At 44.5% G+C, this 144179-nt stretch overlaps 1 protein-coding gene across 2 annotated transcripts; it reads right to left on the reverse strand.

Annotated features, from left to right (window-relative positions):
• Positions 1 to 17649: 17649 nt before the first annotated feature.
• CYRIA (CYFIP related Rac1 interactor A) lies at positions 17650 to 118820 on the reverse strand. Of its 2 annotated transcripts, none has more exons than XM_040992851.1 (11): positions 118761 to 118820; positions 48150 to 48229; positions 30348 to 30469; positions 29097 to 29202; positions 27662 to 27798; positions 27126 to 27203; positions 26842 to 26958; positions 26367 to 26446; positions 24898 to 25024; positions 22922 to 22992; positions 17650 to 21083 (listed from the first exon to the last, which is right to left on the reverse strand). In XM_040992851.1, exons 2-11 carry the CDS (start codon positions 48217 to 48219, stop codon positions 21020 to 21022), a joined length of 972 nt encoding a protein of 323 aa, XP_040848785.1. In that variant the 5' UTR covers positions 48220 to 48229; positions 118761 to 118820; the 3' UTR covers positions 17650 to 21019. The 2 variants fall into 2 exon arrangements, with proteins under 2 accessions (XP_040848785.1, XP_040848784.1); XM_040992850.1 differs by lacking the exon at positions 118761 to 118820 and adding an exon at positions 87253 to 97756.
• Positions 118821 to 144179: the final 25359 nt, after the last annotated feature.

Below are 144179 nucleotides of genomic sequence, written 5' to 3' on the forward strand. Positions count from 1 at the left end.
CTTGTTTTTTTCTGAAAAACATGACTATCCTACCTGTGGTAGATCCCATAGATTCTTTAGCAATGGGTGGTCAGTCTCTTTAGCCCCAGAGCTAGTGACATGCCTCCACATGCTCCAGAGAGAACACCCACTAAGGCCTAAATGAGAATAGCTTGCACCAAGAAGAGCCGAAGTCACGCTCATGTACATGCTTGTGTCCCAGAGGCAACGTAAGCTGTGGTGCTTGGACACAACCTCAGCCTGAGTCGGCTTCATTGCTGTCACCAGATATTCCAGATAATGTGTTTACTCAGACATCTGCAGGGGGCTCTACCAGCTTACTTAGTTTATGGACTGAAACTTGGTCTCAACAGGTGTTTGGCAAACTTCAGTCTCTGGGTCAGCTGTTTGTATCTTCTTTGTTTAAACATTTAAGTATTTTTACTTGAAAGGCAAATTTATAGAGAGAAAGTGGGAGGGGAGGGTTAGAGAGGGAGGAAAAGAGGGCGGGGGGGAGAGAGAAAGGGAGTGTGTGTTCCATCTGCTGGTTTACTCCCCAAATGGTTGCAATGGCTGGAGTTGAGCTGATCTGAAGCCAGGAACCTAGAATTTCTTCCTGATCTTCCACATGGATGCAGAGGCCCAGGAACTTGAGCCATCCTCTGCTGTTTTCCCAAGCCAGAATCAAGGGGCTGGATAGCAAGTGGAGAAACCAAGATTGAACTGACACCCATGTGAGATACTGGCACTGCAGGCGAAGGATTTTTATGATATGCCACCACACTGGCCCCAGCTGTCAGCTTTTAGGATGTTTTATTGGAATACAGCCATATTTAATTACTTGACTATTGTCTGCAGCTGTTTTCATGCCACATTAAGAGCTGAATAATCATGGCAGAAACAATTTGGCCTATAAGTCTGAAATGTTTTCTATATGACTCTTAAGAAATTGCGCACATTTTATGGGTATGAGGTGTTAGAGTTTGCTTAGGGAGATACAGTTGTTAGATGAGATATGCAATGTGTGATCTATGTGTCCATTTCCAAACTGTGTTCTGCCGGTAGGCCTAAAATACAATTTCCTCACTAAAACAATGACATGTACATGAGGGAGAGGAGCACCTCAGTCTTTGAATAATTGATTATTGTCGTTTGTGGATCAGTTTTGAATTGTAGGAATGTTGTCATGATATGATAGGTTCTCTGATTAAATAAGAATGTTGGGCTCCTGAGAAAATATTGTCCAAATGGCTAAACTTAACAAGCAGCAACAAGGTGAGAACCTCTATGAAAAAAACCAGTGGTCAGAATACTTTGATCCAGACAAGAAGTCAGCAGGAAATTATGTGCGTGTGTGTGTGTGTCCAGTCAATTCATAGACCTGGACAATGTTAATTGAAAGGAGACCAGATCTTCCTGACGAAAGACCCTGAACCACTGCTTTTAGCACATACTAGAAATCTTCCTCCAAACATTTCTAAACGGGAATGTGGCCATTTGTTGGAGTGACTGTGCTTGTGAAATAAAATTGTCAAATATTGTTGCATTTATTAGGCACTTAGGTCTGAATTAATACTAGTTCTTGGGAATCAGAAAACCCATTGTGTCTCACCAGTCAAGAAGGATATTTATGATAGGTGTGCAATAGATGAAGTCTTAACTCCACAGCTCAGTGCACTCACTTGGTAAGTCACTTTTCCCTTTTTGTATCTGTTGGTGGAATGGACATATGTGGTAATTGGCAGACTCAAAACGTTGACTCTATCCCCTTGGACCCAAGAGATGCAGATGAATATGGTAGAGCTAAGCAGAAGTCCCTTGAATGTACTGTCCCTACCAAGACAATAAACTATAGAGACACAAATCAACAATATCATTATCGATTTGAAAGAAGCAGAAGTGTGTTAGGTACTCATCCATTTGACACAGCAATTTGGACTCTGCAGGAGTCAGAAGAATTTTATGGAATAATTGATTATGTAGATTTTATCAGTTGTTAAGTGCAACATCAGTTAACAGATGTAGCATCATTATAGGATCAAGTCAATACAGCTGCTAGCATTTGGTATCATCCTTTAGATATGGATAATTTCTTTATCTCCGTATCAGTTTGAAAGGACCACTATACTCAATTAATTTTTACCTGACATAACCAACAGTATACTATTTCAGTCTCACCTCAAACTATGTCAGTTCTCCAGTCAACCAAATCATTCAACATTTCACAAAATATTGCACAGGTTCACTGTATTTATGGCCTCATATTGATTAGGTTTCATGAGCAGAAAGTGTCACCTATTTTTGATGCCTTAGTAAGACATATATAGACTAGTGAATAGAGATAAATTCCATGAAATTTATTGATTCATCACCTTAGACTCAATAAACCTTATTATATTTCATGTGAAAATATTCCTTCCAAGGTAAAAGAGAGGTTTATAGACTTAATATCACCACAATGAAAAAATAGGTGCAGAGTTTGGTGGGCCATTGTTAATAAAATATATTTATTTACCTAATTGAAAGAGAGGGGGGAGAAAGCACTCCTCTGTCAGCTGGGTTATTCCCCTCGTGGCCATAATGGTGAAGGACGAGGCAAGCTAAAACCCAGAAGATAGGAGCGTCATCCTGGTCTCCCACATGGGTTGCAAGGTCCAAGACCATACACAACGTTTACTACTCTTCCAAGACCATTAACAGGGAACTGGATTAGAAATGGATTGGATGGAACATGAACCATGCCCACGTAGGATGCCAGCATAATAGGCAAAGGCTTTCCTTGCTATGTCACAGTATTGTGGTAAGCCATTTCAGATTTTGGAGACAACACGTAGCACATGTAAATGCACCATGTTAACCTGTGTGGAGTCACCTTTAGGACCACCAGGGCTGAATGTGATAAAGATCAAAAGAAAATTCAAAAGTATGTCCAGTTTAAGTAAAGATTTCTCTACCACTATGACTTTGACCCAACAAACTCAAGAATATATTTTTTTAAGATTTATTTTTATTATATATTTTATTGGAAAGGCAGATATACAGAGAGGAGAGACAGAGAGGAAGATCTTCCGTCCGATGATTCACCCCCCAAGTGAGCGCAACGGCCGATGCTATGCCGATCCGAAGCCAGGAGCCTCTTCCGGGTCTCCCACACGGGTGCAGGTTCCCAAAGCTTTGGGTCGTCCTTGACTGCTTTCCCGGTCCACAGGCAGGGAGCTGGAAGGGAAGCGGGGCTGCCGGGATAGAACCGACGCCCATATGGGATCCCTGGCATGCAAGGCGAGGACCTTAACCACTGCGCCATCGCGCTGGGCCCAAGAATATTTTAAACTACCGTGAAAATCAGGAAGATCTATGGATCCTCTGAGCAGTTCCTATACGATATTTACAACACAGACTCCTAGAGTTTAGAAGCAAACTGTTGATATATTTTTTTAATATGTTAGCCTTTCAAGATGTTACTTTTGACCTGTTATCGTTCTTTGGTAGAGACTTAACACTCAACCGTGGGAGTCTTGTAATCACTCAGCACAGTGTGACACGGCTAGCCATATTTTGGTTCTTTACAAAAGCAATCTAGCAACTAGAAAGTGTATATAATAAGAAATGTATAAAAAGCTTCAGAGGGTATAATTGGTCTTCAGACACTTTCTAAATTGATTCCTGCCACCACGAATTCTCTCTCAAATCATGGTATGATCTCTTGGCATGCTCTTAAAACCAACCAAAAAAGAGAACATTCAAGACTGGATTGCAGATTAACCTACAGTTGTGTTGAAACATATGAAAGTGGATGGCTGAAGGACCACAATCTCATCCAAGGCTGACTTTGGCGAATGGCAGTGAAGGAAATCTTCTCCACGTGCAAAACTTAGAGTTGTACATTGGGTAATGCACTGTGCTGCAAGGGAGAACCACATCGATTCATGCAGAATTACCAACAGTTTGACTGGAGTAAATAGGATTGAAAGATTATCGTCAAGAAGGCTAGAAGAAGAGATCTGTGAATAGAACCCACTGAACAAACACAGACTACTGTATGGAGTTGTTTACTTCTTATATGAATGTCCATGAAAGACTTTTAATTATCACATGGAAGGAGATAAGATACTTCAGGGAGGAAAAGCAACTGCCTTTCAAACATCAAAGTTCTTTGACAATCCAAGAAAGTCAAGAAAACCATGGGAAGAGGAGGCCAGTGATAGAGCAGCTTCTCCGAGTTCCTATAGACAAGGAAGGGACTTGAGCCTGTAATATCCCAGGTGGTGGATCTGTATTATTGCTGACCTGTCTTGTGCAGGATCAGAATCTAGGAACGTGAGTTTGCTCAGCACTAAATCACAGAGAGTTTTGGATTTCATCTTCTTCCAACTCCCCAGAAGACTACAACTGTGCTGGAGAAAAAGACATGTACCATAATATGAAAAATTGAATTCAAAAATTGATACCTAGTAAGGTAACCACTCTGGAAAACTAGGGCTTGGATGATGGGCTTGGGGAGTGAGAAAATTTTCCTTAAAAAGAAGGAAGAAGACTTTTGTTGGAGCTGGAGAGATGTTTAGGCCTAAGCAGGACTGGAGAATCAATCAGTTGTTAGTGGCAGAGACAGGTTTTCCAGCCAGGAGGAAAGCAAGGCCACAAGCCCAGGCAGCCTTCCAACACCACCCAGCTGTCTATGGCAGCACCAGAACTCAACAAGGCTCTGACTCTGAATGTAAACAGCACAACTGCATTATCCCAGCCCTGGGATGCCTTCTTCCTTCTCCGGGTGTGCTGTAGGCAGGCATCGTTTCTGCACTTTAACCCAAGGTGTCTGGATGCAAGAGAACTGCATCTCAAAGGATTAGATGTCCCCACCAAAGTAGCTTCCTTCTTATCAATTCTAGTTTCTTGTTGGAGGAAAGGACTTGTGTGTTAGAGGTGACTAAAAATTGGGAATGTTGGTCACTTTTACAGACATGCTGTTTGTGCCCAGATATATTTTGACCTGTGCTCACCAATGGTTCAGATCTCATAGTGACAGTATTCCCATAAATATGAGATTACTCCACCCATGTGATTCTGGTCAGCAAATATGATTCAGCCCTTGGGCAATCATCTTCTCCTGCGGAATTTGCCTTCCAACTGGTAAGATGACAGCCATACAAGGACAATGTGTAGTAGTACCCTTTAGCTCTGAGAACACAGGTTTCTAGTTCCAAGCCCTTTAGAGCTCGGTCCAGGCAAAGTGCCCTCTTGTAGGACTTAGGAGACAGTCTGTTAGGGTGAGGACTGCCAGGCTTTCTCGGAAGACGTTGTCTACGTGTAAATCAGCATCAGAAGGATCATGGTTCTACTTAATCTTCCTTTTGGATTCTAATATTCATTTTAGGATTCTGACTGGTTAGTTGAAAATGTCTATTGTGTTGCAACTCTGAGGCCATCTGGCTCTGGATCTATCCTGAGGATGCTAAGCCAGTGTCTAGCTAGATAGAATCAATCGAACTCCACTGGAGAGTCTCACTGGGACAGTGTATGCTGAAGAGATTCACTGAACATCCTTGCAAGTTCTTTTCTTTCATGCTTGACTTAGAGGTTCTGGTTTATGTTTTAGTAAGAAGGAATGTTTCTTATAGAACTATGATTTTTTTTTTTGAGACAATAATGTGGGCAGGGAAATGGTCCCCAGTAGGAGATTGGTCACCATCACGTGCTGAAGGAAAAAGATGAAGATGGTAAGGGAGCTAGACTATATGCCATGCAAGGCAGCCCTGATGACAGGGGAGAGCAGGCACACGTACATGAGATTTGATCACTGTCCTCACGTCTCTCGGTGCAATGGCAACCTCGGTTTGACTGGCATCATTTTAATCCATCGTAGAGCTTTCAACGGGAAAAAACGTAAATGAAGTATTTGATCCGATGAATGAATAGCTTCAAAAAGAATCTCTACAATTGAATATGAAAACAAAGCATACTGTGGCTGCCTATACATTTATTAAACGATAGTGTTGAACAGTTAACTAAGATATGTTCTTTAGAAGCACAAGGTGTGCAGAGAAGCACGATGTTCTTTTTTAGATGCCGTAGTAAGAATGTTCTGAACACAATAGAAACCAGGGCAGACATGCCTTAGAGAGCCTTGGCTATTTGGACTTATTCTGATGAAGCTATGAGATACATATGTGAGACAATCACATGGGGTGTCATTGCCCCAGGTATCAAAACAAGAAAATAAGTACTTCTTTTGGGGGCCCATCTCTGGATCTCATGAATGCTACAGTTCATTCTATCATTTCTTTGAGCTTTTTTTCTTAGGTAAATCTCAGATTGGGAAAAGAAATAAGAGAAGACACAGAAAGCCTGGATGATCATCCCACGCTAAATTAGATATGTCATGAATGATAAAATAAAGATGATACATTTCTTATTATTTGCAAATTTAAACTAAATCTATTAGAAATATTTAATCACAGCTATGAAAGTTGTCATCAAAAAGGCCTACCCTAATTTGAACTTAAGAAGTGTAGACCCATGAAATCTTCATTAGTTAATTAAAATTTCTTAATTTAATGAAGTGTCACCCTGATAGATTAAATTAAATAAATATGGCATGCCCTGTAGTTTACAAATGAAACCCTAGGAAAATGACTTAATTTAGAAGTGTAACATGCTTTCTTTGTATTTTATTCATTCATTCATTTACTTTTCAATGACCTCACTATGGCTTCATGCATATGCTATCAAATGTCAGAACAGGAAGAATCCAGGTGGATGGATGAGATTCCGCAAACATTGCATTTATTGATGATGATCTAATGCGGTGCTTAACCACGGCGTACTCAGAGAAGAATCACTTTGTGCCAAAAGTACTTGCATTTCATTAAGGATAAAGGACTCTATCTACGAAGCTATTGCTGTAATGCTGGCATTATAGACATTATCTGACATATGTGGATGAATTGCTCAGGGTAGCTGCCAAAGACTGCTGAATTAAGCCTAGGATGCAGGAATGAGAATGATCTGCTGCCTGTCTTCTTCACAACTGTGTTCCAATCATGCCTCACAGATTGCAAAGTAAGTTAAGAAGTATTGTTTCACTAACTGATCAAAAAAAAAAAAAAAGTCCCAGTCCAGGTGCTTGCTGCAGGTGAATGCACTTGCACTGTCTTCTAAAGGTAAGTAGGTCAGCTGTGGAAACTCAGCACGGTACATCATCCAAGCTGGGGCAGCATGCTCTGTTGGCCAGCCAGGATGTCCAGGTTTACTGCTAAAAAAACTTTCTTCTTTTTCTTGGAAACCTGAACTCTGATAAAAGGATAGTTGTATGGGCCCGGCGCAATGGCGCAGTGGTTAACGTCCTCATCTTGCACGCCCGGGATCCCATATGGGCACCGGTTCTAATCCTGGTGGCCCTGCTTCCCATCCAGCTCCCTGCCTGTGGCCTGGGAAAGCAGTCAAGGACAGCCCAAAGCTTTGGGACCCTGCAACCGTGTGGGAGACCCAGAAGAGGCTCCTGGCTTTGGATCGGCATAGGATCGGCTGTTGCGCTCACTTGGGGAATGAATCATTGGACGGAAGATCTTCCTCTCTGTCTCTCCTCTCTGTATATCTGCCTTTCCAATAAAAATAAAATACACCTTTTTAAAAAGAAAGGATAGTTGCATTTATCACCTGAGCCAAAAGCTCCCCTGCATCCAACCTTCCAACATTAAAGACTGAGAGAAGTCACTGTTTCTAGACAGTCAAAACTCAAGTTTGAATCACTTACATGACCAAAACCTTGCCTAGAACATCACCTAGAAGACTGAATCACTTACGTGACTTGAGTAGCTTTCCCAAACTATCTTGTTGTGAAGATCAAATGTGTGATGGGGTCACTCACAATCAGAGGCTTGAAGAAAAGCAATTTGACCTAACCCTTCATACCAGGATGGTTTGTTGCTGGGCCTATTGTGGGGCACATGAAGCTCTATTAGTTGTGTGTGCACACCCATATTCCTAAACCCAGTTTATGGGTCTCTAGAGAGATGCTACTAGTAACTTCATCTTTACTTCATCAGGCTTTCAGCAAACTTGGGTCCCTAGACCTGATGGAGATTCCCAGTAACCTCTGGAGCAGTTACTTTCAAAGACTGAATTCCTTTATCTTTTTTCTGCTATGTTCCATGGAAATTGGCAGTGAGTTAGGGAGCTAGTACACTGTTCCCAACATTTTTAACTCCACTTTTCTTTGTTTTACTTACTGGGATTCTAGGTAAGGTTTTGTTTTTTTCTTAAACAAAGAGTTTTTAGACAAAAATGTTGACAACCAAAAATCTGGATTCTTTGTAAGATTTCTTTTTCATAAGAAAGCATACAAATGAATACTCTAACATGCAGATTCTCTGGCTCCTTGTAAGGAAATTCTGGTCAGTAGGTGTAGAATAAAACTTGGAAGTCAGCTTGTAGAATGCCATTCAGGAGGCTTCAACAAAGGCAGTGCTTGGTGGGGGGAAACTCGTGAGTTCTCCTCAACAGAACTCACTGCAGTCATGCTCCCGTCCACTCTTGAGGTTGCCAACTAAAGTAGCCGTTACGTGTGGCTAGAGTATTAGGAATGTGGCTGCTATGACCAAGGAATACAATTTAAAACTTCAACCCAATTAAAATTTCAGTAGCCACATGTTCTTCATGACTGATCTCCTGGCTGTTTCAAGACCAAGGTTTTCTCTGCAGCATTCATGGGAAACAATCATTTCCTTTTCCTGTGTTAAGATCATTTTGTCCATATTAGAGCATTCATAGATTGTGGAGTGTTAGCGTGTATATACAAACCATTTAGGGTCCTTGTCTTAAAATCACTCAGACTGTAATGGGGCAGATTCTGGTCTAGGAAATGGGCAAACCCAGATCCAGCAACCAAATAGAGATCCTCATCACAGCAATCTGCTTTTATTCATCCTGGCGCCTTCAGTTTCTAGACTCCTTGGTTGTGGAGGTAGATTTCCCAGACTCAGGTAACTTTCTGAGTCTGTAGTTACAACTATTGTGAAATTTTTGAAACCATTTCCTAATTGGGGCATCATGGGGTGGTTAAAAACACGGACTGTGAAATGAAACAGTACAAGTCGAAATGTTTGGGCTGATCTTTGTTAGTTGTAACCAGTCAGCTTTGGGTAAATGCATACAGTGCCAATATCAGTTACTTCATCTATAAACTGGAGATGGTATTATTGCCTGAAGCCATTGTTTGTGACTACCAGATGGAATAAAGCATGCAAGATGTGTGACGTACTGTCTGTGCAGGATGACCAAGAGACATTCAAGCTTCTGTAACACAGCGATGGAGAATACATTCTGAAGCTGAGTTGGGAATTTTAGAATCTATGACTTGCCACTTACAATTGTGCAAACCTGGAGCATTTACTTCACAACTTTGTGCTGATCCGAAGGAAAAATTACAGAGCATGTATTGAAGGTCTGAAGACAAATTTTATTCCAGCAGAGGAACTATCAAAGTAACACAGAACCCACAGCAATGAGAATCTGCAGCACAGCACAGAGGTTGGGCTCAGCTCTCAAGACTATTATCACAGATTGGAGCCTGTAGCCAAAGGCCAGAGTTCGGGGTTGGGAGATGGAAAATTGCCATGGGGAAACACCAATGGGGAAGGGGATGATGGATAGACAGACAGACTGTAATTCTTGTGGAAGACAAGCTGAGATAACCAGATATCTGGAGATGGTAGATGTTGAGAAAGTCAGTTAGAGATGAAGGAATAATTAGATATCCAGGCAGGGGATTCTGGCTAAACCTAGTTACCAAGATTCTTGCAGAGTAAAATACCAAGATAAACATGGAAGCCAAAGAATCAGGCTTAGTTGAACAGAGTTCAGAAGGAGACTAATGAGATTTTGGTTAAGGTGGGGATTTTTTCAGTACCTCTATTTTCTCCTCTGTAACAATGCAGGCATATTGGGGGTCTCACCAAGGGGGTAAAATGCATCATTCCCTCACTGGGTCTGGCTCCTGGTACATTCTCTAATAGCATTCATACTTATTATAGATCACGGCTTTCCTCTTTTGATGCATACTTTTCAAGTCAGCCAGAATATTTGCTAGAAAGCATACATCTGACTATGCTCTCTTCCAGTGCAAAAATCTTTCCTTATCTTCTGATTACCCTCATACCCTTTCATTACTTAGCCTCACCTCTCATGGGGTTCTCCACATGTCTCCTCCCCACCAGAGCTGGATAAAAACAAGATAAAACAAAACCCAACGCTGTGCTCTTTTCACACCAAATCCCTGAGGTTACCATTCTTTGTTCACATGTGCTGCTGCCCTTCTCTGTAACCATTCTCATACACCCCCTTTTGGATGCTTCTCTTCAGTCCTCGGAGCTTGGCTCCGCTGTCCCAACCAGTCCAAATCAGTCATCTTTCTGCCAACCTGACAAAGATTGGAGTAAGACTCCCAGGTCCGTCCTGACGCATGATTTGGAGTTGATCACAATTATTGTATGAATAATGCTTTTATGTCTCTCCCCCACCAGCTTGTGAATGATCTGACTTTCGTAACCACATTTTTGTCAATCAGTGCATGTCTTACACAGAGTACTTATATAGCAAATTCATGGGTCACCAATCAGGAGACCAAATGAAGGTCTCCCTCGCTGTTATGTGTCAGGACTCTCCATTTTACAAGCACAGAAATCTACAGATCTAATTTGACAATCCTCTGACAATATAGAGCATGGAAAACTACAAATGAACAGGTGCCATCCATCTATCTTGAGGCCATGGAGTGAGTCATTAACAGGTAGTTTAAGTCAACACAGCATGCATGGCTGCTTCTCAAACAATCCAACTCTGTCCAAGGCGAGAAGGGACATTTATTAAAAACACTGGCAAAGTCTGTCAAAGCGAGACCTTTCATAGCTGTAATTCCTACCATCTGTAACATCTTATATTACATAAGATCCTCAATTACCAGTAGCAGTGTTAATCCATCATCTGTCTTAAATATTTTTAGATGTTCTTTATATACTCCACTTGGCTCCCCTTTCTGTTTTCATAAGTGTATATTCTGACTTGCCACAATTAATTTTCTGCTTGATCTATCATATTATAAGTCCATCCACAGCCTTTTTGAAATTATTTTTCAACAGTTCTATAAAGTATAATAACAATTTATATTGAAACCAAAGAAAAATGGAAAATCTGTTAACTAAAGAGAAGCCATACAGTTTACCACTTTTACTATGCAATGTTACAAATATAAACATTTTCATTCAGGGATTTCTTCTTTGTATTGATTACTGTAATTTTTTTCATCATATGGTTCCGTAGACAAAGGGATTCTTCCCTTTATCCCCCCCCCCCTCATTGTGGGCTCCCATCTTCTCCCATATTATTATAACAGTATAGTCATTCAGCAACAGTGCTAAGTGCACCATTTTGCTATTTAAGCATCTAATAGCATTGTAGGTATAGAAAATGGTAAACAGTCTGGTATACTAGTTTCAAGGTATATTTAACAGTTTCATTGGAAATTCTTTTATTTGGGAGTAGAGATCTGTGCTACAATGTACCTTCATTTCCTGATATGCTTCAGAGTTTTCATTTATTATCTAAATAAGATCTTCTCTCAGGTCATTGTTTTAATTTATAATAAGAACAAAGAAGGTAATACATTTTTAGGAAATTATTCTGTCTACTTAACCAAATACATCAATTCTACCTATTTTTAATACTAAAGAGTTTTTTTTGTATTTTAGTTACTTTTTAAAAAGATCTATTTTTTATTAAAAAGGCAGATTTACAGAGAAAAGGAAATAAGAGAGAAAGACCTTACATCTTCTAGTTCACTCCCGCAAGTGGAGCTGAGCCTAACCAAAACAAGAAGCCAGGAGTTTCTTCTGTGTCTCCCATGTGGGTGCAGGGTCCCAAGGCTTTGGAACATCCTCCACTGCTTTCCCAGGATACAAGTAGAGAGCTGAATAAGAAGTGGAGCAGCTGGAACATCAACTTGCACTTATATAGGATCTCAGGTGATGCAAGTTGGGGATTTAGCTATTACACAGGACCCTCAAATTTTAGCATTAAACTAAGAAAGACTCATTTAAATAAAAGTGGACAAATGGTTATTGTTTGTTGAAAAAGATATAAAAATACGTTCTATTTCTTCCAAAATGGTATCATCATACATACCTAAATAGAATTATCTGTCTTGAGAGGAATTGAGTTTCAGTTACAAGACCAGAAAAAAAGACTAAAAATCATGGCAGAAGAATCCAGAATGCATAAAATATTGTCTTTGCACATGTAGAAATCAAAGTAAATTTGTGTATACCAGAATAATATCCTTCAACCTCACCACAACTAAATCCCTTGGGCTATTTTGGTGTCACATATGGTTCTAGTGGATACTGCCAGGGGTCTAAGTGTGCATGTCCTCTACAAAACCATTTGTTAGAATCTGAACCTCCAGTGTGACAGTCTTTAAGTGGTGGAGGACTCTTAGTCATGAGTATAGAACCCTCGGGAATGGAATTAGTACTCTCATAGTCTGTGCAGAACATTTTATGAAATTAGATCTCTCCTAAACGAGAGTTTTGCTATGTTCAAGGATGTGAAGACCAGTATTGCTTACATGTGTATTCTCTCTTTGCTATATACATATTCAAAATGGTTCCAGTACAAGTTGCACTTTTCCATGGTTAAAAAAAAATATTTCCTTGTGTACCAGCATGTTGTATTTGCCCTTGATTAAGGGTTATCTCTACCCTTTAAAGCCAGCCACCCTAAATATTATGTCATCAGCTAATTGGGCCTACATGTCATCAGCATGATTTCATGACTGGGACTCCATGACGTACCAGGATCTGTGAAGGTATGCTAATTCTTGCTAAGGGGCTTAATGGAGCCAAACAGCCTTCACAACATTTAAGATGGTTCAGACTTGCCTTTGCACTCTCACATTTAAATTCAGTAGTACCAAAGATACCAGTGACGAGCGTTTATGATTAGATTTCTGTATTCATTTGCGCCCCCCCCCCAAGTTTCATTAAATAATCTAAATCTGCTGTATACTGCTTTCTGAGCATTGGACAAATATTCCTCCTGGAATCCTATCATTTTATTATTGAAAAATCCTGCAGAAATTTATTTTCCTGAGGGTGGCCAAACTAAGGATAACTAAATGCACTAACAAGAATAACAGGGATCCAGTCGGTCTAGAGAGCCTGGAGTATGGTGGGCATGGGCTGTAATTCCTACTGTGAGAACAAACAAACATGTTTCTTATTTAAGGATAACAGGCGCCAGGACAGTATTGGGACTTGGAGTAGAAGCAAGGAAGTGCCCTGCATCATCATTGTTCCAAACCACGCGTAGTGGTCTTGTATCAGAATTCTTGCAAAGTAAATACCCAGTCAGAGTTGGTCCAATTGGCAGAGCTTCATTTGTGCACCCACAACTGTTCTAAATGACACAATAGCTCTAACCTTGACTCTTGCTGAGATAAGGAAATTAAATCACTTATGTCCCAAATGCACATTAAGTGCCATGTATTCTGTTTGGTGATGGTGAACAGAGAGTATGATAAACCACAGACAGACAGACACTGCTTTTAAGGAACTCACTGTCCAGTGAAGAAAAGATAAACAAAGTGACCTTTCATGCATTTGGTAACTACTGTATATTGTATGATCTCCACCCCACCATTATGGAATTTGCTCTTTCTCTGCATGTAAAATCTTGCAGTAAAAAAGAACAAATGAAACATATCTTTAACTTTGTCTCACAAGCACCTGAGAATTGACATTTTCCTCTTCTCTCCCATGGTACACTAATTAACATTTCTGAGGACATAATTATATTTCAGGAAACTTGCTAAAGACTCTAATATGGTAGAGAAGTGTGTGTCAGGAATGTGGAAGATTGGAGGAGAGATAGTCAAGCATGCATGATCTTCTAGGCAGATGATGAAGGTGAGAGTAAATAAAGTGAAAAAGATGAGGAGTCAATTTAGTTGGAGGGTTCTTGAGAAATATGTGACAGGAATTAATGGTTGACTGGGGGTATGGAGCTAAAAGAACACAATATCTTTCTTCTAATAATACCACGGACTGGATAGGTGTTTTGCTGAGTGGTTGAGATGCTACTTGGCACACTCAGCTCCAGTGGCAGAGTGCCCGAGTTCAAGTTCTGGCTCACGCCCCAAGCCCAGCTTCCTGTTCAAGTGAACTCTGGGAGGCAGCAGGTGTTTGTGTTGTTAAGTTGCTCCTGTCACAGTGAAGACACAGACTTAGTTCTCAGCTTCTGCCTTTGACCTGGCCCAACTCAGACTGCTGTGAGCATCTGAGAGCTAAACAAGCAGATGCAAGTTCTGTTTTTCTGCTTTCAAATAATTTTTTTAAGATAAAGCAAAACACCACGAATTTAAAATCCTTAGCTGATTCTATAACTTTTCTAAAACAATTCTATTTCATGTTGAGAATTCTCAGGAAAAAAGAAAGCAAACATTTCCAGCTACCCAAGTTATCTTTGGCAACCAAAGTTCTGGAGACAAAGCTGAACTAACAGCATTATAGATTTCAGAATGGTTGTGCACTGTTAGGGCAAGCTGCCGAGATCGCTATCCAAGGTGCTGAATTGATTCATCCAGTTGTCTGAAACTGTGCTTGGGTTGCCCTTTTGTTAGTGAACATGTCAAGTTTAGCTCTCTGATAGGAATGCAACCTCCTCCCAGACTGAACAAGACATCATCTGCCTAGCACATTGGCTGTCTGCCTTTGGCAGCACTAGCTGATGCTGACTTTTGATCAAGAGAACAGCTTGATTTCTCATCTGGACTCCTGGCTGAAAGCTCTCTGTTTCTACAGAGGTTAAAAATACCCTGACAGGCAGGTAAGTATTTCTTCTAGGAATAAAATTGATTATCCAAGGGAGAAGATAATTTGTTACTGTGGATGGTTGGTGATCTGGAGAAATTAATTCTCAGGATTTTGTTTCAGCACACCCAAATGTTCCACCTTTTCAGGCAGCTTCTTTGGGATGCTGGTCTACAAGGAGCTCAGTACTCTAAGGGAAATGTCTATACTGTCAGTGGAAATAAAGCATACTTGTAGGAACTGTACAAGAGCTAATATTTAGTGGAAAATAAATTAAATGCATTGGAGATCCAGAGGAAAGAAGATTAACATACACTGGGGTAGTTAGGAAAAGTCCCATGAAGAAAATGAGAGGATGTCCATGGGCTTGACGTACCTGGCGTCTTCAGATATAGGGAAAGAGGGGGTGCACTGGTGACAACAATATGGAAGCGCCTACCCACGGCCTATCTGGGAGATGAATAGTTCAGCCTGTCCTGTGTGTGGTGTTCCTCATCTTTCCCTCCCACACTCATATAAAAAACCACCACCCTTGGGACCCTCCCCACCACGTCTGTATTGTTTTCTCATGCAAGATGAAGAAGTATATTTTCAAATATATAGCTACTTGGAAGAAAACAATTCACCAGTTTCCCTCGAGTGCTTTTAACATTTCCCAGAGACATGTTTCTTCAAGGTGTAAGAATTCTTTCAGAGCTGACTGTCAAGAGGTGGCATTCAGTTAAGAAGCTACTACAGAAGTTGGGTTGACCATATCAGAATATGTGGATTCCAATCACGGCTTCACTCCTGACCTTGGCTGTTTGGTAACGTGCACCTTAGAAGGTAGCAAGTAATGAGTCAAATGATTGGGTCTCTGCAACCAATGTGGGAGACCAGTATTGAGGCCCTGGCTCCCTGTTCAGCCTGGTTCAGACCCAGGTATTGTGGAAATGTGGGGAATGGACCAGCAAATGGAATACTCTCTCTGTTGTTCTTTCTCACCTCAAATCTCAGTTGTGTTAATTTTGGGTTCTGGCTGGCTGAGGAGTGTTAATAAACTCTAGCTCCCAATTTGTAATAAGGCCTGCTTTGATGCAAACAAGATTTATTTTAAAATGAACAAAGAGTGAAGGTGGAGGGGGAGGAAGAATCTCAAAGTCTGATATTTGGTAGCAAAAATGGAAAGATGTCTTAGAGAAAAGATTTTATTATGTGAATTTACAAAAACTTTATGCCTCAGTCTCATGTAAAATTAAACTGTGGGATTGATTTAATGTTCCACTTACCATAGTTTTAAAGTATACTCTGAACATGTCAGCACAGTATTTTCAGCAGTTGAAAGATAGCCAGGCTTTCATGTAACGTAAACGGGCAAAGAAAGAGCCAGGTCAGTAAAAATGCAGACTCAATAGCTTGAATCCCCTGCTTTGGAGTTCTGACTTTTGAGCAAAAACAGACAAATCAGAGAACTCCTTTTATTTCTTGTGAAGAGTCATCAATGAATGAGACGAGAAGAATTTCAGTCTAGTCTCTGCCAGGATTCCAGTACCGGCTAGGTTAATGTTATTTCATGAGAAAGATTAATATTATTATTTAGTATTATTTAATACCCACTTACATTGTGATGACTGAACATGTGTAGTACAGGCATTTCAAAGAGGAAATATCTAGGAGTTCTGGCTAATTAACTGATAAGACCAAGAGTGAAAGTCATGTATGGACACAGTTTGTAAATATCCAACAGGTTTCATGAATGTGCTCGGCTGAGATCCCCATTTCCATCCGTTGACTGCTGTATTCCATCTCCTCTTCTTGGCTTCCCTCCTGTTTTCTCCCCTCACCCTCTTCTCCCCCTTCACTCTTCTCTCTGCTTCCATTCGCTCCTTCTTTCCCTCCCTCTGTTCCTTTTATTTGAAAAACACAGACAGATTGAAACATCCTTCTGCTGTTTCACTTTCCAGATGCCTGCTACAGCTGGAGCCAGAGACTCAGGTTTGGTCTCCCCTTCATGGGTGGCAGAGCCTTCGACTTTACTCACCTGCTGCCTCCTGAGGTGTGTATTAGAGGCAAGTTGGAATTCAGATTGGAGTCTACTCAAACCCGTGCAGCATATTAACTGCTGTGCTAAATGTTATTAGTTAAGGATACAAACATACTCTCATGATCTTCAAAGTCCCTTTTCTTTCTCTCTCCTTCCAGCTTTTGTCCACTGCCAATTCACAGTTTCCCATTTCTATTAAGTTCCTTTTGCACCTCAAACAAGTCTACTGATTATGAGTCTGTTGTTTCAACAGGGAATCACAGAAGTCCTTTTGAGGACTCTAAACCATGAAAAGCATACCCAATTAGGTTTCAAATGATTCGTATTTAAATTTTTGCTATGGAAAAACTCCAATGTTGAATATCTACAGGAATTGTTTTAGAGATTACTTTGTAGGGAAATAACATTCTTGTGAAAAAGATTATTTGTGTGGCTTTTACCAGATTCATAAGTTGTCAGCACTCTCAAAAGAAAGAAAGGGTGCTTACTAGGTTTTCTTAGTATCCATGGACAAGGGTTCTCATGTATCTCTAAACACTAGTAATGGTTCTGTACATTTTCTGCCTATTTTTTTTAACACTGAAGAGTCTTTGTGGAGATGAGTAAGAGATGGCGGGTACCAGTGCAGCACATCTTGGATATGACATCTTCTGTCAGAAGAAACTGAGGTGCTGAGAAGCAAAGGGAAGCTGGCATGAGATTCCAAGAGCAGGTGTTCAGCAAATGTCTATATGGCTTAATTATCTTGTGCACATCACCATTCAACCTTGAACATAAACTAGAGGTGTATTTTTAAATATACGTACCAAACTTTAATTTCCATTTCACACTCAAAACTTCTGTACAAAAAGAGGCAAAGCAGGCAGAAAAATTACAGCGACTTTAGCAAACAGCATACAACTTTCAAACAGTTCCAGGAATGTGAACACCTTATACCAATGTTGCAGGAAGGTTGGGTTCAAGTGCTCTGTGCCCTTATTTAAGATAAAACCCCAGTGTTTACTATTAGGATCTAGAAAAAAAAACTGTAGCTATCTGGGATGCAAGACTGAATAAGAATTTTCTGAATTCTTGGATCCAGAGATTTAAGACTCTTCAGGTTTTTTTTGAGTAAGTATGAAATTATTTTTACTAAAATGTGATGATATATCAAAAGCCTCAATTTACCATTAATGCATTGATATTGTGGTGATGACCAAGAGTAAATATTGATGAAATATTACATATTACTGAATAGCTCAAAGATAATATTCAAGTCTTTCTGGTTGTTGATGAATACCCCAACCCATTTAATGAGTTTACTATAATTCAGAACACCAATTTCCACATGTTTTTATCAATTACTATGTTTCTATGAATTATAATGAGCAAGTAGCAATGTATCAGAGAAATATAGGATTCACCTTGTTGGTTTGTCCAAAAATAAATATTGGAGCCTTGGAAAACACCGTTTATTTGAAAGCTATGAGACGTCAAATATGAACTGTTGTTAACATTGACATTGTTTCTAGTACTTTCCCCTAAACCACCCACAAGGCTTGGACATGTGTGCATGCAGCATGAAATAAGTGATTGTTGAAGGACTCCTGATGCCCGGCGGACAGTCTATTAAAAGAACATGTCTCCCACAACAGCCTGGTGTGGACCCAAAGCCCCTCACCTGCTGGTGATCACAGACATTCAGTTAACCCGTCCTCATGATCATCAGAGGCAACGATTCAGACCCTGGGGCTTTCCAGAATCCATCCACTGGTGTATCTTGGCTTTGAAACATGGGGGCCTAGCTAACTGGAACAAGCCAGCAACCCCTCATATACGTTTGGTCCTATTTGATAGAAAGTATAATTAAAAATTATAAATGTGCTTAACTATTTACTCTGAAATATATATATTATCTTTCAAATTATATATAATCTATACATAATTTGACAGATAATCCCTAACATTTTCCCACTTAGTCAGCTATGGTCTATGAGATGCATCACTTGGGCTCAAGCCTCCGGAGCCTCAAGAATCCCATGGCGGGTGAAAAGTCCACTCCCCTCTACAAGCTTTAATACCCTCACCTGATGAAGGAGGAACATGGACAAAACCAGGAGAAACATTTCATGTTTCTTTCTACTGTTGACAGTCACTGCCCAGGCAGAAATCAGGACTGCCAAATGGAAGGCCTTTTGAGTGGAATAGTGATTTCATTCATCCTGTGCTGCCACATTTTGTTGGTGTCCTCCAGGGTCTTAGGGTCCCTATGTGTGAGAGGGTCTTGAAGACTATTTTGTAGATGTGTGTTCTGATGAAAGTCTTTCCAAGCAGCTGTACTTACTCAGCTTCAAATCTCCACAAGAATGGGGCCTTTCCTCTCTCTGCTAACTAATGTTTAGACACAGACCAGAGGACCTTTATTGCCACTTGACTGCATTTCTTTGTCAAAACATAAAGTCCCTTCTTACAGGACTAGTAGAAATGTGAGCAGGCTGCTGAAGTCCAGAAAGCAATGACCTTTTACAGCTCATTCCTTGGGATGCTGGGGATGATGTCAAACTCGCAAGAATCCAGAGCAAATCTCCAGGATTAGAATTATCACTCACCATTATTGGGACACTCTTTCCTTCTCGTGGAACCAGATAACTGACAATACATGCCAAACTGAGGGTTTTTTGTTAAAGAGTCCAGTTCCATGCAGTCACAGGCAGCATGGTGAAACAGGAAGAACACGGGGCAAGGAGCAGGCATCCTAGGTTTCAGCGCTTACCATGTAGAAGTCATTCTCTTTCCGTCTGTCCTGCATCTTCAGTTCATCATTGTTCCACTGGAGGTCAAAATAGAATATATTCAAGAGTTCACTCCAATTCAGCTATGACCTACAGGAGGCACTACCAAGGGCCTTGGAATGGTAATAGTGATCAAAAGAAGGTGGACCATTGTTTATTGGACTCTATTCAAGAAGGGAGAAATGGAATAGTCAGTTATTCTATTGGCTTCCAACATTCCAGAACTTTTGGAGACAGTCCATTTTACAGATGAGAAAAGTGAGATGCAGCGAGCTCAAGCAGATTTCCCAAGATCATGCTGTGAACCATTCATAGGGCTAGGACTTCAGCTGGGTGCTTGCTTTCACTTGGCAGCAAGCTAGCCAAATGCAACAGGGAGGAACTACCTTTCAAATACTAGCTAATAACCAGAAAATGTGAATTTTGGTCCTCTAAATTTCCCAGTTTTCTGATAACTGATAAAGTACCTTAGACTTGTGTTCCCCGGGGGCATAGTCCACATAGAACAGAGCTCCTATCATGAGGACTGCATACCCAGCACTATGAGGTTGTAATCTTTACCCAAAATTCCAAAGCCAGGGCGGTATTTCCCTATTGCTGTAGGCAGAGGGCTGATGCAGGGGGATGAACTGTCCTGTCGCCTGGATGCCCCTCCTCCAGTCTTCCCCCATCTCCCAGACAACCACCCGCATTAGGTCAGCTGCAATAGACATCTATCCACTCCTGCTGCTCTTTCATGAACTGATTAAAATAGAGGTGATTTTCCTCTTGCAAAATTAAAAGAGACCATTAGAGGGATATAAATCCAGACAGAAAGGGAATGTGCTGATTAATAAAACACGTGCCCACAGAAAAGTTGCACGTGTGACTTCAGTCTGAGGAAAAACAGTGGATGTGTTGAATCCAGAACAGTTGGGCTGAATCCTCCACCTGCATTTTTCTTTTCTTGGATTGCCCTCTCCCTCTGTCAGGATAACAGTCGTGTTTCTTGTAGCTGAGCTGACACAGGAAATCAAATACTTCGTGTTTCTATAAGCTATACTTCCCAGAGAGATAACACATCTAGAATTAAATCACTCCCACAAACTATTCAGTATTTCTGATTGTGACAGGTGTGATTAAAGGACTCCAGTAGCAAAGATCAAAGTCTGCGAATTTTGCCTTTGGAGAAGGGGATTTCATTTCCAACATCAAAGGTAAGGCTTTCAAGTCAATTTATGCTCTGCTGGGTTGAGTCAGTCAGGATACAAATTAAGGTCCATATATTTCAGTGACAAGAAGGAAATGGTTATGTAAATACACGAGTATTAACATCAATCTGTATTAAATTATGTAAACATATACATCTTCTGAGGTCAGCACACAGATCCTCTTCTTTAAGCAGAGCTCTACTGAAGCATGGCTCGAATCTGCTTGGATGTTGACTCATCATTCAAGTGCTTTGTAGTGAACCTGAACGGAGAGAGCAATGGAGGTCAGCTGACAGTGTCCTGCAAACGCTTCAGGAGTGACTCCCCAATCGATGTTTACAAATTAGATGTGAGGGTGGTTCTTTTTAGACAAACAGCCACATGCCTCAGCGGACATGTGATTCTCAGAGATTTCATTCCTTCCAAAGGAATTTGGTACTATGACTGTTAAGCTAAGTAGATTTTTTTTTAAACCTAAACCAATAGTTATACAACAAAGCAATCTCATTTTTCAAGCAGGTAGATTTTATATGACTGGATGAAGAACTCTGAGCATCCAGGCTGCACTATGAAAATGTGGGTTGTTGTGTCTCTACTTTCATGTCAGTTTTATGCCCATTGCTACCACAAGGGTGCACAAGTGAGGCAAAAAAAAAAAAAAAAAAAAGCGGTGTGATAGGCACCTGCTCATCAACCTGATGTTGCTATCATCCGTGCAAAATGAAGAAGGGAAGGAACAGGTCCTCAGCTCACCATATAGGCTTTCATTTCACTGACAGTAATTTGGAAGTGAAGTCATAGCCTTCATTTTGTAGATGAGAAGACTTCAATCCCAAAATGACCCACTCCAGGTAACACACGTGTTGATGTGTGATCTGTGATTCCTGACCTGAAAGTACATCTGATTGCCTCAAAAGCCACATCTTTCCACTTCATTGTATGTCCCCCTGACAGACTATCGGTTGTGGAGGACTAATGCCTGTCACAATGTCCTGCCCAAATAAGCTTGACTTGACTCGATGATGCTGGAAAGTTAAAAACGTTTAGGAGCTAGTGTGGTCTGTAACAGCCACCAAAAGAGGAAATGTTAATTTATTCATGAATATAGAAGGATCTTATATAACCAACAATGGAGAATATTATACTATTCTGGAGGAGGATGACTTAGTAACTTCCAGTCTAAAGTTCAGTGTCTTGGTTACTTCATGTGTTAAGTGGGGATTATAGCTCAGCCTTACATCTCTGAGCTGGAATGGTTAATGGAGACAATATAATTGTGTGAGACGCATGTTGCCTATAGATAGGTTTTGCACCCACTTACACTTATTGAGCATTCACTGCATGCACAACATAGGTGGAATAGACAGAAATGGAAGAGGAATAAGATGGTGGGGACCATGAGCTCTCCCGATTATTTACAGAGTGGGTATGACTCAACAAATTTTCAAGATGTGACAAAGCATAAAGAAATCCATTCTCAGACGAGGTTGGACATACGCTTCCTTGGGAAAAGACAGAGGTCAGGTACTAGGGCATTACTCCTTTGACCAAGGAGCTGGAATAATCCGGTTAGAATTTACACAATGTACAGCAGGGTTTTTGATTCTGGAAGCTGCATGTGAACCATGCTTGCATACAAAAATATAAATAAGACCATACACACACACAATGTGCCTAGATTCTTTCTCACTTGGCCTGGCTCCAAGACTGATCCTCAATGTTTTCTGAAGCTACCCCACCATTTCCAGGTTCAGGAAGACTTGGGGAGTATTGACCAATAAGAGAGGTGAGTCCCAAAACCTTCTTCTCCTGAGATGTCCATGCTACTTCAAAGGACTTAACCAAGAGTCAGGAGGTCCATGGTCTGTAGGGGTCCCACAGCGGCAAAGTTGGATTTTAAGTTAGCTGTTTATACCTTTTTACGTCTCTGGATCTCATTTTCTTTCATTTGTATAAAGGGGATGATAAAGATGAAGCTGACCTCAAAGGCTTGTTGGGGAGACAAAACATATTAAAATATTGAAGACAACAGTAGGTATACTGGCCATCAGTCTGAAGGGCTGGCTGGCCCATGTCAGCTTACCACAGAGTTGGGCTCACCTGAGGGCATTCAGGAGCCCCTCCACGCTGTCTGGGGCCTGCTCCTTCAAAACCTTGATGCAGCCTTTCATCTGGGAGAAGAAAGCACAACGCTGTGTTGACATCCAGGTAGTTTGGCCCATAATAATGTCTATCTGCAACAGCAACTGTTCCTACCAATATCGTATTGTTCTTGTCCAGAAAAATCAAACATAGAAGCAAGTGGTGCTTTCCTACTCTTTTGGGCTTCCAGAGAATTCTGTATGACCACAGCTATTCTTGATTATCACACGATACACTGTGCATTTTATTTGGCACTTGGGAATAAGGACTTGAGACTTTGATCTTCTTGTCTTGTACTTCAGAACCAGGTGCAGAAAGTTCCCTCTACTTAGGCTCAGGTGGGATTTACTGGATGCACCACAAACCTGATGATTTGGTATCATCCTTCTGCCCAGAATTCCTCAATTCTGCAGCTGTTTGGCCTGCAATGCTTACTGCCCTTTCTTTCTTTCTTTTCCTTCCTTCCTTCCTTCCTTCCTTCCTTCCTTCCTTCCTTCCTTCCTTCCTTCCTTCCTTCCTTCCTTCCTTCCTTCCTTCCTTCCTTCCTTCCTTCCTTCCTTCCTTCCTTCTTTCCCAAACTGTGGCTTCAAGAACTCTGCAGAGCACATATTTAGGGCCAGGCACTTTGTACCAGTTAGTCTACCAGGCAAGAAAACAAAATCAGTGAATAAATCAGAGTCTCTATTCCCTTTAAAGAATTCATTCTGCGGGGTAGACACAAAACACAAAACAGGAGTGGAGGAGCATTCAGCCTGATGACAAAAACCCTGGGCAGCGCATCCACATGCCACGTGAAGGTTTGGTAACCGGGATCTGGCTCCTTACTTCAGCTTCCCACTGATATAGAGCTGGGGAGGCAGGGACAGTGGCTTACTCACTGGGTTCCCGTCACCTGCATTGGGTTCCTGGCTTCCAGCGTCAGCCCCAGCCCAGTCCTGACTGCTCCAAGAGTTTGCAGAATTGACTAGCGGATGCAGTTTCTTTCTTTCTGTCTCTCTGAGTCACTTCAATACAAAATTAGTAATTTATTATTTATTTTTATTGGAAAGCCAGATAACCAGAGAGGAGAAGAGACAGAGAAGAATATCTTCCATCCACTGATTTACTCCCCAAGTGGCTGCAATGGCCAGAGCTGGGCTAATTTGAAGCCAGGAGCCTGGAGATTCTTCCGGGTCTCCCACACTGGTGCAGGGTCCCAAGGCTTTGGGCTGTCCTTGACTGCTTTCCCAGGCTGTAAGTGGGAAGTTGGATGGGAAGCGGGGTCACTGCTGGGACATGAATCGGTGGCAGTATAGAATCCCGGCACATGAAGTTGAGGACCTTAGCCACTATGCTACCATGCTGGGCCCAGTATTTTTGGTGTTGTTGTTTTCATAAAATGCAAAATGGAGAGTTCTCTGGGCTCCAGGGGTGTCTCTGGGTACATAGGAAACCTATTTATGGATAACTGAGGCTGAAGAGTGTGTCATGGGAACTCAATCATCTGAGAGTGGGGAGAAGGGTATTCTGGCAGGGAAAGGAGTCTTTGCATATTCAAATGACAAGAAGAGGCTTGGAAATTGGGTAGAGCAATAGGTAAGGAGGCTGGAGAGGAAGCTGAAGGTTCTTTTAATTTGCAATCCATTCTCTCACAACTCTTTGCGTGTTACAACACATACAAAACAGAAACTTATTGGCACATTGGGCAAAGGAGGGACAGTTTGAAGTTCAGCTGCACCACTGGCAGAGGGCAGCAGCAGCCCAGACTGTCCTGTCTGCCATTCCGTGGTTAACTCATGGAAAATACTAAACTTATGGCTGGATGGACAGCTATCCTGGTGGCACCTGTGTCTTGAAGAGAACACCCTCCTGTGGAGACTGGAGGCCAGAGGAAAGAAGCCAGGTCTGTTTCACTTTTCTTAATTTGTTCAATACAATTCATAGTGGTATCTTACATCGATCTTAGACGTCTTGCAGAAGGCTCCGACAGGGTGCACATGGTCGTACAGGATGATGACCCCCACCATGACCCTCATGCAGAACATCAGCGTTTCTTCACTTGTAAACCTACTCCGGTACTCCCTGCAAGACACAGCAAACAGCAGCGGCATCGCTGCCTCTGTCAGAATGGGCAGTTTTGACTCCACACTGGTACCTTCTCTAACCCACCCTTGAGAACAATCTCTGCAACAATCAGGTTAATAGGCTCTTGAAGCAACTCATGATGATACTTTTCCTTGAATTTATCCAACCAGCAATTCAGTGCAAAAATAAAGTAAATTCTAGGGCAGTAAATTCTCTTCTCCCTGTCTTTTGGTAGGGCCAGCTCATCATGTACATCACTTCCCTGCCTATCAATCTTGAATATTTTATAGCAGGTCCTTCTGGCTGTCCAAGATTATAGAGAATAATGACTTCATTACAGAGAAAAAAGAACCAGGCTCATTTCTACCCAGCAGCTATCATGTCTGTATTCAGAGTAACTCCCTTTGTTAAGATACAGGCTGCAGATTGAATTGGACTGGCAAAGATACCTGAAAGAAATTATGTCCCATTCACTGCACTGAGCATGTCTGTGGACTTTGAATTTGTTTACTTGCCTCAACAAGATCATTGATGATTCAGATAATTTAGGCCAACTTGACAGGCTTTCTTAGCTGTCATTTCATCATGAACCAGCCCCATAACGAATACAATCAATATTTGTGTCTTGGAATGAATCCCAACATTGGTGTAAATTAAATATTTAAAATTAATGTCATCTTGATACCTTGAGTACTTTCAAATACTTTGAAGTAGAAGACATCATGGGGGTTTCATTGGTTCAAGCCCAAGAAGGTCAGGGCATTGGCTTAAAGGCACTGGAAGGGCTATAGCCATAGTAGATCTCAAACATCCGAGTGTGGGTTTCTCATATTCACACCATTTTGCCCTTGGACAACTGAGCCATTTGGTAGACCTAGCAACTAGTAATCAATTTAACTATAAAGAAAGAAAAAGTGACAGAGACAGGGATTGACGGAATGAGCTTTTCCTTTTCACTCTTGCATTTTTCTTCCTTAGAATGCCTACTCTTAGTCCCTACAGTAAATTTACAATAACACTCCGTCATTTGACACAACCTGTCCATTTAATCCTTCAATGTATTTATAGCACTGTGGATCTGAGTCTTAGTTCTAACAATCTGTGCAGAGTTTGGCGAAGTCAGTGAACTGATTTTGGCTTCAGCAGTTTCTTTCTTTCTTTTTTTTTTTCTTAGCTACAAGTTGGGGATACTGGCACCTACCATCTGACTTTGTGTAAATGATAAACACGTAAATGCTAAAGTGCTTATCCCAGTGGTACATGTCATCATCATCATCATCATCATCATATCAACACCCTGAGACGATGCACAGTCATGAACGTGACAGATTTAACTTACGGTGTTTCCAGCATGACTTTGCACACACTTGTCATCGTACTGAGGCAGTCTGTGGTGTTCTCTATTGGCAAGGTCTTGTTCTAAAGAGGAGACACAAATGGAGGTCAGCCCTGCTAGCAGCTTTCATGTGCCTTAATAACAAGTTCCAGTTAGGGGTGGTATGGTGGCATATCAGGCTATTCTTCCATTCTGTGTTGCAATCATTCCACATGGGTGCTGGTTTGTGTCCTGATTGCCCCATTTCCAATCCAGCTCCCTGATTCTGGTCTAGGAAGCAACAGAGGATGGCTCAGGTCCTTGTGCCCCTGCAGCCATATGGGAGGCCTTGAAGAACCCTTTGGATTGTGGCTCGTTTCAAATCAGCTCAGCTGGGGCCACTGTGGTCATTTGGGAAGAGTACCAGCAGATGGAAGGTGAAATATATGTTCTTTCTTTTTAAAGAATAACAAGCCCCATGTTGCTCAATTCAACTCACTTCAGAGACAAAGTGCATTGTGGCGTTGCTAAGGGTTTTCAGCATTGGTGTGGCTTCTGCGTAGAAGAGGGACATTCGGTTGGCCATCTCGTTGTTGACCTCATTCTCAATGTCTAGCTGATGGAAAGAAGATGAGGAGGTATTCATAAAGAGGAAGTCAAACGTCTCAAAATACTCTCCTTTGGAACTTGTATTACAGACCAGATTCCCCATCTTCTCTCAGGGTCCTGCCTGATGCAGAAAACCGAAGAGCCTGGGACGGGGGCAGGGGACTCAGGACTCACGTGCATGTTGTTGATACGGTTGCGACTGATGGTTCTTCGGTAGTAGCTGAAGTCATTCTGAATGGCCGGGTTCCTCATCTGGAATGCAAAACGAAAGGTCATCACCTTGCAGCCTCCAAGGAGGGTTTGCACTGGGAGCCCAGACAGGCAACTCTTCAGCTACGCCAGCACACCTCACTGCCATGCAATGGTCAAAGAAACTTTCAGTTCAAACAACAACCAGAGCTTTATTATTCAAAAAGAGGCCCCACTTTTTCCTGTGGGCTGGACTTCAGGGAAAGTCTGTTTGTTCCCATGGGGCAGTAGACACTTGGAAAAGCTTTCTCTGATTTCCTTTGCAGAAGCTGAGTTTCCGTACACAAATCATCCTCTCAAATGGCTTTGACCACATGGAATGCAAGTTCTCACCACAGCATTTGTCTGTCTGGGGAGGGAGCTGCATCTGAGTCATCTTTCTATCCCCCACCCACTGCACTAGCACAGCAGCTATAAACTCAGCACGTTTTGTTCCTTTTTCACAGTAAAGCTGGCCTAACCTTGAGCTCATCAAATCGAAGGGTGAAGTGCAGTATCTCTGCGAACTCCTTCGCGAGGGCCTGCTCCCGTTCCAGGTGCTGGGTTGGTGTGTAGGGTGGGCAAGTCAGAGATTCCAGTAAACTCTGAAGAGCCTTTTCTGCAAGTGAAAAACAGAAATATAGATGGTCAAGATGAGCCCGGTTCTCGACTCCTGCTCCCAGTCTCAGGGAGAAGCTTCCAGGCTCTTCCTTGTCTATGATGACTCTCAGGGGCCCAAGCTGCTGCATCCAATGCCGAGGCCCCTGTGGTCAGGTTCCTCTCCAAGCTTAGCCAGTTCCCCTATTCTCTTTAGCAGGGCTTGGCAGACTAGGGCTACAGGCCTAAATCTGGCTCTTTGCTCATTTTTGCACTTCAAATTTTATTAGGACATAGACTATTTTTTTTCCATTTGTTTATGCTTTGAAAGGGTCCTCCTAGGTTCTATGACAGAGGCTATGGATAGTTGCAAAAACTGACAGGATAGTCCATGAGACAAAAATATACACTCTTTGGTACTTTACAGAAAGGTTTGCCTTTTACAGTATTTTTACAAGCAATGTCTTTAGCTTGATGAAACATTTCCAGCTACTGGAACATATTGCCTTCTGCAGCAGCAGCTCTACCTTGGTCTCATCTGACTGACAGATCTCTGCCTAACCTGCACTGCAACTTCAAATGTCAGTTCATTGGGTCTAAACTTCCAGCTGGCGGAGAGAGAAGCTGACTTCCCTTTCACCTGAATCTCTCTTTATTTGTGAAATGAGTTTGATTCATTAAACCACTCTCTAGTGTCTTAGATTCTAGTCCTCTCAATAACATGATCACCATTCTTCCAAAGTATTTAAAATTCTCTGTTTTTTCTCTTAAAATGTGCACTCACTTTTATGGCAGGTGGCATGACCATGATCAGCATCATTCTAGATACACTCTACTAACCAATGTAGGCTAATACAGCTTCACCACAGGGGATAATGGCTATCATCATGACACTGAAACCCTTGTCAACCAGACTTCCAAAGCACTATGCTCATTTTTATTGTCTCTTATGACATTAAACTTACCACCTGACTGTAAGCAACTGAGTTCTTTTGGGGTTAGCTGGTCACTTGTATCTTCTAAGTTACTTAGGTGATCAGCTTTCAGTAAAAGTATTCTGTTGGGCACAGATGAGAAGTCCAAAGGGACACTCTACATTAGAGACATTCAGAATGTGCAAATAACTTCTATAGAATGAACTCCATAATGGACTGAAAGAAATACAAATACAATAATCAATGTCTAGCTTAAATTGCCTCTTATTTGACACAGTTGATGGATACGGGACATTTTCCAAAATGCTGAGCTCTTTTGGCTACTTCTCAAAGGTCAACACAGAAATTTATACGTAGGACATGCAAACTAAAAATGCATACTCACCTAGTCTTATGGAAAACTCATAGAATCTCTTTAGCCTCACAACCAGAGGACACACTGCATTCCAAGCCTTCTCCTGAAGCTGAATGTCATTGGGATTTTGAATTGCCTACAAAAACACGATAGGAATGACTGCTTAATAAGAAGTAACAAGCTCCACATCAAAATGCTTCAAGAGCAAGAAAATATTTTAACTAAAAAATATAATCCTTGATAATATGTACTGGTCATTTTGACATTGCTTGTTTGACTGCCTCCAAGATACTACTCTTGAGTGGAAATGTTAGTCCTCGAACATAAATCAATTGGGTCCACAATTTCGTTCTGTGGCATCTAACTTGTTTCTATGATCTTGAACATGAAAAAGAGCAAATAGAAAGTAAAGCCAGTTTAGCCATCACTACCGCTATTTGATTCTTCTAAAGCCCATGATCCTTGACCCACTTTGTGGACTCTGTAGGTACTTTCCTTTCTCTCTAAAATGTCTTGCAATCTTGTGAGTGTGTATTGAATTTAGGTTGCCTAAATTAAATAGTGGCCTCTAAGCAGAAAAAGCACCTCTTAGCCAACTGATGAACTCTTAGAAATGCTATCTTGTCCAGGTTTCAGAAGATGGAGCAGTACAACAGAAGTTCGTCTCCGAAAGACAAAAGGGTGGTGACAGTACTCTGCGTGTATATTGATAGTTCCAGAAAACTGATACTTTCAAATAAAAGGACTGTAAAATTCTTGCCTTTAAGGCATTCTAAAGTCACAATATCGAACTTACTGTCTTCTTTTCTGCTTTGCTTGTTTCATTTTTCATGTTAAAAAAGTTTCCTAAGACACATGGAATGACAGACCCGCTGTGAGTGACCCACCAGGACCACTCCCAAAGTTTCTCAAGTACTTGCTATACCCGATCTCACAACTCTTTACTTAACTCCTCTTTACAGTCACCCTATGCATGCTTCCTCAAATGAAGTCATCTACTGAAATTATCGTTTAGATGTGAGCTCTGCTATGTTAACTGTGTACCTGAGATGAGGAAGGCTAACACTTAAGTGGTCTGTAGAACCATGTGCTGGAATAAAAATGGTCATTCATACATTTTTTTTAGACATACTACCCTCCTTGTTCTTAGAATTCTCTCTCTTTTGTGAGTGTATTTATGTGATTGTGTTTGTGTGTGTGTGCGTGTGATTATGTGATTGTGTATGTGGCTTTGTTATTCTCCCAGTGTTGTCAGGCTGTCGTTGTCATTGGTTTACGTACATCTCGGATCTCGGGCCCTGCCCCTTTGTAGGCCTGCAGGTCTGCGAGGATGCTCTCGGAATCCTGGAGGACAGCGCTGATCTGGTTCCATATTTCTCTCTCTCCCTCTGTGGGCTGGGCATCTACATGGCAGGGAACCAAGAGGCACAGAGGACTCAAGTTTACGAAGCGATCTGGAGGAAGACTGGCATTTAATTCTGTATCTTGCACAATCCTGTTTTATTCCTAGATAAGCAGTTACCTTTTAGCATAATAAAATGTTGGGAAGGGGAAACTAACACGAGTTCTGCCCTTTACTCAGTTCAGAATATTTGACATTCCTTCTGCACACATTAAATCATTTTGGAAATATGGTAGGTATTTATTTATTTACTTATTTACGTACAACCCATTTCCCCCCCACACCTGCAGCATATGAAGCACTGGTTAACAGAAGCAATAAGTGTTCTTTTAAGGAGCACACTTTCTGATTGCTTTAAATTATTTAAAATTTTCTTATTGTAAAATAGACAGAAAATGTACCATCTTAAACTATTTGTGCGTATATGGTTTTAATGTTGTGCAGATACAATCATAACTTTATACAGTCATTAGCCCAACCATCTCCATAACTTTTCACCTTGCAAAACTAACTATACCATCTAAGAATGAGGTGATTTCAACCATGAATAAGGGAATTCCAAAGGGCAAGTGAATCAGAATTCAGTGAAGGGAAAGATGGGGCAGGCTGGCAGGACTGAAGGAAGTCAGAGGGCAGGGATGGGATTGGCACCGAAGCAAGCACATCCATGAAGAGAGGACAGGTGACTGAAAGTCTTAAGCTAGAGCAAGCAACACTGGGCCTGGCAAAGCAGGCTTCCTGATGCACAAAATAGTCTAGCCCGGGAGCCACAGAGGGAACAAAGAGAGTCACTGCTTCTTCACTTCTTTGCACCCTTCCAAGTTTCCCAGGCACTTTCAGCATACATTCTCACACACCGTCAATCACGTTACATTTCATCTTCTCAGGCTTTGAGTATCTCAAACAGAAACCCCAAATCCCACATGTTAAGGAACTGAGACTGGATAAGGTATTTCGCAGGAACAGAATCCAGGGAAGCACTGGCAGTTCTGAAGTCAGAAGAGGCACATCGAAGCAAGGGCAAAAAAAAGCAGTGCAATGTAAAGTTCTTAAAAAACAAATCATCAAATCATCTTTAACTCAAATCTTTTCCTCTTTAGGTGCAAATGCCAGAAAATCATGAGCTAAACAAAGACACCTTCCCATAGAGTCATTTAATTGGAGGAGATAGCAAAACAGAGTGTGTGAGCAAGAACCTGGTGCTAAGTCTGTTTGAGAGTGACCGTCACACAGCGTATGTAGGAAGGCAACCCTGGAAGGACAGAAAGGGGAGGCTTTTCTCTAATCTGGCTTTCACCAGGCTCTGTCTCAGCAAGTCACCACTTGATAAGTTGTAGATGAAACAGAATTGAAACTAAGTGAGCTAAGAGAGGAGGCTGCAAAAATCAGAGCCCTTCCTGCCGACGATGACTCACACGTAGCGGGAGAGAGGTTTCAAGCCGGTTTTAAAAATAGAGGCTTTTTAAGTGCTTGGAAAAGCAGACTTTCCCATAGATGTCCTTTAGGTGAGGCTGGGCTGGGACAGGTGAGCACCCATTGCTGTCACTTCGTCTGCTTTGCCCACGGTCACATTGGTTGTCCATATCTGCATCACTCTTTGTATCATTAAATCATTCATTACTCATCAGTGCTTCAGCGTCTCATTGCTGTGGGTGACACACTCACAGGGCACTTATTTAGTCTGGCAGAGCGACAAGCTGCACTTGGGTTTATTCTTCCGATTGTAAACATGTCACTGTTTTTGCTTTCTGGAAGATGCCTCTGGAAGGCTTTGGTGTCTTACACCTTTGGCATGCTCCTTAATCAAATTCAACTGGCGATGCTGCCTTTAAAATTTATTGTGTTTTTAGAATGTCAAGGAAAGACATTTTGAAAGGAACTGTGAAGAATCAGTGGCTGCAAAGGTTACTATGTTTAACCTATCAGCAACCCCTTGAAGCATTTGCGGAGAGAACAGGAGCTCTTGAACTGTGGGCTTGACTTTTCTATTTTTAACACAAAGATTGACAACTAATCAAGTAAAGGTGCACACAAACAAATACGCATGCACACACATGCCCTAATATTCATGTGGATGGAAATAGGTCCTGACTTTCAGCTGCAGCCGTGTGTTCTTTAGTGATGTTTCTTCTGATAACCATATTCTAAGCTTCCTATCATTGCCAGTTATTGCATTGAAATTAAAGAGAACCATTATGTGGAACTGAGGTTACGCATGTCTCACAATGAAGCTGTTAAGAATCTTGGTGATTTACACTGGCAATTTCAGAAACCAATACTTCCAGGATCCCTGGAACAAGTGCTTCCTGGCCATTATCTGGGAGTTGATTTAAAGCCTGTTTCGCACTGGTCATCGCAGAAAGTATGAAAGTGTATCGTGGGCACTGCGACCTTGCATTCGTACATTTATTGTCAAGAACTCACTAGAATTTTATAATAATATCCTCTTGTTAACCAAGAGAGGGTAAGCAGTGTGAATTTTGCTTGCAGGTGACACATTGATTTTCCTTTGACACAATTTTCTGGTGGATATTAGAAATATTGGGATGGTAGCTATTAACTAGCTATTAACAATGCAGTGTCACTTGAGGCAAGGCGGAAGCTCTCAATGTTGAGGACTGTGGAAGCAGCATGCTTGCCATTCCACTGTGCTCGGGGAGGGAAAGGCAGCACAAGAAGAAGGGTTCAACCTGGAGGACAGTCACCCCAAAGCACTCTTCTCCGGAAAACAGCCCCAAATTCCCTGTGTTAAGGCACCAAGAACACACACAAACTCTCCTAACAACTTCTTTAGGTTGGATGGAAGACCTAAGAGAGAATCGAATGAGGCGAAGAAAACCTGAGCAGACAATAGAATTTCGATGGCAATGCTTTTGGTTTGGAAAGAAGCCCTGGCATTTCATTTCATTAGGATGAAAAGCTGTGTCTGTGGTCCAATGAATATGTTACACACTGAAGAGAAGTACAACAAAAATGATTTGCCAAGGCCATAAATAAAACCCACAGCCATTCTTCCCACTCACCCCTCACTTTTCCAATCCCTCTCCTCTTTTGGATAGATTAAGAAGCATAAATAATTATCCATTATTAACATTTGGGGAAGCAGAGCAATAATGATTTATTGCAGAATACAAACTGCCTGCAGCAACGGCACAAAATTGCAAAGGTGTATGGGAACTTACAAGTGTGACTGAGTTGACAAATTTATCTGTGCATAACATTTGCCATTAGTCATCTCACATCACGGCCAAAGCTCTTTCTTGTGGAACAATCACATAGGGGGTGGAAAGAGGCAGGCGCGGGGGTCAAGGTCCGGGAAGACTCATCCAGATGCAGCAGGGTCCCTGCAGCAGGGTCGTTCCAGTTGTGCAGGGACTATATGTTACATGTCAGGATGAACAAAATGGTCTCTTAGGGTTTCAGGTTAGTTCTTAGTACAAGAGAGGAAAGCTAATGACAGTTTTACATCCTCCTTATCTATAGGGTCATAATAAGGATGTTGGCATAGATTAAAAAAAATGAGAACATTTGAGAAGCAAAAATGGTAGAAACATAAGGCATCATTGTCACTGAATCCTTATGTTTTTACAAATAACACAGTTCTGTTCTTAAAAATATATATATTTTTTGAAAGGCAGATATACAAAGAGAAGGTAGGACAGAAAGGTCTTCTGTCTGCTGCTTCAGTCCTCAAGTGGATGCAACTGCCAGAGCTAAGTTGATTCGAAGCCAGGACTAGGAGCTTCCTCCAGGTCTCCATGTGGGTGCAAGCCCCAAGGTTTTGTGCCATCCTCTATTGCTTCCACAGACCATAAGCAGGGAGCTGGATGGGAAGCAGAGCAGCCAGATATGAACCAGCACCCATATGGGATCCTGGCAGATGCAAGGCAAGGATTTAGCCATCAGGGTATTGTACCGGGCCCAGTTCTGTAAGGTAAGAACACTAAACCAAACACATCTAAACATCTGGTGTTTTCTTCTCCAACATTGTCGAGCCTCCTCTGAACACGCTTAGCTGATGTGAAGGCAGAAGAGAAGGAGAGGTGAAGCAGGAGATGAGTAGTGGCAGGAAGCAGCTGAGAAAGCCACAGATGATCAGCTTATGTGGCTACACGCCTTTGTTTTGAAAGGAGGTGGTTGCAGTCCTGTGGTTAGAGAGATTCAGAGCTTTTTGAAAAGGAAAGCATTATACTCTTCTGCTGATTCTGCAGTTTCCTTGCTAATAATTCCCATCACTGCACACATTATTTGCTAGTGTTCTTGTCGCATTAATAAATGTGGGTTTGTTGTATAAGGAAACTATTTTCAGCCACTTTCCTCCAAGAACCTATTTGTTTGTCCCAATCTAAGACCTTTACTTCTTTGTGTTTTATGCAGCATTAGCCCCCTGATTTATGACCAGCTTCCTCCATAACACCTATAGAGTTATCCCTTACACGATTTTGCTCCCTGTTTCCTTAACAAAATCATTTGTTCCTTGAGCAAAAATCATGTTCTTCTAATGTTCCTGGATCCCATCCCTCCGGACCCCTCTGTCCCATTGAGCATCTCCTTCCTTGGCTGCTGCTTCTGCTTTAGGAATGCAGGCAGATCCCTGCGTATACTTAGTGAATTGGCATCAATCAGAACCATGGGTCCTAAGTTTACACATCCCAATCACCCCAATAATGGGCATCATCAGATAACATACATAGTAACGGAGGAATAAGCTGTTACCTAAATCCTTGCCTCAGGGAGATTTCCATCACGGAAGAAATAAACACACATCTCAGAAGAAAATGAACAATGTCTGCTTGCTGATGGAGTCTGAGATGGAGAGTGCTTAGCGCTGCCAGTTCTTGGGGCTAACACACAGACTCTTGTCTTCAGTTCATGCTAACCCATTGATGAAACAGTTGATATTTCCAAAATACTGTTCAGTAAAGGTTAAAAAAAAAAAGGAAAGGAATATCCAGTGTTGAAAACAGAGAGAGGGCCTGGTATGGTAGCCTAGTGATTGAAGTCCTTACCTTGCATGCCTCTGGATCCCATTTGGGTGCCATTTCATATCCAGGCTGCTCTACTTCCCTTCCAGCTCCCTGCTTTGACCTGGGAAAGCAGTGTAGAGGATGGCTCAAGGCCTTGGGACCCTGCACCCACGTGGGAGACCTGGAAGAAGCTCTTGGCCCCTGGGTCCAGATCAGCTCAGCTCCAGCAGTTTCAGCCACTTGGGGAGTGAACCAGAGGATGGAAAATCTTTCTCTCTGTCTCTCCTCCTCTGTAAAACTAACTTTCCAATAAGAAATTTTAAAAATCTTAAAAAAATAGAGAAACATTACGAGATAATAGGTAAATGTATCTAACACATTTGCTGAGCATCTGTGATGTGAAAATGGATAGCCAGGCACTTTAGGGGGCTTGGGGATCAAGAATATGCTGCCTCTCCTGCAGGACCCGAGGCATGTGAAGACAGGATCATTGAATTCAGAATACGTTTATGGAGAACTTTTCTCATTTTGAAAGCATTCAATTGATGTATTATAATTATACATAGTAACAGGGCACAGTGTGGTATTCTGATAAATGTATATAATGAAATCTATAATTATAAAATCAGGATTAGCATATCCATCATCTCAAGTATTTATAACTTCTCCTGGCTATTCTGAAACACGCAGTGAATTCTTTTCACATGTGTTCACCCTACTGTGCTACGTCACACTAGAACTTAATCCTTTGTTCTACCTGCTCTTTGTTCCTGTTAGCTCTTTTCTAGTCCCACTTTGCACCCTCCTTTCCAGTCTATGGTAGTCATTGAGAACAAGCTTTTCAGCTTTCACAAATGAATGAGTGCCTGGTCACTTTTTACGTGCTTGCCATGATGACAGGTGGTTAGAGGAATAAATGATGTCTTCCAAGAAAGTCAGTTGCAGACAATCCCAATCCGTGACAGCTTCTGACGGCAGAATATGCCCAGTGACCATGCAGTCAAGTGACAAGTGACACAGCAGCACTTCTCAGGAGCAGCCCATGCCAGTAAGAATGCTACCCTCAACAGAAGCCAGACCTGACATTCCTGTCACCCATGCTTGGAAGTCTCCCAGGACTCTTCCAGATCTCTATTCTATAAATCTAAGATCAAACACATTTTCTGACTTATGAATGGTACAGCCCAAGCTGTGCTCCTGATAGGTCATTTATCATCACTGCATCAAGGAGTTGGTTTACCTGCCTCCCTAAAGGACTGAAGACCCTGCAGGTATTCACAAACAGCAGATGCCCGACACAGAAAATGTCCTCTACGATCAGCTCAAAAACTGCATCAGAGTGGCTGTAATTAGGAGTTCCGGTTCCATCAAGCATGCACAAAGAAAGACTACACAGTGCATGCCAACAGTCTCAGCACCCCTGCACCAAAATTCCTGGGACAGAAGTGTTTCAAATTCATGAGGTTTTCAGATTTGAGAACCTATGGCCTTCTTCGTTTGAGCAGTTCTAAGAGCTTAACTATTTTTTTACGGTTTATTCATTTTTATTGAAAAGGCAGATTTACAAAGAGAAGGAGATATAAAGATCTCCCATCTGCTGGTTCACTCCCCATGTGGCCAAAACAGATGGCTGGAACTCAGCCAATCCAAAGCTAGGGCCGGGAATTTCTTCCAAATGAGTGCAGGGTCCCAAAACTTTGGGCCATCCTTTACTGCTTTCCCAGGTCACAAACAGAGAGCTGGAGGGGAAGTGGAGCAACCAGGATATGAATAGATGCCTATATGGGATACAGGGACATGCAAGGCAAGGGTTTAGCTACTAGGCTATTGTGCCAGGCTCCAAGTATTCATATTAATTTGAGCATTACCAAAGATGGGACTGCTGCCATATACAACAACACACATGATGAATCTTGAATACATTATGCTAAATGAAATTAACCAATCACAAAGGGTACATCTTGCATGATTCCCCTCATCTGAGTTATGCAAAATAATTCAACAGGAAGTAGAGAGCAGGGTGGTAACTGTCAGGAACTTGATAGGAAGAAAACCATGAGTTGCTGATCAATGGTTCTGGAGTTCCAGTGAGATCAAATGTGTATGTCTAGGAATGTACTCTGTAAATGTGCTCATAAATAATACTGAATAACGGTTAAAATCTCATAAAGCATAGACTTCCTGTTAAGTGCTCTTACTACATACAACAAAAAAAGAATAAACTATTAACACTAGCGGGTGAATTTTGTTTCAATCTTGTTTAGACCAAAAGCAATCTCCCATTTTGAGAAAAGCAGGGAAATTTCAATACGTTTGAAGTATCAGACAAGACAGAAGAATTGGGGCCAACTTTGCTAAGTATGAATTTGAGGTTACATGATGATTGTCATTCATGTTAGACATCACCAAGCATTTCATCCTAACACACAAAATAGGTGAGGAAAATTTTTGCTGCTTTTCATTTATAAAAGGTCTCATGCTTCAAATTACTGAATGGATGATAATCCGAAGGGGTGGGAGTGACTTTCCCAGGAGATCTGGGACCACAAAAGTCTTGAAGTTGGTAAAGACGTTACAGGAGAACAATGCCATGAACGTCGGTCAGAAGAAAAAGGCGGAAGTGTTCACACAATACATTGACTTCCAGGCAGAAGGGGAGTGTGTCTACTGAGCATCTGTTCCAAGAATCTTCACCAACTGCCAACAAGGACACACTAAGCGAAGGACAGCACGCACAATTGGCTTGGAGTCCAGAGTCCTGGATCTGCAGAAATGTCCCCACACACTGGGTCTTATCTGGCCAGCTTCCCTCGGGGAGTAGAGCAGTGTGGAGAATGTTCCGTAAGGCACATGTGCTGTAAGAGACATGGCTGGAAATGCTAGTGAAATCCACCAATGCTCGCTGGTGAGTGAGGGAATAAAAGCGCTTACTTAAAAAAAAAAAAAGGCACAGGAAACTCAAAGTCATCCCAAGAAACAGATGAAAAGGATCTCTCAAGGCTTTAACATAGAGCAGAAGAACAGAGGCAAACTCTTCTGATTGCAGGATCTGCTAAAGGGACTGCTGGGATCCTTTTGTCCAGTACCTGAAGTTCATGGAGAACTGAGTATAAGCTAAGGACTAGTATAGCTCACAGATCCGTATTGGAAGGACGCACTCACTCACTCACTCAGTGGCTTGACAGAAGGAGCATGTCATTGAATGGATATGCGGAATATTCACATCACTTACTCCTGTTCCTTAAAACATACGGTTTGGCTTCAATAACAATAATAAACACTGACCATAAAAATGCAAACCTGAACATTTCACAAAAATTAAATATTCACTTCAGAGAGGCCTAGAGATGGCTCAGAGTTGTAACTGATGAACAAGGACCCCAAAATAAAGGATTTAAAGATAAGCTGAATGACACATATACGAAAATAAGGAATTTTAGTAAATCCATTGAAAATAGTTTTTAAAATTGGAACATTAAAAATGGAAAATTACATATAAGCTTGCAGACAGGGCAATAAAAATCACACATGTTTTAATACAAAGCCAAATAAAACACAAAACGAGACCTGTTAGACATATCAACAAACTTTCACACATGTGATATCCCAGAAGAAGAAGAGAAAGAAAATGGAACAGAAGAAGTGTCTGAAAAAATAATGGTCAATGATTCTGAAGATTACTCTATAGATCAATTCATTCATCCAAGAATCTTATGGAATCCTATACAGGATAAAGACAAAGCCAACATATGAAGCATGCCCTAATGAAAGTGACATAAAGACAGATAATCTGATGCCTTTGTCAGCTGCCAGAGGAGAAGAGATATGTTATGCGTAGAGGAGGAATGATATGAATGGTGACTGACTTCCTATCAGAAACAATGAGGCTGGGAAACAATAGAATGACTTGTTTCAACAGCTTCAAGAAGACAAAGCAAAACGAAACAAAACAAAACTAAACAAAACAACAACAACAAAACCCTGGCCCTGCCGACCTTGGAATTCCACACTCAGAGATGTATATGCTTCAAAACTGAAAATATGTGTAGACAGAAACTCAAGAAATTTGTTCCCGATAGTCTTACAACAGACAAACAAATAAACAAACCTTATTACACTAAGATGCAATGATGCCAGAGACCTAGTTATGTAAGAGGAATTAGAGGGCACCAGAATAAACAAATGTGTCGGTAAAAAAGATGATAGCCCATGTACACACTATTGAGTCAACTCTCTCTCTCTCTCTCACACACACATACAACATACACAGTTAATTTAATCAAAAGGCTGAAAGACATTGGGAGAAAAAGAGCGGTAAAAATGTACAAAGTGGATAAAACACCAAGATAGACTGAAATAAAACATTAACTAAATTTAATAGAATAAATATTTATATACACTTAGATAAAAGGCTAATATATACATATTAATAAAATGCATTTGTACTAAACATTACAATCAAAAGGTAGATATTATCAGCCAGGATGTAAAGCTAAGGTCAACTATATGTTGCTTATCAGAAATAACACTTTAATGATAAAGACACAAATAAGATACAAGCAAAAGTTTGGGAAAGCATCTATTATCCAAAGTATAACAAAGTTGTTATGTTTAAAATATAAAATACTTAGGAATACATAGAACAAAATATATGCAAGATTTCTATCTTGAAAACTATAAGATGCCAATAAGTGAAATGAAAGAATCTCTAACTAATTGGAAAGTCACAGGCAGAAAGAATTAGTCATTTTCAGATGTTAATTCTGATTAGGTGTCTACATTTTTTTTTTGATTTATTTATTTTTATTGGAAAGGCAGATATACAGAGAGAAGAGACAGAGAGGAAGATCTTCCATTCGATGGTTCACTCCCTAAGCAGCTGAAACTGCTGGAGCTGAGCCAATCCAAAGCCAGGAGCCTCTTCTGGGTCTCCCACGTGGGTGCAGGGTCCCAAAGGTTTGGGCTGTCCTCCACTGCTTTTCCAGGCAGGGAGCTGGATGGGAAGCAGAGCCACCAGGATTAGAACCGGTGTCCATATGGAATCCTGGCACATTCAAGGTGAGGACCTTAACCACTATGCTATCGTGCTGTGCCCAGGTGTATACATTTCAAGTAATTATAATGAACATCCCAGCTAGAGAAATTGTAAAGAAATTTGGAAGTAACTAGAGAAATTATTTTAAAAAGCAAAGAGTCTAAAATAACCAAAACCATCTTGAAAAAGAACATAAAAGGTAACCAACTTATTACTCCTAATGTAAAGACCTACTCTTTAGCTGTGTTTGATGGTAACTGGCTAAAAGGTATATCAATATATTGAGGAGGGAAAGCAGAATCTACAAGTACTCCTCTACCTATTATAGGAAGCAGATTTGTGACAGAGCAGTAAAAGAATCCAACTATGTTGCAATTCTACGCCCTCTGTATTAGTCTCATTATTTACACACAAATTAGTTTAAGATCGTTTTGTGACCTACATTTAAAGTTTTAAATGACAGATATTTTAGGAAGAAACAAAGTAGAATAACTTTATTATATAGGGATAGGTCAAGGTATTTTTTAGAGGAAACAACAAATGTTTAGCATAAAATTAGTAAATGATAAATTGGACTTAATCAAGTTTTAAAATGTCTTTATGAAAAGACTACAGAAATAAATAGGCAAACTCATGCAGTGTACAAATATTTGTAAGATGCACCTCACAAAATACAGGGAAGTGGAATACAGAAAGAGTTACAACTCAGTAAAACAAAGAAAAATGATCTAATTAAAATGGGCAAAGGACAGACATTTCACTGAAAAGACAAGCAAAGTGCACATGAAAAAATGTTCAACATCACCAGTTACACAAATGAAAGTTCAGCACACAATGAAAGGCAGGTGCATAGCCTAGTGCAGTCCTTGTCCTTTTTCTAGCTCCTAGTAACAGATGCTGGGGGGCAATGGTGATGGCTCAAACAATTGGATCCTTACTATCCATATGACAGGCCTATATGCAGTTTTTCACTTCTTGGCATCCGCTCAGCATAGCCCCAGATGTTGTGAATACTTTGGGAACATCAGCTATGAACACACATACACATGCACGCTCTGTGTCTTGCTATGTCTCAAATAATTAACAGCAAAAGGTTATCATTCCACTCCTATTTGGAAAACAGTTTCATAGTTTCTTGAAAAGCTACACATAGCCACCCTATTGCCATATACACTGCCACATACTTATCCAGCAAAAATTAAACCTACAAATGTTCTCCAAGAATTTTCATTGCTGGGTTACTCACAATACCCCCAAACAAAAAAGAGTTGAGGTGGTTGTCAACAAGGCAATAAAAACACAAACTGTCATACGACAGAATATTCAACAAACAAAAGGAAAATACTTCCAATACATATAGTGGTGTGGCCGAATCTCAAAAACATGAAATAAAATAGATGAGGACACGTCAAAAAGTTCATGAAAAATAAAATTAATGGATATCCTTTTTTTGGTGCAAAAATTGAAATTCATGCTTTTTAAAATTTTATTTTATTTTTATCTTCCATCCGTTGATTCACTCCCCAAGTGGCCACAGTAACCAGAGCTCTGCTGATCCAAAGCCAGGAGCCTGGAGTCTCTTCCAGGTCTCCCACAGCTTTGGGCCATCCTCGACTGCTTTCCCATTTCACAAGCATGGAGTTGGATGGGAAGCAGGATTGCCAGGATTAGAACCAGTGCCCATATAGGATCCTGGAGCATGCAAGGTGAGGACATTGTCCACTAAGCTACAATGCTGGGCGTATGTATACATAGTTTTTTGACACATATTTTCCATGAATATTTCAAGACCCTTATATACAAGGACATCAAAATTTATTTTCACCAAAATGAATTCATACATATTTTTTGAATTACATTTGTATACAAAGCATATACTATTTCACTAAAATTTTTAAATATTTATTATTTGAATGGCAGTGTTATAGAAATAGAGGGAGGGAGGGAGAGAGAGAGATCTTTCATCTGTTGGTTCACTTCCCAAATCATTGAACAGCTGGGTCTAGTCCAGGCTGAAGCCAAAAGCCAAGAGAACTTCTTTTGTTTCTCCCATGTGGGTGGAAGGTCTGAGCACTTAGACAACCTCCCACTGCTAAACCAGGCCATCAGTAGGGAGCTAGACTGGAAGAGAGGCAGCCAGGATAGAACTGGCATCCATATGGGATACTGGTTTCACAGGTAGTGACTTAACTCACTATGCCACAACAGTGGCCTCTATAAAATTAAATTTATGTAAAAGCAGTAACTATGGATTAGCTAAATTGATACACACATATATATATTTATTTATATATATTTGTATATCAGATCTGATCAGTAGACTGGGAAGATGTTTGCTGAAACTTTCTGGGAGTAATAAAAATACCCTAGGTCTTGACAGAGTGCAGTATTTGTCAAAATTGATTGAAATAGATATTTAACATTTGTGTATTTGAATATATATATATACGTTGTGCATCAATAAAAATAAATTTTAAAAAGTGGCAACAGTCAGTCAAAGAAGAAACATTCAATGTTCCTTGCAGAGGGAAGAATGGTAGCATTAACTAGAGAAAAAGGAAGCTAAGTCTTCTAAAGGACTCTTTGGTTTTCATTTATATTCAAAAGGTCTGTTGGGATTTAACTAAACCATTTGAAGCATATAGTTCCAGGTCTTAAAATATATTCTGTGTTGGATCCAATTCTGTCTCCCACCTCCACACCTAGACAAAAATTAATATACTTTCTTTCCCTGTTTAAACATTTCATATAAACAGGATCATACATTTTGTGACTTGTGACTGAATTCTCTCACTAGGCACAAGAATTTCAAGGTTTGTCCATTTCACAGAATGCACAGTACTTCCTTTCTTTAGACTGTTCAGTAATAGTCCATCACAGATGCACCACCTTTATTTGCCCATTCATTAGAAGATAGTCACCTGATTTGTTTGCATTTTTTTCAGTATCTACAAGTAGTGCTTCTATAAATCCTCATGCAAGACTCTCTTGATGGGCTCACAAGTCTATTTTTATTTCCTTTGAATATATATACTTAGTAGAATAGGTGACTCACATGGTATCTTCATGTTTAACCATTGAAGAAGCTTCCAGAGTGCTTTTTGAGCTCTTTCTATGGATTCCAAGACCTGCGTGCCCTCAGCAGCACCTTCTATGGACTCTCTTTGATTAGAACAATCCTGCATGCACGAAGTGCCATCTCACTGTAATTTGGAGTGGGACTCTTTCATGGTTATGAAAGTGAACAGCTTTTTATGTGACTACTGGCAACTTGCTTATCTTCTTTGGAAAAATGACTAATCAGATCCCCAAAGCCTATTTGATAGGATAAGTAGTTTGCTGATTGCCGAGATGGACAGGTGTGAGAAAGAAGCACATACTTTTATCTATTTGAACTTCTGGTTATTTTGATGCTCCAAATCATGGGACTTGGAAGGCTCCTTGGCTTAGCTGCCTTCACAACAGGATTGACTATCGACTGATCCACTTGCATGTATTACTTAGACTGATTCCTGAACTTGCTAGTCACCAAAAGCACCTGGAAAAATTGGTAAAGTGGAGATCTACGGGAAAAGACCACTCAATTTGAATTCTGGGTGAGGCTCAGAGAATTAAGTAAAAAGAAAGCACATTTCTTTCTGTGATGCTTTCAGATTAATAAATAAATGAATAAATGGATAAGTAAATAATCTTTTCAGTCAAGAATAAATGGATAAACAAATAAATAATCTCTTTAGACAAGAAAAAAGAAGTTTGCCAGACATTTTTAATGATACTTTTGTTCTGGAAATGACATGCACTCCTGGACTGCAAGAATAAGACCTGAACCCTACTGGGTGCCTTCTTGATTGATCTGGTACAGCAATCACTAGCAGGACTTCTGGCACATTTCCACCTGTACCCTCTCCCTCAAACTGTCACTCACAAAGGATGAGGAAATGGTTGTATTAATATTTCATTTCTCTCTGTTATCCAACCTTACAAGAATAGTCACTGAAAAGTGGTAGGAAGTGAAAAAGAGAAAAATGTGGAGGTATGAAAAGAATATTGTTTGTGAAGAAATGTGAGCATAAAGTGCAGAATTCACTGCAAAGATCAATAAGAATTTAAGTCAGATCTCCACAACTGGAAAGCCTATAGACAGATGGGTCTAAATTTGTGCTGTGTTTTGGCCTAGCTTAATTACATCTGTTTGACCTAGTTCAATTACATTCTGTCAGCCAGCTTCAAAAAAGAATCTTGGAAGCTTGAAGCAGGAGTATTATATTCATTCAGGCAGTGAGTATGCACAAACAAACCTATTTTTCTCCCTTTGGTCCTTATTTCTTACCCTTTGAGATCCAGACTCTGTATCCCTGCAATCACTTCTGAACGTGTCTTTTCAGTGGTCACCAAGGCAACTCACTGCTTGGTTCACCATACTCTTTTCAAGCCCTTTTCTACCTGACTGCTCTGATGCATTGGAGCCCACTGACATTCCCCCCTTCCTGAGTGTCTGTGTTGTCTCAAGGCCAGAGTGTGGCTTGCTCTTCTCTGATCCTTCACAGAACCTGCCTGTGCTACAAACATCTCCATGCTGCACAGTGCTCTGAGCTTAGCATGGGGCTAAATGCCAGGTTAGCAACCTGAGTGAGTTTCAGTTTAGTAAGGATCCTCCCTTCTCCCAGGATCCTTACCTACTCAGGCAAAATTATGCCCTAAGTTCTCATCTGCTTAGCTCTTGTCTGCTTTCAAGTTTTCCCCCTGGAGTTTTGGCTCATCTCTTTGGAGGAAGGTCCTGGTCATGGAGCGCCTCAGTTTGGCATCTGTGCCTGCTGTGGCTTAACCCAAGCAGCCTTCCATTGCAGTCATATTTCTTTTCAACTGGCATTTGCTTCTCTGTCTAAATTGGCCTTCTGCTTGTTCATTACACACACCTTCTGCTTCAATGTCTATGGTTCAAACATACGGTTTCCATCTGTTAGAAAGCTCCTCCTCACATATATGTCTGTAGAAAAACCTCTCTCTCTTTTGGTTCTTTTCAAATGCCACCTCTTGCCAGGAGACTTATCCGATTCCTTATGCAGTTTTCTACTTTCAGAAACTCAACAATACTCTTTCTACCTCTTTACACATGCCACACAATGCTTCTCTTAAGTCCCTTATTTTGTCCTGAAATGTGTGCCTATCTTATCCTTTGTTGTAGCTGGAGACTTCACAAGGCAATGACTGCACTGTTCTGGGTTAACTCTGAATTCTGATGCGGCTTGGCTTTCATGGAAATTCACAAACATGGTATAAATACTCTTGGGGGATTATGCTTAAATTTATAGACTCCAGGGAAATTGTGAACATAGCCTATTTTTCCTATCCCTCCAAGTCAGCAATATTCTTTCTTGGAAAGTACATTTAGAAAACAGAGTTTTCAGCATCAGAAAAAAAGCAAAATAATTCCCCTTTCCCCCCAGATGTATTAATCTGCAGATGGCAAAGATGTCCTTTCTATTCAGGAGCAGAGAAGTAGTGGCAGCAGTTCCAGGAAACTGCTTGTGATGAGCTCGTAAGGGCACTTCCTCAGCTATCTTCTCACAGTTCCAGGGGAATAAAGTTAATCACTTTGGGATGAAAGAAGAAATAAACAGAATTCTATACAATTTTCCTAAAGTTAATCTGCTATTTTCTCAAAATTCAATAGTTCTATTCATAGTAATGAGCTACTAGGCATGATAATCTGGGCATATGTCCTGATTTTGAATAAACTGCACAAATGGAGTTTTCAAATCATGAATCTCACTCAAAGTCAAAACTCCTTAATGCTTTATTTCACCACTGTGAATTTTCTTTACATAGGCTGTTAAGAAAATGTGCAAAGAATGACCAGGTCAGAGTACTTTTATTGGAAAGAAGGAGAAATTGAGGACTTGCTCTACCCACACCTGCCTGACATGATGGAACAGGGATTCCTAAGTGGAGCATTTCAAGCCTGGTCCTCCAGAGATGCCAACGGAAAGACACTACTGCTTTACTCTCTGTATATTTCATTTTTATTAAGGTAAAGGCTTCTAAATTTGCTTTTGATAAATAAATTGACATTTGCTTCTGTTGAAAGCCAAGAAACCAGGGACAGTTCAACAGGCAAGTGGGGATTCTGAATTCCAATAGGTCCATGCAAGAATAAGCAGGGGCACTTGGAACATGGGGCTTCCCACAAACAACAGTGAATGGTAAGAAATGGAAGGCAGTGATTTAAAAGGTAAATAGCAAACACATGGGTGGTCAGAGTACACACTATTCTAGAAACAGCTGTTAATGCATCATTATTTTAACAGTAACAAAACATAACAGAACACTTCCAAAAGGTCATGGAAAGTGGAATTAAAAGATAAGCTTATTCTGATGTAAAACCCTATTTTGGTATCCAGCCATAGTTTTTCACAATATCCAATTGATGAACTTTTTGAAGACTGTTTATATGTATGGATCTCTCTTTTTTTTTTCCTCACCAAAGAAAATGTATCTTTTAATGCCATTTTCTACAAACTGTTTAAAATACCTTCAGGTACATTTTAAGGGAGTAGCAAAAGTTAGGCCCACAGAAAGGCACATTTCTTCCCATGGATCCAGTGGGCCTGGCTTTGGAGCTCTCAGCTCTGCCTCTGTGAGCTGAGCTTAACAGCAACTGCAACAACACCAACAACACAGTCATACTGATCAAAAGTGAGACATCTTTCCTTGAATATTATTCAAGATATCTGTATTTACAGGCCATATGAGCCTTTGGGCCACTTTCTTAATAACTGCTTCAAATACACTAAATGTATTGAGCAGATGCCTTTTATTCTGGCATTTCTTGGAGAAATCTTCTAGCATTTGCATAGCAAACCACTGTTAAGAACATCATTAATCTATATCTACCATCTGGAATATAAATAAAACACATAAAAAATTAATGTTTAAAGAAGATTAAAGTATATAACAAGTGGTGAACACTGGGGGAAAAGCCATTTACGGTGCTTGCTACCGGGGGAAGTATCATTTTAAAAAGGGACACATAAAACAGAAGTTGGAAATATAGGTTTAGTTTCATTAAACATGAATGTTTCATTTGTAAAATATATTTCATCATTAAAACAGACAAGGTAAAAGAAAATCTATATAATATTCAATCATGATTCTTAAGTCATTTTTACTTAAGAAAAAACTGAAGTGTTTGCTAAAAGAAACAACCTGTTGGATAAAAGGGATAGGTACTAGTAACCTCAAAATCTTAAAATGATTCCATGCACTCAAATAACACATAAAGGACAGGTGGAAATAACTAAAAATATTGTATTTCTGTTAGTGGTGACTGCTTTCTTTCCTGTCCAGAGATCTTTTAATATTAATCTGTGTACATTAGAATACCTACTAGTTCATAAAAGTTTTTTTTGAAAAAAATACATAATGATGATTTATGTGGATTTGTGAAAGTTGACTATTCCTAATTTCAAAAATAATCATGGGCACATTAAAATGATTTTTGCCTTAATTTCTAAAAACATAGAAGAAAAATATTCTGAGAAATGACCTCAGGAAGAATGCATATCACCATTTGAATTTGGTCTAAGTATCACACAACAACTTTAGGCTATAACTTCTCTATCAATAAGCCACAAAAAAGGAATTGTTTTCATTAGGATGTTATAATCTTTGGAACTTACTTTCAAAATCCAGGAAAAAGTGTGGATAGTTTTCAATTTCCCTGGTAAGGACTTTGAGCAGGTTTCCCATCCCAGCAAACCTAGCAGAGACAACACAAAAATAAATACCATTAGCAACAGAAAAGTCAGATTGGCATGAAAACCACCAGACCTCCTACAGCTACGGCTCAAGTGCCACAGGAAACATCTCCATCTTGGGCAATGTCTAGTAACGTAGCAACCCGTTCCTCCCAGGTCCTGAGTCTCTTAAACACGGGGCATCCGGCTTAAAGCACACAAATCCCGAAGATGATGCAAGGGTCATGAGGTCTTTCTGGAGAATGCACTGGCACATTGCATTCATTCATCATGCTAATACGACAAAGAACACTGATTACACTGTTAGGTGTTTTAGTTACAGACGTGTTCTGCACAGTGCTTCTAGCGGCTTCCCCTTGCCCCTTTTCTAGTCCTCTGACTCCTTACAGTTACTATTTATGCTTTTTAATTTTTCCCCTCCCCTTGACATGTCAACAAACAAGCACAACCAAGAGGGCATTATGAAATTATTTGGAAAAATGAGTTTCTTCTGGTTCATGAAGTGCAGGGTTCAGCAAACACTCAAGCCCAGGGACTCATGTTAACATGCAGAGGAGATCACATTTCTCAGAGGTGTAACTCTTGGAAAGTGAGAAGTCGCAGAGATGTGACAAGAGACTGGACGCTCTATGAAGCACAAAAAAGAAAAAGCATAAAATCCAAAAAGTTATACTCAAGGGAAATCAATGTCTAAAACATTTGCAAAGGTGAATCAGATCAACAGAGAAATAGAAATTTACATGTCTGTAATCACAACCTACAAAAGTTGATAGAAGGTAGAATGTAGTGGTTTTGTTTCATGTCATTTCATTGTATTTTCTTTAAAGTAACTGGCAAAATTTCTATTGCTCTCAACCGAAGTTGGTGGCAGACTGAGATACCAGGTCCCTAATGTTAGGGACATCTGGCCTAAACTGCAGAAAGCATGACAATCACGAAAAGGACATGAAGTGTCTTTGGAGAACAGACTTGAACTCTGCATTCATTCATGATGTTAAAACTACAACAAAGTACGCTGCATTGGAAGAATCAGTATTTAGGCACTGATGCCAATTATATTCTGTGAAGAGCTTTCCGAACTTTCTAGAAAAGAACTGTCTTCTAAGCGAGGCCATGCATCCACTCATCTTCTCATCTAATTGGCCCACCTTTATGGAGAGCCAATTGGCCATCAGGGCGGGGCTTGGTGGAGACTACCCATCTAACTCTTCTGTAAATGCAACTCTTGTGATGCATTGACCTGAAAAAAATCACTACAATCACAACTTGCTGCCCATCTGGCTTCTAAGAGCTTTAACCCTGATGCAAGGACCTGTAAGATTATGCTCCTGTTATGCTCCTGTTATAAGGATGTAATGAGAACAGAATGCACATGAAGGATGAGTGCAGGAAATCACAGCCAATGGTGTCTTCCGGTCTCTACCAACCTCCCGTCAGAAAACAGGCATGCATTTGCAGGTGTCTTCCAGGGGACAGCACACTACCATGAAGCCAGGAGGAGTCCACCAAGAAATCTCCATCCCTCGTCACACTGCCTGATCCTGACCCCAGCTCCTTCCTGCTTGTATGTTGTCCACGGCAGGATATTCCATTTTTGGAGATCTCAGTTTCCTCCTCTCTAAAAGAACTCCTGAGAAGCATTTATTTCAGCAAGTTGTGAGAACCAATGAGATAAGAACATGAAATGCTTGGTACAGCACTTACAAGGAGTGCTCAAGAGATGTTAGATGTTCCCTTCTTGCTGAAGATGATATGATCAGCACATCAGCCTCACTGTTCTAACAGCCATCAAATACTCACTGAGCGTTCTCTTAGGCAAGATGGATTAGAGAGGTCCTATGTGCCTCTAGGCAAGAGAACTAAGGCCAATGAGGAAATAATGAGGCACATTCTCATTCAATGTCATGACAAAACATTTCTAACCATTACTGTTGTTTGAATATTCGGTGATATGTCTTATGAAATACTGAACTTTATCTCATCAGTGATATTTAAATAGAAATAGCAGTTACATAAGCCATTCATAGTGTTGTAAAAATGATAATGTGTTGAGCAGAAGGTTGGACTAGCTACTTCTGAGACTTCCCGTGCTCTGAGAATGCATGAAGTGGGTATGCACACACACACACACACACACACACACGCACACACTTACGGATAAACACCATATTTTCTGTCTCAAGAGAAGCTTCCCTATCATTTCTTTCATTCTTCCTTTTTTTCCCCTCTCTGACTTCATCCATATTTTTTTCAAGATATTTTGAGAAAACCTGTGGCAGGCAGGGTCTGGCAAAGTACAGTCCAGAACTGATGTGGTCCATTGCCACTGCCAGATGTCACTCACAAACTCTCGTGTGAGTGCTTACGCATTTGGTTTTCTCATGCATTCTATCTATCTATCTATCTATCTATCTATCTATCTATCTATCTATCTCTATCTATAATGTAATTTCTACTTTTTCTTTCACTATTATTATTGTTATACCATGATACAATTCCATAGGCTCTAGGATTTCCCTTTTTCTCTCCTCAAATTGCCTCTCTCCAATGATTTTCCCCATGTCATTACGATAGTATAGTCATTCACAATCAGTCATATGTTCACCATTCAGCTATTTAAGTGTATCCTGACATTGTAGGCATGGACAATGGCAGGGACTCAAGTATCTTATTGTCAAGATACATTTAGTAGTTTTGTTGGGAGTCCATCTTTGATTTAGAAGTAGAGATGCACACTACATTTTATCTTCACAATTGTATGTAATAGTCTCAACTACACATCCTCTTAAATGAAAATCCATAAAGCAAAATCAACAACAGAGAGAAAAATAGAAAATTTACTGCAACATGAAGTTAAATAACGTGTTACTGAATGACCAATATATCACTGGTTTGATATTTTTATTTTATTTTCCTGCACTCAAAAACAGTTTTTTTTTTTATTAATTTCCTCACTGACTCATAGGTAATACAATAGCATCATTTACTTCAGGAAGGTCTTTGATTTTCTTTATCCATTGGCTTTTAATGTTTTAAACAAAGCAAAGGAGAAATAGCTGGCTCTTTTCAAGAACTGATGTTTAGAAGATAAGAACCAGTAGGTTAGTCTAGAGAAGGTCATAGTTTTTATGATTAAGTGGTGCTCTTTGGTAACAGAGACTTAAGACTGAGCTGTCTCCTTCAGCCACAGTAAAGGCTACCTTGCCGGGGGAGTCACAGCAGAGGGTGAACAGTCTCAGAGTTCCCACGGGCAGAGCAATGGTCTCACAGCCACACAGCAGTAGCACAGCTTCATTTCATAATCCCGAGTGTATTCCTCAAAGCTGGGAATTCTGGTTAACAGGTTCCATCCAGTACCTTCATGGCTGCCCCCATAACATGACCTGCTCCTGGTCTGTCTCCAGGGGTGCCAGCTGCTTATGTCTCTTCCTGAAAGTCAGAGCTTCTGTGTGAGGGGATACAGCGATTCAGCTGAGCTCTGAGCTCACAAGGAAGACCTTGACCCAAATCCTTTAAAAGAATGATGATTCTTGACACTTTCTATAGGTAAAGAAACTCTATGTAAATTCAGGATTTCCTCAATCATAGAAGAGAGGAAAAATTATTTGAAGAAAAATATATGGCAAACAGTGACACAAAATATAAAACTATTAAAAATAGATTCCATAGAGGATGCTAATCGAGTTGGATCAGGAATAAATGATTCTAGTAAGCCATCTGTGGGCATGTTGTCATTGGAAATGGATCAATTGCTTCGATTGTGACAGTTAACTCCACAGTGCATGGGCGCACACAGTATGACTCCTTTGGCATCTCTAGAAATCCAGGAATCATTTCTGTAGTGAAATGCCCACTATAACATGTTGTAGTTACAAGGGCACACATGCAGATGCCAAGACTGAAGAACATGTCATTATTGGAAATGGGTGAGTTGCTTAGGTTGTGAAAGCTAACTTCATAATGCATGGGTCCACATAGAATGACTCCCTCAGCATCCCTGGAGATCCAGAGAACAAATCTATAGTGACATCCTGACTGTAACATGATATGGATACTGGGGTTCACGCAATAATGCTCAGGCCTGCGTTACTATAGAAGACAATGGCAGAGACTACAAAGCTTTGGGTAGCAAATGAAAAGGCAGGAAAGGATGTATTGGCTGGAAAAGTCTCCCTGAAGGGACGGGGCCCTGGTGTCAGCTCCTGGATCCCGTGAGTGCCTGCTTTGGACAGCAGCACTAGGAGGTGGTCCTCCTTTCCGGCATGACCACTCTGGATGCCCTCTGTTCTGCAGAGGCGCCAGTCTGCCTCTATGCCTGGACGTACAGATGTATCATCTCTACCAAAATGAAGGTAAGCAAGCATCTGGTCATTGGATCCTCGGCATTTTGGTTTCAGCTATTGACTGGGCCTAATTTCTATGACTTTATAAGCTGAGCTTACTAATAAACACACAGCATTGAGAATGCGACCACAGAGTAGTCCAAAATTACAATTTGATCAACCAATGTGTCCAAAAGATGTGTAGGGTAAGCAGCGACTGGACAAAAGCATAAAGAAGAGCGTTTGTAAGAGCTTCACAAACACAAGGCACCATCTAACTGCCTCATTACTGCACGGCAACTCATTTTAGCTGGGAGTCTTGTGTCCCTCATCTGCTGAACAGTGACACAACTTTACTTCCTGGGGGAACTCCCACCAGAGCTAAACACACAAGTGTAAAAGATTCATGTGAGCTATAAAATACTGCGAAAATAAGAGCGGCAAGGAATCTCATAAATGCATGTGACACTCACAGTCCTTGCATTTTCTAGCTTTCACGTTTGCTTTCCAAAACTCCATGGATCATTTGTTCACAACAACCTACAATTAAGTCAAGGTTTCCAAGAGGGGTTTTTCTGCACAACATACCACATTTTACAAATGTTCGCATATTTTGTCATCGAAGATCTATTAGGAGATAAAATTTTTATCAAACTGGAAACTCAAGCCTGTTAAAGTTAGTGAAAAACTGGTTGAAAGAAATAGAAAGCTAAGAAAGAAAGTAATTTCCAAAAAGAACAATCTCTGTGCAACTTTGTAATAGAGGCTGTGTTCTTCAGCTGTTTCTGTATAGATCAGTTCCCGTTTACAATGCAAAAATCCCAAGCACAAACAACTTTTTCAAAAAAATTTTTTGGAAAGACAGATACACAGAGAGGCGGAGAGACAGAAGGTTACAGCGGCAGGCCCAAACAACTGGTTTTGAAAACATAAGATTATTGTTAAAATAAATACCCAGACATATTTTAAAAACTGTAGTTTTAACCAAGTGTTTGCATGAATACTTATCATTTCACAAATTTAGTGTTCAATCTAAGGAAAACACAAATTTCTAATGGAGAAAACACAACTAAAGTGGCTCTTTAATGTCTCTGTTGAAAGGAAATGAATGCCATAGCTTTACCAGCAAGCTAAAAGAAGCCACAGACCTGAGACTGCAACCCACTCCTGCTGATCTGGGTCATCTTGCTCCAGGTTGACCGTGCTGGGGACACACACCTAAACACAAACTGCCGCTTAACAATGATGGCACTCGATGAATACCTGGATGTCCTTATGCTTGGGGCAGGTGCAGTGGGCATGGAAATCTACAGCTTCTGTCCTCAGATGACACGCGTTTTACTCAGGGAGTGAGCACAGCTTCAATGTAGAAATGTAATCTCTCTGAAAGTACATTACAAATTCCTGGAAAACAGTGAGTGCTCACAGATGCTAATTAATCATGAAAATAACAGTATGCACTAGATACGTATGTGCTAAGTACCAACCAGATCATATGTGAGAAAAATAAGATGTTAGCATTTTATTAAATGCCTCCGTGGCGGCTGGCGCTAGATTAGGCGCTTTCACATATCTTATTTCACTTACACCTTTTAAGTAACCTTCATGCTACCATAATTATCTTCACATACATTGGAGCAGGGGAGGAGGTTTAAAATGGTTAACAGCTCTCCAAGACAACCAAAGATGGAAGATAGAGTCACACTCAGTTTTGACATGGAAACAGTCCAGATGTCCCTAGAAAGAGGGTTAGATAAGAAACTGTGGTACATCTACTCCATGTAACACTATGCAACTATAAAAAAGAATAAAATCCTACCATCTGCAACAAAATGGTCCCAACGTGAGACCATTATGAATGCTGACATAAGCTAATCCCAAATGGACAACTATCAAATGTTCTCCCTGATATAAGGCAGCCTTCATGCAAAATACAAAGTAGATGTATAATGAAGTACGTATGTATATTCTCACAGATGAACTGTATAATGGAGACCAGCATACCACCTTGCAGTATGTGTCTCTATCCCCAAATAAAAGTAGAACTCTCAATGAAACAGGTAAATATATCCGTACAGCATGACACTAGATGCCTAGTATGACCTTTGATTATACCTACCATGTCATGACACACTTAAACAGCAGAAAGTTAAACTTGTAACTGCTGCTAAGGGATTACACTATTGTGATAATGTGAGGAAAAATGGCAGGAGGGTGTGGGAAGGCAGGAATCTGGCTGACAAGCCTTGCTAGTGTAAAACTGGAACCAAATGTAATTTTGTGAGAAAGCTCTGAGAATTCAGGGCAAAGATCCCGAAGCACTTGGACGGGAAGACATGGGTGTAGGAACTCCCTTGTAGGGAGACAATTAATTAGGAGAGGACAATGGAGAACCTTGCCAGTGTGAAACTGTAGCCAGCTATAAACCTGTGAGAAAACTCCAGGAACTCAGGGCAAAGGTCTTGAGGCAGTTGGAATGGAAAAGCACAGGCACAGAAAGTCCCTAATCCTCACGGTTTGATGACAGGTGGAAGATGGGTGCTTTTTCTTCTTGTGTATGCTGTTTAATTACTGGTAGCCTGCTAGGAGTACACATTGCCTACTGATTGACCCTGGCTTGCGTTCAAGCGTGTAAACCACATCCTGTTTCAGACCCTCCTCTCTTGCCTATGTAACCCTCAGTCTTTAAAAATCTGCTGCTAATTAACTTGAGATATTGACCGTCAGTCAGCAGTCCACATGCGTGATCATTGGCTCTGTGCATCAAGTCTCCTCACTGCCGGACAGCAACAGCAGGGAAAAATGGGAATGAGGAAGGGGAAAGGATGGGAGGAATCCCTATACCTACACATTGTATCATAGAAAACAGTAATTAAGAAAGTCCGTTAATCTAAAGTCTATGTTGTTTTTTTGCTCAAGATTGCAGATCTGGGACTCCACAACCCAGAGAGGCTCCTGTCTGAGCATTTCAGGGAGCCTGTGGCCCCTCAAAATGCAGGCAGGATGTCACAGCGTTGCATATGCATGTTCAGCATTTCAGGCAGACATCTACAGCTTCCTCTAGATTTCCAGTTGGCATGCCAGGCACCAGGCATGTAGACATCAGGACTGCTAAAAATGGCACTTAGAGGGGAGGCCACGTTTTTGTGGGGGTCAAAAGAAAGGGGAAACCCATGTGGGGTGAAGCCTGGCAGCCTAGTGTGTTCCATAGAAGAAGGAAGTTGACACCCAGACACCCAGGATCCTGGAGATTTGGGTTGGCTGAGGGAAGCGCAGCAGCAAGGGGAAGAACAGAGCTGCTTTGGGGAACAAAGCCCGAGTGAGTCATCAAGTTCTCGCTTCCAAAACAGGAGTTTCATTCCTTAAGGTTCATTTCTACAAGATTATTTTGAAATGGGGCTTTCCCATTTTTGTTTCCCAAACAGTCTAGAGGAAGGATGTTTCTTCAGTGACTTTAAGACTGGCACCAAGAACCATAAACACTGCCAAGGCGTGCCTGCCAAGGGAAGCACTCATGCTCAGAGGGTGATGACTTTGGGCACGCACATTGGTATTTTCTATGACCACTTTCTTGGCTCTCAGCTAAAAACCACCAGTGTTGAAGCTGACTCTCAGCCTACTCATTGGCAAACAATGGCTACATTACAGAAATTATTCTCTAGTAATGCTTCCTGTTTCAACGGAGGAGAAAAACATACACATACATTCTTTCTTCACTATTTGGAACTCCGTCTTTGTTTGGTACCAAAAAACTTACATGAAAGTGTTAGCTGGCTTCCCATATGCAAAACCAGGAGAAGTCAATGAGGGCTTGTCCTAAGAAGACAAGATTACAGTTCCCATGGGAATTCACTGGCTGTTTATGACAGACTTTGCAGAGAGAGAGGGTGCAGATCAATGACAACCGTGACCCTTATTCCCATAAACCAAAATCTCAATGTTAGATAATAAGCACCTAAATCTATGCCACTTTTTTTTTTTTACAAAAAAAGGACAAAAAGAGAAAAAGAAAATAGTAGCCCTACCTTAGCTTATTTTGAAAATATTTTTCTTTTTCTAAATAAAAATATTGATTAATTTGAGAAATTAAGGGACACACACAGACAAGCAGAACTTTCAGCTGCTGGTTCATTCCTCAAACACCCACAATGCCTGGAGGTGGGTCGGGTGCAGCCAGAAGTCAGGGACTCGATCCAGGTCTCTATTCTGAGTGGTGGAGGTCCAACTGCTTGAGCCTCCACCTGCTGCCCACCAGAGTAAGCATTACAGAGTGGCTGGCGGGAGGAGCAGAGTTGGACCTTGAAGCCAGGGACACCCATATGGGATGTGGGCATCCATAACATCATCTTAACCACTGTGCTAGCTACTTGACCCTCTCATATCTGGCATGATAATACGTATAACATCTTTGTCACATGAGATGATATTCATCTACCATAATTGTCATCCCCAATGCCAAGATTTAAGAAATCAAATACTCAGATGATCAATAACTCAGGAAAACCTGATGCACAGTTTTTTTTTGTAACATAGCATAGAAACCACAAAGCATAACATGAGTTAGGTACCAACAGATGGGAACCACACTAACTTCATGGAAAATGTGTGCTGTATAAAAACTATGCACGCGTTTCAAAATAGTTTTGTACCATAATAATTAGATCTTTTAGTTCTGTCTTCTGCAAACTTCCTGAAGTCCAACTATATTTATATATCATATTTTCCTCAAAGATGTGTGAGCCTAGCTGCTTGTACCCTCCACAAACACAGGTATCAAAGGTATGAGAAGATTTCTTAGTCGCACTGTTCAAGAACTCTGTGACCCAAGTCAGCATAGGATCTTCTCAACATCCTTCTAAGGGACATGGAATTTCTGGCTTATACTTGCACTTCATCCCCCAAATTTTCACCAGTGTGTATTCCATATCAGAATTGGGGTCATCTTTTAAAAGCGTTCCTTTTACACATACACAAATGTTTCTGAAAGACTCATAGCACATTAGGGTCAAAGAAAGAACTAGAATAGAGATGTCATTATCATCCTTGTCTCACGCTCCACCTACTAACAGAGAAAGGAAACAGACTGTCGGCTCTATTGGCTGAGACACAGGAACCGGAGGAATGGTGGACTGCTGCCACTAGAGGAACTTCTGCTCCTTGCCGTCAGGGTCAGCGCACACGGAGCTCCACATGCACCCTGTCCCTTACCAAGGGCATCCTCCCTGGGACGATTTCACACTTCCGTCCCTGCACAAGGATTAATGTAACCCAGACTCACAGCAGAGATCTTGCAGTGTCCTACGAACAACTTCCTGGCTGGATTCCATCTTGGTTCCCACCCACTCAATGCCCTACTGTTGGGAAAGCTGTCTTTCTAAACACAAATCTGATTCTGTTACTTTTTGCTTTAATAAGAAACAGTGTGCACAGTGGGCTAAAAGGCCTCCCAATGCCTGGCGCAGGCACGGCAAGCCTGCCTTCTGCCTCTGGTCATCTCCCTGTATCCTCCCTGCCTCCATTCAGCCTGATCCCTCCACTCCAGCGAGGCCTGGCACTGGGCTGCAGGGACACTGCTCTATGTGCCTTAGGACACCTTGTTCCCCTGCTCACCTGCTTGGTGGTCCGCAGACCAGAACAAGGAGGGCGTTTTGTATATAACCACATTTGGATCTTCAGAATCACCATAGGAGTTAGTAACTGCTGTTATCCTAGCTTTACAAATAAATGATCTTACGTTCTAAAGATTTCCTGAACATCACAAGTGACAAAGCAAGGTCTGGAATCCGATCTTGTCTGACCCTGGAGGATCAACTCTTGACAATGATCTCCTGCACATGCCCTTCAAAGGATGAATATAGACATCGAGAGCCTGAGAATGAATCTCCAAGCTCCCCCTGCTCTTGTATCGCCATCTCTTGCCCAGCTCTGCCTCCTGAGGGGCTTTCCCTGAAGTGCTTTTACTTGTCTAAAGACCAGATCCTGTAAAATACACCACACCAGGAGTTCAAATGGACTTTGTCCCGGGTATGGACCAGGGACATTCTACTGCATTTATCACCCCTAGCCAGTATTGTCATTCCCTCCACAACTGCTCACAGTCCACTTTCCTGGCCTCTAGGGAAAGAGAATCCAAGGTTCAACCATCTGGCCCTTCTTTGAGTTTTAGACTTTGTGGGGCTCCTATGCATTTACCCAATAATATATTTGTGTATCTTCCCCTTGTTAACATGGTTTGCGCCACACACTCAATGGTCAACCTTTGGGGATTGGAAAGGAGAGACTGTCGCCACATCTCTTCCTCAGAATGGAAGGAGGGGTGCAGTTTGGGCTTGAGGAGTATTTCTGTGGACTGATGTCAGGAGCACAGGTAAGGAATTCTACCTCTCAGAGCTGATTGACAAGTTTCAGGGCTGGAGAAATCCCAGACGGGATGTCAGGTGACATGGGAAGACCCCTGCGCTACCCTGCAAGGCCAGCAACACTTCTGGTTCCAACCACGAGATACCAATTGCCAACAAGGGTCCCAACATGGGGTCCCAGCTCTGTGACGTGTAATATTAAACTAGTTCAGGGTCACTGTCCCCTGTAACTACAGAGAACTCTTATACAATATTGACACTGTCTGAATACTTTGGACCACATGCAAAGCAGACTACCAGCTTCTAGTTAACCACTAGCCTACAATAAGCCAGATACAAAAAAGATGGCTTTAAAAAGAACTTTTGAACGGAACTAAAAATACATGTTTTAAGTGACATAAGTAGCAGCTATTTTGGAACTTAAAAAGGCACCAATAGAATGAAATAACTCCAGTTACAGAGTCCAGAAGCCAAATCCAGGTTAGCAGTCTTGGGTAGTGGGGCAGGGCTGCAGTTCTTTCCTTAGCCATCATTCCCGCCATGGGGTCATGAGCTTTTCGGTTCTGTGGTCAAGTGAGTTGCCAAGAATCCAACAGATAATTTCATTCCAAGATGAATGAGCAACTCTCAAGCGCAGTGAGTCTATTAAGCCCTTTCGTCTGACAATAAAAATGAGTTAATGGCTAAAATGTGTTTTCAAAACGTTTTAACATGGCAAGTAACGTTGCTCAAATGGGAAAACGCCTTGAATATTCTCATTGATCATCAATACCATGACGTCTCCCAAAAGGGCTCGGAATTCCCTGTGGAGTAGAGGCTGACAGTCCAGTTGTATGGCAATTCATGGGAATTTTCAAGAGAACAAACAAACAAACAAGTGACAATTAGGGAATTAACACTTAACTCTAGGTTTCAAGTAATTTTTTTCAATATCTGAGTTCAGTTTTCTGAAATAGTTGGTGACCTCATCAAAGCTGATCTTCCCATAGATGCTAGTATTACAGTAGCAGAAAGTCTTCAAGCAATGAGAGCAAAACCCGAATTTCAAACACTTAGCTCTGGACCGGCCCAGTGCTGAGAAGTTAGAAGGGAATTTGTTTCCTTTCATTGGGAATGCAGAGCAAGATGATGAAGAAACTACCTGTTAGGTCTGCTCCTTGCTAGGAGAGCTGACAGTCCCAGCCCACCTAGGCCAGTTCCACCATATTTCCCAAGTCCAGAGACTTTGGGCAGAGAAGTTTGCCTGTTGACACAAGAGCTAGTATTGGGTCACTTTCTCAGTTGCCCAACATTGTCCCCGATGGCTTCCACTTCCATCTAGAAAAGGAAATGGAATGCCTAGAAATACCAAGAATCTGGGCTGGGTGACAGGCCGTGAATAAGGTGAGGCAGGTAATCAGTTATCTGGGGTTAGAAACTCCTTTTCTCCAGAACTTCTTCTCAAGCATTAAACAACACAAGGGACCCTCTCCTCAGAGCAGAGCTGCAAGAGGGCCTGCCAGGGGCACAGCAGAGCCACCCCTGAGCGTGTTAGCACCCATCTGCTTGCCTCCCTCCCTCTTCTCTGAATGTCCCTCCTTAGGCTTCTGCTTCTCTACGTGACTCTCCCATGGGCTTGCTTCACACCCTTTGCCAGCCTCCTTCGCAAGATTCTCTTGACCCCCAACTTCTCCCTGTGTCCTGATACTTTCTCAACATGTGTGGCCTCAAGGTGGACCTTGGTTGTCAGCTCAGCATGCATGAACTGAAATGAATTTCCCAAAAATAGAGAAACTGGTCAAGTCATGACAACCTCACGTCCCCCCCCTCAGTGAAATGAAAAATGTCATCACGCATCTATCTGTGTCGTCCAGGAACCGAGGATCTCCTGACACTCCTCCATCTACTGGAGTGCTTAGAGCATTCTCTCACTCAGCTCTCCCAAATTCACATCCCATGCCCCCACGGCTGCGCAGATCCATTTTTCTTTTCTGCCTGTCCCCTTGATGCCATCCTTCCCATCTTTAGTCTCCACGTCCTCCAGCAGTCCCTGCACCTCTCTTTCCTCTCACGTTTCTGGCAACACAATCGTCTGGCCCCCTGACATCTGGCAGACCCTGAACGCAGTAATGGAACGCTGTGTGTAAAGGAAATGCTGAGGAATTGAATCCCAATCATTTTTGTTATCTTATGTTATCACAAAAACAAAAGCCCAGGCTCCAAATCAGGCTTTCTCCTTGTCACCGCCTGGTTTTCATTCCCCGAGCAGCTACATATATGTTTCTTCTTGCAGCTTTCTGCTTCCTCCATGCTCTGTTAGCAGTGAGTTAGAATAACCAGGTCAGAGCCCAGGGAAGCAGGTACTAGTGACGGGAGCCCTGCTGGGATGGAAGAGTTCCCTGAAGAATGCAACAGCCCAGGGCCATGAGGGGACACAATTTCCAGGTCAAGGTCTGAAGATGTTGTGTTCTCTTAAATTGGGATCCAACTGGATACCAAGAAAGGCATTAGAGGAAATCTTTCCTAGGTCATATTTGCCTGGGGGATTGCAGAATGTAAAAAAAAAAAAAAGGTAGGTATAAAAATCTCCAACCAACTATTATTTTACCTACTAGAAAGCTGAAGAATCTGAGGCCAATGGACTTGGCGCACTACATTAAATCCCAAGCATCGAGAATGTTCCAAGGTGCCAAACTTCACTTGATATTTCACAACAGGCTTACCCCTGTCTTTGTTTTCAGTTTCTAGTGGCACCCAGAGGACACAGCAGGTGGATGGACTGTGCAGGGACAGACCCCCTGGGGCAGGGGAGAGAGCGGTCAGTGGGTAAAGCAGAGAATATGTTACTGTAAATAAAGGTGTATATGATGGATGCTCCACCCAGGAGTATGCACAGCCATCCAGGCAGGCTGAAACACTTTTAAATACCAGCCTCTGGTGCTGCGCCCTGTACTTTGGTCTCAGGACAGTTCACCTGGTCCGTGCCAGCAGCTCTGGCCTCCTGCTTCTGCTTGCTGGCCCGTGCCAAACCCTTGGCCTAGACTGTCCTTTTCCTCACTGCCTGCGGGCCTCCCCTCTCTCCTTCAACCAAACCAAATAGGATTTCCCCCCAGGAGCCTCCTTCCAGATGCTCAGGCGGAATTAACAGTCCTTCCTGCAGGGACTGTCTGCCGCATCTGCAGTGTGTCACCCAGCCCGAGCACAGGGCCCACACACACACAGCACTCCCGCTGACATATACTGATACGGGCTGGGAGTGCCAAAAGGGTTCCTGCGCAGCCACCGCAGCAGCGATGTCAACGACAAACTCAGCACGGAGGTTAGTCACGGGTAAGAGGGGCAGGTGGCGGAAATAAGCATTTCCCCAAACCTAAACGTTTTTTGAGTGTGTGGCCCTTTTGCTTGAAGGTCGTGGCCTACATTAAAAATCTGATGAAAACTGGCCTTGTAGGAATATGCACACATGTAGAGACTGACGCATCTCTGGACATTGCAAAAAACACACAGGCCACAGACTGAGCCATTCTACCCAGGAACCAACATAAGCTTTGGAGGCCTTGGGAAGTCACTCGGGTCTTTAAAACTGGGATTTCCTTGTGGGTAAACTGTGAATCATAACACTTCCTTCCCAGTGTTGTTATTAAGTCAGTAAGTTAATGTGGGTAAAGCCACAACTGTAACCTGGCACGCAGCAGGGTCCCAGCCAACAAACGCGAATCAATGGCGCCCTCTGCCGTGACTTGGGAACACTGCAGTTACAATGCAAACCGGGCATCTCTCTGAGGGCTATAAAATCTGCACCGTTGCTTAGCAGCAAGGCAAGAGAACAGAAGCAGACCACCGCCTGGGTGAAGACGTGTGGCTTCGACTGCCTGGCTGCTGTGTGCCCCTTCGGATGTCGATTCATCATGCAAAAGCCCATTTATGGCGAACACAGGTCACTCTCTATGCCCAACGAGGCACATGGAGCAACAGCCCTATTGTTAAAACAAAACAAACAAACAAAAAAACAACAAAAAGACTCATTGTGGGCAATGCTGGAGATGCCAGTTGCACACACACACAGGCAGACATGGTAAGGCTGTTTGCACAACCCCGCCATGCTCCTCACGGATTTCCTGACAAGGAGACGGTTAGATCTCACAGAGGCGGCTGCGGACATTTGCTCACACAGCATGGTTGTGAAATTTGGTCCTCGGTCTCCTCGAATGGCCTTCTGTGAAAGTGCACACCATGGGATTAAGAGAATCCGGAGCCGCTACAGATCTGTTCATCTCCCTTCTGATTCTACGGAGTGCAGCATTGTGGGCTAAAGCTTTGGGCTTAGTTCTCAACATTGTACCTGTCCAGAGGCTCTTGGACACATCAACTCATGCCTCAGACCTTAATTCCTAGGGTATGTCCAAACATCGATTCGGATGCAACAAGATCATCCACTCAGGAGAATGCCTGCCACTCGGCCAGTGTCCATGGACACCGGTACTCGTCCTTCTCTACCTGGCTCTGCATCCTGAGTATTATTACCTGACCTTTGCGACAAAACAATCAACAAACATCTACTGCCAACCTTTTTTGTTCCAGCTGCAACCAGCGCTGAGAACTGTGACTTTGTCTTCCTGAAGTATTGTCCCTCTTGTTCTCCAAAGCACTCAGCCTTGTTTTCCGTGAGTGTGTGTTGTGTACTGGCATGGGCAGCACCACGTATGTCTGCTAGTGTGGCTTCACCCAGTATCGTGAAGTGTCCCAGCTCAGAACAGGCTACAAGGATGATCCTGGGGCCTCCCCCACGGGCTGGCAACAGTCATCAGGCAGGCTGTGTCACAGGAAAGAAGGAATGTTCTTACACCGAGCCGTGATCTGGCTTCTAGTGCTTCACACTGCCACGCGACCATGAACGGTGGAGTCCGGGATACCTGAGCAGGGCTCAGCCATTCATCATGCTAGGCAGCTTTTGTTTAGCATCCTTATGAGTGACACAGGGGTCATTCCAAGCTCTGCAAGGAGGCGTTTGAGAAATAACGGGGCAATAGACAACATAAATATCCAGATACATTAATGGGGGTGCCCATATCCACAGCACTATTATTTTTATTTTTCCATCCTTTGTGTTGTCTTGGTCTTATGGGCTAGGTCTTTCCTAACAATGTAACTAGGAGGGCTTCATATACTGTTTTAGGGGCAGGTCTGTGGCATCAAGATGTCTGCCTACGTTCCATACTGAAGTGCTGGGTTGGAGTCCCAGCTCCAATCACAATTCTAGTTTGCTGCTAATGACTTGGGCAGCAGGTTGCATGGGAGACCGGCATGGAGTTTGAGTTTCTCAGCTTCAGCCTCAGCCCCATCCTGTCTGATGTCGACATTTTAGGAAGTGAACCAGAGTAGGAGTGCAGTCTCTCTCTCTCTTCCTGCTTCTCAAATAAATATTAAAACAAATAACATTAAAGAAACTTGGAAGTACATGTATCAATGACTTCCCGGTTTATAACTTCCAGCCTAACCTCCTTCCTTGAACTTTACACTCACATACTCAAAGGACAAATTGGTTTCTATCGGACTCCTCCGAATCAACACATCTCATATTAAAGTGCTGGCTCTGTGCTCAATAGCTGTCACTTCCCCAGTTTGCCTTATTTGTTTAGTAAATGGTGACCTCATGTTTCCAGACTTAGTCCAAACATGTTGGTATTATTTTTGACTCTTGTGTTTCTTTTATAACCCATATCTAAGCTGGCAAATCCTGGAGTTCCACTTTTAGGTCGTATCTTGAATACAGTCCTTTCTCACACCAGAGCTCTTGACTCAGACACTGCCACTTACCCAGAGTATCAGAAGCCAACTAAAGGGAGTTCCTGGTTATTTCATGGCCCTTCCCACTCATTCAGTCAACGCTCATTGGACAGCTACCAAGATGCTTCGGTCCTCTGTGAAAATCCCTTCAATGACTTCAGGGATAAGGCCTTCCCGCAGTCAACAAGGCCCAGTGCATGTCCTGCGTCTACCTCCTGTGAGTGTGCGTCACCAGCGTGGTCTCTTTACTTAGCTCACCTGAACTGATCACTAACATTTCTTCCACAGGGCTTTGGTGCCGGTTAACTCTCCTTCCTGGAATTCCTGCCCTCAGGGACCTGCATGTCTTCTCTTTAGGTCTCTGTTCAGGATTTATTTTTCTGTGGAGGCCAATCTAACTGTTTCAGATAATACTCGTTTTACCCCACCCCCAATCAATTCCTCTATTTTTCTTTTTTTAATATCTGGCAGCGTTGATTTAAGTACTTCCAGCTTCTAGAATAAGGCTTGACACATAGTTAAAACTCTCATGTATGTGTGAGATAAACACAGACGTCCATTCAAGGAGACATTTCCCGTGGCTTTAAAGAGGCTTCTCTTCTTTAAACAAAACATAAATGTCCTCTTGCACACCGCAGGGAAGAGAGGTTTGCAAGTCTCCCAGTTATTTTTGAAACACACACTCACAGGTCTGCAGTTCTGAACCCTATCTAGCAGTGTCTCCAGGCCCTGTGTGTGGTATTCCATGCAGGAATCCATCCTTTTCCCGTCTGGACACTGCGTGGCTATCAATGCACCACAGCATGGTATGGAAGAACATTGGCAGATGTGGCACTCTGCTAGTATGTATTGACTTACAGCCAAAGGAAAATGAAATTGAGTGCTTATTAGTTATTTGGCGGCCTGGAAAGTAATAATAGTGAGGGAAGGTGTTGACAAGAGCAATTAAGATGCTGGTTAGTATGGTCCCACCCCACATTTAACTACATCAAGAACGGGTCCTGACTCCAGCTTCCTGCTAATGCAGATCCTGGGAAGCACTGGCTGAAACAACTGTGATTCTGCCACCTTCGTGGGAGCCCTGGATAGTCCCCAGGTCCTAGCTTCAGCTCCCTCCCCTCAGGTTGTTCTGAGTATTTTTGGAATGAGCCAGTGCATGGAAGAACTCTCTTTGGCTCTGTCTCACTTTATCAAACACATTTAAAAAATACCCTTCACAGAGTGAATGTATACCTTGTGCTAGCATTATATACTTCATGCTGCTACGATTCCTACCCAGCCTCTTGATAATGGTCTGAGAAAGCAGTGGATACTGGCCAAGGCCTTGGGCACTTGAACTCATGTGGGATACTCAGAAGAAGCTCCTGGCTCTCAGCTTCATACTGGGCCAGCTCTGGACATTGCAGCCATTTGGAGAGTGAATTGGCACACAGAAGATCTCTCTTGTCTTGCCCTCTGACACCCACTAACATACCATTGTCGTATTTAATTGACAAGTCAACCACTCAGAGCGTGTTCTCTTGCAGCCTCCAATTTACTAATGAGATCACTAAAGCAAGCTGAGTTGCTTCCCCAAGGTTACTCAGCTAGTTACCAATACACCTGTGATTTCAGCACAGGCCATTATGCTGGAAACAGACACACTCCACCATTTCCTTATCCATGTGCCTGATACTGCAGAGGTATATGTTGTTGAGAAAAAGCAAATGGTTCAAGACATAGCCTGTGGCTTCTGATTAAGACTGAGCCATGGTGTTCTGATAGCCGTACCCAACCACCCATTAACTGCTTGGGCATTGAATTGTGGGGTCCTGAGTAAGGTTGTAAGAGCAAATGGGTGTAGGGGATTCCAGGGTAAACTTCCAGGATGAATTGGACCTAAGAGAGTAGTAAGAGGCTTGTCTGATGAGAGAAGCAGTCATCCCAGGGGAATGTGATTGTATGGTCCTAAGGAAGGGCACACCTTCAAACTGCAGAAGAGAAGGCTTGCTTGGGGAAGGGGGCAGTGAATGGAGAGAAGGCCAGGAAAACTGGCTGAGGACTGTGTTTAGATTTCAACTTAGAATGGGAGCAGCCAATCACACTCCAGACCAGAAATGTGACTTGGTCTTTCCCATGACTGGGAGGTTATTGTGTAACCCTGGCCTGAAACATACAGGTGATACCAGTGACTATAACCTCATTTGGGAGTTACCTTGGGTGAATTGCCACACCCTGAGTCTCATCCTTAATTTCTGTAATTCAACACAATCAGGCTAAATGATCAGAGAAATGTAGGTTTTATATGATGAGTTAAGCAACAACCCTCAAGTACATCGTCAGGCAACCACAGGCCACGTTCATTAGAAACGAGCTGCAACTGTGATTTCAAAACCAAGTGAACACCATTGGTGCTTCTGCCGAGCACCAGTGGCCTTGCTCTTGACGTCCTCTGTATCCCAAGTGCATCAAAAATGACAGGAAGCCAGAGTTACAGAACTTGAAGTTGTGTCATGCCACATTCACATTGATGATGGTGGCAGTCAGGGAATACTATACAGTTTGTTTCTGTGCAAAAGAAGTAGTTCAGAAATCTGGTGGAATAGGTTAACTACTAGAGAGAAGCTGTTCTCAAGCCCATCTGTACTTTTGAAAACTGGATGTCCTGAAATGCACTAATATGCAACTACAAATCAATCTCTTGTAGTCAAAGCGGCAGGCCTCCAAAGCTCCTATACAAGGCAACACTTGCACAGCCTGGTGGAATCTACTGTGTACTCCAAGTCTAACATAACTTTTTTTTTTTTTAATTTAGATTCTTTCCCTCTGAAATTACAGAAGCACTTGACAATCTGCCAAATTCCCTGGCCCAAGAGGTCAAATTAAGTCTCTGCTCAGCTGCAATGATGGTGAAATTGTACCATGGCAGCACTAGGTTGAGAGTAGCTTGCAAATACCTTAGCTATGCCCGTTGGCTTTCAACAGAATGCCACAAGAAGACCAAATGATGTTGTTAACCAAGACCCCAAGGCTGAAGAGGCCTAATTGCATGGCTTGGGAAATGGCAGCATCTAGCTGGAGTAAGTCATAAACTTTTTCAAAGTTTCTAAAAAAATCAGAATATAATAATAATAATAAAAAAAAACCACCCCCAAAACCAAAAAAACAAAACCTCTACTGGCCGTCTTAGTTCTCTATCAACCCCTGCTTCTCTTCACATTTGTCTCCACCCAGCTGTTCCACCAACTCCATCCAAATCTCACCCCCTGACACACACCATTGCCTCTCACCATGTCCCAAGTGGGATGAGTCCCTACAGCTCTTACACATGCGGGAGCGTCAATAGGCTCCTGGAAATGTATATTATGAACAAACATTACATACTTTAGAATCTTTTTGCACCAACATAAACTCATCTTTTAACTCATGTTCTCCATGAACTTTTGGAAGTACACTTACATCTATACCCCCTTTTATTGTCCATATATTTCTATAAAATATTTAGTATTCACATGCACCTGCTGAGCTTCCTGAGGGCAGATTTTAATGATTGCGCGATTCTCCATACCGAGCACAATTCCTATTACCGTGTGGATACATAAGCATTTGTTCCTTGTAGAAATGAAATAAAAGAAAACATGGTGCCCTGGGAGCTCAGTCCAGCGAGCAGGAGGAGCCATGTTCAAAGACAACTCTGAGTAGAGAGGCTCCTGTGAGAATCACCATCCAGGTAAAGGTAACGGAAACAGGTGCAGAAGGCAAGGCTGCTGCTCAGGGCTGGAAAAGTCCGGGGAAGTTTATGCAGACAGCAGGAGCTCGGGAAGCAGTAGAGCTTTCTGGTAAATGTCTGCCTGTCCGTGAGTCCCGAGGGCCACGGACACAGGGGCCAGTCAGCTCTGTTGGCATCACGTGGAATCTTTCATGGCTGGGGATGACCTGAAGCGCCACTGAAGTGACAGCTGCCCTAGGCCTGATTTTGTGCTCTGCAGGCAGATCCCAGTCCTCTGGTTAGAATAAAGTCATGGGGTCAGTTTTTCAAGGTCGCTTTTAAAGCAGCTCTGAAGGCAGCTCCTGTGGTGCCTGGCCCAGTCTCATGAGTACAGTTCTCTCGCCTCAGAGCCCAGAAACCTTTCTCAGCACATCCTCACACTCCTTGTTACTCCTACTCAGCTGCTTGCCCCTCTTGGTACAAGTCTCCTGGGACAGGGACTGGGATGTCAGGGAGTGTAGTTTGCTCAACTAATGAATGAGTGGAGAGTGTAAACTCCGAAGCCTGAGTCCAGGTCCTACCACTCTGATTTCCTTCTGATCAATTCCTTAAAACAACAGACCGAAGGCAGGCCATGTTATTTTTGGGACAGTGAGTTAAGCCGCAGGTTGTGAGGATCGGCTGGTACTGGAACAGAAGTCTAGTTGCCGGCTGCTCCACTTCCTATGCAGCTTCCTGCTCATGGCCTGTGAAAAGCAGCATAGGATGACCCAAGCACACAGGCTGCTGCTACCCACGTGGGAGACCTGGCTCCAGTCTTGCTCAGCCGTGGTCACTGCAGCCATCTGGGGAGTTAACCAGCATAAGGAAAATCTTCTCTGTAGCTCTCACTTCCAAATAGATAAATCGTAGAAAAAGAATTAAGGAAGAAAAAAGGAAAAAGGAAGAGGGATGGAAAGAGAAAATGGAAGGAAGGAAAGGAGGAAGGAATGAAGGAATGAATTTGTCCTTTCACTACTTCATCTGATTTAATAATATAGTTGGTGTCTTGCAAAGGGAGAGTCACGCAGGGATCACACACCATGCTTGAGTTTTAAAAGAAGGAGAAAAGTCAAGTTTTCAGAAGAACTCGGTGTGTCCTCAGTGATGCACCTGAGAACAAAGCAGGGTTTGGGTAGCACCTGTCTCCCACTGCTAGGATGAGACATCCAGAGACACCTGTGGCTGAACAGCCAGCTGTGAAGCCACCGCAGCTTGCATCTGGCCCCTGAACCCCTCCACTCCACCTTGAGAGGCTGCGTGGAGGGAAGCCCCATGTCAGGGACACTCAACATGGCAGCGAGTGCTCACCACTTTGCACGTGGTGCATGTTCCTCTTGATGGAGACTGCCGTGCTGCGAGAATACTGAGTACATTTGCAGAAGTGGGCAGGTGGGCCATGAAGGAAACTCTGACTTCAGCTGACTTCATGAATCTTCTGCTAACTTTCCTGGTGCTTATGAGAGCCCATTCCAAAGGCTCTGACACTGAACTTAAAAAACTCAAAACATTACGTCCCCCCTGCTTTTACACCTGCCTGCATGTCCCTCAAATTCTCATGACGAGACTACGCTAAGAGCGGCCACGGACTTGCTGCGACCCCTGCTCTAGGGACAATGTTCAGTGCGGCAGTTGAATGATCTCTGCTAATTTCACCATAACCCTCAAATGGAGGTAAGTCGTTTGGTTTCAAGGGTTATTACCTCATTCTGCTCTGCTAACATGGAGACTGACTTCCGGCAAGTGTAAGAGGTTGCAGTGAGGCGCTTTATCCACTAAGAGGCGTCATCACCTCACACTAAAGATGCCATACCTCCTTGGGTCGCGGCTGCAAACAAAGCAGAAGTTTGTGAAAAGGAAAAAGCAGAGGGTGGGTTCCAGTGACCAGCGCTCCCTTCTTGTAGAAATGCAATGACTTCAAGGGTGTTTCCAAAGCATTCATGTTGACCAGTTGACCAGAACTGAATTTCTAGCATATGAGAAAGAAATGTGAATAGATCAGCCATTTGGCTTAGCAATTACCCTCCCTGCAGCACTTTCAGCTCATTTCATAAAGTCACATTTTCCACGAAAGAAACCATCTGTCATAAACTGACCCTACATGAACCTCAGGTGCAGAGCACAGAGTACAAAAAGGATGAAATCTTATCACAGACTCATTTGAATGCATTTCCACAGCTCACTTCACTGAATCCTCCCCGAAGAACTCCATTTTGGACTTGGAGAATAGTCTGGAAATGAAAACGAAGAGAGTAGAGGTCCTGCACTGGTGAGCTGCCTGCAGACTCAGGGTTAGACAGCAGACAGAAGGACAAGCTTCTTCCCCAAGCAGAGCTCTGCAGGAAACTTGGAATACACAAGAGAAGGCTCCACAGATCGTTCCTGTTTAGATTGACAAACCAAGTCCACAATTAGACCAAACAAACTCATAAAGTTTATCTTAGCATTTCTGTTTGAGCCCAGCCCTTCTGCACGTGATTAATCAGCCATGCTCTATCCAGATTCAAGCTTCCTCCTTGCATGGGCTCGTGTCTTTGCCCATGCCAGGCTGGATGCTCGGCCCTCTTCCCCCTGTAGGGTCTCCAGGCCTCAAGGACTGATCAAGGCCTGTCTAGGCTCCTGAAGAGGGGGAGTCCCCCTGTCCTGATGAACCCCATGGCCTTGGCCAGCTGCCACAGGCCCTTCCCTATGGCTTCCTCCCAACAGTCTCCTGGATGCCAGGCTCTTGGTTAGCTCCTTTACATGCACCAAGTCATTTGATGTAAAACAAAACAAAACAAAAACAAAAAGTGAAGCACAGCAGGATTCTGGAAATCCCTCAAGGCCCTCTATTCCGCCACTGCTATAGGCTGTCAAGACCCCAGCAAGTATCACTCATTCTTATCCATCAAGATGTGCCACCATGCATTTTCCAGCATGTATCCCCAATCCCCAGTGATCAAACACAACCTGGCTTTTGCTCCAGGAGTTGGCTGAGATTTTATTGCTCAAAGTGTGGCCCGGGGACTGGCAGCACCAGGTCAGCACGAGGACCTGGTTGGAATCAGCACCACTAGCCCCAGCTCAGGCCTTCCAGGCTCTCCACGTGCTGCAAGTTGGAGAGTCAAGCCATGCAAGCACCAAGGATATGAATTTCTGTCTCACGGTCAAAGCTGCCCGTCGTCCTGGACTTTGCAAGGTTTTAGGATCACCCATGAAATCCGGAGCTGACTGCCTACCAGCTGAATATGCATCTTGTTTTTAAAATGAGTACTTCCTGCTCCTCTTTGGTACAAATGCAAGTTGCAGGTGTAACCAGGGGACAGCTCTGTGGGGCCCCGAGTGGAGCCGCACTTGGGCTAAGTGTCTCACAGACAGTGCCTCTTGGACACAGCCAGGGGCCCTTGCTCTTCCCTTCACCAGCACTGCCTCCCATGCTCCCAGCCTCACTCTGCTCACCTGAGAAACAGATCAGGTCGAAGTCACATCAGATGATCTCTCGGATGTCTAAACAGTGAGTGTGTATGAAATTGCCCAGCTCAAGTTCTCCATGGAAATCTTCCTTATCATAGAAAATCCAGCCAGCTAAATGCAATACTTCCTCCATAAAGAAGATAGCAGAAGAAAATCATCCACTGCTTGGTGCCATCAATGTGCCTGACCATGCAGCCTGGGTCGCTGATATGGGGGACGAGCAGCTGGCACTGGGGCTTGACAGGTAGAACCTGGCAGGTGCTTACGGGCGATGGCAGGACTGGCAGGTTGCCATGGTGATGCCTGAGTCAGTCTTCCCTTTGATTCCCTCTCCCTTTCATCTGCTATCACCGTGTGAGATCCTACCTCAGCGGGCAAGAGCAGATTTCACGAGAGAGAAAAAAAAGAAAAGCAAGGCTTTGTGGGGCCCTGGTAGAGGCAAGGCTGGTTGAGGTGGCTGCAGAGAGGGTCTGTGCTTGCTGAGTCTAAGAGCAGCCACAGTCAGCTCTGGCCTTACAGTGGGAGCTCTGCACATGCATGTCTTGTGTCCTCTTGATCCTCCAACATCAGAGCTGGGCAGCTAGAGGGACCTGAGCCTGGGGCTTGGGCATTCACAACAAAACATGGGCAGAACAGATATCCACAGCAGCTCTTAAAAGCACTGAGGTGCAGTCCTCTCTGAGGCACAGAGGAGCCCCCTGACATCCTGAGACCACTCCTGCCTGCACCCACCACTCCCCAGGCTCTAGTTTCTGTCCTAGGCTGCCCTTCCCTGCCCCACCCCCAAGACTACTTCTGCACCCACCATGTCCCAGGCTCTGGTTTCTGCCCTTAGTGCTTCAAAGAACATGCCTCATCCCTTTCTCCTGAAATGCATCTTCTGGGGCTGGCACAGTAGGCGATTCTGGAATCTCCTATCAGAGTGCTGGTTTGAGTCTTGGCTGCCCCACTTCTGATCCAGCTTCCTGTTAATGTACTTGGGACAAACAGCAGAAAATTGTCCAAGTGCTTAGGTTCTTTAAGCCCACTTGGGAGACTGGATGGAGCTCACATCTCCAAGCCAGACAAAGTTCAAACACAGTTACTAGGAAGTAAAAGGCAAAAGAGATGGACTGGAACAGCTCAAGTCAACCAGGACTCTCTGCAGAGGACAGGGGCATCCTGGGAGAGCCTGAAGGCAAGATGGAGGGGCACAGGCTGAGCCTGTCTTCCTTTGTGAACTGGTGCAGCTGTTCTGTGAAAGGAGCCTGACACAGGCTCTATGCTGTCCTGACCAGAGAGGGCCTACCTGTGCTGGATGCTGGAGACAGACGCCACACCAAAGTCCCACCTAGCCACGTGGGAATCAGCAGGACTGGGGGCACTGCCTGAGGTTGGGTCCCTTACAGATGCTTTCTGAGATTGTAGAAGATGGAACAGTGTTACAATGGAGGAGGAAGAAGGTCGTCTGAGGTCAAATACTGATGCATGCCAGAATCAGAGCCAAGGGCAGCTCCATCTCCCCCGCCCCGCCTCTGTTTGCCTCCTCACCCCTGTCCTCTCTCTTCCCTGTATCTCTTCTTCTCACCATCTCTCCCCTTCTCTCCTCTTTCCTGTTTCTCTCTCCCTCCGTCCTCTCCCTTTCCTCATCCCTCCTCTTTCTCCCCTTCCTTCTTTCCTTTCCGTTGAGATCTGTGCCCTTAATAGACAGAGAAGTACATGGGCAGGCCTCATGCTGAGGTCTACGAACTATCATGCCAGCCTCTTTGGGGCGAAGGCACTTGATGTGGTCTCTCAGACATAGCAAAAGACCGCAGCAGGTCACAGAAGCAGGAGCAATTTCGAGCTGGGCACAAGCCAGCGCAGCCAATTTTGGGGAGATGAGTATCAGAGAAAGTTCTTGTTGGGAAGTGACCCAAGTAACACACGCAGCCCTGCCCATGGGAAGGAGAAGGAGGCTGCATCAGGGCTGTGGAGTCTGCAAGAAGTCCCATCAGAGCCGAGCACTCACCCTTGTGCCACTCGCTCACGGCCAAGACGTGGGTCCCAATGGCCACCGGGGTCTGGAGAAGCTGAGCAGTAACTGTGAGGAGGGAAGTGGCCAGCTCTGGAACTGACCAGCTTCCTTTAAGGAAAGAGTTCCCTGGCCTGGAAGCAAGGGATACCTGCAGGGCAAGTGACAGGCTTCCGGTCAGGTGACACCCTGCTGTAGTGCCTCAGGGGAGAATCAGGCCCAGGGGGCAAGCTTTACTTTCAAGCTCTTCTCCTCGCTCTGACTAAAGTACCACCTATTTACAGACTGCACAACTACAAACAGAGGTTTCATACGGGCTGCCTAGAGCTGTGGGTCTCAGCGATCCGTGTCACCTCTCTGTGCATCTGCTCTTTCTGTCCTGGCCTCAGTGTGCCTACCCAACTTGTTCCTAGGCACCCTCCTCCAGGAAGGACATGTGCCTTGGTACATTTGGAGAAGTGTGCAGGTGACAAGCTCAGTCCTAACCCATTCATTCATCTTCTAGGGTGTTGGGAGGCTCAGGTGCACCACATTTTGCATTAGGTTCTAGAACAGACTGTATGTAATATACACACATACACATGTGGACAGGGGTATCTACCTATGGATACAGCAGCTCTCTCCTTGTGAGTGTTACTACGCCTGCATCTGGCTCATTGCCTGCAACATCTTTCCCTGAAAGGAAGGCGGAAGGTCAGGATTAGCATCGTCATCAGAAAGCAGCAGACACACTTCTCTGCAAATCTGCATATTGCAAGCGGAGCCAGGGCACAACCCAAGCAATGCAGTCAGGGATGCTGGACAAGAGAAACTGTTTACTTTTCCTTCTGCTTTTTTTCTGGATCCCTCCTGATGCCCTGTTCTTCTCACTGACATCCCCAGGAGGTCAGAGAAGGGACCAGCTAAAACCAGTCAATTTGCCTCTTTGTTGGGAATGCAGTGGGAAGATAACTAATGACTTTTGAAGAGGCAAAGTCGGGGCATTTTCTGTGCATTTGAACCCTCTGCCTACCTTCTCCACCCATCACAGAAAACTGACTGCTGGCATCTGTTGACTGAGTGAGGTTCAGTAAAGGGAATGTCTCTTCCAGTCCCCAACTCCTACTCATCCAGCTCACATGGCTCCTCCTGGAGTCCTTCCTTATGGCCCTGACAGACAGCTTGCTCCAACCTCTGTCCCTGTGTTACTCTGTGTGTGCAGAGGCTCTTACACACCACCTGTTCCTCTGAATGCTGGCGCATCTGTCTTGGTTTCTGGGACTGACTGTATCCCTGGCTGCCCACTCCTCCAGCCTTTCTGTAGCAGTCTGATCTTGAAGACTCCACTGTGCTTCTTCCAGGCCGCCTCTCCTTCCAGGGTCCCTGCCTCCCTATGCTTGCCAGCCATGACTGGCTCATCTCTAAGACTCAGTGCAGGCAACGTGGCCCCAGGGAGCTTCCTAGCTCCTCCCTTCAGTGTGGGTCAGAGGCCCTCTCTCTGAGCGATTCTGATAAGGCCACATGTGATCACCAGTACCTCTTCAAGAAACAGGAACCACTCAAGGGCTGGTGCTGAACCCAGTCATCCCCCACCCCCAGTGCCCAGCTCTAGTGCTGACTTACAGGGGCACTCATGGGCTTGCTGAGTGGATGGAACCTCCATTTACCCTAAAGGCAAGACTTGGCAGTCAACCATCAAGGAAATGAATCCCAGGAGCGGTGGTACGAATGACCTGTGGGATGTTCCAGTGGAAAATTCCTGCTCCAGCAAATTGGTTGTACCGCGATCAACTCAGGACAGCTGTTACTGTCAGCCTAATTTATTGATGCAACTTCCTCCCTCAAGCCTTGCACAAGCACCAGGCCCTGTGCTTCTAAGGACAGGGCCAAGACTCCTGCATCTCCAGGGCCTTAACAGCAGGACACACCACAGAACGCAGAAGGAATGTTGGACACAGCTCTTGGGTGAGACCACCCTCCTCTTTTCTGCCTAGAGATGCTTTACGAATTACAACTTTGCGATGCTATTGGGAGGAAACAGGAAGGGGAGAAGCACCAGCAACACAGACACCTAAGACCCTAAGGTGGGCTTTCAGGCCAGGCGTCTTCTATCTGCTCCTTTCTTTCTGCTCTCTGCCAGCTCCTTCGCTCCTCTTCTCCCAGTCAAATTCCCCTTGACAGCTTTGTGCTGGTGACTCCTTCTAGTTCGGCTCCCTCCCTAGCTCAGCTCCTGCCACAGGGATGTTTCATTTGAGAGGCATTCCTTGTTCCTCTCCAACAGCAGCAATGCCCGTTTCACCCCACTACCTGGCACTCCAGCGTTCTAGCTTGATTCCCTACTTCACGTTTCCCTACGGCCCTCAGTGGTGCCTCTAAGCATAGCTGTGTTTCTTGCTGGGATGTGAGCTCCCTGAGAACAGGAATTTCAATTTCTGCACTGAATCCTCAGCATTTTAACAGCACGCACACTCCAAGCGTTCTTGTTGAATGAAGGAAAGACTGCAAGAAGGAATGTCTTACAAGACCAAGTAAGAAGCCCTGGAAGAAGTCCCAGGGGAGCAAGCACTTGAAATGTGTTTTGCTGAGCCTACCCTAAATCTACTGACCATTCCCTTGGGTCTTAGCAGTTTGCTGCTTTGGGAGGGAAGAAGGGACTGGGAAGGGACAAAAGATACACTCAAATGGCCAGGAGAGTGGTGGCCCCTTAAGTTGGATATGACAGAGCAAAGCTTCCAGATGGCCCACTGGATGGAGCAACCTGGCCAGAGCCCATATGAAGAAAGGTTGGGGGCAAAGAGAAACTCTGAAATTTATGGCCTCTCAGCAGCTTCTTTCCCTCTTAATTGGGAGGTGGGGAGACTTAATGGCATTTGTGGATAAGCCTTGGCCCTAGGATTTTTGGCACAGGGTTCAAACAGAATCAAGATATGGGGTTAAGGCTACATTTTAGCATCCCCACAAAAGCATGGGTGGAGAAAGAAGCTAACATTTGCCAGGATCTACTATCAGCAAGAAAGTGCTGTTGTTTTAGCTCATGTGAGCCTCACCAGCACCTATAACATGGGATGCCTGGTCTCGTGTTATGAAAACAGAAACAAAAGTTGAGCAAGTTAAAATTATCTGAGCAAAACCACTGCCCCAGTGCATACCAGAGCTGAGCTGTGAAGTCAGGATTGAATGGCTCCCCAAAGCTCCTCCATTTTCTCAGAGATCACTCCAGATAAAAGAACCATGAGGGAAAGGAAGTGGGAGAAACACCTTCCCCTCTCAACTTGGAATCTGCTATAAAAATCACATCCCCTGAAAATGATGCTGGGCACCACGAAACACAAAATTCACCCCATGGCCCCTAGTTTTATTTGCTTTAGAATCTCTCATGCTAAAGGAACAAACATTTCTGTATCAGAGTTTAGGAAGCTGGTTCTTGGACAGATCTTGAGGGGTATCAGCCCACATGACATATAAGATCAAAGAAGAAGTTTGGCCCTATTCTCACACATAAGAAATGTCCACACTGGGGGCCAGCACCATGGGGCACAGGTTAAACTGTCTCTTGTGAAGCTGCCATCCAATATGAGAGTGCCAGTTGGAGTCCTGGCTGTTCTACTTTCAATCCAGCTCATTGCTAATGTATCTGGGAAGACAGCAAAAAACGGTCCACGTGCTTGGGATCCTGACACTCAGGTGGGAGACCTGGATGGCATTCCTGGCATTTGGGAAATAAACCACTGGATGAAAGCTTGCTGACTCTCTCTCCCTCTTTCTCTTGGTTACTTTGTGTTTCAAATACATGAATAAACAACTGCATAGGAAGTTAAATGTCCACAAATAGAGATAGAGGAAGAGAAGTGGTTGCCTACAGCTGGTCTACCGTAAGTGCCCTAGTCAACAACTACACAGGTAGAACATCTAACAATATTAGCATAAGTGGGATGCCAGCCAGGTCTCTAATAATGAAAGAACCAAATTCCAGCTCAGGCTGACAACCCAACGACTGCCGATGCTTGTGTTCATCCGATAAGCTCCACGATTATCAGGAGCCATGGCTTCTAACCAAAGACGACCGACCTGGCGAAGTGAGCATCTTAAACAGCCTCCAGTGCCCTGTGAGCAAGTATGCTCCACACACTCGCTCTGCACCGCAGTGTTGACTCTTGCTGCGCTGTCCGCTGTCACCACGGTCAGCTGGAAATAGCTCTAGTGACTCAGTTTCACCAAACCAGTCTGACCACAGTGGCAGGAGCCTCTGCTACAAAGAGAGAGGCATGCATGGCCCCGGCATTCTCTGTCCCTTTCTCTCTGGCCATGTGTCAGGAAAACGACAGACATGAACTCTCTGTCTGTGAGTAGTATTTATTACGTGATTTTTTTTTTTTTGCCCACTGTACATTTGCATGTCCACTCCTCTGAGCAACCAATGGGATGATGGGATGAAGCAGGTGAGTAGCTCTCAGACAGTGGATTCCCCAAACGAGACCATCGTCCCTTACATCCTGCAGCTTCCCTGTCCCACCACACTCTTGCTGGGGATGGCCTGATGAAGGGGAACACAGGTCGTGTATCTCTGCAAGGGATGACTTCCTCTCCCGCGGAGTCCCACACGTCTTCCCAGGGACAGCAGAGAGTCACGGGGTTGGGGACAACTGCAGCTGGAGAACATCTGGGAGAAACCATGCTCAAACCGTTTTCCCTTTGAGTTGCAGAAATCAAGTCTGCAAGAAGAGCAGCCTCATTCTAGAATTTCCACACTGGAACAGGTCCCTGACTTTCTCAGCCTTTGGAATTGTTAAGAAGGCACCTCACAATGAGTCCTCGAACACTGACCATTGACCCCAGATAGGAAGCCTTAAAATTTATTTTAACAGATTTTTTTTTTTAAAAAGCAGGCAGCTCTTTTTCCAGATTGCTGTTTTCATAATTTTTTGTAATTTTGTCCCTGAGAACTAAATGAATAAAACAGTCCACCTCGGGCATGTGACCGGGAAACTGCTTCTGTTTCCCACCAGAGCGATGCTTCTCTCCACCCCGTGGCCACAGCGGCGGGGCCTTTGTCTCTTCTCCCAGGTCTCAGAAAAGCAGCAGATATGAGCTCTCTTCCAATGTGGCATATTCATTACTGCTTTTTTTTTTTTTTTGGCCTCTGTACATTTGTGCATTCACTCCTCTGAGAAGAAAACCATCAAACCAAAGAAAAACAGATGGGACCTCACACTTACTAAGCTAGCAGGATCTGCCTGGTGTGTGAATTTGTAAAATATTTCCCTCCTTCATCCTTGAAGGATCCTGCGAGGTGCCTCCTTCTCCCAGGAGCGGCACAGTGGGTTTTGCCGAGCTAGGCTGCTCTGCCACAGCACAGAACCAGGAGGGAGCCCGCAACTGACCCTGTCTGCTTGGCACCCTCCTGAACTGGGCTGCCAGTGTTCTGGCCCAAGTACCAGGAGTTGTCTGCAGCTTCCCACGTCCAGCTCAAATGCACAAGAAAGGCCTTTGGAAGGACATGAGGGATTGTTTCCACCAGGTTCTCTCTGTAGGCCGTGGCTTCCTGCTGGACTCTCCTGGCTGTGGCTCACGTGGCTCCAGGGCAGCCAGGCTGGCCCTGGCTCTGAGCAACCGCAATGAGAGGGCACCTCAGGAAGCCTGGTGATCAGTAATAGCCCGGGTTTGTTCCTATTCTCAGACAGCAAGGGGCATGCCAGGCGAGATGGGGTGGGGGTTGAGAAAGAGGAAGAAAAAAAAAACAGGAAGTGAAGGGGGAGGAGGGAAGGAAATGATAGAGAAAACACAGCAACTTTGAAATGTCCTTGGCCTGATGAGAAAGTGATCTCTGGGCCAACATTCGTGGCCGCGAGCCCTGCATTTGGGAAACTGGGTAATGACGACAAGAGGGAGATGGGAGAAGCTGGCTTTCTCTGGGGTTGGGGTTGGTGGCCAGAGAAACCCTCTCCCCTAAGATCACAGCCGGGCTGGGGGCCTTTTCCTTGCTCTGGGATGTGTACAGCAATAGCAAAGAGGGAGTGTGGGGCAAGAGAAGCAATTTACCCGTGCTCCGAGGCCAAGGGCACGTGTATCACAAAGGATTCAGGAGCAGGAAGCAGCTGACGTGGTCAGGGCAGAGGTCAGGGCAAGCTTTCTCATCCTGCTTTACTCCCAAGTGCTGTCATTCTGTGTGCATTTGTGTGTGTGTTTGGAACTGCATCCCTGCCACCCTTATCTCCCTGCTTAGAGCCCAGTCAGAATCCCGTAGCCTGCGAGAACCCTGAGTCTCCCCCGATTGTGAGACTCTGGGACACTTGTGCAATGGTTTCCTATCCACTCTACATCCTCACAGAGGCTTACAAAAGCTCAGCCAGTCCACACACACGTCTTTTAGGGTGGCAGTCACGGATGTGAACTGAAACACCACACAGAGTCATCTTTAGTTAACAGTCTCAAAGGACTCTAATGCTGCTGCTGCGGATACTCCTTCCTGGTCCCCTGATGCGTGGGGGAGGGGAATGGGGACAGGGCATGCAGAGTACACAGTCCCCAGCAGGCAAGCCCCCAGATACCCGTGCCCACTCCAAAGGTTCCCCAGAGAAGCTGTGCTTCTGGGAAGCTCTTAGGAAGCACAAATTCAACTCAGGCAAGGTGCCCAGAAACTTGCATCACTAAGTATTTTCTGAAAGAACTCTAAGGTCATCCACCAGGATGCAGGCCTTGGACTAGCATTGGGATAACAAGGAGCTCTCGCCACTACTGTTCCCACTTCCTCCCACCTTACGGACACACTCACACAGAGAGCCCCATCGAGGACCCCCAGCTAATGACCTACCCCAGGGTTCTGGCCAGGCTTCTGTAAAGTATTTCCCCAACACCCAAACAGTGCAACAAAAAGCTTCTTTGAGAGGAGTCCAAGCTTTTTGAAGTGTCTGTGCTGTTGCGTGAGTCACCCATAGGCCAAACGTCCATTAGGGAAAAGAGAGATCAGGCAGGGAGAGAAACACAGCACGCCCTTCTCTGACTCCACCAGCAGTTGAAGCTCACGTCACATGACACTCATTTCCTCCTGTCACCAGCAGTCCGGCACGGCAGGGGGGTCAGTCTCCCTTCCTCCTAGCCCACACCAGAAGATGACCACCACCGGCCACACGCAGATGACTGAATTCCTGTAGCACCTGGCAGCCGGCAAACTGCTATTCAATCTCTTACCTTCTTTGGTCATTTTAAGAGAGTGCAAAGCTGAGGGGTAATTACCCAGCTTTAAAAATAATCATTAAGCTGCTCGGGTGCTTTTATCTCACCTTGGAGTGCCTGGTTCCACTCCTGCTATTCCTCCAACCCAACTTCCTGTGAATGTACAGCCTGGATGCAGCAACTGGTTACTCAGGTACCTGCATCCCTCTCGCCCAGGCTGAGTGACCAGCTGCTGGCTCAGCCCTGGCACGGTCCCTAGCTGTTGCAAGGCATTTAAGCATTGGGGAAGTGAACCAGCAGAAAAGGCTCTGTCTGCTTGTCCTCCTCTCTCTATTTGTCTCTCTGCCTCTCAGATAAATATATATTTTTTAATGAAGAAGATGAGCTCCAGAGATATGAAATGACTTCTCCAGGATGACAGCAGAACCGAATCTAGAGCGGGTGCCCTGACTTGTGGCCCAGAGTCCTTGGGGCTAAAGCACAGATTCAACAGCGGCATGCCTGCTACTCTTGAGAGGTCCTGGAAGTAGGAAGTGGGTCAGGGGCTAAGGAAAGAGATGGCAGTAGATAGAGAAGGGATGACTGAGCCTGATGAGCCGCATTCCACCCTCCAGGCTGGGCAGGTGGGGGATGGAAAGCATATCATGAGCGTGGTCATTCAGAGAGCTACCAATACAGCTGACTATCAACTGGCAAAACCATGGGAGCCCTTTCCTACAACGCCCAGGGCATGGACCAATATTAAGAGCAAAGAATGAAGGTGTCTGGTTGGTTGCAACAGCTCATAGTGATGAAGCCCCTACTGTCATCAGTGTGCCGAGCTTCCTCAGTATATTCTACTACTCCCTAAAACCCCACAGCAACAACAGTTGGTAGGGGCTTGGTGTTGTCCCTTCCACAGATGAGGGACCTGGGGCACCTCTCCAGGGGAGTCAGCTTTTGAGTCATGAGCCATGATCTGAGTGTAGGCAGAGTGGCCGCATTGCTTTTCTCTTTGCCACCTAGAAATCTCCCTCTCAAAGCAAGAGCGAGGCACAGGGAGAGGCCAAAAGATGGGAAGAAAACCAGTGATGCAGATGCTCTACGGAGGCACAACAACTTCCTCTGGGACAGTGGGAAGCCGCTCCCCAGTCAGGGCACATGGAAGGGCAGGGCAGGCATCTGGGCCCTGCTGCCCTGGGATGGCAGCCCAACAATGTCAGCCAACACTAGTAAATGACATCCTGGTCTTGGTGTTTACACAGCACCACTTGTGGGAGGAGATCCAGGGAGGGCCAAAGATGGAGGCCATCCGGACGAGCGGAAGAGTTGATGCTCTGGGAACCCAGGTCCCAGGGGAACAGAGCAGCTGGGCTTGCGGGCAAGGAGTCTGCAGACAGGGCTTGGATGAACAGTACTCACACTCCCTAGGACTCAGGCCTTGAATAAGGAAGGCCTCCGGTGCAGCTTAACAAAGCCTGAACAATGGGCTGGACAGCCATGTCCCTCCATCTCACAGAGAGCGAGACTAGAGCCAGAACGGCGACAGGGCTGTGGCCTCATGGCAGTGTATGTGCTCGGGCATCAGGCAATCCTCTAGGAGCTTTACTGAGGTTATGCAATGACTACACCTTGTCTGTGAGGCTCATTTGTTTATTTCCAACTTGCCATTGAAGTAAACTAAGACATCTGATCAAGGTCAAAACTCACTGAATCACTGAGCCTTTGACTTTGTGGCCATGATCTCACCTCTGAGCTGTGTGTACCATGGACGCGTGTAGTGATCTTCTCACAATGTGGGCATGACAGTGTTAGCACACAGCTAACCTTTGAGCTGTCAACGCATATTGGTACTTGGTTTCATCAAACGTGTTCTCCACCCGGCACACCCATACTTAGTGCTGTTAACCACTTCCATGCACATGGTCACATATAATAACAAAGGTGACCTTAAAACTTCTGATCCAACCCTGTATCCCTGGAACCAAGAAGGGAATACTATTAACCATCTGGCCACAAGAAAAGGCACAAACTGGAACTTTGAGGCACACAAGGACATGTGATCACCCTGGAATCACCCACAGTCTCATGGGATTGCTTGTTATTTTTTATGCAGATGTATCAGAAATCTCACAGACAAGCCTCTGCTTCCCTTCCAAGCAAATGCTTTTTTGCAGCCAATTCATTTTCCCACTGCTCACTGGACTTGACCTTGAGGCTTCACAACAGAAAATGGGCAGATGTGACTTGATGATAAAGCAGTCAGCCACAATTGCAGAAGTGAGGGTATGCCAAGTTTCAGCAACATTTTTTAAAAGATGTATTTCTTCTTATTGCAAAGTCAGATATACAGAGAGAAGGAGAGACAGAGAGGAAGATATTACGTCTGATGATTCATTCCCCAAGCGACTGTAACAGCGGAGCCATGCCAATCCAAAGCCAGGAGCTAGGAGCCTCTTCTAGGTCTCCCAAGCAGGTGCAGGATCCCAAGTCTTTGGATAGTCTTCCACTGCTTTCCCAGGTTGCAAGCAGGGAGCTGGATGGAAAACAGGGTTGCTGGGAGTTGAACTTGTGCCATATGGGATCCTGGTGCATTCAAGGCGAGGATTTTAGCCATTAGGCTACTGTGCTGGGCCCTCAGCAACATTGTTTAAAGGCCTGGTGGGTTCCTGGTGTCCTGAACCTCAGTGCCAAGCTGGGCCCCCAAAGAGGAGGGCCCCCTGGCTGTGCTTCCTAGGTTGGCAGAAGGCAACTCAATGGGCCATTATCTTGGGGCGTTGCGGGGGTAGCCCTGCCCCACTGACGGAAGCTCAGTCATGGATGGCAGACTCCTTTACCTCAGGGGTCCAAGCACAGCTGGAACACAGCTGGCTCTCCTCCCCCTCCCTGCTGCCGGCGGCCCTCAGCCCTGCTTGAAGGCTGAGCGTTTGCTTTCCCATCGGCCACACTGGCTCTTGGACGGAAGGAAGCAGCATGCAAAGCTTGCCTCACTTCTCCTCTGTTCTTGTGTGGGAATCTGCCTTCACAGGACTCTGCAAGATGAAGGAAGAACCTGCTGTTCTTTAGACACTAGGAAATCCTTCTGGGGTCAAACTCGGCCAAGTGCATGGTGAGGTACAAGGCTGCCAGACAGCAGTGGGCATTGTTGCTCTCTGAAGGAAAAGGTCCTGGCATTTCCTCAATGATGAGCACCACAGCTCCAGCAGGCCAGGGGTGTTCTGGAACACCAGAGAAGCCTCCCGGTGCTACGCATCCCAGAAGGCTCCTGGCAATGAACTCTGGACCTTCAGCAGGCAAAGACACAGCGAGGCTTCATGTCTGTTTCCTGTGAGGACTTCTGCAAGTGATGAGTTTGACAGGTAGATATGGACATTTCTTGAGATGAGGTCATGTACGCAGGTGCCGGGTAGAAATGAACTTCTCCAGTCAGTTAATAGTTATTGCTGCCTTTTTACTCTCACCGGGAACACGACCACTCCTGTGACTCAGGGAACAGCTGAGACAGGACAGAAAAGCACCAAGAAGGAGGAGAAGCCAACACTAAAATGCTCAGACTCCCTGTCAGGTATCCCCATCTTGCCATCCGATGGCCATGTCCACAGCAGGCAGCCCGGTGCTAAGACAGTTGATTAGCGGATAGTGGCCCATCAGGGAGTGGCCGTGGCTAGGGCAATCCCAAAGAGTCAGAGGCCAACAAGCCCTGACGGTGGTGATTGAGCAGAGGAACAGAGTCCCACACAGTGAGCAATGACTGTGTCAAGACTCCGATGTTTAGCACAGCCCTCGGATTCATAAGGAATCCTTACTGTCCACCTCTGATGGAAAAGGAACTGGAGAATGACTCAGAGAGTGACTCAGCTGATTTTGACAGCAGCAATGCATGCATGTGGACCCATGGGGGCTGGTCCTGCCCCAGCCTGACTGTGCTCCACTGCAAGGGTATCTGAACATCACGTGTGGACCCATGGGGGCTGGTCCTGCCCCAGCCTGACTGCGCTCCACTGCAAGGATGCCTGTGCTTGATGTGTGGACAAGCCATTCATGAGTGGCCAGCATAAAGGACTAGAACAAGAGCCAGGGCTCTTCCCCAGGCTCTCCGGTGCACTGTTTCCTGAGGCCGGATGTTATCATCTGCTCATGATCTCTGTCACTCTGGGCAATCATGAGTGAGCATCATGGTGTGTGGGGCAGGGGACAGATGCCTTCAAGAAGCCCCACCAAGCTTTCCAATGGGTTCATGTCTCACTGCCTGAACAAAGAAAGGTGATGGATGCTTTCTTGAGGAGTTAGCATTCTGAGGACCAGACACTCCACATCCTGCTCTGGCAGGCAGTGGGGGTCCTCTGGGGGGAACCACATTGAAATCCTAAAGAGGTCAGCTTTCTCTTTCTTGGGCAACAATACCATGAAATGCTACTTAGACCCAGAGCATTTTCCTTCATCCCTCCCAGAAGCCACACCTATGGTAGTGGTACTTTTGGGGCAAGCTCAGGATGGCAACTTCAGTAGGTATGCAGTGTCAGCAACTAACACTGTCAGAAAAACAGCCCAGACTGTGGTGTCTGCAGTTGGCCATCCCTGGGAGATGTGGAAGTGGTCTTCTGGAGGGCAAGCAATCGTGGGACAACCCTCATTGTGGCCCTGGCTCAGCTGTGTGACCTTTAGTTTGGTCATTTTTACCCAGTCTTTAGTTGTGATAAATGATCCTATAGAGAAGTACGCAAATAAGCCTCTTGGGGCCACCAAGTGGGCTATCCCTTCCGAAGCACTGTAGCCGCTCATGTGCATGCTCATGTGCACGCAGTACCCCCACCACTGGGTGGGATACTTCTTAAAAGGGATGGCTGCATCTTACTCATCTGCAGAGGCTACTGAGACCAGCCCAGAACCTGCACCAGCGATAAGTGGCGCTATCTTAATCTGTAACACTGAGGGCAATGAACAGCTCAGTGTGGCTGGGAGGTGGAGGGAGAGGAAAGAGATGGCAGAGATAGAGTGAAAAGGGAGGCTGTGAAGGACTTGACACCCCGATGCTTCTAAATGGCTTTCAGTGAAACAGTGAACAGGGATCTCAGATGCTTTCTGAGTGTATGGAGGAGGGTGGGCTGTGCAAAGAGCCTCGGGTTTTGAGCTCAGTCGCTGTGAGCTCAGTCCCAGCATTGCAGAATTCTCAGTCCTTTGAGCCAGGGCTGACTTACATATACGATGTGAAGAACAGCTTCATTTCAAGCTCACTAGGGCTTCCTAGCATTTCAACTGGCCAGCTCAGGACCTGCTATCTGTTTATTAGCATTCAGAAAATTTACTTCTCTAGGACCAAGGTGACCTGGATCATGAGATGCAAAAGGGTGTTAGGAGTTCAAGGCCAGTACCACCTCTGGACAAGAACCTATGAAATGGTGCCCTGGCCATACCAAACTGAGAAAACTTCAAGAGACAGACTGTTGTGTAAGATTCCAGAAACTGCAGTGTGCTCTATCATACCTTGCTGGCTTCTGCAGCACTCAAAGAGCCAAACGTCACCCAGCTCTCGTGTGGCAAATATCACCTGAGTCCCACAGAGCATCCCAGGGAATCCTCGGTGGCCCTGGACAACAGTACCATGTGTAAGGGGCAGAGCAGGGTGATTCATGTCAGGTGTACTAAGGAGATCACACTTGCACCAGAAGGCCAGGTGGAAGTCCAGGCACCGGGTGCAGAAGCAGGAGACCGGGGCTCTGCTTTCTGCTCCGACTCTAATGCTCTTGAAGCATTTGCAGCAGGTCCCCCAGTACTGTCTGTAACATGCAGGGGTTGGGGGCTGAGTAGTCTTTGGAAGCTGGAACTCAGTCCTGAGAGCGATTCTGCAATGTGGGGTTTCAGAGCGCACTGACTCTGAAGTGATGCAAGTCAGAGTGACCTGACAATACCATGAAAATGCTGCCCATCTTTCAGGTCCCCGCCTCCATCCGACAGGAGTATCCTGACAACCAGGGTATCCAGGCTTGTCTATGAGTCCTGCTTGCCTACAAGCTCTCAGGGGATAATATCACCCTCTGTGCCTTAGTTTACTCATGGGTCTCTTAGGATATCCAGCCCACCTCATTTCCCAGGAAGCAGTCTTCTAACACTTCACAGAAAACTCAAATCTCATTTCATTGGGACACTCTGAGGCCAGTCATAACTCATGTTCATGGTCAGAGCCAGACACTTGCACAAAGCAGGAACCTGTCACCATTCTTAGCAAGGGGACAGAGGCACCAGAACAAGGAGAGACCGGGCCACTGGGACCTACCTGCGACAGCTGGGAGCCGGCTGATCTAGGATGCTGACAACAGCACCCCCCTGGCCTGTGCAGACAAACCCTGGAGATTGGGCTGCAGACAACAATAACACAGCTGCTCTGTTTCCTGAGCTCCCTGCTGCGAGGCAAATCAGGAGGCGTCAGATCAGCATTCAGCTCTCCTTCCCACAGCACAGTGCACCACTCTCCAGGGCCCCAGGCACCCCACACCTTGTCACTGGAGAAGGCAAAGTGGGCGTAGCAGACAGGAGGCTGGAAAAGAGTAAAAGTCCCAGAGAAATCAACTACAGGAAAACGCCTGTGAGAGCCACTGCCTTTTCTCAAAATCTAAGCGCTCACTTACGGAAGAGTCCTTCCCGGAGTGAGGTCCAAGCTATCAAGTCCCAACCTTCACACACTCTCCCTAAGCCCAAATGGGTTTGATTGCGGTTTCCTGCCTGTCCTCTCTGTTCTGTAGCGACTGTTTCCACCACACATCGAGGCCAGCCTCAAGGCCTGCCTTCCCCCATGAAGTGCCGCAACGACTCCAATACCCCAGCCCACATTTCTCTCTCCCTCTCCTGAGTGTTCCAAGCACCTGCTGGCAGCACTACTCAGCACTGAGCGCCCACAGGCTGCTTCTTACCTTCTTGACCAACTTGTTTTACCAACCTCTTAGCCTTAGTTTCATCCAGCCTGGGGATTGTCCCTGCATTGTGCAGAAAAAACATTCTAAAGCACACATCTGATGAAATGTCTTCCATGCTAAGCCATTTCAAGCACTTCCCACTGCCTTTTAGATCAAAATCAAAATGCCACACAACACTGCCCACTCCTTCTCTGGGCTCCCTGCACTCAGGTCACACCAAACCACTCCCTGAGATTATGCAATGAGGTGTCCCCAGAGGCAGAATGGACACCCAAGGCTCCTGAAATCTGCCAGGACTAGTGCCAGAGGATGACAGCAAGCACATGGCATCGAACCAAGGCCAAGGTGAAAAAGTCAAGATCCACTGAGCCCTTAACGCTGATTCATTTTCATTCTGGTGATGGCCAGCCAATTCACCAAAGAGACCAGGTAGGCAAGCAGGGAGCTGGAACAAGGGCATGAGATGGCTCTTCTGCCCTGGAGAACGGGAATGGGATGATTGTGGCAGTTCACAGAAGGCACAGCTGCCATCTGGATTAAACTCCCAGCCAAGACCATTCTCCTGCAGTTCCTGAATGGCGCCCAACAGCCCAGCAGCCTTCACCCCTCTAACACCCTCTGAGCTCCTCACACCCAACATCCTGATGCTGAGCCACAGTGCTCCTTCTGCTCAGGAGCTCCTGCTCGGTGGTGCAATCCCTAAGGGACTTGCTCCAAGACCAGACTTTCCTGCTTCTGTCAGTCCTCAGCGGGACTGCAAAGAGAAGTGTTCACACAACAGAAGACAGGGAACATTCCACTGCAACTGCTGCCTGGTTACCCAAAGAGGTCATCAGAAGTGCTACCCAGGCTAATGCCTCCCTTCTACCCCTAGCACACGGGAGGGGTAAGCAGGTGGGAGAACAAGGTGCAGAAGAAACCAAGGGCACTGTGTGAACAGCAGGACATGTGAGCCCAGAGATGCCAGGACCAGTCAGTACCATCTGGTAGCAGCCAACTCTCCATGTCTCTAGAGTGCCAATTTTATATCCGCTGAGGGAGAAAAAAACACACAAGCACTCAGCAGGAAAAAAGAAGGTTCTGGTGTCTGACTGCAGGGACCCTGGAAGGTTAGGCGGCGCTGACCTAGTAAGGCATGCTCAGGCTGATAGCGCAAGTGGAAGATCCAGTGGAGCTCTCTCCATAACATCGTACTGGGCACCGAGAGCTGCTCCAGTGTGTGGGAACAGCAATTGGGTTTAGTGACAATCAAGACACAGTGTCTCCGGCAGGCTCCGGCTCCAGTGTGCACAACCTGTACAGTGCTGTCACGTGGATAAATCCAGTGGGTATCATTTCACCAGCTCCTGAAGTACAGCAAGAAGGTACCGGGTGCAAGCTGCAGCAGCCACAGAAACTCAGTCTAGACAAAATGAACGGCTAGCCCAGCAGCTGCATCCACCAAAGTCAGAGAAGAGCCATGTTCCTAAGTCACTTTCTGATGTGAACTGAAACATCTTGAAAGGTGAGGTTTTCAAGCACTCCTCCGGGAGGCAATTGTTAAAAAACACACAGCAGGCAGCCTCAGGTTCCACACATTCGAAAGCCACTTTTCTTCTTTTAAAAGACAATCTTTTTATTCCCTGAACCACTTGGGACTGAAAATACATTTAGCACAAGCTACCCAAAGTGGGGAACCAGAAGCGATGTTGGGGATGACACACGATGTTGCAGCGAGCATGGGCAACCACAGCAGGACTCAGCAGAACGCGATGCAATTCAGACACTCACAGGGAGAATGGTCAAGCTGTGCACCTGCCTACTGTGCCCGAGCCTCTGGGGCTGGAGTCCACGAGCCTTACCTGAACACTTCCCTGGAAGTGCCCCATGGGAGGCCCCATTCTGGTCCTCTCTCTGGGAGAAGCAGCGGGCCTCGATGGAGAACCTCCCTGTCTCCCAGGGAATCTGCTTCTGACCATGACCCTTGGATTCACAAAGCTCTCTAATTAAAGGCCCGAGGGCTGAGCTCATTCTAGAAGTGGCAGGACCGGGCATTTTTCAGGTCCCAAAATTGAGAGCAGATTAGTGAGGATGGTTTTGCATTTTGTTGTGAAGGAGGAGGACTGGCTCAACTATAAACTAGTCTTACTGTAAACCAGGACAAGAGGTCACCTGAGTGCCTGCCCAGCCCTGCCCTTTGTGGCCAAGGGCTGTGGCCTTCAGGCAGCAGGGAGTGGGGAGGGCAGCAGCAACCAGCCTGGTGGGGAAGAGAGATGCTCATTGCTCCATCAAGCATAGGTTCGGGGAGGTCCAGATCAGAATGTCTGTCGAGGCCTCTGCAGACTGCCTCCAGAAGTAGAACATACTGGTTACCATTCCAGGGAGTACCCAGGGCCTCCCGATGGAAGCTGCACAGTTTCCAGGAAAGAAATTTCCAAACCATTGCATGCTAGGGTGTGCCCTGCCCTGGGCTAGCACAGTCCCCTGTGAACCTCATCTGTCATTCTTTCCTCTCATCACATCCTGGCAGTGTGGGTCAAGTCCAACCGAGGCTGAGAGAAGGAAAACAGTGAGCTTACCAAACAGCTGATGGCTGTCTCTGGTTCTTTTGCTTCTGCCTTGAGCAAGTGCTTTTCTATTGTATTTGTGTTGTGCTTTCTATAGCAGCAGCCTTGTCACTGTTAAGCACTGAGAGACCCAGGCTCTCAGAGTCATCTGCTGAAGCCTAAAGCTCCGAGCGCTGGTATTTGGAGGGGCGATCCTGGGGGGAGAAGCAGGCCCTGAGGCTGCAGCTTCATGAATGAGATTGGTGGGCACTTTAGCATGGGCAGAGAGGAACCATCCAACAGCCACGGGCAAACCAGGACTGGAGCCTCAGCAGACACCAGCTCTGCCTGCTCCTCCATCCTGACCTTCGTCTCCAGGAGTGTGAGACACACGTCTGTTGTTTAAGACAGCTGGTCTTCATCTTGTGTCCTCAGAGGCTAGTGCACCAGAACTCAGGTCGCAGCATAGCTGTTTCTGTGCTTATGAATAACCCCCTGATTTATTGGATGGAGGGCTTGAGCTAGTTCGTATTAGTGAAGACCCAAATCTACGTATGCGCTTTATGAATCAACACTTGACAAAAGAAATTCATCATCAAAGCAGTTTCTCACAGCACCAGACCATCTCACTTTACTGATGTAGACATGTACTTGGAGTGCTCGGGGGCTGATCTGAGACCGCAGGGCCAGCCCCTCACAGGGGCTGCTGAAGTCCGAGTCCTGTGTTCCTGCTCCTGTAACAACCTCCCTCACCAGGGGCTGAGTGTGAGACTTATTCCCCACACCTGAGAAATCCATCTCTGCACAGCCCAGTCCTGCTGCTAACAGCTCCTGAGCTCCAAGGATGCATGAGTACGGGAAAGGACAACAAAATACAGCGTGGTGGCTGCTCCCACGGGAAGTTCAGCTGACATGGATGCCTCACCCATGAGGTGGGAATCTGGCTGGGAAAGGCTCCTGGAGTGGCTAGTACCCAGATTGAGTCTTTAATCCACATGGGGTTTAGCTAGACAAAAAAGTAGACCTGAAAATAACAATAGAACAGGGCAGTAAAAACATATGGAGTTGACCAAGCTCTTGACACAAGCAGAGATGTGTTGGGTGTGGTGGGGATGTAAGAAGATGAAGGAGTAGAGTGGAAGGGAGGAAAAGAAGCCTGGGCCATCTGGGGCGGCAGAAACTGAGAAGCCCACAGAGGACTGGAAGTTCTTGGACATGTACTTACACTCTGAGTGTGAACCCAGGCTCGACCTGCTATTCTGTCACCGACTGGGTGATGCTGTTGGCTCTGTGCTCTGCACTGTGTGTGTATCCACAACGCCATCCCTCGGTACATCGCTGTCCCTCAATACACCTGTCCCTCAGTACATCACTGCTCCAGCACCGGTGGCTTCAGTCAACTGAACTTCCCTGCTCTGTCTGTTAGTTCATCACTCAAATGGAAAACACATCATGTGCTCCCAAAGCCTGGAAGTGTTGAATGATTCAAAGGGACACAATTGGTAAAAGATCAGTAGAAATTGGAAAGATGGGAAGCCCACATTATGCAGAACACTAGCTGTGGAGTTTCTCAAGGCTGTGTTTGGAGCGCTGGGATCTGGGCAGCAGCCATCTCCAGCCACTTCCAACAGCCATAGCAGACCCCGCCTGGACAGTGTCCTGGAACAGCCTGTTCTTGGGGAACTGAGTTGTGCAATTGTCATAAGGAGACAGAGTACTGACATCCTCAGCATACCCATTTACCCCAGGCATGTTTCCAACTTTAGGTAAAAGGCTGATTTTCACAAGTTTCTTTATCAATGTTGCAGCAAACACAGGGAGGCAAAACACATTTGGTGCTCAGATGTCAAGGCAAGGACTTTACCACATAACATGGAAGCGGTGGTCAGCAGAGTTGGTTTCTAGCTCTCCCTCAGTCCTCACTCTGAGGTCTTTAACCCTCACTGAAATAAGGTAGGGCAAGTGGACAACAGGCTGCCTACCGGAATGATCTGGAATGCAGTGTGGGCACATAAAAAGTGCCCTTAATTAAAGCTGATTCCAGCTGTTTGTATCAGCACCTTCACTGGTTTCACTAGCATGGCGCTCTTGCCTAGCCGCTGGCGGGGAGAGAGCTGTGACAAACAGCAGTGGCTGTGAAGAACACTGTCTGCAGAATCGAAAGCACAGGGCATCAGTTCTCCTGGTTACAATGTCCCTTGATATATAATTCATGATAGCCTTAAAGCTTGGCCTACTTTGCAGAGAGATCATATATTCTGCAGAAATCAAGGATGGGCAGGAAGACAAACCGCTTTGAAATGGTTCTGCTGTCTGCTGTTCCGTGAGCAAAGCCAGCCAGACAGAGTTCTGGACCACTCTTTCCTACCATAAGGGCTTCCCTTTAAGAGTTTTTTTTTTTTTCCCCTTTTCTTAAATGGAAGGGGAGGCATCTCATCCAGTTTCAGTTTTATCTTCTGCCACACCGGATAAAAGATGAAGCTGACTCCATCTGTTAGCACACGCAGGCGGCAGCGGACGGTGTGAACGCCAGCACTCCCGCACGCTCGTCTTTGCAAAACAGGGAGGGGGAAAAATCCACACTTTCAAAAAATGTCTCATCAGCCATCCTACCCAATGCCGACCAGACAGCAGCACTTTTATCCTTTTATGGGCAGATTCAGGAGGAAGCCAGCTCTGCCAGCCACAAAAGCACTTCCCCATGCTTTGCCACAGGAATTGGGATGCTGGGGCTGGCTGCAGGCCAGGCCCTTCCCCCATGGCAGTGAAATTAGTGAGGATCCCCCTGGGGGCCATTACCTGCCATGTTCCAGCCCGTCCAGGCCAGAAGGCTGAAAGGCTCACAGGTTATTGAGATGATTTCCATCCTGTGGCACCATGGCCTTGTTCCCAGGGCTGGTTTTCGAGGGAAAATGAGCAGGCAGTCATTTCCTGGGTCGAGTGGGAGGGAGGCAGAGCAGAGAGCCCCCATCTGGCCACTTGGCCTTTTGCTACAGCACTGCTGGTTGGTGGCACCAAGTGTGTAATGCTTGCTGTGTCTCCAAAAGCTGCTGCTTTTGTTCAGCCATTTCTGACAATGCTGCATGTGACTCACTGGGGCAGAGCCAAGAAGAAAGTAAAGGTGGGAGGCAGGTGGGGGACCTGTAAGTTCTGGCTCTCAGGTCCCCACGATGTCCTCTTTCCAGAATGCACGAGGGGAGTCCGGAAATGCCCGTGGCTCTCTGGTTTCTTAAATGCAGGGACGGTGTTAATTATAGAGTGTCAAAAATAAGTGGGTTTCATGCCGTTAAATGAGGCGAAACTTGGAACACACAGGAATTCCATAAGGGCTGGGGTATGGAGGTAACCGGCTGGCTGGCTTGCGTCATGGGTGAGGACACTGCAAATCAGAAAGTCCCAGAGCTCCAGCTCCACATCGCTTATGTGTCACCCTCGAGGGCAATGTCCTGTAGGTCCTGCATCTGCATTATCTCACATCCTGTCCTCCTCTGTGTTCCCAAGGCCACTGCCCTATGGGAAGACCTTGGTATCTGTGTGGGATGGTTTTGCACTTACGGCTGTTTTGCATTTATGGCTCCCTTGCTGACTGGGAAATAAAGCCCAGCTTCACATTTCATCAGGTACCTGGCCCAAATCCTACACCCTATTTTATCCCCACTCCAGCACCACCTTCCTCCATCTTCTTGCCAGCACTTGCCCTTAGCTTGAAAGTGTGTGTGCCTCTATGTGAAATGTTCTCTCCACTACACCCCTTCTCAGTCGTGGTCAACCTTCCAGACCAGATTCAAAGGTCAATCCAGCTATGGACTCTACCTGGAACTCAAGAGTAAATGTCTTTGACATGGCACCACACTTACATCACTTTTTACTGATAGTCCAGTTCCCGTGTGCTGTGTTCATTACCATAGTCGACGTGAGTTCTGCATATCTGCAGGTGCTCACCTATGTTATCCAAGTGCATTCGTGAGTATATCTGCTGGACCATGGGTACAGCTCCAAAACAGTATATGTCAACACAGCATGCTGAGTAGGCAAGCTGGGAGTCAAACCAACCCATTTCCAGAATCTTTGTCTCCATTTCTACTAGATTCTTAAGCAATAGTTGACACATGTGCATCTTCATCGCTTCTAGAAAGTCCTTACTCAACCCCTAGAACAGTCTCTTATTTTTCCTGCTAGAGGCTGCTCTTGCCCTGCCCGCTCAGCTGATGCCTTCTCTTTTCCATTTCCGAACACTGACATTTCTGAGTCTCAGCCCCTCCGCCTGTCTCTGCTCTTTCTGGACTCACACCCTTAGTGATCTTGCCTTACTTTCACAGTTTGAAATGTCACCTGCATTTTGACAACTCCCAAGTTTGTACTAGCTTTGACCTCTCCCTTGCTTATGGTACCCGACCGTCTACTGCCCAGCAACACCCGAATGCCCAACTCCAACTTCCCTAGGCCCCGAACTGAACGCGTGTCCTTTCCCTCCTTTTGTCAACCACGGATTTTTTTTTCATCTCAGTTAATGACAATTCTATCTTTCCAGTTTCTTGAGTCATCTTAGCCTCTTCATTATTTCACACCCCACACCCAACCCATCAGGAGATTTCTTTTGGCTTTACCTTGAGACCAGAGCTAGTGTCCTTCTCCATTCCTTGGCCTCCCTGATGTTATCCATGCCTACTTTGGTTTGCTTTCCACTCATCAGCCGCAGTAATGCCACTCCAGCTTATACCCCCTTAAAGACATTTCTCCAGCCAGGAGCTCTTGTTCACTGGGGTTAAAGTCAAGGTCATCCCTTGCCCAGGAACCCGCCGATGGTGCCTGCTCTTCTTCCTTGATCCCCTGGGTACCACTACATTGGTTTTTTTTTTTGTTATCCCTCACATATGTTAGTACCCCAGGCTTTCCTTCAGTCTGAACCACATTTCCCCAGAATTGTTAATGCTCCCGCACTGATCTTTCAATAGCTGTTTGCTTAAATGTCTCTTTAAATGAGAACCATCCTGCTCAGCCTTTAAATTAGCACCCTCTTCTCTCATAAGCTGCTTCTCTCTGCTCCATTTATTTCCATCAATCTTTTGACTCCTAACACACTGGAAGGCAGTGTCACTGATGTAATTACCTTTACCTAAATGTTATGGCTATTGTATACGAGTATTATGTAAAAAGAATAAATAATCATCACGATTATAATACATAAATGAAAATCACTTGGATACTCTTCCCTGAAAGCTATTGTCATGGTAATATTTTGGTACCAGTTTTACCTTCTAGGGAGACACACAGCACATGGCTCTGTAGCTGAACTACTATTGTCCATCTCAGGCTGCCTCTGTATTTTCCTTTCCTTCCCAAATGCCTTAGAAGAGATTGCCATGACCAAGTCCAGAGGCATGATTAGGTGCTTCTGGGCTGATTGAAGTCAGGAACTAACTGGGCTCCAGAAGTAGCTTCCGTGGAGACCACTTAGATAATCACGTACAAGATAGCCCCAACATCACAGGGCTTTCTTTCACCTTCGGGGCCTTTTAGCAAGGAAAGGGGTCAATTATTGCCATGGGAAATAAGAAGAAAGTAGGGCAGACAAATAAAGTGGGATGCACACAGTCCTGCCACCTCCCCCACCTGCACACGCATGGCAGCACAAGCAGAGGTCAACTGTGGATTCTACTTACTGCAGGATTACAAGACTCATCAAGAAAGTGGATTAGCACAAAACTGCAAGCAGAAAAGTTGCTGTTTTCATGGTGCTGGAAATCAGGTTAGAAGCTTTGGGATCTCGGAGCATTTGCACATCTCCAGATTGCATTTCAGCAGGACATGCAGAGACTTATCGGCACAACTAGCAGGTGGCAAGTTGAGCCCCGGGAGTCAACAGTCTCCTCATTTTTCTCAATATCAGTATTTTCACAACCACTAACCTATACCACACATGTTTATTTATCTGTGCCATTTTTTAGCCCCTACACGAATCAACTCACTGATTCTCAGCTTGTGTATCTATTCCTCAAACACTAGTTCAAGCAAGAGGTGGGGTATTCTAGGCTAGTGTGATGTTATGGTGTTCGCAACCTGAGTAACCATCTCGAACCAGGTTCCTCTCCTGTTTTAGAGTCTTCGTTTCCTCATGGAATGAGCAAGGCAAACTTGAACTGGCTGCTTAAACATCTAAAACAGCTCCTTCAGTATCAGAATTGGTGCAATATGAGATGTGTAACAGACCTTCGGAACATATTGATATGAAACTGCAGGCCTGCTAAGTAAACACCACCTCACTACGGGAAGCACACACACTCTGCTCTCAGTGTGGTCATATGACTGGAAAAGGAGATGGGACACCTTGGCCTGCAACCCTTACAAGGCAGAAAGGCCTACAGCTCTATGGTGGCAAATAAAATGCATTGGACGTTGAGGAAGCAAAGATCAATGATAGCCAAGAATGTGAGTAAACCCTTTCTAGAAGAGAGGGCTGTTCAAGCAAGATGAGACTGCTACCATTTCTTTTGAAAGATTTACAGTGGGTGATCATTATTCATTAGCACCTCAATACATATTAAAGCCACATCTGATATGCCTAGCAATGCAAGAGTACAAGAAGGAAAATATGATAAGGATCCTATTTCCAGACAATTTAGAATCTAATTAGGAAGAGATCATGTGTGCGTACACATGGACATGCACACACAGACATATTCATCAGCTGTCCCTGATGACTTGTGACAAATGCTCCATGAATAATTCAGAAAGCAAGAATCATCACAACGGTAGGACAGGCCATGAAGCACGGCAGAGCGTGCAGGAAGATGTCAGAAGATAACCTGGTTGCTCTAGTTTGCTCTCCTGGAGCCTCAGTATTCCCATCTGTAAGGTGGATGGTTTACTTTAATTCAGATTTTTTCTAACCATGTAACAAAAATACGTGAGTTCATGCCCTCAGTGTGTATGTGTGTGTGTGTGGGGAGGGCGGGTGGCGGCTGGTGGGACATTTGTAGGCATTTGGGGGCAGAAGTGGCAGCACACAGAAATGACCTCTTTCTCTGAATTCACCCATTTTACTCCCTGTAGCAGACTTTCAAATGAACAGCTTAAAAAAATTCACATGACTTGTGCGATGGTTGATTTTCGGTGTCACCTTGCCTGAGCTGTGGATGCCCAGGTACTGGTTTAACAACTTTGTGTGTGTTTGGGGGAGTATCTATTGATGGAAGTTACACTTCGATTGGTAGGCTGAAGAAAGAAGATTGCCTTTCCAATCCAATTGGTAGGCTCTTTCAAAATACTGATGCCCTGAATAATATAAGACATAGAGTACAGAGCCCAGTGCAGTAGCCTAGTGGCTAAACTCCTTGCCTTACATGTACCAGGATCCCATATGGGCACTGGTTCATGACTCGCAGTCCTGCCTCCAATCCAGCTCTCTGCTGTGGCCTGGGAGGGACCCTGTACCTGCATGGGAGACCTGGAGGAAGCTCCTGGTTCCTGGCTTCAGATCGGCTCAGCTCTGTCCATTGCAATTACTTGGGAAATGAATCAGGAGGTGGAAGATCTTCCTCTCTGTCTCTCCTCTTCTCTGTGTATCTGACTTTCCAATAAAAATAAATAAATCTTAAAAAAAAAGGGGGGGGAGTACGGAAGAACTTCCTCTTTCCATCTGAGTGTCTTCAAGCTGGGATGTGCGTTTTCCTCTGCATTTGGAATTGGATTTGATGTGACTTGCTTGTTCTGGGCCTCCAGCTTGCCTAATGCAGATCTTGGAACTTTGAGGGTCCATAACCATATGAGTGAACAGCTCCAATAAATTTGTATCTATATCTAGAGAAATTTCTTCTTACTTCTCTCTCATGAAGAATCCAGACTAGCACGTGCACATACAGGTGACAGGGGATGTGTTCACTTGCTCAGGAAATGAAACCACTTCTGAGACAGCCTCCCTGTTGTAACCATGAATTGTGTTAATGCAAATTAGTGAGTGGAGATTTGGCTTCTTTATCTCATCATTTGTGATATGAAGCAGAAAAAGGAGAAAATAAGCTCAAATGCTCAATAATTCACAAGATTTGAAGCAGGTCTGAAATCTAAGCAATTTTGTGTAAGGCCTGGTCTTTGTCATTGTGAGATACCTGATTAGACAAATTAAAAAATAAGTTACCTGCACCACATACTCTTAGGAAATTATTAGAAGAGGCACAACCCACAATGGATTCTCAAAGTTAGCTCCCTTCCCCCTGGTCAGCACCCACCCTGCCTGACCCTCTGGGTGGTCTGCTAGCTTCAGCAGTTATTCCCTCCAAAACACACTCTCCCAGGGCTGTGTCAGTTATCCAAACAGAGGCCAGCATTGTGGCATAGTGCGTTAAGCCAAAGTCTGCAGAGCCAACATCCCATCTGGAAGTTGGTTTGAGTCCTGGCTGCTCTACTTTCTATCCAGTTGCCTGCTAATTCACCTGGGAAGGCAACAGAGGGTGACCAAAGTCCTTGCTGTCCCTTCCCCCCACCCTGCCACCACCCATGCAGGAGAAGAAGCTCTTGGTTTCTGACGTCAGTGTGACTTAGCCCTGGCTGTGTGGCCATTTGGAGACTGAACAAGTGGACAGAAGACCTTTTCCTCTCTCTGTAATTCTGTCTGTCAAATAAATAAATCTTAAAAAAAAGTTACCCCCCAGGGTTTCTTGTTTTTCTTTCTTTCTTATACACTCCTCAGTTTTGTTCGCACAGGGCTCACTTCGCCCTCCCTCCCCACACTTCTTTACGCACCTCCCCTTGGGTTGCTTCCTCTGTGCCACCTGTTACTTCCCTTGCTCCTAGCTGTATGTCTTCTCATGCCACTCATCACTGGCTCATGGTACACACAGCTATACCCACCCCCTTAGTTTGGTTTGTTTCTGGAACCCAGTAGGTGCTTAATAAACATCTGTGAATCAGGGAATGAATTATTGAATAAATGCATGAAGCACACCCAGTCCTCACAGCCCTGTTGCCATGGCACACGCTCCATCATGGGAAAGATTGGCACTCACCCTTGGGTAGAAGTTGACAACAGGCCTCACGCAGTGGGCTGGCCAGGCTGCAGGAGCCCTGAGTCTATGTACTCCCCATATGGCCAGTGGAGGTTCTGGACAGGGGTCGCCCACATCAGAATCGAGATCTCCTTCAGCCATATATAAAGGTTTTCATAAATACAAATCTTCACTCAGATGGGGAGATAAAGTGTGCCCAGAAAGCTTGATCAGGTCATCACGCAACTGACCACTTTCCTATGCCATGTGGTGATGGGAGTAGAGAGGGTGCTAATTTTGTCCCTAGACTTACCTGCACTACAATCTGAGCCAAGTACTCATGATCCTGAGTCCTGATTCCCCTGCCATAAACAGTAAGATGTCATTCCTAGGTCTGTTGTGAAGCAGGCAGATACTATTACAGGTGGAGAATAAGCCTGGAATCCCCCGTCTGTCCCTGAATGACGTGCATCTGAGAGCTAAACACAGCGTGTTCCCCACTAGCACTGAGCATTCCACATGTCAAAGGGAAACCTCAACCACAGCAGGTGGTGCATGACGTTAAACCCCCGCCTGGCACACCTGCATCTCAGGTTGGAGCACCAGCTATTTCAGTTTTGGATTCAACTTCTTGTTGATGCACCCCAGGAGGCAGCACGTGATGTTTCAAGTACAAGGACTCCTACCATGCAAGTGGGAAAGAGATGAAGTTCTGGGCTCCTAGCTTTGGCCTGGCCCAGGCTTAGCTGTTAGGGATATTTCAAAAGTGAACCAGTGGATTTGAACTGTAATATTGCAACAAGGTGGAGGAATCCACCATTGGTGGAGGACACGGGGAAGGGTTGGGGCAATCCCAGAGCCTATGAAACTGTGTCACAAAATGAAATGTAATAATAAATAAATAAGTAAATAACAAAAAATTCTGAAAATGAGATATTTTCCAAGCAGAAGAAAATCTTGATGAATGTCAATTTCCAGAAAGACTTGGATTTTCTCTTTTTGTAGCTGAAGAAATTTTTTGCTGAATATTAAATGTATAGAAATCAGAATTATTTTCCTGTACCAGAATAAAGCTTTAGTTACCACTAACATTTCAAACAAAACTATTCTTCGTCAAAACTGAGGAAAAGTTCAACTAAATACTGAACAGAGTTGTTTTTATATTTGAAAAATTAAGTTAAGATTAAAGGTATGGAAAGAAAAAAAATAGTGAGCCAGTGACTGGAAGATGTATCTTTCAATCTCTCTTTCTTCTTCCATGCCTTTCAAGCAGATGAAAACACATATTTGTTTGTTTTCCACAGAAGAATTACGTGTTGGTATTTCTAAGTTTATAATGCTGCTCACATGGCCTCTCAGAGCCTTATCTGATCTCATGGAAGCAGATAACGATGCTGTGTGTGGTTCCCAGGATATGAGGTGTGGAGAAACGGCCTCCTGCTGTGTGGGTCACCCGCCAGCACCAGGCCCACCTCTGTGTTGGAAGCCTTCCTTGGAATCCTGTGAGCTGCCTAGCCGAGTGGAACACAGAAGTGCATCCTGAGATGATGTCACACACAGAGACCACCACCCCACCCCCGCCCAGGCATCCTACAGACTGGCTCTGCTGTCCCACCAGATATCCCATAGATGGAGTACAGAGATGGACAATGGTCCCTTGGATGCTCCTTAGGCTTCTCATAAGCATTGATTTGATGTTGGAAACTCCAGCCTAAATGCCCACCTAAGCAGATGCAGGCCGATGGCAAAAGCTGACCTGAGAGGTACTGCCTCACAGGAAGCCCACCTGGTGCTCCTGGCCATCCAGGCTCCCAACACTTGAGGTGTGTTACTTCACTTCACCAACGGTTTACAGCACCCATAAAAGGAAACACTTCCCCATCTGGAAAAGTAAATAGCAAAGCACAGAGGGATTGTGCATTGTGGCCACGGCCTCCCAGCAGTGGACAGAGGAGGGGGCTCAGGTGGTCTTACGTGTCTGAGAAAGGCTCCCTCCACGCGTGGAGTATCTGCCACACCCACTGTACGGCCGGGGGCTTTGGCTTGGTATGCTGGCAAGTTGGTTGTCTTTTCTCTAAATGAGGCTGTCATTACTCCAAGGAAGACAGGGCAGGGAAAACAATAGTAATGGGAGATATGTAACAAAGTATTTTTGGACAGACCCAAAGAATGATGCAATGGTCCAAAGTGGGATGCCAAGAACATTGCTCATCACCTATGTTGGCAACCTTGAATTCGTTTTGTCATTGAAGTTCTCTCATGAGATGACAGGAGTCTAAGCATAAGCTGGAAGATGGTTTCAAAGATGTGAAATTAAGAAACAGATGGATAAATCTGTTTATCTTTCTCAAGTGCAGTTGAAATGAATGCATTGCCAAATTTTCTATTCTTAAACAGACTGCAGAGACTTTAATTACACAGTGGTCTCTGAGGATACACTGGGCATGGGTGCCAGGGCTTCTGAAGATACCCACATTTCTGGAAGCTCTAGTGCCTTACGTAAAATGACATAGTGTTTGCCTGTAATCCACAACGCCTTCCTGTACCCTTCAAATCACCTCTAGTCTACTCATAATATCCAGGATAACGTAAATGCTCTGCAAACAGTTATTATTCTGTATTGTTTACCAAACAATGACAAAACCAAAAAGTCATCTATACATGTTCACATGTTCACTCTGTGCAACCACATTAGAACCAACTGCATATTGCATGCCAGCAACAATGGAATTGAAACAAACACATTCCATCCTGTGGACAGGGAGGGCTGACCACATTTGATGGCGTGGATCCAAGAGTGTTGACTTGGCTGTGGCCTGTTTTCTCTATAACAACCAGTATGTGCTGACTATCCACCACTGACCAAGCAGCGTGCTAGCTTGTACGTTTACAAACATGCGGATAAATGACACAAAATTTCTTCCATTGCATGGAGTTACAACATTGACCCCAAACCATCGACACTAGATGCAAGTTTAGGCCGTAAAGTACCATCAAATATTATTCTACCAACAACAGAATGTCCATTGCATGTTCCATAGACTTGAGTATATTGTCTCGACTGCATTATTTTCCAAATAATTAGAGAGCCTTGCTGGTTTCTAGTATGTGTGACTAGCCTGTATCATCCACTCTTCAATGCAACTGACACAGGAGAATGTAACTATTATAAGACCTGACATTTGTCCAGTGCAGCGAAAAGAATGTAAGTAGAATAAAGAATATTGCACCAAGCACAAGCTTCAAGAAGACCTCAAGCTTCTGCCACTTGGTTCACTCTCTTCTATCACAAATGTAAGACCTTCCAAAAAGCAGTGGCCTCCACAGCTAGACCCCGGGAAGAGAACAGAGCAGGCCCAGAGAAATCCATATACAGTCGTTGACACGTAACATACATGGGACACATGTGGTTATCTACCACTGAGATGTGGTGGTGATTCCTCACTGCAGCCCAGCTGGGGCGAATACACCCCATAGTTCAAATTAAAGCTCTTTCTATTCACAGGCATTATGTGAGTTCAGCTAAGATTGAATTAAACCCATTTATATCCAGGACCCCAGAGTGGTGAAACAATGACCAGAAATAGCAAAAAGATGAAACAAATGGAACAAAATGGTACACATTATATCATACTTGCTGTTGAAAAATAAGACTTACAGAAAAAAAAAAAAAGAAGCCCTGTCTGAAAACTGCAAATGGATGAAAATCCTGACAAATCTTAAGGGTTTTGCTGCTCTCTCTGGGCCAGTCTCTGTGCGCAGGGATGACACAGCCAGAGAACGGGAGGCCAGACGGGAGCAGTACAGGGCCAGGGCAGAGCTCCATTCACATCAAACCTAAGGGGCAGCCGGCCTCAGCTGCTGCACCCCAAGGCTGGGACACCACAGGACCACACGGGAACACTGCCTGCTGCTCTCTGCTTGTGGGGCAGCTTCCTGGGTCACACAGGGGATTCTGGAGAACTCCATGGTGAAGGTGCCAGGAGCTTCCCCACCCCATGCCTGGGAGGGGTACCAGTAATGATGGCCTTTAAAAGCTATACTATTTCACAAGGAACTTCCGACATTACATACAAGTCCCTGATCTTACGGCCTGGTCAAGGAGCTGGTGGCAGCGGTGGAGGGCTGAGGCTCACAGGATCGGGCTCAAGTGATTCATTCAGTTTTCTTGCTCTTACTGCTTCCAGTTCAAACCACAGCATGCCTTTGCTTCGCTGCATCCTCTTCTCTCCCTCTGACATTCTGTTTTTATACAATCTCCTTTCAAGGGAGAGGAGTGAGTCACCTTGATCATTAATTTAAACACACTCCAGGCTAGCTTTTCGTGGTCTACCCCAGCCTGCTGACAGAGTGTGGAGGGTGTCTGAGAGCTGTTGTACTTCTCAGTAAAAAGCTCAATAATTTTCAACAGCTACTTCGCAGGGGAGCAGTTGGAGGGCACTGGGGGAGCTGGCACCCTGCATGTGGCTTTCCACCACAAGGCACCCCGTTGGTTTGCCACCCTGACCCAACCCCAGCTTAGGCTGGCTGCTGACACCTCCCTCCTCCTAAACACTCCTGGATGCTATTTACATTCCACAGCACGACTCCACGGGTCTTGAGCGACGGTTCTGCTCTTTTCTTTCCACTAACTGTTGTAGCAACTAAATACAATAATCATCCCACTGCAGTTAGGTAAAGAAACGTATGAATATGATTTCAGAGCATTACATTGAGTTTCTGAATCTAAACACTAACATAAAACCAGGCCAGGAAAACTCATTCTGAAAAAAGGCCTGGTCTATACAGGTAGCTGGGAAAAGACCAGGAGGAGCAAAGCTGATAGGAGCTGAATTACGACAGACAGCCAACTTCATCTCAAATGGCTCATCAGAGGTGGGTTATTCACACCCTGCAATTTGTACAGGGATTTCGACTTGTTTTCAAAGCTTACAATTCAAAATAACCCTGGCAGGGCAGGAGGCAGGAAAGCTGATCAGCTCCATATAGGATGAAGAATCAAAGACTCAGGGAGGGTGTTGTCTTGCTTAAAGTAGGTACAGGATTGGATTTCTTCCTGTTAATATTGTATATCATGAAGTTACACAAATATCTGCTGTGGGGCTGGTGTTGTAGTTCAGAGAAATAAACCACCACCTATGAGCCAGTAACAGTCCTAGCGCTGGCTGCTCCACTTCTGACCTGGCTCCCTGTTAATACGTCAGAGAAGGCATCAGAAGACAGATGGCCCAAGTACTTGGGTGCCTGTGCCCATGTGGGAGACCTTCATGAAGTTCAAGGCTCTGGACTTCAGCCTGACCCAGCTCAGCTGTTGTGGACATTTGGGGAGTAATTTCCTCTTTTCTTAAAATGTGGCTGCTAAATACATCAATTTAAAAAAAAAAAAAATCTGCTCTTTAGAAAAATGGCAACCTGTATTTGAATGAAGGAAACCTGAATGCTGTGACCCAGGCTTTTTCTTGCTACTGGAGGGCAGAGTTCCTTGACCTGAGCACCCAATACAGTGCTGAGCAGACAGCAGCCAGGAAGAGTAAAGATGCATCGTTGTCATTTCCCTTTGCAGGAATTTTAGCCACACTCAGCCTCCTGATCTGATAGGAAGGACTCCACTCCTCCCCAGACCTCACAGATGAGCACCCCATGGCTCTGTCATGAGGGTGTACACACCTTCGCACACAGCCACCCTGTCTCCCCTTAAGATGTCCAGATCCAGGGGTCATTATCACTACCAGATCCACTTTACCTCCAGACTCTGACCTACTAAGTAACTTGCTCCCACTCCTCTAAGTTGGTGCAAGTTGCAAGTAGCTTCCTTTGGCCCTAGGGGTGCAGGAGGTGGATTGGCAGGGTCTCGCAGGTGAGAGCCCTGACCTTAGTGATGAAGGCCAAGTGCTCCCCTTAGCTCTCCTCTTTGCCTTCCACCGCCCATCTGCCTGTCTTAAGTTTTGCTTCCTCCCTAGAACAAACTGGGGCCTCCTGGGGGGTCAGGGCTGTGCTCTGTGGAGGAAGTACTCCACCAGGGAGAAAGGCACTTTCTTCTTTATGAAAAGGTCTCCAGAGACAAAGCCCTCCACGTCTTGTGGGCTCCAGGGATTCCCTGTGAGTCAACAAAACGGTGAGTGGAAAGTCCTGGCAGAAGTCCCACCACACTCTGAGGGTTTCTCAAGAGCTTGCCTGTTCTGCCTGTGGTCACTTTTTATAAACAGCCAGCCCAGCATGGCTGCGGCTGGGCTACTCACCCAGTGGGATGCTGGACAGGTTGCCTTCCTCGAGACTCAAGTTATACTGTCCTCTGCATCACTTTCGCTTCCACCTTCTTAGGCACCTGATTCTTGACTTAGAAATTCCACATGCCTGGGGGTTGTACAAAAAGGAACTGGCTAACAGGGGGTTAGAGCAAGAAGCCCTTCAAAACTCTTGTTTCTCAAATTATTTTTAACTAAGACTCTTGTTTTAAAAGCAAGCAGACAACAAAGGAGCAGAGGCATTAGGAAACACCGTGCTCTCCTTCTGTTCCCAGCCCTGCGTGTGTGTTGACAATGTGGCACTTCTGGACAGGCCCAGGCCTGAGCCCTTGGTGCACAAGCTCTTATGGGGACAGTGAATTGGAAGCAATAGCCTGTTAGAGAGAACACTAGAGGAACTGAAATCATGGTCAGTTCACATCAGTTGCCTGACTTCATCACCTACCATTGGCCAGCTGGCCACTAGGTTCTAGCTCCTGGGCTGTTTCCTTGCTCTCCCTTCCAAGGTCAGGCACACCTTGAACTGGCTGGCACTTACTGGGCTTTTGTCTACAACATGGTTCCTTTGACCAATTCTCTGGAATCCTCAGCTCTTTACCAAACCCTGTCTTCTGGTACAGCCTTCCTTTGATACCCTACTGAAAATAGCAGCTCTTTACCCCACATAGACCCATCCCTCAATCCATCCATACCACTGTGTCTCATTTCCTTCACAGATTTGATCACAGCTTAACATTAGATACATTTTATTCGTTCATCAGTTTATGATCCATATTTCCCTCATGGAATATAAACTCCAAGGGAATACTATTTGATTCACTGTTGAATCTTCAGGAATGGACTCACAGAAGTGACTGACTCATCTGGAGGCTCAACAAGCATCCACTTATTAGTGGATGGATGGATTTGTGAATGGATAGATGGATGGATGGATGCGTGTATGCATGGATGGGTGGGCGGATAGATGAACGTATGGGTGGGTGGGTGAATGGATGGATGTATGGGTGGGTGATTGGATATTTATATATGTATGGGTTGGTGCATGGATGAACGGGTGTATTTGATACACAGTTAGGGAAGGATTCCAAAAGAATGAAGCAACAGACACAAGTCTCAATGAGTCTGCACAAGTAAAGAACATTTTAGAAGGAGGGTACCACTTAAGATGATCTTCAGCAAATTACATAACTATTATTGCTTTTTTTCCCCTGCAGTATTAAGCTGATGCAAGATATTTCCAGGGACTATAATGAGCTGTGAAACTAAAAAGAGGGTTTAGAACAGCCAAAATGAGCCATCGATGCTGCAGGTTGACACACAAGGAGAAAGTCAAGAGGAAGTGTGCTTTTTCTACAGCTACTGCAGTAAGCAAAGACAGCATCCAGACCCTGGGAAGCCCAGAAAATTCAGGTGTGATTCACAGGGCAGCCGAACCTGATCCCATGCTTCATTTCAAAGTCGATACAAACCCAGATTCACAAAGAAAAACTGTCATGGGTACAGAGCTGTTAACTCTGAGCCTTAGCTTTGTTCTCTACATAACGAAGACCATGAGATTTTATTCTATTCATTGCACACATGAAACCTGCTAGAACAGGGTCTGGCATTTTGGAAGCATCTGTGAAAATTTGCTAGTTAGCAATAAGACACTATTTGCACAAAGTTTACATTTAGGTAAGGAGAGGCACTGGATTCCATTCTCGGAAAAAACAAGGAAATTAGGCCAGTATGATATTTTTCTCAAGCTTATGAGACTGCAGTTATGGCCGGAAAAGGGATTTTATTTTCCTAAAAGAACAAAATGTGGCCTGGAAGCAGTGAGTGCTGTGTGGTGTGGGAACACACTAGACTTTTGGAGACAGAAGGCTTCAGCTGAGTTCTGGTGTGCCATTTGTGGTTCTATGTCTTAAGGCAAATTTTTAAAACTGTCTTAGATTCTATGTCTTTATCCTAAAGGAAAAAAATAACAAAACAAAAAATACCTATCCTGCAAGGTTGTCTGGGAATGAAGAGCATGTATAAAAAACTAACACACTGGAGTTAATAGGTACTAAGCACATGCTGAAAAAGTGTTAAGTCATTGCTGTTAAACTAGTTAATTTAGCTGAAAATGTGGCAATGCTTTGAAAAATCAGGGGCCACATCAGGACTGAACAATCTTTAAGTCACAGGTTAGGAAGAAAAAATAACCATGTACATATGCCACAAAGCAGAAAGCTCCCCAAAGCTATTTTAGTTTATATGAGCTACTCAAACTATTTCCTGAACCTGAGGTTTGACAGATAAATTTACACAACCCACTACCTTAGTAACAAGTGACTGAATGCACAGTGTGACAGTGCAAAGGAGGCATGGGACCTTGCGCCAGGTGGTGGAGAGGGAGATGCGTGTAGAGCTTCATCCACATTCACTAGAGCTCACACACTTGACCCCACGCACACAGAAGGAGGTACCTCGGAGCCATGGGGAACAGGGCTTTCGGCTGGAGCAGCTGCAGGCCAGATGCCCTGCCCATCTCAGTAGAACCTCCAGGCCACGGTTTGCAGGGCCAGACTTGCCTTGACAGCCCAGCCACTGCCTTATATGTCACTTGGACAATATACACATGACAAATGGAAAGACAGAGGCTCAGAGAGGACAGGGGTTTGCTGAGGGTCAGGCCATGAGGCCAGCTGAGCATCTGAGTGGAGCTAGGCTCCCTGCCCCAAACAGGGCTCACGTCCTGATGCTCAGCAACTTGAGAAGCAGAGCGGAGCAGCAGTTTTTAACCCCCCACTTCTGGCCCCCTCGCCCCCACATCAGCACTGGCTGAGTTTCACCTGAAAGAACTTGAATGTGGTGTAAACATGGGGAAGTCAGAACATGTTGGGATTCTGTAGGGGCGAGGGCAGCTGTGAGCCAGTTTCTCCTTCTGTGTTTCTCCTTCTTCCTTCTTTTCTTTCTCATAACCTTTCCCTGATCCCACAATTGACTGATACACAAACATTTCCAGTATTTTTGTCCTTTATTTTGAAAAACGTGTATTGGGTTTTTCATTCATTTATCTTTGCAGTAGAATACTCAAATGACTTGAGGGTTTTTCTGAGTAGCTCTACAAGATTGTAAGAGTTCTGTGTTTCTGAAGCAGAACAGATGTAATTTGGTTGTTTCCTGCCAGTGAACTTCAGAATGGCCTTTCTCAGTGCTCACTGGACCCTGAAAGACAAAAGGTCTTCAACCGGCAAGGCCACTTGAGCAGTCAGCTCCATTCATGAGATATACAAAGGCCAAGAGTGAGCCTGCAGCACAGCCCTGTTTCTACAGTCCCTAAAAGGGACCTTTCCTTGTCAGCACCGCTCTGGATCTGAACAAAGACACCCTCCGTACATACATGCATGCACATGGACACATGCGTATGCTCAGATACACACACAGACATACACACACCTGTCCACATTCACACACTCCCCACAATACATACCAAGCACATGTATACAGCATAAGCTGACCCAACTGTACAGCACAACCATGTACTTTCACACATCTTATGAGTGCCAGACAACTTATGCCAATCACGTAAGTTCAGAACTAATTTGATTTTTGTATGAGAGACAAAGAGAACGGTCCCATCTAGTAGTTCACACTCTAAGTGCCTACAATGACTGGAGCTGTGCCAGGCTGAATCCAGGAGCAGGGAGCTTGAGTGAGGTATCCCAGGTGGCAAGGGCCTAACTACTCAAGTTACTATATGCTGCCCCCAAAGGGTTGCCTTAGCAGGAAGCTGAAGCCAGGAGTTGGAGGTGGGATAGGAACCAAGGAACTCAAAAGTGAGACTTAGGTGTTTTTACTACTGCATGAAAACACACCACCCAAAGTCAGTCCTTCCCCGAGGAATCTTCTCCTCCAGGCCCAAAGGGGGGCACCATGTTATACCTGCCAGGTGGCTCAAGAGTCTGTGCAGACCAGTAGCCCAACTTCAGTGTCCTATCTCTGGCCTGAATCCCAGAGTCAGCGGCCAAGTCCTGGTCCCTGTTGATAGCCATTTGCTGAATTCCTTTGGTGGAGCAGAGCAGTGCCACACAGAGGCGGTGCCAGTGACTCTGTCAACCTTAAGAGGTGTGAGGGGAATGCCCAGCTGACAACTGGACAAAAGTCAGAAGTAGCATATATTACACATTGACTAAAAAGACAAAGGCAGAGTGAGAGAGCTAGGGGGAAGGAGAGAGAAGGAGTGATTCCCATCCCCTTTACCTATACATCTTCTGTGACAGTACTTCAAACATACATGGAAAAGTTTAAAAAAAAAATTAAAAGATAAGCTTAGGGTCTAGTGCACTGGCCGAGTGGCTAAATTCCTTGCAGTGTACATGCTGGGATTCCAACATGGGAGCTGGTTCTAATTCTGGCAGCCCTGCTTCCCATTCAGTTCGCTGCTTGTGGCCTGGGAGGACAGTTGAGGATGGCCCAAAGCCAGATCCAGCCGTTGTGGTCACTTGGGGAATGAATCAGTGGATGGAGGATCTTCTTCTCTATCTCTCCTCTCTATATGTGTCTTTCCAATAAAAATAAACAAATCCTTAAAAAAGAAGCTTATTGTTGTGTAAAACTATTTTGAAATTCATGCATAGCTTGTTTCATAACACGCACATTTCATGAATGTTTTGAATACTCTCCTTCTTTAGTACCTGCTCCACCTGATGCCATGACAAGGGGTTCCTACATTTCCTTAAACGTACCTTGACCTGGGTCCATGCTCTCCAACAGGGTACTTGCACCCTCCTCTCTGATGCTCCATCCACAATGTTTAGTTAGTGGGCCACTGCTGGAAAGGCCACTACTGTTAGAGCTGGATAACTCGTCACATGTGGCCCAAGAGCTACCTGCCTTCACTGGCATCAGTAGTGGGAGAGACAGTGGGAACAGCATGGCCAAGCCATATACCCACAAGCCAGCGAGAGGCAAAGAGAGATCAGCGTTGCAGAAAAAAGAAAGAAAGGTTCTGGAGGAAGCAAATGGAAGCTGTACCCCATCCCTCTAGGAATCTGGTTGGGAAAAGACAGAGCTACAAGAATGCATCCATTCCTCACCTTTTCCTGGGAGCCCTGGACTCTGAGAGAGAGAAAGGCATTTACTCTGAAACTCCTTCCGAAGAGTCACAGAAGGAAGTGACAAGCCTAAGCTCACTCATCAGGCCAAGAGCCAAGGCCTTTCTCACGCGCTGCTGGGGGCTTTTCACTTCCATGCTCACTTGGAGGCTTGGTTCCTCCTCCTAAAGCTGAAATGGTGAGTCAGGTTGAAAAGTCCCCTCTTGATGATAACTCCCACTCAATAAAAAATTCCCAGCTGAATTTTACTTCCAAAGAAGTTGGTTTTTTTTTTTTATTTATGTTGTGTTTTAGTGACTTAGTTCTAACAACATTTTGGAACCCCTGTCTTCAACAGCATTTTGTTTTGTTTTATTTTGTTTTTGACTCCAACATGAATATTTAACTCATTTCCTAGGACTTAAGTTGACAAATAAAAACCTGCTGTTTAAGGCATTGGATCAGCAAGAGCTGGACCGTGTCTTCACATATCCAATACTCAAAGGGGACCACTGGTCCTGGTCTTCCCTCAGAGGCACAGTGACTCCTTTCAACTTTATTCGAAGCCCTTTGATTAAATGTGCTTTGAAATTCAGAAGCATTATATATTTTCGGAGATACAGAGTGCATAAATCACCTTCCACATACACCCATCCCCCGCGCCCCACAAGGATCTAGAGCATATTTGTATATTTGTCCTACTGAGTGGGACAAATATACACTATAAACAGGCTCATGGATGATTGGGCCAGCCTTCGCTTCCAGAAGAATCATGACAAAAGCTTGCTATTTTCTGAGCTTTTTCTGAGCTTTTTTTTGGGGGGGGATTGGACTTAAAGGTCAGAAAATGTCTATGAGTCAGAAAATAGCTTACGACACCATTCAATATTTCAGAAGTATTCAAAGACCCAGATTTGAAATCTCAACACTCCAGGAAAAGAAAAAAAAAAAAACAGCACATGTTTGGAAGACGAGAAAAACTTATGGTGAAAAAAAATAACCACATGATCTGGGTAACACATGATGTTGAAGGAAAAATTATTTCTTTTACGAACCAGTAAGTAACACAATGATGTTCATTTTGAGCATTAAATGAAGGTTCAAAAGCTAGAAATAGAAGTCCAGGGAAGTGGACTTTTTGGGGCTTTAGCAGGGGCAGTTCAGGAATGTGTCATCAGAGAAAGAAGTCTCAGGTCATTTCCCACCCAGAGCCACAATTAAAGAGGAACCTAACACGCACAGCAAGACATCTTCCAACAAATTTTATTTAAAGATCAGACAGAATGGGAGGCTGATCTATATTTAATTCATTTATCCCTCACAAATATCTCTGAGACACAAATATTACTAAGGCACCTCGCAAATCTGGGAACTTAACAAGCAGAAAGAATCTGTCCATGGGAAGAGCCAAGATTCCAATTCAGGTTCTGTTTGGTTTGAAACCTGTCTTCAAGAACTTTCAGCCATGCATGCCACTTCTCTGGATTCCAGAGAGTGAGAGGGACTGACTCCTGGTCCCAGCCTTGGAAAAGCCACCACTCTTGGCCTCTGTATCTCTTCTCTCCTCCTCTTCTTCTATCTCCTCCCTCCCTTCCTTCTTTCCTTCCACCCATTCTCCCTTGCTACCACCCTCCCATCTGTCTGTCCGTCCATCCATCCATTCATCCATCCATCCAACCACACATGTTTCTGAGCTCCTGCAACTTCCATAGAAAAGAGGAGCTGCACAGGCAGTGTACATCCTCAATGTGAGTCTTCCACTGTTAGCTGCGTAAATCATTCTGTTTAGTTCCCATGACTGCAAAGTGTCCCAGGGAAAGGGTCTGAGAATAAGTGTGCCATGGCAGGCTCCATTATCACTGTTAGGGGCCTCCTCCTATAGCAGGTGCTGAGCGAACCTCAACCGAAGGGCATCAATCACATAAGGGAAGTACTAAAACACTCCTGATTTCTTGTATTCATTTTTTCAATGTTAAGGATGGGGAGACCTCCAGTTAGCAGGAACTGATGGTCTCCTGGGGATAAGTATTTTACTCAAGACATGTGCATATTAAATCTACACTCATCATCTGTGCAGGGCTCTTTATGTTGCAGGTGGTGGAGAGTAAGCTTTAAAAGCACAGACATGGGGCCCGGCGCGGTGGCGCAAGTGGTTAAAGGTCCTCGCCTTGCACGCCCGGGATCCCATATGGGCGCCGGTTCTAATCCCGGCAGCCCCGCTTCCCTTCCAGCTCCCTGCTTGTGGCCTGGGAAAGCAGTTGAGGACAGCCCAAAGCTTTGGGAACCTGCACCCGCGTGGGAGACCCGGAAGAGGCTCCTGGCTTCGGATTGGCATAGTATCGACCCGTTGCGCTCACTTGGGGAGTGAATCATCGGATGGAAGATCTTCCTCTCTGTCTCTCCTCTCTGTATATCCGCCTTTCCAATAACAAAATAATAAAAATAAATCTTTAAAAAAAAAAAAAAAGCACAGACATGGTTGTGGACGCCAACTCTGCCATCTTCTTAATAAATAACGCTTTCTAAGTTACTCAACACTTCTGGCCCTCCCCTTCCCATCAACAGAATGGAGATCTTCTGTTTCAGAAATCTGCCTCTTCAGATGACTATTAAAAATAGCTATTAAGTGTTTACTATTATGCTCACTCAATGTTCTGGCTTCATTTTATCAAGGGGAACACAAGAACTGGAGAGGTGGGAGTATAACAGGCTAGGACTCAGAATTCCCAGGAGTAGATAATGTGGCTATGTGAGCATGAGCCTCTGCAGATGCTCTGTTTGTCCTCCTTGCACTGCAATGCACACCATCTCTATTCCAGGCCACCTGGATGCACCTTCCTCATAGCAAAGAAGACCCTGTATTTTAATTAATTTTAAAACCTGGAGTCACCAAACTGTGTGTTTCTAAAGGACTTGAACTCAGAACAGCACAGCACAGCAAACAGGGGTACCTGTGAAGTCAGTCCCTTTCACGCTCACATCAGTGGGGGCCTGAGACAGGAGGTCATCTCGTGCCTGCAACAGGGGATCAGTCGGTTCCTGTACTATGCTCCATGTCGCTTCCTGCCTCTCCCTATTGCCATCAGCTCCAACTTTCTTCCATCTACCAGGATGCGCAGTTAGAAAGCAGTGCCCTCACTGAGAAGAGGACAACCCCGCCCCTCTTTGATAGGATTCCAGAGAACCTACAAGGCTCTGCCCATTCTCAGCTCAACCACAGCCCTGCTCAGGCTGCCAGGTTTGGCTTCTTCATTAGTCACTCAGAGTAATGAGCATAAGGGTTTATGAGAGTCATCAGGCTAGAAGTGGAAAAGCCTTTCAAGTCATCAAATCCAACACGGAGACCTGCTCCCACCCCTTCTGGGCATCTGAGCAGCACAGCTGAGAGCTGGATCTGGGTGGTCAACCTTCTAGGACATGAGTTTCTCTGCTCCACATTCCTTCCCTGTACAACACATCAGACGTGCTTCATGTGCTCAACCAAAAACATAGGGAGGGAAATGTGTTATGCTGTCCTAAAAGTCGAAACCGGCATTTCCTTCTCGCCTGCCCTGGTCACACACTCTGCACCCTGCATGATGCTGGACAAGTTCCGTGGGACGTATGATTCATGCTCTGCTTCCCCTGAGGATGGAGAGTTATCTGAGGACAGGGCCAATGCCACATTGATCACTATGTCTTCACACACTAGGATATGAGACAAGAACTCAGCTAATACATGATTGTTAGATGAACAGGTGATCCCATTTTTATGCTTGATCCATAATAAAACTGCAGTTAAATTCTTTGAGGTATTCCATTTCCCCAGCTTCATTTTTAAAAGTCTAAATATCTATGCCATACAGAATTTTTATTAGAAAGTGGAGTCATTAAATAAGCAGACACCAGTCTCAGACCTGGAGATCACAGCAAATAGAAACACATCTGTTTGTAGTGCTAGGCTACACCTGGCAAACATGCAGTGGGCAACACAGCGCTCGTTGTCAACGCTTGGATTGGCTGGGGCTACGTGGTTATCAAGCCAGGGAAATTAGAGTCGTAAATTGCTTGAGAAAGGCTAAGGAGCAATTCAATAATTGCTTCTCAATATTCCCATCTTCTTAGTCATGAGTGATATTGACAGATCAAACTCATCTTGTCTTTCTGTTTGAAAGGCAGTCCACCCGCATCTTCTGACATCACGGCTTCTATGTGAACATGTCATGAAGCACTTGTCATGCTTTCCAATCGTACATTCAGTTATAAAATCTCAGCCTATCCAGTTTAATTCAATGGCCAACCAGCCCCCCATTCTTGTGAAAGGTAATATTCCTAACACCATCAATTTTTTTTTCTCTTAAATCAGACATGTCAAACTCTGGTTCTACCCAACACTTAGCAGAAATGAAACCGAAGCCAACTGCAGTGAGCCTCGCTAATGTGGTGTCAAAAGCAAAACCTCAATAGAGTGTCTAAATTTTATGACAAGTCTGAGTTACAACATTGACCAGTTCAACTCCCATTAAAATCTGCTCTTAGTCTTCAAACATCATGATTTTAGGTCACTGGCATGCCAGCCAAGGCAATGACAAAACTGTGTTCTGTGGCACCAAAAGCAAGTAGAACCTGGTTTGAAATTTTGGCCCTACCACTCATTAGCTGTTGGAAACTGGGCAAATGACTTAGCCATCCCAGTTTTCATAACTAGAAAATGGGGACAACATTATTCATGTTGCAGACTTGTAAGTCAAGATTTGAGGACGAATATATACATATATCTAGCAATGTGGAAACAAAAGGGTCAACATGATCAGAACTCGAAGAATGGGGTGTTCATTTTCAGAAGTGTTCTCAGATTCAAATATGTTTCTGAATCTCAGCGTGTCTCTTGTAGTTTCAAATCTGGATCCCTTTGAGAGCACAGCAATGTTGGAGAATTGTGCATGGCTGTGGTGCAATAGATGATAGCTTACCTGTCTGATGAAAAATAACTTTGGGATTAATCAGCAACACTTGGAGCTAGTGGAGGTGCAATCTTTCACTTCCCTGATAATAAATGGATCTCCAAAGCCAAAACATGCCCAGACAGTCCTATACACAGTGCCAAGAAGACCCAGAGGCCTTGAAACTGAGAACCCATTTCTAATGAATATAACTAAGTACCAGCAAGTCTACCGTGAAGTGGGCACCATGCCAGACCTACATATATATGATCACGTAATTCCTAGAAAGCAATAGAATTACTACAATTTTATAGACAAAGATTGGCAATAGCAGAATCTGAATATGCAGCAGACTCCATAACCCACCTTCTTCCCATCACCACGTGGCCTTGTCAGGTCTCTCCTGCAGCCTCAGAAATGAACTTTCACCAAGATGGTGTGTGAACTAAAGGTCACCATGATGGCAACACAACTTCAGAGAATGCCTCCGACCTGGAGACTCTAAGGTGTAATTTCTCCTAAACCAAGCTCTGGAGAATGGTCCAGAGGTCTGTTTATCAGGAGGACAAGTGGACAAGGACATTAGGTTGAATGCTGAAGAACCCATACTGTGCTTGTCCATTGCAGGCTACTCCTCTGTATCCCAAAAGAACAATCAAATGAGAGCAACATTCCAGATGCTGTCAAGTTCATTTTAAAGATTGAGAAGCTGAGGCTCATATCGGCAAACTGACTTGCTTAGGTTCACATTGACATTGAGGCTGCTCATTCCCTTGCTTTCATGTTACTGTTATCCATGTATAGGTATACATATGTGTGTGTTTTCCAGGCCATTGTTACCAAACCAAAGCATAACACTCTAAAGAGAGAGAGGGTGGAGGTGGAAGAGAAGAGTGAAATAATGGGAAAATTCATCAGGAAGACAGGGGCAGTTGACAGTGGGTGACCCCTGGCCCCGGAGAGTTCTGAACTCCTTGTCCAGGCTGGGGAGGGACAGTGCTGCTGGACTCTTGGTGTTGCTGCTCATCCGGTGACAGCCAGGCCCTGGGAGTATAAGCAAACTGAATTCTTCTTGGTGTTGCATAAAAACAGGAAGTCACAAGTGGCTTTGCTCTGCTTTCAGCTTGGGTCCCCAACAGCTGGGGTCAAAGGTGTGCTAAAGACCTGACAGGCAACTCCCTGACAGCTCCAGCAGCATGGAAAAGGGTTGGAAGGGGCCCTTCAGCCTTTCTGAGCCCCCTGAAGGGTGAGTTTAGGGGGCTGGGCTAAGGAAAGCCCTGTGGTTTCTCTAGGAGCAGAAGCCGAAAGCCCCGGCAAAACAGCAAACCAAGCAGGTTAGCATGTGTAGCCAGCTCCGCCACTTTTCCATTTGTTGGACAAAAGCTGAGGGCTGACTACGGGTGCTACAACCAATGTGGCCTGCATGAGCCAGCTCACTTGCTCCACTGAGTTTCCTCATCTGCATTGTGGGGACAGTCCCTGCCCACAGCACCTCTGTGAAGACAGAAGGAAATCACCCCACCAAGTTCCTCTATCAGCCACACTTGGGATCCCTGCACCGAAGAGGTGTGCTACCCACTGCTACCCGCTACATGCCCTGGCACAGGATGCTCGGTTCCCTTCACACAGCTGTAAGCAGCCACAGGGAGTGTGGGTCGCCTGGCCCCATGGGGTGGCTACCCTACTCTCCCTTCACAGGAGCCAGGGGCCAGCAGGAGGTGAAGCCCTGCCAGCCCCCGCCTGGGCCCAGAGCCCATGTTTATGACTGTTTATTTCAGAGCAAGAAGAGAGGAGAAATTAGAGCCATAAAAGACAGGACAACAGACCAATAAAAACCAGCTCCCAGAAGAGTCAGAAGGAGGAAGGGAGGCAAAAACTGTCACCATAGCAACACAAGACAGTCAGAAACACGCAGGAAAAACAGCTCCTGCCTGCTGCAAAGCCAGCCCTCAAATCCCATTCGCAGTTCCAGGAGAGCCAGCAACCAACCACTGGCCCTGAAAACCCCCGCCCTCAAACCCAGAGCTGGCCAGCAGCCACCCTCTTCATGCTGCCCAACACAAGCCCCTGCCCTGGCTGCTCTCAGCCCAGATTTCTGCTCACTGCAAGCAGTGCGGATGACACAGACCCCCATCCAGGGGCTAGTGCTGGTGGCAGAGGGGAAAGTTTCCAGCAGTGAAAGCAGGGAGAGTCCCTGGCTGTGGGGGATACAAAGGTCCTTAACTCCAGCACCAAGACCCTATCGCTGGGCTCCATTAAAGCAAGGGCATGCGAGGCAAGACCAGGCCTAGCACCCAGAAAGGTAGCCCATCAGCACCAGCCCCTGTGCCCAAACACAGTTGCTAGGGCTATCTTAGGGATCCAGGAGCTGGGAGGGTGGGGTGGGGGCTTGGAGGCCTTCACTGACAAAAGCTTCTGCCTCTTGTCTCTGGGGACACTGGCCAGAAAGTCGGGGCCGCCTGGAGGACTCGGGGACCAGCTGTTCCATTTTGATGGAGGTTTCAGCTCCGGGTCCTTCAATGGGCAGGCTGGACAGGTGTTTTCACAGCGAGGCTTGGGGCCGGGCTTTGGAAAAGTGAGTCAAACAAATTGTTTTCAAAGCTCAGGAAGGGGAGAGTCCCCTTTGCCAGGCTCTGGTTTGGGGTTATGGTAAGCCGAGGGAGAGGATGCAAGGAAGCCGGGTCCTGGCACAGCATCTGGCCCGCTGGCTGAGGGCGCCCGCGGCAGGTGGCAGCCAAGAACCCAGGTGGTGCTCGCGCCGGGGAGGGGCTGTAAGGAGTGGTGGGAAGCTGGGCCTCTAGCAGTGGCAATAGGAGAGCAGCTACCTGGGCTAGCGGGGAGGGAGGAAGGCAGAGTTTGAGGGGCGACGGGGCGATCTGCAAAGGAAGGTAGTCTCCAATGAGAGGAGCAGTGGGGCGCACCATCAGACCTCCTCGGGCCGCCGATCTCGGGAGAAGGGCTGGGCACCGGTGTCGCGCACTCCCTCCCTCCCCGCAGGCTGCAAGGGCGGCGGAGCCAGGGTGGATCGGTCAAGATTGGTCACTGCCCGCCCCGCTCTGCTGCGGCCCCGCGCCTCGGAGACCCTCGGTCCGCAGACCCCCTCCACCCCACCGGGCTCCGCGCCGGGCTCACCGCGAGTCGCCGCCGCCCTGCTCGGCCGCCCGTTCCGCCGCCGCCTTGGAAGCCTCTCCGGCGGCCGCCGCAGCCTGCGAGAAGGCGCTGGAGCCGAGCCCCGCCCCGGCCCGCCCCTCGCCCGCCCCGCCGCGGCAGGCCCGCCCCTGCCCCCGCCCCCGGGGACCCCACCTCCGCTGTCACCAGCCGCTGCCAGCAGCTGCCCCTGCTCCCCGAGCTGGCAGTGACCATCCCAGTGCACGGCCCCCCTGCCCTGGCGCTCAGTCTGGACCAGCCCCTCTGCTTATTCACACTGAATTCCGTAATACCCACTACGCTCCTCCGAAAGGGGTGGGGGCACAATCTCCTAGAAGCCCTTACTCCCTCAGCTTGGTGCCCCCTGTCATGCCAGATCGCCACTGCCCCAAAGAGACTGCTAGTCTTGCTCCCAGCCTCTCTCAGCTCAGCCCTAGCAACAGACTCCCAGGCTAGGAAGGTCGCACACATCTGATGGGACCACCAAAGGAGCCTTCCTTCAAATTCCCCTACAAAGTAAGTCTGCAAAAACACTTAAAAAAAAAAAATCTATGGTGCAAGCAGAGGATGGCGAATTACGGGGTCGTGGTCACAAGTATTGTTTGAAAACATCTGCCATGGAAGCTTTTTATATCAGAGAGAGGGAGATTCCGGAAGCCAGAGACCAAGAGGTGCCAAACAGGCTGTGAGTCAGAGCTGGGGAGCTGGGGAGCTGGGGGTGGGGCAGGGGGAGGGCTCTAGCAGCCCCTGCTGGAGTTGCTTCCTTTCCCAACCCACTAGCCAGGGTAACCTGAGTTAGCAAACCCCTAGCAGGTGCCATGCAGTGTGCCCATGCCATGTCAATGGAGCAGGTGTGTGGGGTGGGAACATGCGAAAGCCAGGAATCAGGAAGGAAAAGCTGGTCTAGGCCCCTGTCCTTTCTGGAATCCAGGTCCCCGTCCTGGACTCAAGCTGAGTTCTGACAATGTCGGGGTGCTAGAGGTCTGCTTGAACTCTGCAGCTGGGCTTGGCAGGCGTTCACAGTGAGGGGCAGAAGGGCACTGCCGGGGTGCAGGGAGCTAGTCCCCATCAGGGAGGCATCCTCGGGATCTGAATGAGGCTTTCTTCTCCTTGGTGTCTGTCAAGGTTCCCTGGTACCCTGGCCCAGCCTTTGTTGTCAATTCCTAAAAGAGAGATTTATTTGATCTCTTTAGTGGCCCTTTCAAAAAAAAAAAAAAAGTTCCTTCTTTTCCTGAGCTGAACCAGGCCACCCTCTCCTCCAACCCAGACACACACACATACACACACTTGCTGATGACTGACATGTGCCGTCCGCCTTGAACTCGGGCTGCCTTTGCGGAGGGCAAGGCCGAGCCAGCCAGCGACGCCACTCATCCCATAAAACACATCATTTCAGACCAAGGGAAGATGGTTTCCTTTGCAGTGCTGTCTGTAATGACACATCGTGGCTTGCTGTGTGGGGGCTATTTGATGTCGGAGATTTCACTGTGCACACTCAGAGATGGTTTCTGTTGCAGTAATTGAGGCCTACCTGCATGGTGCTGCCTAACCCATCGCCAAATAACAGGGTTTCCTAATTATCGGTGTGGGATTTAATAATTAAGTGTTTCCTCAGACACAACCATCAGATGAAATGGTCTTTCAACTTGCTCAGTGATACTAATAACAAGTTTAAAAGTTAGTGAAGAGCACAGTGAAATTAAACTGTTGTTGAAGGGGGCAGGTAAGTGGAGACGGAATTTCATATGCACTTCCGTCTCAATATCAGTTTGGTAAAAGGAACTTTACTATCTTAATTAAACTAAATGTAAGTTGAAGTGTTCTAATTCCACATGTTTACTTTTTTTTCTTTTAAGGGAGATTGTGTGTCAACCTAGTGAGAGACACTACTAAGTGACAAAATAAGGACAGGTGTCGCCAGCCTTCAGGACTTCTAGAATACACAGCAAGGCAGCATAAGAAGCAGCCCAAAGTACAGGGTGTGACCCCAGAGAAAGACACCCCTCATCATGACTTGGGGTGGAGACTGGGAGCCGTTTTTCTCTCTCTCTCTCTTTTTTTTTTTTTTTTTGTTTTTTCCTAATTTTGAAACTTTATTTTTAATATTGGTTACAGAGTTGAGAGGGATGGATGTCCAGGCAGGACTCTCCTTAAGGGGGACATGGTCAGGGAGGGAAGAAGGTGGTGGGGTGTTTCAAATGCTTCAGTGTCACTTATTTGTTTTCCTGTGTCCACATGGGAGGAAGGGGGAGGGGCTGCTCCTTGCTATCATGCCACATCAGGACCTGAGGATGGGGGATGGTCATTTGATGCTGCCTCAGAGCACCCGATGTGGTGAAGAGTGTTCAAGGATATTACTTGAGTGATTTTGATAGTTTTGAAAAGTTGTTGGTTTAGTTGCTCCAGGGTTGAGAAAATCTTTCCAAGTTTTGTTGGTTGATGAAGTTCACTTTAGGGCATCCACAGTCCCAGGAATATGCTGCAAAGCTTAGCCAGGAGAATAGTCCTATCTACTTTGCCTTCCATCATCCAACAGGGCAGACAGTGTCTGCTGCTGGTTTAAGTGAGCTGGCTGTTATGTTCTCCATGTGCATCTGGGCATGCTCCCCACTGCACAGGCACCATCAGCTGAGGTGGCCAAGCCCTGATACACACACTCCAAATTCTGATCACACATCCTGTGATTTTTGCTGTTGCCTAGTTCTGATTCCAGCAGTCTAGTTCAGGATTCCCCCAAGGAACTGCACCCGGGGTGACATCAGACTTTTTTGTGCATCAGCTAATGTAGGATCAGGTTCGATCTGTCACCTGCACCAGCCAGTGCACTTACTGGGGGAGTCAACTGCCTGGTCAGTTTTGCTCCAGACCCATATCTCCTATGAATTGACAGCTGCTGACCTAACTGGACCACACAAACCCAGTCCTCATGCACACACTAGTTGGGCGACCCCCAGTAACTCACCAGGCCCATCTCAAGCCCTGGTTTTTGCGTTCTCCAGTGGCAGGTGTAGCCTAGCAGGGGAGTGCTACAGTTCTTGTGCTGTCATGAGAGAGCCAATTCTTGAAGAGGACAGATTTCAGAATAAGCCTTGGCAGATGAGCAGTAGGCAGTACATGGGGCAGGGGCCCTCCAGACCAAGGGATGAAATGGTTGCCCTAGTGGGAAGTAGTCCAGGGTGACCACAGTTCCACAGGGCACTGCATGAAGCATGATGGAGAGTGGAGGATTGCAGCAGCTGTCTGAGAAAGATGCACTTGATCCTGACAGCTCCCAGGACACTGAACAGACCTGCTTGGAGCCTGGAATAAGGAGGGTGATAGAAAATTCAGGGTCCTTGCGGACAGGGAGGAAAGAAGGGAACAGTAGTGATCATGGCAAATATAGAGCTTGCATCATGGTCCAGGAGCTCTGAGCTGCCCTCTGCAGCTTTAGAAAACTGTTCTCAGTGCTGAGAAAAATAGTTATCAAAACAGCTGTGTGAATGACAGAGTCAGGAAAGACGACCACCCCCTCTCTCAGGAAGATTTCTGTCTAAAGACACCTTACTTAACACAGACTGCAGATTCAGTAATACTGAACTAGATACTAGAATTCTTAGCTGATGGGAACTTATCTAACTCCTATGCTTTCTCTCTAAAGCAGCATCACAGTGGCAGGTGCTGGTCCTGTCGGGGACTCCTCCCCACCTGCTGAGAACCATGCCGAGCAGGTGGAACACTTCCTCAACATTGTTCAACAAACTAGAGCTCCCTGCCTCTACCTGGCTCTTTTCTTTTGTTGTTTCTGCTTCAAAGGGTCATTTCTGTCCTGGGATGGCTTCCTCCCTGTCTCCAGTTATCAAAGATCATTTGTCGCAAGGCCAGCAACGCCTTAGGGACCATATTGGCTTGTGGGCTCAGCATTTTGTCCCCTGGTAGTTGAAGCCATTTATTCATTTGGAGCATCGTATGCCACCATCTCAACATTGGCCCTAGGGACACCACTCATTTGCAAGTTTTCTCCAGGACAGGAACTTTAACCTTGTCACAGATAAAACACCATTTGACTTGGAGTTCAAGCTGAGCATTAGCTCTGACTGAGAACTTGCACAAGTCACTCAATCATTTGAATTTTGGATTTTCTCCTCCACAAAATGGAAACAATGAAAACTATTGCAGAAGGCTAAGGTGAGGGGTGATGATCAAGAGCTGTGCCACTGTGAGAGAGAGGTTGTATACAACAGTGCTTGTTCTTATGTGTGAGAGGGTGCATGTGTTGCTTTGTGGTGCCTTGAATTGTGCTAGGCATATGGTAAGTGTCTATTTCAGATTTTCTAGTTAGCAGATTGCCCAAAAGATGAGGAAGAGGAGGAGAGACCGAGTGATTGTGATAAAATCCTGTTGTACTCTGCTTGCTATGTTGCAAAGAAGGAATCTGTTTTTGCCCTCTTGGCCTACCAGTCTCAAGCAGGAATCGAAAAGTGTTTCCTCGTGGCATTACTAAAGTGGCCTGCAAAGCTGCTGGGCTTCCTTGTCAATTACTGGCCAGGGTTCCCTCTGTAACTAGGAGTTTCTAGGGAAACATGGCCCTTGCTTCAGAAGGAGCACAATAGGTTTGATTATGAATATTGAGCCAAGTTGCACAGCTGACATGCTGTACGCTTCCCCATTGCAAAAATCACAGCCCCAACTATGTGCAAAAACTTGGTAATGACTGAAAATCCTTGCCTGTGGCAGAGTTGAAGCACGTGACTTAAGAGCTCTGGCTTGAATGGTTTTTATTGGTGGAGCATGTCAGTTTCTTGCAGACTCCCTTCCTTCGCAGGCAATTGCCCGGTTCCTTGAATAATTTCCATCTTCATCTAGTCTAGTTTCTATTCATTAAAAGAAAAACAAATTCATTCAAAAGCAACGCCTCCATAAAGACTCTTTCAGTCCTCCAAAGCCACATAAACTGCTCTCATCCCGTATGCATCCATATTATTTTCATTACACTCCTGCAGCAGCATTCTCAAGGCTCTGATGATTGAATCAGCTGGTATATCTTGACTCTTGAAATTAGTCACCCTAAAGATTGAACCAGCAAATACTGAACAGCAGCTTCTAGGAAAATGCAAGGTTAGATTCCTGCGAGCCTCTTGTTTGTTTATTATACATAACCTTGTTTCAACACCACTTCATTAACACACACTGTTGATTCGATAACATTGAACTAACTCATGGTCAACAGCACTAGAACTTATGCTTGAAAGAAGCTTCCCTGCCACCTGTGTGTTCTCTGGAGAGGACAGACTCGTCCTGACACCTGCTAGACTGCACTTCAGTCCTGAGCTCCAGGGTGACTGTGAACAGCAGGATCACAAAGAAAAGCACCCAAACTGTGGCACCAAATTGATTCTGAAGAGGAAAAAAAAGGAAGTTGAAACTAGAAGGCAAACCTCCCCTTGCTCCACTTTGGCTGGGATCACGCTTGCTGGGTTGACCCCAAATTCAGCTGCTTGCCACTCATCAGCAAAACACCACAAAAGCCCTGAGAATATTGATTTTTTTTCAGTGACAAATACAGAGTAGGCAGATTCAAAGTTCACATATATGAAGCTTTTTAATAAGAAACATGAACCCCTGTGCCTCCTGACTACACAACGAATGCTTGGAGGCCAGGATCTGCACTTTCCCGATTTCTGTATGTTCCCAGTAGTTCATGAGACACCTGCTACAATAAAAAAAGTATTTTCAATAAATGCCAGTTGAATGATTTTAGTCTTCATTCTAACCTTGCATTTCTTGAGCTATTTAGCAATTTACATTAATAAAACAGGAAACGTGTTGCTGATTATTCTCACACACGAGTGTCTAAGATGACTCGGTTCCTTGTTTGCAGTTAGTACACAAGTGAACTTCCTAGACGAAGAAGACACAGACCACGCCTCCACCACGCTCCTCAAGAGGAGACAGTGAGGGCAGTAATGCCCAGTATCCGGAAAAGCAAATTCCCGATCAGCAATGGAGAAAACCGCAGCCAAGGAGCTGAGTGGAAGACTGACCGCATAGTTAACAGGAAGCAAAAGTTGGAAACTGCAGGAAGGGAAATCAGGGGGACCACACAGAAATCTTGTTGTCTGTCTAGATGAAAATGTGGGCTTCCTTCCCCTACTCAGTGCAATGGGACTGCGGCTCTCAGTCCTGTTTCTTACATGTATAAATTGTGATAATAGAGCCAGCCATAAAGGGTTGCTTATGTCACTGACATTTATTGAGTGCCTACAAACTGCACCAAGATAAAGAATATATGAATGATTGCCAAGCATCTAGTACACTGCCTGATACAACCCTGCTACCAACTTTAGAAGTCTCTGTCATTCTTTATAGCTTTCAAAGTTTTAATGTATGACTTCTAATTTTTCATAGATCAATTAATACCAATTTTCGGCAGGCTAGATTAATCAAGAATTTCATATGGCATCATTTTTGCAATCCTTGGCAAAATGAGTCAGTCCCTCTGGAAGACACAACCTCACCACCCACAAAGCCACACAATCTCCAGAGTCACAACCAACAAAGTCATGATACACGCACAGGGGCCTTTGAACAAAGGCTTAGAGCGTTTTACAGGCATGTTCTCGTTGTTCATGTGACACCACGAACGGGGTCACTTATGAGTATACCCATTTTACAGCCAGAGAAATTAAGGCTCAGTGTAACTTGCTGAAATCGTTAACTGAGTCATAGCCACAACCAAAATGATAAAACACAGGTGTCATGACTCACACTTTAGGATCAACCAAATCTTCCTTTTTTTCCTTACAAATCATTTCCTTGCCTTTCAGGAAAAACACAAGTATACAAGGTACGCAAGTTTAATTGGATACAAGTGAAGAACTTTTCTCTTGCTAATGCAGAATCTTCTCTTGCTAATTAGGCTGGAAAACATAATTTGTGTACAAAGACAATGTACAAATTCTCACCAGATGGTATGAATAATTCAATAGAGCTTCTTTGCAACACATCCTTTTAATACATGGATAGTTCTTGTTTCAATTCATTCCACTATGTGGTAACTACATATGCTTCTATTTGAATGGTTCTCAACCTTTCACATTGCCTTTTTTTAAAAAAGATTTATTTTATTTTTATTAAAAAGTCAGATATACAGAGAGAGGAGGAGAGACAGAGAGGAAGATCTTCCCTCCGATGATTCACTCCCCAGGTGACCTCAACAGCCGGTTCTGCACCAATCCGAAGCCGGAAGACAGGAATCTCTTCCAGGTCTCCCATGTGGGTACAGGGTCCCAAAGTTTTGGGCTGTCCTCAACTGCTTTCCCAGGCCACAAACAGGGAGCTGGATGGGAAGTGGAGCTGCCGGGATTAGAACCGGTGCCCATATGGGATCCCGGGGCGTTCAAGGGAGGACTTTATCTGCTAGGCCACACCGCCAGGTCCTGCTTTGCCTTTTAATCACCTGAGAAATGCCTGAGAATAGTGATGCTTGAAGAAAACTTGACATATTCAGAATTCATGCTTATCTTCATTTTACACTCCCTTTAGCTACTCTCTAGATCAACCCCATACTAGTTCTCACCTGAGATTTTGCTGAGTGGTCTTAACGTGATCTCCCTGGCTTTACATGTAGTGCACCCGGTTTACTGTCCTCCATACAGCCTGAGTGATGCTTCCAAAAGGTGCACATGACTCCAAAACTTCATTTATTCTCCTGCATTGCTTTCTACTCCCCAGTCAAGATGCAACATTATCTCTTCTTGGATTCTGCACCTGCTCCATCTTCTTTCATTATCAAGTGGTAAATTCCAAGTTATCTTTCAGACAATGAAATTATCACCTTATAGCAAAATTTTGCCTGAACTTTACCTCTAATCTCACCATGCCACAGCATCTTAATTCCTGAGCTCCTGGAATTCAGGAATCACACACAAACACACACACAAATACACAGACAAGTACACACGTAGCCCTTTGTTCCAAGTACTTGACTTGGCCTCTAACATGCACTTAACACCCACTGACTTCGTATGAGTTATACCGTGACCCTGAAGACCTGTCAACTGGAAAAATGAGCCTTTCAAATTACTCTGGAAAAGTATAATTAAGTCTGGATGAGCAATGTAAGAACTTTTCAATAGAAGAGAGAGCCTTGATTATGTGATTGAATGAGTGTGTGCGTGAGTGTGTAAATAAAACAGAACTCCACAATGTTGTAAAATCTTAAAATCAACTCAACAATTACTTATCAAATCCAACCAACAGTTCTCGGGCTCTGATGTTGAAACATTTCTTCTCTCAGGTGCCAATGCCTCGACATTTTCTTTGTTTTAATTATCCTAAGCATCTTTTGTTCTTCCTGGGACATTTGCCTGGGAGGCTGCGGCTGGCTGTAAACACTAGTCATCATTATGAGAAATGTACATTGTCTATTTTGAGAGCTCTAGACTAACCCACAAGCTTGCCCACTTTGACCCTGGCAGCACCACAGTGCTCTCTGGAGGGGAGTCTTGGGCTAGTGAATATTTCACCTGTCTCATTAGTGTCACTCATGTGAATGCCAAGGTGGCAGCTGCTCCAGCTGGTATCCCCATCAAACCGCTTTCCGTCTGTTAACAGAAGAGAATACGGACGATTGTAGTGAATCTGATAGTTTTTATAAAAGCTATCTTATGTTTTTAGTACACATTTCTGAGCACTTAAGAGTCTTAGAAAGTGAAAGGGTCCTGGCGTAATTTGCTCACTTGACAGATGGGAAAACTGAGGCACGGGGGTACAAGTCATTTCCCTCAGCCATAAGGCAAGTAGATGGCAGGCCTGGGATGTGAAACACGGTGTGCTGGTTCCCTAGCACTGCTCTTTGGTGTAATGCTTGTGATCCAAGCACTGAGCTTGGCAGCTTCTCCTGCATCCAGTGTGTTAGTCTTCTGCTCACAAATTGTCATAGTTCTTCAACAATTTCTTATGAATTCTGTAACTGTTCCATGGACCTATACTAGGTTTTGTTCCCCAAAGGGCTGAATATACATAGGAGAGGATTTGAGGCAACTTTTGGGAACAGAAGTTCAAAACTGCCATTTTAAATAGAGTAACTTGGCAGGAGAACTTTGGATTCTTACAGCTGTTCTGTCTTGAATTTTCTGTTTGATTTGGGGCACTCAGCATACTTTTCTGGGTTTTCATTTGTTTGCTGTGGATATTAGATACCTACACTGTTTATCGTCCAGGTGAACTGAGGGAATCAAATAAAGTGACATATGTGAAAAGCAAAATGAAAAATTATTACTTCGTGTAGCAGCAGAGCACAGTAGAACATTTTGCCTCTGTTACCAAAGTGTCACGTATTCTAATTTGTTACCAATTTCCTGAAGGTGTTGAAGTCTTCTTTGGCCCTTACTTCTTCTATCAAATACTATTCATGTTTGAGACAGATTTTATTTTTTCAGATATATAAGCTGAGTGGAATCGATGATCATCGAAAAATGGAATGAAAATTACAACAGCAAATGTGCCTAGATGTTGATTTATTCAGGACATTAAAATACTTTGGTTTGACTGGACTCATAAGCGGTGAGATAGTAGATTTTGATGGTGATCATTACAAACATTTTTTCTGAGTTTTTATGGTCGTTATACTAGTTCTTGAAAGTGATGTAGGAGTTTTCAGTATCAAACTTTCAGCATGTATCCATTCTTTTTTTTTCTGACTTGGATTCAAATCTAGATAACTGATAGTTTAAGTCACAGTTGAGTGAACAATTCAGAAAAGCTTACCTCCCTCTTCCAGAAGTCGAGCTGTCAGCATGAGTTGGTGCCCATACCAGGTGCTAGCACAGCAGGGAGCAGCTTTACCCGGTGTGCCAAAAGGCAAGGCCTATCTGCTTTGTGTTCTGATATCTCCTACAATATAGATCAAGTTTACGTATATCGCTGATTCCGTGGTACACTATTGTGATAAATCTATTTATGCTATATCTTGATCTCTGATAGTTTATGTATCCTCTTTCATCTGATTTTGAAAGAAAGTTCTTGGATATCTTTGGAATTTTGTCTTTAATATAGACTTTAGCAAACATACCAATACACACACAAGAGCAGAACATGCCTAAGGATGGAGCTGAAAGATAAAACATTATTTCTCAAAATCAGCTCCATCAATTCCAAAGCAATTTGAACTAACGCTATCAATCACTTTGTCCTTGCTAGAATACTGAGGGTGCTAAGAATATGCCTGCATCCCGAGGTCAGCTATACATCATTACATGAAGAATGACGGGTGTCCTTTAAAGATTGCTTCAGTTTAGGGAGCAAAAAGTGAGGAAGCGTCAAGTCAAGACTGCAAGCTGCGTGTGTGTTGATTGGCTGCAAAGCGCCCTTGTCTAGAGGAGAACAGCGGGGGCATTCACGGTGAACTCCATGGTGAACCTTTCCTGGGTGTTTTTTTGCAAAAGTTTGGTTGACTTTCCAAAATATCCTCCTTGAAATCACATGTGATTGTTCTGCTCTTCAAGAATGATCAGTGAAAATGCTTTGACTTTGCTCTAAATGATTCACTTCTGCCTCTTGGTAGCCATAGTCTTGATTGTGCTTTGTCCCTAGGATGGTACCAACAAAAACGTGCTTCAATTCCTCTCGCAAGACTGACATGGGCTTTAAAATCTTGGTCTCCCTTTTTCAAACTGAAATCTCTGCTCATGTCTGCAGCTGGCCAGTAGCAGCGCTGATGGTACCAAACCAGAAAGCGTTTCCTCCCACTCACTTCTCTGAACAGAATTGGTCTAATGAAGATTTTGGTTTTTTTTTAACTTTTAAATCAATTTTGGCAATTTTTCTCAAGAAAACATTTTCAATTAGATGTATAATAAATAGATATAGAAGAAACTTATTTACATAAGTTTTTACCATATACTATTTACTTTGACTACTTTTTTGCTTTATTAGGCATTTTAACACCTTATATATCTTAAAATAATTTTAAAATAAAAGTGCCTGATACTATTCAGTTTCTCTTGCTTGTGTTCATCAGTCATGCTAATTTAATTCCCCATAAGTTTGCAGCACTTGAAGAATGGCAGATCAGAACCCAGGAACTAGAAGCTTCCTCCAGGTCATCCACATGGGTTCAGATCTTGAGCCACCATCTGTTGCTTTGCTAGGAATACCTGCAAGGAGCTGGATCAGAAGCAGAGCAGCGGGGACTTAACTAGTTCCAGATGGAATGCTGCCACTGCAGGTACCTGTTATACACAATACCAGCTCCTATAGTTAGTGTTTTAAAATGGTGCTGATGTACTTGAAAGTAACACATAGTCTCTTGTGTGAGATGTTATACTATTTTTTCAATTGATAGGTTTCTATGATTAATTTTCATTTTCCTTAATCAACTTTTTCTTACGTTGAGCTGTATATTTAGTGTGCAAACATTTGAATGTATTTATTTTAATGCCTTTAAAAGACAACCAAGAGTTGATAATCGATCCTCTTGATTGTTCTTCTTCTGCATTCGTTTCTTACTATTTCTTTACAGTTTGGGCTATGAGCTCATTGTCAACGAGGGTATTTTCTACCAGGAACCCCTATGATTGGCTTTTGTCATGGTTTCTCATTTTCATGTGCTGGAACTGTGTGAGTTGAAGTGTACTGAACTAAGGTTTATGTTAATTCTTTTAGGGATCTGGAACCTCTCAGGTGGCACAGGTATGGTCTGCTTCTACGTTCTAATTCCTTGCAGTAGTAGCTGTTTCCGTCTGTGAGCCCCGGGTGGATAGGAAGTTTTATTATGGCTTCCTTGGGTTAGGTAGGCATTGGTTTTCTCACAAATGGTGAAACCAGTGGCTGGAGAATCAATTTAGGCAACTCATTTTGGGCTGCTTACCCACATTACACTGCTAGCTGATTTTCCTCTTTGTATGGTGTTAATCCCTCATCCCAGCTATCAATGCCTATTACAGGATTCAATTCCCTCATAACATGATTTCAGTTTTAACTCTCATTTCCCATTTTTAAAATTCTCTGCATTTGTTTTGTTTAAAGCAAAATTTTCTTGTTTAGGTCTTAGAGTAGGCCCTGAAGTGGTAATTGCTGGTTAATCTGTTTTTCCCTTTTTACCCATTTTGATGCTATTTTGAGCAAGGTAGCCTCTTCCACCTCAACTCAGCCTATACTTGAGGACATAGATACTCTAGAAGGAACAACAATAACAACAATAACAAAACATAGTAGAAGGAAGAACCTCCCGTAGGGAGGGCACAGGAAACCCTGGGATGAAGACTGGCTATTTTTGACTTTCAAGTCATTGCACATAATTAGCAAAGTGACAGCCCTGCCCAGTTGCACAACTAAGACTTCCATGACATGGTTCTTCTTTTGGCTTCCCTGGGACTGGTCTAGTTCATGGGCTCTCTGGGTGCTGCCCAGCTGGCTTCTCTGGAGGCACTTCCACCTGAAGTGTGTGTGTGTGTGTGTGTGTGTGTGTGTGTGTGTGTGTGTGTGTGTGCTCAGCCACATTTGTGGGACACTTTTTGCCCATTCCCAAATGGAAACTGTTGCAGTCACCACTGGTGTCCCAAATGGCCATGTGTTTACTCTGTGCATTCTCTTTTTCTCCATCTGGGTCACTTGCTGAGCTGAATGACTTTAGCTAGAACATGTGACTGAAATTAAAGGTAGATGAAGATAGAAGACTGTTTTGGTATCAAGAATGTATAAACTTGAGAAATGCTATCATCACAGTTGATAATTTCAATCTTTTAAAAATGTGTATCCCTTATTCCATACCTGAAAAAGTTGTTTAAACAAAATTATCTGTATCCGAGGTTGTAAAATGCTGAAAATAACACTGCATGTGCTCACTAGTCTCTAATACGATTTTTTCTTCTTATTTCATTCTCCAATAAGGGATGCTTTTTCATATGATGCATTTAAGAGGCTGCAGAGGAAGAATTGTGATTATTTTCTTTGTGGTTATTATCATCCTTAAGAAAAAATTCAACTAGTTTTCAATTTCCAAAGAAGTGGAGAGATTACTTGGCTAGTGTCTATTCACTTCTTCTTTCTTTGCGGGATTGGAAATCTGAGTGTGGTTGCAGAGAAATGACTAGCGAAAGCTTATTGCAACATAATGACATTGCCCCACCTGCAGAATGTCTTTGAAGTTGCCTGTCGTGAGCGTGGGAATGTGAATCAGAAACGTAGCTCTGTGCTCTGGACTTGCACATGCGTCTTACAAATGAAGGATTTGTAAAAACATTTAGCCCATGATCGAATTGTGCATTGTTCCTTCCAACAGTGAAAAGACACAAAGGCACCATAACAGATGCAATATGAACGTGTTGGTGTTAGTAAAGGTAGACAGAAGGGTCTTATGTTACTCAAAGGGTCTATAGGCATACTTACAGATAAATAATTTACATAAAAGAAGGATGTATTGAAATTCTATACAGGCCAAGTGAGTGTATTGGTAAAAAGCACTGTACTGGGAGTACGGTGACCCCAGTTTTAACCCTGGCTTTCATAACAGTCAATTGAGGGAAGATGAGACTCACCCAGCCTTTCTGGGCTTTGGTTTCACTATGTGAAGTAACACATGATTAGGAAGTCAGACAAGGGTTATTAAAGAAAAAGTCAAACATGATCCCTATATGTATGAGCAAGCAAACAATTTCCTGTTTTCAAGAAGTTCACTTTATTAAAAAAAGAAAAGAAAACCAAAGACACAAGTAAATGGCAAGGCTCTGGCAACAGTAGAATGAGTGTTGTTTAGCAGGGCTGAACTGCTGAAGATGAATGAATATAGAAATGGGAGGAGATGGGTTAGCAGATCCTGTTCCCAGAAGAAGGCCTGTGTAGAGAAGGGACAGAATTTTCTAGGCTGGATGAAGACTTGCAGAAAATCCTGAAAGGGTCTTCTTTCAGATCAATCAACCACAGAGCATTGAGCCTAAGGAGGAAAGAACTCCAGTTGCACAAAGTGCTCGTATCTCCAGGGTGGAGGTGGACATCCCAGGGAATCAGAGCTCAGCAGGGCCTAAAGAGCACTGAGCTCATTGATGGAAGGACACCATGGCTCTCCAGAAAATGCACAGAGTTGCTGAGTGACTTTGAGTGACTCACTCTGGCTTTATGATCACGTCTCATCCATGGACTGCAGAAGATGCATATTCTAGGAACTCCCCAGAGCCTTTTGAAATTCCCTTTGATTTTGAGGAAGAACTTTTATGTGAGCCTCACGTGTTAGAGGAGAGTTGTTGGTGTAGCAGGGAGTCTACTATCGGCAGAAACATTTGGGGAAAATTGCATGGAGCAGTCAACTTCTTCATTGGAGAGATTCTTTAGACTTGGTTCAGTATCAGGTTGAGAGGAACTGGCATTGGCTCATCTTCAATACAAGTTTGGTAAAACATAATCTGTTGGCAGCAGTACGAGGAGTAAAAAGTGGAATGTGTTGAGGAGGATACAGTAAGCTGCACTGCTAAGAATGATGGATGGAGAAAAGAGTCTGATGAGGACATGATGGAAGAGGAGCCTGCTGTCAGAGAGCTCACATTTAGAGGGAAGGAGAGAGGATGACGACAGGGCCATCCTAGGAATGAGAGGCTGTGTGGGTGATCACAACATAGGGAAGATAAGCCCTTCAGACTTTGACAAGTTCACTGGGAGCAGGGCTGCAACTCCAGTTACACTTCAGTTTCACACATCTTTGCTGAGGTTTTTGAAGCTGTATGGGCCAGCATCACTGTGAGGGAACAGACATAGCTCTCAGAGCTGGGTGCTGTGAGACGATACAGCCCACGTATGTCCCAAAGTGGAAGGCAAGGGAGTAATGGATCAGGACTCAAGGTGCCAGGACATTCACAAACAGCAGACCCCAAATGAAGACTGAAACAGGATATTTTGGAAGCATAAATATTTCGACCTTGATCCCTAACCCAACCCACAAACTTTCCATGGAGGATCAGGGCTGAAAAGAAAGAGGTGGAAATAAAGGGTGGGGTGAGATGCTGTGCTCTGCCATTTCTTGGGAAGAAAAATGACTTCAGTGTCAATGTTTCTCATGCTGATTGTTACAGTGACTCCATTAATAGTCTTGGAACTCTCTAACACTGCCGTAAGATCCTGTTGCTAAAATATCATAGAACCGACAGAGGAATAAAACAGTTCTGGGGCCCCAGAGCAGACAGCTTAGGAATGAAAAGGTTTGAGCATGGTTTGGCATCAGTTTTGTTGTGATGATGATTCTGAAGCAGGTTGTCAGAAGCTCTTCACTTAGGAATTTGTGGTGAAGGTAGAAGTACCACTGCCTGTGTGGCTGGTGGATCTGCTTCCTGCCCCGCTGCACATGGTGCACTTTCACACAAGAGTGGGAATTTTTGATGAAGCATTCTTTCATTCAAGGACACACAGCAGTCAACCATCATCATAGGACTTTATAGTTTTTAAATAATGAAATGTAGGGGCAGATGTTGGGTGCAGAAATTGAGACCACTTGTAACTCCTATATCCCATATTGGAGAGTTTTGTTTGAGTCCTAGGTATTCTGTTCCCAATTCAGCTTCTTGTTAACATGTACCCTGGGATGCAGCAGGCTGTGGCTTATAGTCTGGGTCGCTGCCAACCAGGTGGGAGAGACCTGCATGGAATTCCAGGCTGCTGGCTTCAGACTGTCTCAACTCTAGCCATTGCAGGCATTTGTAGAATGAATCAGTGGATGGAAGATCTCTTTCTCTCTCTTTGCTTCTATTTCTCTACTTTTCAAATAAAATGGAATTAATAAACAACAACTAATAAACATTAACAAAACTTGCTTTATGAGCAAATTCTTCCCTTCTTACTTCCCTGCTGCTGAGACCTCGGCTTATGCCCGAATGAAGGCTGGTGTCTGAGAAGAGAGAAAGCTGAGAAGCAAATAAGGCCAGGGCGCACTGATAGAAAGTTCTGCGATTCCTGAAAACAGGGCTGGCCAGGCTACTTCCTCAGCTCCCAGCAGTAGCTGCTCCACACAAAGGCCATGTTTGTGTCCCTGGTTGAGGCTCCCTTTCCTTTGTTTCATCCCCTTGGCTCTTATCTGATCCCATGTCTGCCAGACATGCTCGAGTTTCTCTCCAGCTCCACTTTCAGTTCTCATTCTTTGGACACCCCGAGTGCGTGAACTTGGAACAATGAAGGGAAGAGAGACAGGCTTCTCAGAGATGCTTGGAGAAGCTGGAGCAGGGGAATCTATGCTTTAAGGAAATGAACAATTTTCTAATAGCAAACAACATTTTCAGAAAGATTCTTAGTTGAAGAAATTACCTTTGGAAAGGAAATTTGGAGATTAAAGGAATAATGAGGAACAACATTTGAGGATACGTTAGGGCAGGTCATGCAGTCAGTGAAATGTCAGGTAAATTGATTTTTTTCTTGTTTTTCAAGTTTTATTCATTTATTTGAAATGCAGAGTGACATAGGGGGAAAGACAGAGCCAGAGAGAGAAAGAGAGAGTCTTCCATCTGCTGGTTCATTCCCCAAATGAATGGGTTTGGGGCAAGGCAGGGTTGGGCAAGGTGGAACCTAGGAGCCAGGTATTCCACTCAGGGCTCCCGAGCTGGGGGCGGGAATCTAGGCATTTGGTTCATCAGTTGTTGCCTCCTATGCACATTAACGAGAAGCTTGATTGGAAGGATGGAGAACCCAGATGCAAATCAGGTTCCTATGTGGGCCATAAGTGTCTCAAGCACTGGGTCAACACACTGTACTATCTATGTACCTAGGACGGGAGGTTAACACGGTCTGCTGACCCAGGGAGGGCAGGGTCCTCTGGCACGAATCTACTTCTGCGTTGCATCAGGCCTCGTCCTTTGATATCAGAACCATGCCTTGGCCTACCACAGTGGCAGGAACTTTGTGGACCTCTGTGTCACTCTCGCCTCTGGACTGTCTGCAATGCTCCCAAGGGGACACTATGCACTCTCCTTTGAACTTTATTTTGGGAACAAGAATTTGATGTGATAGCTAAATCAGCACATGGGATACTCCATCCTGCACTGGAGTCCCTGGTTCATATTCTGATTCTACTGCCGATCCCAGATTACTACTAGCACATACCCTGGGAGGCAACCATTGATAGCGCAAGGTCTCTGCTCTTGATGCAGGAGATTCAGATGGAATTTTGGACTCCTGGCTTTAGTCTGCCTCAGTCCCACCTCTTGTGGGTCCTTGGGTAGTAAGTTGTTAGACAAAAGATTTCTCTCTGTTTCTACTTTCCAAGTAAAGTTAAACCAGATCTGGTACTCAACCCCAGAACTATATGGGATGCAAGTTGTTAGGACAAGTGCCTGTCCGCCTCCTCTTTTATAGCATTACAGCAATCTGCCTTGGATCGCTCACCTGCACGCCTGAGATTCTCGGCCTTTCTGTCTCTAGGTGACCTACCCAACCCTCTCTGGGGTTTAATCTTTCCCACCACAATAGGTACCTGAGTCTGAAGTCATCAGCCCTCCAACAGACAGATGCCTAGCTTTGCCAATTCTTTTCTTCCCTCTGTTTCATGAGCTCCTTCCTTTTGATTTCAGTCTATCAGGGCTAGAAAATACGTTTTTTTCTATGAATTTTCTGAGAAATCATTGAATATATGTGTCTAAGTTTGGTTCCATTGTACCCATGTGAAAGAAAAACAGAAAAACAAATTGTTTGCTTGTTTGTTTGCATTTCTCCTGTCCCAAATCCCAAGGAAGTATTCTGTCCATGTTGAAATTATTAGACAAGGGAAGAAAATTGTGCAGCTTGTGCTGGGACAGTCAGGGGACCAAAACTAAGGAGACAAAGTTGGGACCTAAAAGGGTAGGGCTGATACTGCGGCAATACTTGCAACTCTTCACACTGCTCAGAGAGGTTTGGGCTATAGTTTAGGGCTGGGACAGACAAGAGGAGTATCAGTGTATCACATGGGAAGAGAGCTTCACCTGGGGGTGGCAGCTGTGCCTTTAGAGCTGGTACTCCTGAGAGAATAGGGAGGAAGGAAAGGAAGATGGGGAAGGGGACACTAGTGATGGAATTAGGCCCAGGAGTCTGAATAACTGGCAATATGGTCAGGATAGTGGAGGAGGGGGCAGACTGAAGGTGGTAGCAGTGAGGTAGATCCTGTGTAAATTGCATCAATTCTGGTTAGTATGTGAAGGAGCGAAAAAGTATAAACCTTTGAGAGAATTGACGGTGTCCAAAAAACATGAGCTAACCACAACAAAAGAAGAAGTAACACTCGGCGATGATGCAGTACCAAGTGTCCTTTTGGTTTGTGTTCTACATTTCCCAACAGCACACTGGCTCCTCCTTCTGGAGGTGCTCCTCCTTCTGGAGGTGCTCCTCCTTCTGGAGGTGCTCCTCCTTCTGGAGGTGCTCCTCCTTCTGGAGGTGCTCCTCTCTACAGCCCATTCCTCTTCATCTGTTGGAACTCAGATGCAGTGTTCACCTCTCCTCTCTCAACGTTCAGCCTATGTAGGTTGAAGGAAAGGTGTCTGCTCACACAGCCCCTCCCTGCCTTTCACTGGTCCTAACCACTGCCCTCACCTATCTTTGGGCTGGTCCCCAGCGTTAATCTATGGTATAAATGCTGAGAATAATGAGGCTGGGCTGCCTCAGAAACTCCATTTCCAGGTATGTGGTAAACACTACATGCGTGGTAAATGAATGCATGAAGGAATGGATGGATTCAGCACATGAATTTCTTATGCTCACTTCTCCTTTCTAAGAAGTTGGCTTCAAATGTCCCCTTTAGCCACTGAAGGACTTGAGAGCTATTAGTCAATGCACACAGCCTCTTAAGTTTGTAGCTCTAATGATACCCTTATAGCAAAAAGGCAACCCTATTTGGTGTAGAACTACAGTATTTCTAAAAATAACTCTTGTGTCATTTAAAATGAGAGGTTGCAATCTCTTATAATTAATGTACTGGATGAAATCATGTAGATCAGAAAGCTAGCAAAGGGGCAGCTGTGTCGGGGGCTGTGCCCATCTCTTACTCATGCTCACAGTCCCAGGCAATGGACTCCCACTGGGTCACTCACTGGGTCACTCTCTCTGGTGATTCAGACATCTTCTTCATAGGTGGAGCCTCATGAGAAGGGTCAGCCCCCCAGCCTGCCTTAGAGAGCTATGCACTGTGTTTACAACACATAGCTGTTTTCAAGCAAAATATTTGTGCATCTGAGTATGAGAGACTCTACAGACCACCAAAAGCTCTGCTTTAGGCTGAGTGCAGCATCAGGAGGTAGGTGACATTAGATGCCTGCTGGCTAATTTTGTGATCCATAATGTTTCTCTCAGCAATATCTAGTGCATTTCCCCTCCCATTCAGTTTACTCAGCTATCCCTCATCAATCACAGCATTAACTTACTTATTCACGAATTTATTGATTAAATAGTATTCACAGAGCTTCCCCTCTTTGTCAGTGCGCTTGCCAAGTTCTGAGGAGATAGTGACGACCTGGATCCTCACTGGAGCCCTCTCTGGTGTCTTAGGCAAATCTTCCTAACAGTGAAATTTAATCTGAGGCATTGCTCCGAGGGCAGACAAGTAGAGAAAAGATACTATTGCAAGGGAGTAAGAATTTCAAGGCAAACAGAATTGGAAGAGAATCTGGAGTCCAAGGACATTCAAGGAGGAACATGAGCCTGAAGAAGTGGACAGGGGCAAGGCCCCAGAAGGCACCATATGACACGTCTGATCTGGGTACACACTGGGAGTTCCCTGGTTCAGGTCAGTGGGGAGGGCGCATATCTAGGAGCCAGCATTTCTTAGCTGGGATGCTGTTGGCTTCTAGGGTGAGACATTTCACTGTGTGAATTGATCTAGGTTATAAATCAATTCAAAAGTTACAGATAGGTTTGAATAGCTCGGCACTCTTCCACCTCAGTTGTTGTGACAACTAAATAGGACATGCATTTATTTCCATATGGCCTCTTTCCTAACCTCTAAGGGGGACAGGATATTGGCTGTGCGTTTAGAACCTGCCAGACAGAGGGAGGAGCAGAGTAGACAGATACCGCATTTATGGCTTTAGGTACACTAGAAGTCTGGGGTGATTCCCAGTGGTTACCCAATCGAGAACCAGCCAGGGAATGGGCATACGTTGTGAAAGTACACTCAGAACAGGGCCAGATGTGGATCTCAGGTGAAGGAACTGGCTCAAGACTCTGGAATGATCAAGCTCTGACCTAGTGGTGGAGGCTCAAAGCTGGAGTTACAGTTGAATTGCCTTTGAAGTTGAGTGTTAACAAGAAATGAAACAAAACCCAGGAGTTTGGGAGGAGAGGCAGGTCTCGTTTTAACTTACGACTTCACTACCACCATCTGTATAGCATTGTTAGTCATTTTATGAATCATAGTTTTGTAATCTCAAATAAAGGAGGCAATTACTAAAATGCCTCAAAGAATTATTGTAAATTTCTGTTGAGATAATATATACAAAATGCCTAATTTAGATTGAACTGGCTTGTTGGAAAAAGATGTCCATCACTGAATGCCAGTGTTTGACTATGTGTCCCTTTTCTTGAGAACATGTAGCCAAATTTGTTTTGGCTCTGCGAAGGAATCAATACTCAATTGCATCAGTCTTCCAAAGTAAATAACCACAGTCAAGGGAAGATGGAGAATAAGTGGCTATCAAAATCAAGAACGAACAGATTCCATGCTATTGGTCAGTTCAGAGACATTCACCTTACCAGCTCCACATTAAGTCTGTAGCTTCAAGCTTGTTTACGTCAATGTAGGGAAACTGACAGCACTCTCTGAACTGGGCATAGGTTGCATTTTCTTAGTGTAAGTGGCTGCATGGATTTTACTTAATGATGTTAGCTACAACATATTTTTTCCAGATCTGAGGTTTTCCATTCATCACCCTGTCACCATTGATTTAACTTTTCTACTCAAATATTTTTGTTTCTCATAATCAAAGAATAAGAAGCAAGGATTTATTTCCCCTTGGTAAACCCTTGCATCGTGTGTGTGTGTGTGTGTGTGTGTGTGTGTGTGTGTGTGTGTTACCAATGAATAAGCAGTTGCCACAAATTAACAGCTTACAATTACTCTTGCTTGTTGAAGCTCTGTAGATTAGAAGTCTGGGAAATTTTGGCTGAATTTAATTTAAGATCTCACAAAGTCAAAATTAAGGCATTGGTTGCTTGGGCTCTTGTCAGGAACCTCTGGGGAAAATTTTACGTCTAAGGTCAGCGAGATGTTGGGAGAACATGTTTTCTTCCAGCTGAGGGTCAGAAGTACTTGGTTACTTTGCATCCCCTTGGCCTGAATAGTTTTCAAGTTGTTGAGGCTCACATGTTCTTCTGCATGTGATTCCTTTCAGTGACAACTCGAGTCTCCTGTTTCTGAAGTCTGTGACTTTCCTTTTGCCACCAAAATGAAGGAAGCGTACTTAGAGGCTCTGAGATGCTGTTAAACTCACCTAGACTATTTCTCCATATTCATTTCAACTGTGCTGTATAATAGAGCATAACTATGGCAGGGATGTCCCAACACAGTCAGACAATCCAGGGATAAGCAATACTTGTGGAGCTGTGTGACTCTTAGTACCTTCCAAATCCCCAAAATGTCCCCTCCCAAGTTGAATGGTGACAGGAATTTTCGTCTTAAGAAACAGGTGCCACCTCACTCTCCAGAAGCTTAAGCCAGACAGGGGCTTCAAATCTAGAGACCTAAGAAATGCTACCTGAAATAATTAAATAGATAAAGGTTGATCAGACACAAGTTGGCCAAAGATCAGAGTAGCAGAAAAGTGTGAAATCCTTACAGGTTTTCAGAGCCAGAGAAGCAGTCAGGAAAACGGTAAGAGATGTGAAGACGGGCTTGCTGACTGATTTGTGACTGACAGTGGTGGAGGCTAAAAGTATTGGAGCAAGGTTGTTTTTCGGAGTTACGAGATGAAACTGATTTTGAACAAGGATCCTAGAAATGACATAAATCAAATTCAGATCAAAGGACAGAGCAATGCTATCCTAAGCAAAGCAAAAAGTAAAATTCACAACTTCGAAGAGACTCATCTAAGCTTAGATTCTAACAAAGTAAACAATAAATTCAAGAAGCGGAAGATTGAGTTTTGTTTTGTTTTGTTTTGTTTTGAAGAACTAGGTTAGCCAAAAACGAAAGTCAAAATAACGTAACAAATAAAACTATTTTACACAGGGCCCGGCACGATGACTCTGTGCCTAAATCCTTGCCTTGTATCAACTGGGATCCCATATGGGCACCGGTTTGTGTCCCAGCTAGTCCATTTCCATCCAGCTCCCTGCTTATGGCCTGGGAAAATAATAGAAGATGACCCAAAGCCTTGGGACCTGCACCCGTGTGGGAGGCTTGGAAGAAGCTCCTAGCTGCTGGATTCAGATCAGATCACATGCAGCCATTGTGGCCATTTGGGAAGTGAATCTTTGGATACAGGATCTTTCTCTCTTTATCTCCTTCCCAGTATAAATCTGATCTGCCTTTATAATAAAAAAAATCCATTAAACGAAAAGAGAGAGAAGAAGAAGGAACAAAAACTATGTTATACCAACTCCAACAACCAGTAAAAGTTAAGGTCAAAGCATTGATTTTTGCATAAACTAAAAGCATTTGGATACCTATCTGGATTTTAATATGGAAGGAGGTTAAAACTAAAAAGATAAAGAAATTAAGATGCAAGGGCATTTTTTTTCATCTTATTGAAGTAAAGGCTATGTATACTGACTGACTCTAGAGAATGATATGTAACACAACAACCAGCAAATTCAAATGGGACATAGAAACATTAAACACAGAGAAATAAGATCAAAAAGAAAACTCCAGCAATTAAAGCAAAAATAGGACAGGGGAATACAAAGAAATGCTAGGGGAGCTTATTAAGCAGAAACTCCAAGTTAGAAAAAAATCAGTGCAAACCCCATCATCCAATGAAGATGAAAGAAAGGGATCGTGGGAGTGAGTACTGGTTCCGTGTTGACTGCCAGTGGCACACTTAAACCAGAAGGAGACATGAAAGGCACATTCCAATCAGGACCCTTTGTCTATCCCAGCACACGGTGACAGAACAAAAGCCAAAACAGAAACATTAACTAAGGGAAAATGTCTAAGCAAGACAATAGAGGGATATATTATTATTAATAAAATTAGAATACTTAAGCATTGTGAAATCCATGGAAGTTTGGGATTTTTAGACCTCCACTGATCTCACTTCAAAATATGCAATGATATGGGGGTTAATGCTCTGCCTACAGTGCCAGAACCCTGCATAGGCACCAATTTATGTCTGGCTGTTTCATTTCCAATTGAGCTCCCTGCTTTTGACCTTGGAAAGTTGCTCAGTTTCTTGGGTCCTTATGCTCATCTGGGAAATTTGGAGGACGTTCTTGGCTCCCAGCTTCAGACCACCTCAGCTCTGGCTGTGGCAGCTATTGGGGGAATGAACCAGTGAGTAGATGGTCTGTCTCTACATCTCTCTGCCTTACTCTGCTTTTCAAATACAAAATTAAATAAATCATAAAATGTTAAAGCTGACTTTAAAGTGGAAATAGGCAAATCCACATCCCTATTGGACATGTTAATATACTTTTTTTTTTTTTTTTTGCTGAAATCGGTGATCAACGAAACAATAGGGAATAAGATGTCATCTTTCTCTTCCTGGCTACAGTGGTGTGCCACAGCTAGGTCGCTCAGATACTAAGATATTGATTCATGTGGCCACGGGGTTGCCCTACGGGACCTGTAGCTGCCGCAGCTTAGAAATATTCAGTGCGTCTAGCAGCTTTGTTCAGTATATGTGTGAGCTGTGTTCTGAACCGAACAGACCTTGACATGATGGGAGGCTATCAGATATGACTGGAGGCGTGATGGGATAGATACGTAAGGTCACATCGTAACACATTTCTACACTATAGGTTTAGATGTGTTTTCTGTGAAACTTGTTGTCAAGAAAGAGGAAGACACGTTTTCTTTCAAAAATACAGAAATTCAACATAATATTTCCGCAAAAAAATCTGAATGTGATATGAAAACAAGAAAGCACCATATGGATCTAATTCTGCAACTATAAGGTGATAAAATCAGAAAATACATCAAAAGATGACTTCCACTAAAACTGAATGAGTTTTAAAATTTATAACTATGCAATTCTGATACATTTTGTGCATGTTTTCTGTAGGCCTGCTAGACTCGAAGAAAACCAAAAACCTGCACAGGGTTGGATAATTGTCTGGTCTGACACTTAAGATACCCGTGATGCGACTTACATGTGGTGTGGTGGATTCAGCTGCCGCTCTGGAGGCCTGCATCCCACAACATTAGCACCTGCTCTTCGGCTTCAGATCCAGCCTCCTGCTAACGCATCCTAGGGGGGACGACGGCCTAAGCACTTGGTTGTCCTGCAGGAATACTGATTGGAGTCCCAGGCTCCTGGCTTTGGCCTGGCCCAGACCAAGAGAAGATTGATGACATTTCCTCCCTGCTTTTCTCACCCTCCTCTCCCCTTGACTTTCAAGTAAAGGAAAGTAATTTTTTTTCTTTAAGATGCAAGATGATATTTAAGATGTCCATGCCATATATCAGAGTCCCTGGGTTCAATTCCCAGTTCAGGCTCCCAATGCCAGCTTCCTACCAATGCAGTGCTTGGGGTGGCAGCAGACAGTGGAACCAGTGGCTGGGTCCTGGTCACCTAAATCATACATAGATACGAGTTCTCCTGGACTCATATGAGGCCCCTGGTTCCAGCCTGGGCCTGCCCTCACTGTTGCAGGTATCTGGAGAATGAACCAGACAAAGTGAGTTTTGTCTGTGTGTGGTGCCTGTCTGTATTTGTCTCCCTAATATAAAGATTACAAATGATTATGTAAAAGGTTTTAGAAAAGGTTTAAAATATTTTTAATTAAACAGAAAGTTAAAATGTCTAATTTAGAAGTGAGTTTCAACAAGCATATATTATTTTATAAGATTTGTCTATACTTATATAAGAGGAAACAGATTGATAACAGAACTGAGAATGATTAAAGAAGGTAGGAGAAAAAAACATCAAAACTAACCCAGAGAAAAGAGAAGAATATTTGACAAAGATAAAGAACAAAATTTGAAAAATTTTAAAAGAATAATGACAAGAAATAAGGTTTTTTGGGGGGAGAATGAGGGGAATCAACAAAACAGAAACTCCATGACAAGTTAATTTCAAAAATAAAAATATGCAGCAAAAATGAAAAAGAATGGAAAAGAAATAAAATCTACCAAGAATGAGGATAGATAGTTATAATAACATGATTAAAATGATAGAACAAAAGCTGAAAATCAGAATACATGCGTGATTTTTCTGATAACGTATAACCTAGCAAAGCTGAATCAATAAAATACAGCACAACTGTTTACTAACATGGGACAAAGGGGGAAAGTATTCAAGATCCAGCCTCGCAGAAGATTCCTGT

Source organism: Ochotona curzoniae, unplaced genomic scaffold (genome assembly GCF_017591425.1).
Source record: "Ochotona curzoniae isolate NIBS_2020 unplaced genomic scaffold, NIBS_Ocur_1.0 contig_883, whole genome shotgun sequence".
NCBI lineage: Eukaryota > Metazoa > Chordata > Mammalia > Lagomorpha > Ochotonidae > Ochotona > Ochotona curzoniae.

Bases quoted from the DNA above. Each gene is read 5' to 3' on its own strand.
- CYRIA (XM_040992851.1), bottom strand. From the start codon at position 48,219: ATGGGAAACCTGCTCAAAGTCCTTACCAGGGAAATTGAAAACTATCCA. The intron at 30,470-48,149 runs GTAAGTTCCAAA...CCTGCCATGTAG, and splicing joins CTTTTTCCTGGATTTTGAAA to ATGCCCAGCCCACAGAGGGA. The intron at 27,799-29,096 runs GTGAGTATGCAT...TTTCACTTGCAG, and splicing joins TGAGTTTTCCATAAGACTAG to AAAAGGCTCTTCAGAGTTTA.